This window comes from Mytilus galloprovincialis, chromosome 6 (assembly GCF_965363235.1).
Source record: "Mytilus galloprovincialis chromosome 6, xbMytGall1.hap1.1, whole genome shotgun sequence".
Taxonomy (NCBI): Eukaryota; Metazoa; Mollusca; class Bivalvia; order Mytilida; family Mytilidae; genus Mytilus; species Mytilus galloprovincialis.
Genome location: NC_134843.1, coordinates 64,800,676 through 64,937,364, shown reverse-complemented (window position 1 = coordinate 64,937,364; position 136,689 = coordinate 64,800,676). Strand labels below are relative to the sequence as shown.

The 136,689-nt window shown below is 32.0% G+C and overlaps 2 protein-coding genes and 5 long non-coding RNA genes across 10 annotated transcripts; 4 read left to right on the top strand and 3 right to left on the bottom strand.

Annotated features, from left to right (window-relative positions):
* Positions 1-35,533: 35,533 nt before the first annotated feature.
* Positions 35,534-43,145, bottom strand: LOC143080108 (uncharacterized). The gene is made up of 3 exons (XR_012979626.1): positions 43,008-43,145; positions 37,124-37,211; positions 35,534-36,249 (listed from the first exon to the last, which is right to left on the bottom strand). It is a non-coding gene; the product is annotated as an uncharacterized LOC143080108 (long non-coding RNA).
* Positions 43,146-46,281: 3,136 nt separating this feature from the next.
* On the top strand, positions 46,282-50,342 carry LOC143080107 (uncharacterized). The gene is made up of 4 exons (XM_076255788.1): positions 46,282-46,429; positions 46,761-47,459; positions 48,022-48,249; positions 48,848-50,342. Exons 1-4 carry the CDS (start codon positions 46,402-46,404, stop codon positions 49,786-49,788), a joined length of 1,896 nt encoding a protein of 631 aa, XP_076111903.1. The 5' UTR covers positions 46,282-46,401; the 3' UTR covers positions 49,789-50,342.
* A 4,478-nt stretch (positions 50,343-54,820) lies between these two features.
* Positions 54,821-59,064, top strand: LOC143080106 (uncharacterized). Of its 3 annotated transcripts, none has more exons than XR_012979625.1 (3): positions 54,821-55,070; positions 57,086-57,284; positions 58,675-59,064. It is a non-coding gene; the product is annotated as an uncharacterized LOC143080106 (long non-coding RNA). The 3 variants fall into 3 exon arrangements; XR_012979624.1 differs by having other exon boundaries at positions 54,821-55,099; XR_012979623.1 differs by lacking the exon at positions 54,821-55,070 and having other exon boundaries at positions 56,571-57,284.
* Positions 59,065-61,488: 2,424 nt separating this feature from the next.
* LOC143080105 (uncharacterized) lies at positions 61,489-74,980 on the bottom strand. The gene is made up of 3 exons (XR_012979622.1): positions 74,895-74,980; positions 63,170-63,257; positions 61,489-61,977 (listed from the first exon to the last, which is right to left on the bottom strand). It is a non-coding gene; the product is annotated as an uncharacterized LOC143080105 (long non-coding RNA).
* LOC143080104 (uncharacterized) lies at positions 73,523-91,241 on the top strand. Its single transcript, XR_012979621.1, has 4 exons — positions 73,523-73,819; positions 75,304-75,374; positions 88,271-88,335; positions 90,690-91,241. It is a non-coding gene; the product is annotated as an uncharacterized LOC143080104 (long non-coding RNA).
* Positions 76,650-82,112, bottom strand: LOC143080103 (uncharacterized). Of its 2 annotated transcripts, XR_012979620.1 has the most exons (3): positions 81,897-82,112; positions 80,351-80,421; positions 76,650-78,550 (listed from the first exon to the last, which is right to left on the bottom strand). It is a non-coding gene; the product is annotated as an uncharacterized LOC143080103 (long non-coding RNA). The 2 variants fall into 2 exon arrangements; XR_012979619.1 differs by lacking the exon at positions 81,897-82,112 and having other exon boundaries at positions 80,351-81,890.
* Positions 91,242-100,016: 8,775 nt separating the features above from the next.
* LOC143080113 (hemocyte protein-glutamine gamma-glutamyltransferase-like) lies at positions 100,017-125,328 on the top strand. Its single transcript, XM_076255796.1, has 11 exons — positions 100,017-100,121; positions 101,307-101,481; positions 103,175-103,313; positions 103,853-103,956; positions 108,207-108,369; positions 108,799-108,912; positions 116,258-116,339; positions 116,917-117,118; positions 118,674-118,834; positions 119,795-119,931; positions 123,738-125,328. Exons 1-11 carry the CDS (start codon positions 100,041-100,043, stop codon positions 123,877-123,879), a joined length of 1,500 nt encoding a protein of 499 aa, XP_076111911.1. The 5' UTR covers positions 100,017-100,040; the 3' UTR covers positions 123,880-125,328.
* The last annotated feature ends 11,361 nt before the right edge of the window (positions 125,329-136,689 follow it).

The window sequence follows — 136,689 nt, the reverse complement described above, 5'->3', positions numbered from 1 at the left end:
GAGAAAAATAATGAGGGGTGTCACGGGGTATGGCTATATAAGTCTTGTAGTGAAGAAACAGGCACATCGTTAGGTTTCAAGTGGCGCTATGTTCAAAAATCTGAAACTGGAGTTCGAAATTTGAATATAATTGGGGAAAAACAGGGGGGGGGGGGGTCGGGCATTTAAATTAATTCTACAAAAAAAGTAATGCGGGGTGTCACGGGGTATGGCTATATAGGTCTTGTAGATGAGAAACAGGCGCATCGTTGTCGCAAGCTTAAGGTTTCAAGTGGTGATTTGTTCAAAAATCTGAAACTGGAGTTCGAAATTTGAAAAAAATTGGGGGTCGGCCTATTCAATGATTAATAAAAAATAATAAGAAGTGTCACGGGGTATGGCTATATAGGTCTTGTAGAGAAGAAACAGGCGCATCGTTTTGCACAAGGTTTCAAGTGGCGTTATGTTCAAAATCTGAAACTAGGATTCTAAATTTGAAAATAATTTGGGGGAAAAAAGGGGGCTCGGCCTGTTCAATGGATTCTAAAGAAAAATAATGAGGGTTGTCTCGGGGTATGGCTATATATGTCTTGTAGAGCAGAAACAGGCGCATCGTTAACGGAAGGTTTCAAGTAGCGCTATGTTCAAAAATCTGAAACTAAGGTTCAACATTTGATAACAAATTGGGAAAAACAGGGGGTCGGCCTATTCAATGGATTCTAGAAAAAAGTAATGAGGGGTGTCACGGGTAATGGCTATATAGGTCTTGGTGAGGAGAAACAGGCGCATCGCTTGCACAAGGTTTCAAGTGTCGCTATGTTCAAATATCTGAAACAAGAGTTCGAAATTTGAAAATAATTAGGGAAAAACAGAGGGGTCGGCGTATTCAATGGATTCTAGAAAAAAATAATGAGAGTGTCTCGGGGTATGGCTATTAAGGTCTTGGTGATGATAAACAGGCGCAACGCTTGCACAAGGTTTCAAGTGGCGCTATGTTCAAATATCGTAAACAAGAGTTCAAAATTTGAAAATAATTCGGGAAAAACAGGGGGGTCGGCCTATTCAATGGATTCTACAAAAAAAAGTAATGAGGGGTGTCACTGGGTATGGCTATATAGGTCTTGTAGATGAGAAACAGGCGCATCGTTTGCGCAAGCTTAAGGTTTCAAGTGGCGCTATGTTCAAAAATCTGAAACTGGAGTTCGAAATTTGAAAATAATTGGGGAAAAACAGGAGGTCGGCTTATTCAATGGATTCTAGAGGAAAATAATGAGGGGTGTCGCGGGGTATTGCTATATAGGTCTTGTAGAGAAGAAACAGGCGCATCGTTTTGCAGAAGGTTTCAAGTGGCGTTATGTTGAAAATCTGAAACTAGGATTCTAAATTTGAAAATAATTTGAGGAAAACAGGGGCACGGCCTATTCAATGGATTCTAGAAAAAAGTAATGAGGGGTGTCACGGGTAATGGCTATATAGGTCTTGGTGAGGCGAAACAGCTACATCGATTGCACAAGGTTTCAAGTGGCGCTATGTTCAAATATCTGAAACAAGAGTTCGAAATTTGAAAATAATTATGGAAAAATAGGGGATCGGCCTATTCAATGGATTCTAGAGAAAAATAATTGGGGGTGTCACGGGGTATGGCTATATAGGTCTTGTAGAGAATAAACAGGCGCATCGTTTACACAAGGTTTCAAGTGGCGCTATGTTCAAATATCGGAAACAAGAGTTCAAAATTTGAAAATAATTGGTGAAAAACAGGGGGGTCGGCCTATTCAATGGATTCTACAAAAAAACAAGTGATGAGGGGTGTCACGGGGTATGGCTATATAGGTCTTGTAGATGAGAAACAGGCGCATCGTTTGCGCAAGCTTAAGGTTTCAAGTGGCCCTATGTTAAAAAATCTGAAACTGGAGTTCGGAATTTGAAAATAATTGGGGAAAAACAGGAGGTCGGCTTATTCAATGGATTCTAGAGGAAAATAATGAGGGGTGTCGCGGGGTATTGCTATATAGGTCTTGTAGAGAAGAAACAGGCGCATCGTTTTGCACAAGGTTTCAAGTGGCGTTATGTTGAAAATCTGAAACTAGGATTCTAAATTTGAAAATAATTTGAGGAAAACAGGGGCACGGCCTATTCAATGGATTCTAGAAAAAAGTAATGAGGGGTGTCACGGGTAATGGCTATATAGGTCTTGGTGAGGCGAAACAGCTACATCGCTTGCACAAGGTTTCAAGTGGCGCTATGTTCAAATATCTGAAACAAGAGTTCGAAATTTGAAAATAATTATGGAAAAATAGGGGATCGGCCTATTCAATGGATTCTAGAGAAAAATAATTGGGGGTGTCACGGGGTATGGCTATATAGGTCTTGTAGAGAATAAACAGGCGCATCGTTTACACAAGGTTTCAAGTGGCGCTATGTTCAAATATCGGAAACAAGAGTTCAAAATTTGAAAATAATTGGTGAAAAACAGGGGGGTCGGCCTATTCAATGGATTCTACAAAAAAAAAAAGTGATGAGGGGTGTCACGGGGTATGGCTATATAGGTCTTGTAGATGAGAAACAGGCGCATCGTTTGCGCAAGCTTAAGGTTTCAAGTGGCGCTATGTTAAAAAATCTGAAACTGGAGTTCGAAATTTGAAAATAATTGGGGAAAAACAGGAGGTCGGCCTATTCAATGGATTCTAGAGAAAAATAATGAGGGGTGTCGCGGGGTATGCCTATATAGGTCTTGGTGAGTAGAAACAGGCGCATCGCTTGCAAAAGGTTTCAAGTGGCGCTATGTTCAAATATCGGAAACAAGAGTTCAAAATTTGAAAATAATTGGTGAAAAACAGGGGGGTCGGCCTATTCAATGGATTCTACAAAAGAAAGTAATGAGGGGTGTCACGGGGTATGGCTATATAGGTCTTGTAGATGAGAAACAGGCGCATCGTTTGCGCAAGCTTAAGGTTTCAAGTGGCGCTATGTTCAAAAATCTGAAACTGGAGTTCGAAATTTGAAAATAATTGGGGAAAAACAGGAGGTCGGCCTATTAAATGGATTCTAGAGAAATATAATGAGGGGTGTCACGATGTATGGCTATATAGGTCTTGTAGAGAAGAAACAGGCGCATCGTTTTGCACAAGGTTTCAAGTGGCGTTATGTTCAAAATCTGAAACTAGGGTTCTAAATTTGAAACTAATTGGAGGAAAACAGGGGGGGGGGGTCGGCCTATTTAATGGATTCTAGAGAAAAATAATGAGGAGTGTCACGGGGTATGGCTATATAGGACTTGTAGAGGAGAAACAGGTGCATCGTTTTGCGCAAGCTTAAGGTTTCAAGTGGCTCTATGTTAAAAAATCTGACACTAGAGTTCGAAATTTGAAAATATTTGGGAAAAACAGGGGGTCGGCCTATAAAATGGATTCTAGAGAAAAATAATGAGGGGTGTTTCGGGGTGTGGCTATATATGTCTTGTAGAGGAGAAACAGGCGCATCGTTTGCGCAAGTTTTCAAGTGGCGCTATGGTCAATAATCTGAAACTAGAGTTCGAAATTTAAAAATAATTGCGGAAAAACAGGGGGGTCGGCCTAATTTTTGGATTCTAAAGATAAATGATGAGGGATGTCACGGGGGTATGGTTAAATAGGTTTTGTAGAGGAAAAACAGGCGCATTGTTTGCGCAAGCTTAAGGTTTCAAGTGGCGCTATGTTCAAATATCTGAAACAAGAGTTCGAAATTTGAAAATATTTCGGGAAAAACACAGGGGTCGGCCTATTCAATGGATTCTAGAGAAAAATAATGAGGGATGTCACGGATTATGGCTATATAGGTCTTGTAGAGGAGAAACAGTCGTATCGTTTGCAAAAGCTTAAGGTTTCAAGTGGCTCTATGTTCAAAAAGCTGAAAGTAGAGTTCGAAATCTGAAAATAATTGGGGGAAAACAAGGGGGTCGGCCTATTCAATGGATTCTAGAGAAAAATAATGAGGGGTGTCACGGGGTATGGCTATATAGTTCTTGTAGAGGAGAATTAGGCGCATCGTTAATTCTCTAAGAATATTTTCATCCTTTAGAATTATTATTCTAGAAGAATATGTGGACTTCATAAATCAGTATGAAGGTATGCGAAACCACAAAAAATCCTTTGGTAAGGGATTATACAAAAAAATATACATGATATAGAATATATTGGCCAGAAATCGGTAAAAAAAATCAGATTGTTTTTTAGTTTTTATAATACATAATTTAAGATATTAATTTTAGACATATAAATGCCATATATGTGACAACAATTTGTGTTCAAAATGAACTTGTTTATTGGCATTATATGATCATGATGATGGAAAAAGCTTTCAAGCATCATATGTCATGGATTTCATGGAGCAAAAAATGTGCATCCTGAGTGTTCAATCACACTGCTCTCATTAGAAAGAAACCATTATTTTCTCTTAACTACTAAGAATAACTGTATTTGATTCCTTATTGTTATTATACATTTGCGATTTCCTGAAAACGTACAGCAGAAGAAACATAATCTATATTATTTATTAACGATAGAGTAGGAATAATTCCAGTATATGTGGTCTATTACCACACACCATGAGTGTTTTGATTTAACAAATTTTATTTAAGACAATGCTGCATAAATGCTTGTTGCTATTATGTTTTCAAAATTTCAAAATCCTACTAGTCTCCATTTCAACTGAACGATCGTACCCTTATTAATTTTTATTATTTTGTTTATATCTGTTGTTTCAATGTTATCAATGAATTAAATAACTTATTGATATAAACTTTTTTTTAATAGATATTAAGTTAAGATTACTGCATTGTAAATAGCATCATATACATGTATATCTGAGTCCATCGGATCACCATGTCTGAAACCATATTCTGTTTATCATTCATCTTAATACCAGCCCTACAATGTTAGATCTGTAATTTTGCGGAAGTATTTTTTTGTTATTTCCTGGTCGTGATTCGACCTCATGAGATATTGTGGCACTATGCATTAAATTAAGTAATGCATAGTGCCAGATATGAAAGAAATTTATTTTATAGTTGTATTTGAATTTTGAAAATCCTTAGAATATATGTCAAATTGATTCTTTGAAATAAAATTCATGAAATAGAACACTTGACAAATTCAGTTCAATGCAAATCTATGTTACTCATTTGCTTTATTACGATTATAATATCAGATGACAAAACGTTCAGTTCATTATGGTAAATGAAAATGCTACCTTAATTGTTTTAAAACAATATTACGTTTCAAAGAGCAACCACATTGTACTCATATAACTGAGATCAACATGACCTTTTTACTTATCTATAGCATAAGATTATAACAGCTAACGAGTTTGCATCTCCAATTTGATTTAATTTACACGAATTAATATGCAAATTATGATGTATAATCTTCATCTTATCATGTAATTTAAATTATGTTAGGTTATTAGTGCTCCCTTTCAAACGTGGAACTAATAATTTAAACGTATTTTGTAATCATTTGATTTCTATTTAAAAAAAATCTTTTGTACTTATTCCTTTGTCTTTTCTATAATAACAATTTGTAATATGATGAAGTCTACAGTATTTCAAATTTTGAAATAGATTCTGCAATGGATACTCATCCATGGTAAAAAATGAAAATCATTATGCACGTGATCAGTTAAAATTATCATAGTTAAAAATAACAAAATACCGAAACCCAAGTGAAATTCAAATCGATCCCTTATCAAATGTCAAAAATCAAAAGCACAAACACATCCACTGAATAGAAAACAACGGTCTAATTTCTGAATTGGTACAATTTCCCTACTATGAAGAAATTTAAAAAAAAAAGATTAAAAAAAATTATAAGGTTAGTTTGGGTTAGCTTAAGTGTGGTGCCATGTGAAAACATCAATTATATTACTTATATCAGATATTTATCAGTTCTCTTCTTGTCTGTTTATTTCTTTGATTCGATTACATTTTTCAAAAGGGACATGAATTAACACTAAGACACACATAAACAGATGATTCTTTTAGTATCAAACAATTATTAAAAAGTTGATTATTGTGAAATATTATTTTGCTCTTAGTAGCTAGTTTGGTTCAGTTTGACAGCATAATCTAAAGTGTTGTTTTGCATTTTGTTTGCATGTCAATAATCAAACTTTTTGTATGCGTATCCATTCAACCTGTCATTTGATTATAAGCTGGAGATATGATACGCATGTGGTAAGACCTTTCACCTTATGCAAATAAAAACAAATTAAGAACAATTTGGTTACCATCCGGCCTAAAATATTCTTTTTAAGCATTGCTTTACAAATTGTTCAATCACAAACAAAAAAAAATACAAACAATCATTCTAACCTAGACAAAGCCTTGTTATAGAATTGCACGCGCAATTTATATTTATTTCTATGTGAGGTCATTTACTGGCATTCTTCGATGAGGTCTAATATGTAATACACACGGACGACTGATACATCATAATTAGTCCATTAATTGTTAAATATTTCATTAAAGGGATATTTTGTTGGATATGTTTAAGTATGTTATCTGTTGAGTCAAATCGTTGAACATGAATTCGACAGCTAATTCTTCTTTATACACACAAAGGCTATTAGGTTAGAATATTTCTTCTTTCCTTTTATCGGAAGTGTTCCTTGTCATTTTTGAAAAGAATTTGTGTCTTTCAATTCTAACCTATCTTCAAATTAAATCTATTTCTCTGCGGGAAATACAGTATATGCCAAGGATTGATGAAACCAGATAATTGATAAACAGTAGATATTATTAATAGAAGTTTCCTATCAGTTGGAATCTATCTATATTTATAAACATAATTAAAGATAATGTAACACAGCATTTGTAGGAAATTAGACATACTAGTATGTTCAATAGGGTTCCGTACACGAACCATGTACTTTTAAGAAAATAACAATTATTGCATGAACATGTGGTGGGAATTCGTAGATGTTAGGTTTCGTTTTTTCTAATTGGATTGATGCTAAAATATAATTGAAAGATGATAGATATTATGCATAAAAGTATGAAATATTCTTATCAGCTGTGGTATATCTCTTTATTTAAGGAATGACTGTAACATTTTTTCTGTCTATGAAGAAATAACATAAAAAATGTGGTGCACACTGAATAACGCGCGTAGCGGGTTATTTAACAGTGTGCACCACATTTTTTATGTTATTTCGAATAGAAAGAAAAAAATATTACAGTCATTTCTTATAATTTAATTCTAAATTCCATTTTAAACCGTAGAAAACCATGAAAAAACGTTGATGACGTCACGGTCACATGACTAAATTATGTCTATGGGCTCATAACAAAATAATGTCAGCCAATCAGAAGACGCGTTACATCCAAAATTAAATTATAAACATATATAATTATAGATTATTTAAAATATAACTGTCAGACATTAGTTGAGAACTAATATGTTCAATTAGGTTCGATACACGAACTATGTACTTTTAAGAAAATAACAATTATTGCATGACCATGTGGTGGGAATTCGTAGATGTTAGGTTTTGTTTTTTCTAATTGGATTGATGCTAAAATATAATTGAAAGATAATAGATATTATGCATAAAAGTATGAAATATTCTTATCAGCTGTGGTATATCTCTTTATTTAAGGACTAATTATGTCTATGGGCTCATAACAAAATAATATCAGCCAATCAGAAGACACGCTACATCCAAAATTAAATTATAAAGATATATAATTATAGATTATTTAAAAATATATCTGTCAGACATTAGTTGAGAACTAATATGTTCAATTAGGTTCGATACACGAACTATGTACTTTAGCACAAAAAGCAGAAATCGATTAAAGATAAGATGGAAACCTGTGGACGCTAGCTAGGTTTCGCTTTAATTTTTTTTAGACCTGCTGGTTGTAAAACTGAAAAGCAACTACTTAATTAGGTGGCATTTGATACCAAAGGGTTATTCAAACTTATTAGTAATAAATAAACTGACAACGCCATCATGTTTTAAAAAAAGAAAAGAACACCAGACAAACAAAAGAACATAAAATACAATATAAAAAACAAACCCCACCAACACTTTGGCTGATTTTAAGTACTCAACATATAGTATTCCTAAATGAAAATAACTACAAAGAGATGGAGAAGTTGGGAATTGCATTTTCTAACCCAAACTAAAAGGTGGGTATTAATTTTTTTGTTTTATGAGAGGCACATTTCGCCAAATGATGTCATAACAATCCCGTTCCCTTTTCCCCCGAATGTGACCACCCGAATTGAACTTTTTACCGGGTTTGTACTAACATGACAAACACGAGGGTGTGCCATATGTGGAGCAGGATCTACTAAACCTTTCCAGAGCACCAGAGATCATAACCCGTTTTTGTAGGGTTCGTGTTACTTAGTCTATAGTTTTCTATATAGAGTTTTATGTGCTTGTGTATCTATTATTTAGCTATGGCATTGTCAGTTTATTTTCGACCTCTGAGTGTAAATGTCCCCTTGATATCTGTTGCTTCTCCCTAGTTTTATGTAAAATCTAGTTTTAAATCATAAATGAGACTGGGGCTTTATGAATACATGAAATATTTAATATCCATAAATATCAACACAGATTACAATGAATGGTACTTTTAACATTGTCATATAAGCGGGAGGTTTGGCTAGCCATAAAGCCAGGTCCAATCCACCATTTTTTTCATAAAATGTTCTGTAGAAAGTAAGGAAAATGACAGTTTCTAGGAATGTTGCATTGGCGTTTGTTTTAGTTGTACTTTCCTGTTACTGTTCCGTTGTTTTCCTCTTATAGTTGACGTGGTTTCCTTGGTTTTAGTTTGTAACCCGGACTTGTTTTCCCTCAATCGATTGATGACTTTTGAAAAGCGGTATACTACAGTTGCCTTTATATGCATATGTTTTCTTTTCAATATGGATAAATCAATACATAGTTTAATGTATTTTAACAAATGAAATTATATAATGCCTAACAGTGTTAGTTAGAACACATTTTGGTATGTAAATATATTGAATATTCACAATATGATGAGGATAAAACGCAATATATTTCTAGAATAGCTTCATCTTTATTGTTTATAAAGACAGTTGGACAATTCGTCCCTTGAAACATTGACACACTTTTGATTTAATAATTGTTTTAAGACAGACAGCTAGGTACCATAAACATACTATGTATACGCAGACCAGAGTCTGAGCTCGATTTGCTTTTTGATATAAAAACTAAACTGACGAAAAAGGTCATTTATTCAAAATCATAAAATGCAAAAAATACATTTTGCAAATAAAACATTTGTCATAAATGTTTATATTTAATATGAAATGCTAATACATAATTCATACGAAATTACATCAACTAATATCAAATCAATTGAATAATTGACAAAGAATAGCAAAGGTGGGGAGACAAATCTGCCCCACAAAATAAACATATATACATATCTACTTCAAAAGATAACATAAACGGAGGTCTGTGGGTGGGAATTTTTAACAAAGTGTTTGATAAGAATCAACAGTTTACACGTCAAAAGGTAATGAGAGAAGGAAGTGACCTAAACGCACTTACACGTGAATTCCTACTGACCCCGGAAGAGCATTGACCAATAAGAAAGAAATCCAATCATGCATTGGTCATAAACGAAATTTCTCTGCACGTGAAATATGTTATTTGATTTCAACAATTTATCGTTTAATTAAGTAGGACACTCTGACCATTTGACCCGACTAGAGACATCACAATTTTACAGTATGAATAGATCACTCTTTATTTAAGTCTTAGTAATAAACAATTTCAACAGACTTATATTCTCCGCTGTCTTTAATTATATTATTCAGCTTAATTTTCAATTAGCAGATAAAATTGGTTATTCTGCAACTTATTTTACTATAAGTTCGGTTCAAGCCATTGACATGTTGTCTGTTCCACTAAAACTCATGATTTATAGAGAAAAGGCAACAACTAAAATAAATTGATTAGATGTTTCAATTCTTGATTTAACAAATTATAGTCTTGTATGGATGATATGTAATACTGTTTGATAAGTTAAGGACAATTGATAAGACGACGTCATTAATAACCACATGTTACAAGATGTTTTAATTAGATTATGAAAAAGGTTTTTCTCGTATCTAATTGCTACCGCTCAAGACCAATAGATTGTGTTTAGTTTTCAGATAAAATAGTCTTTCAGAGGTAACTGAGCATACTTTACATCGTCGTGACAATGACAGTTAAGCAACTTCTGTTCACAATTATTATTGGTTTTCATGTAAACTTTTTGCCACATGGACAAACATTGACAAGCGAACTTGAATATGAAATAACTGATAGTAATGGTATTATGGAAGTAACTCATTCAGAAGAACCTGAACAAATTGGTGACAAACAGACGCGTATAAGTGAAACAAAATTAACCGATAAAACAACTCAACCTGCCGTTCAAATGTCTACCACCCTTAGCATTTTTCAAGATGTGTGCTTTTCACATGGCGGATGCACTCCACCAGAAGCTCTTAGTGATTTAGACTGGTACTGCAACTGCGATAACGATTGCATCAAGTACAATGATTGCTGCCTTCAGTTCAACTCAACATCACCCATTTCAGACAATGTATATCAATGCATTAAAAGTAATACCGATACGCGTTCGTATATCGGTTTCCAAGCCGTTTCAAAGTGTTCTTTGGAATATAACAATAAAACTGTTGAAGAAAACTGTCTTCGTGACAGTTTACTGGAAAATGGTCCTCCTGTTGCTTCGAGCCAAAACATAGTTTTCAAAAACAAATATTGTGCTCTTTGCAATGATGTAGATGTATATATTCCTTTTGATGTTAAATTTTACAATCTAAGAATGGAGCCTGAAGAGTATGAACATTTTCAAAATCAAACTAAAACGTCAAAATTTCGTACTATTTCGAAGTATGCTGATTACGAACTTGTACCAACTCCAAGTATAAATTTAAGGATGTGCTATGCGAATTTGGTAGAAAACAACCACCCTCTATGTGAGACGTATATTAACCCAAAAATGACATACTACCAGAGGGTGATCACAGTGTTCAGAAATTATTTCTGTTTGTCTGACAGCGAACATCAGCATGCTGGAGATTGTTTGGCAAATCATATGAGAGTCAATGGTAAAGTAAATGATATCTTCGCCTTGTCTATAATTTTCTCCTTCAGGAAACCACAGTCCATGGACATGACGGAGGAGAGTCTGATTGAATGTCAAACATGGTCCGAAGAGGTAGATTTTTATTTTTTCTGTTAGAATCGAAAACATTGTTGAAAAGGTCACAAATCTGAAATAGCTATTCTAAAATATAAATTTATGAAAACTTAAAGGCCTTTTCAAACAGTGATAACATAAGTATTCCATGTATTTTAAGATAAATATTGTAATTAAACAGATTGCAGGTACACACACATAAATCATATAACATTTTATCGTATCATGATCTTGACTGTGCCTCTGATATCATTCGCCCATCTTTTATACCCTTAATTCAGTCATAGTGCTCCGATGGAATGAAAGCTAGCAGTATCTACAATATTACAATCTTTGGTGTACGCGCGATACAAACTGATGTATATTTTATATGGAAAATAAAGGTATCATTTAAGAAAATAAGCTGTCTCACGGATATGCTCGAAATTTAAGATTCTAGAATAAAATCTTTATATTTTTTTCTTCATTTCGCCAGAAAAATGCTACGCTATAGCAAGTAACCGTCTATGTACAAATTTGAAGATTTGTTCAATGAGATTGGTAAAATGTGAAATAACAAAAAACACGTCTCCGGTAAAAATCTCAAATGGAAAGTCCGTGTAAATCTTTTAACTTGAAACACTAATGTTAATAATAACACATAACTCAGTAATATATATCTATATATATTTCTCTAATTCTATGGAAATTTATCCCTTTCCGGACCCATTGTATAAAAAAATTTAATTAACGTGTAGTTGCCGGTGATCTCAGGAGATCATTGGATGATTTTGAGGGTCATGACCTTTTTAGCTAACTGGATGAATAAAAAAAAATGCTAAAACAGGTTTTAATGAATTTGACAACTTTGTGCAATGTGAAAGACACTCGAAGCGGATTTTCGGTTAACAAAAAAAGAAAATGTATTTTTTAATCATTAGAGAAACAGATTCTTACATAGTTACTCGTGGATTATCGGATTTATCCAACCTCGATAGTTAAATTATAAATTTTAAAGTCCTCGCCGATGCTCGGACTTTAAAATTGATAATTTAACTATCTCGATTGGATAAATCCGATAATCCACTCGTATCAATGTAAGAATATATATATATATATATATATATATATATATACAACTCGTCTAAACATCAACCCAACAATGTTAGATTTAAACAAAAATTTTCTTTAAATTTTTCTTCCCATGCTACTGAGATATCGTGACACCAAATCGCCTGCACTGTGACCTGCGCGCTAGAATACACAACCACCTAGGCTACACAAAAATTAAGCTTTCGGTGGCCGGGTGTTACCTTTCCGCGTCAGTTTTAATCAAGCATCGTACTACATTACATGATATAAAAGACTATATATATACTTTAACATAAATATTTATACCTTTAAAGTAATTATTTTTACAACTATGTGTTTGAGGTCAACAAAAATGATTGTGTATTGAGCAATCATAACAACTCAGAATTTATGCAATCAATCCAATTTAATGTTTACCTCGCCAAAAACATCTTCATTCCTCTATTTATGTATTATTACAATCACAAATGAGTTCGCTGTCAACTAAGCCCCTGGAAAAGTGATCAAAAGCAAAATCACAAAAATATTGAACTTTAATAAATGAAAATCAAATTGGAAAGTCCCTTATCACGTGGCAAAATCAAATGACAAAACACATCAAAAAACGAATGGACAACAACTGTCATATTCCTGACTTGGTACAGACATTGTCAAATGTAGACAATGGTGGATTGAACCTGGTTTACAGCGCTACACCTCTAACTTATATGACAGTCGCTTAAAATTAAATAATATATTAATGATGCATGCACAAAACAAACAGACAGAATCGGTAAAAATGTCAAAAAGTCAAATTCGGTAGGTCACATTCGTGAAAAAGGAACGGGATTGTAGTTACGACATAAGGAATATATCCGATATCATCCATATAACAGGTATTCCATAACGGTGAACCAACTCGTGATGGCGTCCGTACAATTTACGAAGTGATGATTTCAGCTTCCCAAAACGTACTATTTAAGTATTAGTTAGGTTTCAATAAAGCAATGTTTGTGTATAAAAAATTATTACCACCTTGATCAAATTGTTCAAACTTTATGTTTGTATCAGAATGGCATCATAACGGGTTTTGTGTGATAGTTGCATTTGAGTTGAAGCCTTATGTATCTACTAGCTATTAATTATTAATAACAGTCCTGTTATGCCTTTGTCCAACCAAAATTATTGTCCAGTATGAAAATTCTATCATAAGTTCAACAAAATACCTAAAAAAGATTGTTTCCAAATCATTCAACTCATTCAACTCTCATCAAAGTGAGAGGTTTAATACTTTCAAACCAGGTTTAATCCACCATTTTCTACATTTGAAAATATCTTTACCAAGTCAGGAATATGACAGTTCTTGTCCATTCGTTTTTAAGTGTTTTGTCATTTGATTTTGCCATGTGATTATAGACTTTCCTCTGCGTTCAGTATTTTTGTGATTTTACTATTTTCTCAAAAACGTCCGAATGTCAAAAGATGCGATAGGATATTTGTCTGTTGTAAGATCTATCCTATCCAACTCATTAAGTTTGATTTGAATATTAGTTATTACCACCTTGATCAAATTGTTCAAACTTTATGTTTGTATCAGAATTGCATCATAACGGGTTTTGTGTGATAGTTGCATTTGAGTTGAAGCCTTATGTATCTACTAGCTATTAATTATAAATAACAGTCCTGTTATGCCTTTGTCGAACCAAAATTATTGTCCAGTATGAAATTCTATCATAAGTTCAACAAATAACGTAAAAAAGATTGTTTCCAAAAACATTCAACTCATTCAACTCTCATCAAAGTGAGAGGTTTAATACTTTCAAACCAGGTTTAATCCACCATTTTCTACATTTGAAAATATCTTTACCAAGTCAGGAATATGACAGTTCTTGTCCATTCGGTTTTTAAGTGTTTTGTCATTTGAATTTGCCATGTGATTATGGACTTTCCTCTGCGTTCAGTATTTTTGTGATTTTGCTTTTTTCTCAAACACGTCCGAATGTCAAAAGATGCGAAAGGATATTTGTCTGTTGTAGGATCTATCCTATCCTACTCATTAAGTTTGATTTAAATATTAGTTAGGTTTCAATAAAGCAATGTTTGTGTATAAATTTGTTTATTCCTTTTGATCAAATTGTTCAAGCTTTATGTTTATTTCGATGTAGAACTCAAAATATCACTACAACATATCTCGAACTTTGTTTCAAACTCAAACTCGAGGTACAAATAATAAACTCAAACTCGAAAAACACCGTAAATATAACGTTTATTCTAACGTTAACCCTGACGTTAATTATAACGTAAACTCTAGCGTTATCTTTGACTAATATAAACTGTAACCTTAACTTTAACTCGGACGTTAACACTAACATTTACTCTAACGTGGAGTCTGACGTGAACTCTAACGTGGAATCTGACGTAAACTCTGGTGTTAACTTTAACCTTAATTGATCTTAATTGTAACATTAGCTTTAAAGTTAACTCTAATTCTTACTTAGTGTTTAACTTCAAGCTTCAAGTTCGTCTCTCCTTTTAAAGTTGTTGTACAACTATTGTTAATAAAATATGCAATACTTACTACATTATGAGATACTCCAAAGAAATATAAGCACAAAATTACTAAAGGGGCTAAATACTCATTGATTAAGATCTAATTTCCTTTTAAAGTGGTACCCAACGCTTTCACTAAAATTAATTTGGCTAATTTAATTTTCATAAAAAATTTGACAAAGTATTTACTTTGACCCTTTTACAACAACATAAAAATTTCACAAATTTGAACCAACCATTTTATCAGAAAATTACACTGGTGGCCACAGACCACAATTAATTCCTCTATCAGTTCTTTATAACTTTTTGTCTCATTAAAAAAATTGCACTGAATCTTTTTGTCAAATTTTTTGTGTGTGTAATGTATAGTACTAGTCCAAAAATATATTCAAAATTCAGAAAGATTGCAGTCACACATCTTACAAATTTAGCCAATACACATCCATACCCCTATTGACAAGTCAAGAGATGTTCCGAAAACTGTAAATATTAACTTTTTGCACTTGGCCTAATCACTTATTCCAAATCAAAATCAGTTAAAATACAACATCCAAAAATTTATTTCACCTCTCTTCTTTCATTTCCACCAAAAAAAATCTAAGAAATGAGTGAGGAAGGGAAAGAAAAAAAAATAAGGAAAATACACTCTAATTAAAAGGAACTATATTCGTGGACAACGAAAAGCGGGGTCATTAATTGTGGTCTTGGGCCTGTTTATATAGCAGTTTGACAAACACCAATTTTGATCACTGGGAAGCTTAATATTCCCTTTACAACACAACGCAATTAAAACGTTTAGCTGACTTTACAGAATTATTTCCCTGTAGTGCTAGGTACCATCTTAAGATATCATATTCAATCAAGAAAAAATTATATCTGGTAACTAGGTGCAATCATGTTAAATGTTCCATTCTAAAACAATTTTTATATTTAAATTATCTATCTAAGTGAATTTAAAGAAGGTTTATATTTCTTTTCATTCCATAGTATGTATATTCACAAGTATTATATTTATTATCTATTATAGTTATACACATTCGTTGCTTTGAAAATCGTTATCGACATATTGTTTTGTTCTTTACAGGTGGAAAGAAATAACTTGTGTAGACATTTGGAAACATACACCAATTATCAATTTGAGATAGTATATTATATGGTAACAAATGAAAATCGCACAGTTGGGGAACTTCTTAAAATAGGACTTTTGTCGCTATGGACACTTGATGTAACAAACTTTACACTCTGTACTGGCAAATTTACCTTGGAAGCAAGTGACAGTAAACAGATAGTTAAAGTTACTTCAAGATTTTATATCATAAAAAGGGTATTTAGGAACGAAATCCAGGAAACTGAAAATATGTTTAACGAACGTAAAATTGTGATTGTTTTGAGAGATAATGACACAGCAAGTATCATTATTTTTGAAAACAAAAAATCGATCCCAGAAATGGTAAATTCTTCGATCCGTTTCAACAGAATTTTTAAGGTTTACAAAAGAAAACCGTTGAAAGATTATTTAGATCAATTCCAAATCTACACTCCTGACACAAATGACAAATTTTGTAATAAACATGAGATGGTGGTCAATATTTTCCCGAATGGTGCATTTTACATGGATTCCGAGAAAATTCTTTGTGATTACATTACATTGTCATTGAGTAACAGTTTAGTTTTAAACTTTACGAAGTTTTTACCCATATTAACATATGTTTGTTTCTCTGTATCAATTGTTTCTTTGGCTATTTTCATTGTTTTTAGCAGAAGGAATAGATTTCATAATAGTATTCCTGGTTCAAATATGGAGAACCTGTCCATCTCACTATTACTGGCCAATATAATGTTTATGGTTGGTATTGGAGCCTCGATTAATCCTACCGTATGTTATGTTGTTGGTATAGTTCTCCACTATTTGTGGTTGGTTGTTTTTTCTTTCATGACAATAGTTGTTGCCAAGATTGTGTCTAATCTTTCACACTTAAAATCTCACCGTTCAGTAACAAATGAAGAAGTTGAGCAAAAACGTTGTTTTTCGACTTTTGTAGGATTGTTTATACCATTGTTGATTGTTGTACCTGGGATAATAATTGATCAGTTCGGTTCAGACTATTGGTCCCTAGGGTACGGTGGCTCAGTATGCTTTCCTAATCACTATCCTGCAAATGTAGTCTTCTTTTCTGGACCGGTTGTGTTTGCAGTTGGAGTGGATTTTATCTGTATGATACACAGTATAACTCAGATATGTAGGGTACGTATTGCAACTAAATACTGGCATAAGCTAAATATCTACCGTGATGCACAAATATACCTTAGAATTGTTTTCTTATCAGGAGTATTTTGGATAGTAGGAATTCTTGCGGCCATATTTGATTCTAAATGGTTGGACTACGGTTTCACAATTCTGTGTGGACTTCAAGGACTTTGTGTTGCTGTTGCAAATATGACTACCAATCGTGCACGTTTACTAAAGTCGAAAAGTGGTGACTGAATAAATCGACCTTATAGGATGTGGTTAGTTGAAGTTGAGAATAAAAAAAGAATTTTAAATGGATAATTTAAGTCACAAGAGCATCAGTTAAGGAACAAAATAAGTGAAAAAAAATATTGATAGGTTAATATGGAATTCCTTTTTCAGATATTCGATTAAAACAAATTATGGAAAAATCGGATTCGGACTTTTATAGTATATCATTCGTTGGCAATGCCACATTAGTTGGGATTCAAATCGTAAAAAAGTTATCTAGAATTTTCCTTAAGGATGTACTTAGGTGAGGTTTTGGATGTTGTGTCTAATGTTCGGACTCCTTGGTGTTTTTCCATACAATACAATGTAAAATATTTTGCCCCATAACACCCATTTATTTTTTCATATAAGACTTAATAGTTCATGAAAGGTCATTTACCAAAATTTTAGAAGATTCTTAATTTTCTTTCTTTTGTTTTGAGACCTAATAATACCAATGCAAATATAAGGTAAAAGTCCGAGTCAGCCTTTTCCCGCCATATTTTAAATCTCAAATATCTTGAAAAGGAGGTCCATGACCTATCAATATTTTTACCTCATTTTATTCCTTAATTGATGCTCTACTAGCTTATCAGGGGCGGATCCAGAATTTTTGAAAGAGGGGGCGTAGTTTTTAAAGATCGCTGAGCGGAGCGAGGTGAAAAAAATTTTGGGCCCTTTTTAGGACTAAAAACATAAAATAAGTGAAATATGCACTTTTTAAACGGTTCCTGGCGTGGAACATGCATATGTTGTAGTTGCTATTATGGTGTAAGGGTTGGACATTTTCGATGCTGTATTCTCCTTATTAATCATGTCTATCATAAAATGATAGTATGGATCCAAAGCTATATATGTACTGATACATTTAATGTGGGATTTGTCAGTAAAACATAGACATGGAAAATGCTCGCACGTATGTTGTAAGTTAAGTTAGAATAACCTCACAGATTTCTTGTTGTAAACAAGATATACGCTGGGCTATTAGATTGAATTTGAAATACGACCAACACGAGTTAAAGAAGACAAACAAGCAAATTCTATCCAAATGTTTGGTTGATATGTTTCACCAACAACATGAAGGGAAGTAAAGGGTTCTTTAATAATCAATCAAAGGCTAAGAATGAGTCTGAAATGACAACGAATTTATGAATGACGGCCGACAAATGGAGACATAAAGGCCACACCCAGCAGGCAGGTTGCAGTCTGGTCTTGAAAAAAGTATTCCATATATATCAGTTCGGCGAAACAGACATTCCGGTCAGACATGAAAACCCCTACCACAAAAAGATATGCCCGCCTTTATTCATCATGTTTATATAATGCTAAATAATTCTGTTGTGAATTTTCGTTTCTAATAGCAAAAAAGTGGACAAGATTTTTGTTTTGCGTCCAGAATTTTTGTTTAAGGCAAAAATCAGAGACAATTTTTTTTTCTCTCAAATATCTAAGACTGTCTCCTCAAATCATATGGTTCGTACTTACGACTTTAAATCTATATAGAGCTTATACTGACTGGGGATCATTATTCAGCTATATTATTTTAAAAAAGGCTGGGGCGTTTGGGGTTAAACATGTTTCCGTAGTTAGATAATATTGCTGTGGAACTTCTTTTTTTCATGAGAGTGTAATAGTCTATAGAGCATTACTTTCTGTTTGGTGGAATAATGAAATAGAAGTCAATATGTTCTTGTTAAATCCTGTGTCGCTTCAGTGAAGGTGTCATGATTGTCATCCTCAGCCTACGCAATGTGTTACTGTAATTTGAATTTCAAAATGATTGAGAGACGTTTTATTCGACGCACTGCAGGTCAACTCCACCATAGCGAATCACATGACTTTGGTAATCAGTAAATTCCAGCGAAAAATATCTTTATAAGTCAAGAATTGTCGCATAAAAATTAAATAGTTGTACACGGGAAATGGCAAAGTTCACGAAGTCTAGTCTGATTAATCATTTTACAAAAATTAAAAAAAAAGTCCGAGCAAAGGGGGGCGTACGCCCTCTACGCCCCCCTCTGGATCCGCCACTGCTTATAGTATCAATTTTAACTTCTTAATTTATTAATTTTCACCTAACCTCACCTAAGTACATCCTTAATTGTAGTCCTTTTTATGAGATATTTAAGTCTTCAACGAAAAGAAAAGAAAAACAATAAAATACCGGTCGCCACGAAATAGCCCAAATACGGCTCTTCAAAGCGGCGTTGAAAAACCAACAATCAATCTATAAAAAAAATAAATATGCTGATATAGACTTGTTATAGGAAAAAAATTATAATTAACCAATATATGATATACATATAAGATATTGGTGATAAGATACAACTTGCAATGTACACCTACATTTAACAATAACTTTGCTTTAAATATGTCAGAAAACACATCTGTCAACAGCCTTTACGATCACCCATTTATGCACACTAAAATTGTTTCCAATTTGAAAATATTGTTATAAGTAATTATTATCTAATTTCTAAAAGATCTTGTCATTTCTTAACACAGACATTACTTTTTAAGAAATACAAAAAGATGATAGTTAGGTACAGAATAAAAAGGCTCAACGAAACAATTCACTAAAGTGATGCCGAGATAATCCTCAGGAATTTGGTTTATGTTTACTTTTGTTTAAATGGACAATTGCTCCCCCTTAGTAAGATATTACACTTGTATTAAAAAACATTGAATAACTTGATAAATAGAGTTTACATTTTACTTAACAAAGGCTTCATAAACATACTTAAGAACGTTCGCTCCTCTATTTCAAATAAAGAAGTTTTTTAAAGACTCTTAAAACTTTTGGGTATATACATAAAGAAAGTTAAAAAGCAGATAAATTAGTAAATGTCCGTATCCTTGTTTTTAAAATTTAAACAATTGACAAATTGCTTAGTAATTATTTTGTTCTGGATTTTATCTACATCTTACATTTAGCACCTTTTACTGTCAAAACAACAAATTATAACATGGATTTGATAAGATTTTCAATTTTATGTGATAGAGTTATGTAAAAAAAAAGTGGGCGCCATAAGGCAGATTCTTTTATTGGCACTTTTTGATTAAAACTGGAGGATTACAAATATTAAAAACAAAAACGTAAGAAACATTCTTAGGATCGACTCACTACAATTAGCTTCATATTTTTGTGCGTTTTTTATACCTTAGAATGTACGTATTCAATTGTGATTTACATTTACGATTCCATTTATAACATTATTTTCAAATATTTCATAATGTACAAATGCAAACTAAATAAATATAAAAAGACGTGGTATGAGTGCCAAAGAGAGACTCTCCATCCAAGTCATAATTTCTAAAAGTAAACCACTATAGTTCAAAGAATGATCTTCATCAGTTAGTTTTCTACTTGCAAAAGTCGCGAAAGTAAATCGCTCGCGACGATAATATATATTGATATAGGAAGATGTGGTGTTAGTGCCAATGAGACAACTCTCCATCCAAATAAAAGTAAACCATTATAGGTCAATGTATGACCTTCAACACGGAGTATTGGCTCACCGAACATCACACCGAACAACAAGCTAAGGGCCCTAAAATTACAAGTGTAAAACCATTCAAACGGGAAAACCAAGTTGGTTTACAGTATTGAACGTTTGTTATACCCTTTATTACATTTAACTAAGTTGCATTTTCTCTCAGTAGTTTAAACCCTTAATTGTATTTTAGCATTGTAATATGTCTTTATAATTAAACAATGTTTGTTTACCTTTCTTTGAACAATCACATTTATTTATATATTTGTTTTTATTTGCACTGCCAACTTAATGTAACAATTCACATAGTGTTGCAGATGGAGTACTGATAACAATGCATTAATGTACAATACTGTAAACAACACTTTGGGCAAATGGTTTATATCTATAACATTCATTTGCTAAAGAAAGGTAACTGTTATGTTTATTATCACTTAACCAAATTTCCAATAATTAATGTTTATACTGATTAGGCACTTTCTGTTTTGAGGTTCGATATTTTTGCTACTCTACTTTTAACTGGAAAAATCCAGTTTAAAATAATATCTTAATAAATATTATAAGTCATGTTAGTATTTAAAGGATCAAATTCAACAGTAGAAATTCGATATGCACGTCATTATGTACACCTCTAATCGTTTGATCAAAATAAAACATTTCAAAACCAACGACATATAAAAATAATGTAGACGATTTTTAGCAATAGATTTACACCAGATGATTCTTTGCCAGTTAATTCATCTTATTAAAGCCAACCTTGGCAATAAAAAGGTTTCAATGTTAAATAATTGACTTCATAATCTAGGATTAAATTTTTGTTCTTACACTTAGTATGTAAATTCTAAACTCCTAGAGAGTGTTGATGTACATCGCAAAAACCCAATCGGCAATTCTCGGGTGAATCAGCGACTATCCGTCAGATGAATATACGGAAGCGGCCGAGTTGTGACGAACGCGGAAAAAAAAATGATAATGATCATAGTAAAATTTAAACATCACTTTGAATATGAGCGTGGAATTACCTTGATTACATCAACTTTTAATTCAAAATCAGATGGTGTATGACCCTCTGCAGTGACTCGCATTACTTTACTTTAGGTTAAGATGAAGTCAAATTTAATTATTTATATAGTTAAGACGTTTTATCTGCAAAAATAATTCAAACATGTATGGGAACAAATGTTTTCATTATAAATGAAAAAAGTTAATATTTTAGAATAGTTTGTGCAAACAATGAAGGATTTTTTTTATTACTAGTATGTCTCTTACAATTAAAAAAGGATGTTTGTCAATTTTATGCATTTTCATTATATTTGATAGCTTCAGAAATATGATCTTACAGAAAGATAATGTTGAATTATATATATGTTCACTTGAAACAGAAAGGAACCTACATATATAGTATTTAAGAAAAAAATATTTTGTGCGTACACAACTAGTATTGCATAAATAGTTTTTCGTCTTTGTCACGTGCGATACGTCTTAGCAGATCTTACAGGCATAAATAAATAAAACCGATGTATAATTTTTAATTTCGCTTATTTGTGATAGAGAAAATACACCATCACTTTTCTTATAGATCTTTTACATATTTTTACTATAGTTTTAATAGAAATGAGTTTTGATTTATTTTATAAATAAAATAATTTCACTGTCGTCATGTCACCCAACTTTTATAAGTTAATTTTAAAAGAGATTATATAAAATACCAGAATTTGACAAAGAATTAAAATAGCTATTATTTGACATTTTTCTACAAAAGATTTACAAAAGCTATAAATTAGAGTCTAATATATTATCTATTAGCGATAGCAAATATTATGTAACCTTTAACAATATGTTGGATTAGCATGTCCGGATTAAGACCACGCTATCGTAGATTTGAGCTTTTAGGTGACATTGGGCCAGTGACAGGATTTATGAGATATTTTACTTTGTGTACATAGTTATTTTACCTTAATTGGGCCTCACCTGGGAATGAAACAAAACTTGTATTTTATGAAATTGTGGTCACTTGAAAATTGACCAGCAATTAATAAAGATCTATTATTTTACAAAGAATTGGTTTTTCATTCCAGGTGAGTGTCACTTTATGTTTTATAAGTTGATATTTTTAAATGAATATTTTCATGTTTTATGCATTGATATTTCAAATGATTATTTTCTAGATGTTAAGATATTATAAACTAAAAAGGGTATAGTTGCATTCGTAACAGCTGAATTGAAGTTAAAAGTATTTTTACATTTACAGAATTTTCTAATGTAAATAGTTATTTTTAGAGACAAAGTCTTAAAGTTTTCTATTATTGAATTTAGCATTTTTATCATTCTTTTTAATAACTATCTAATTGTAATGTTTAAATAAAGCAACTTTGTACATATTTTGATAGTTCGTAATGTTTAAGTATTTGAAAGACAAGACTTACTTTTATTAGTCATTTGCTTTATCGTGTAAATATTATTTAGCGTTGGTATTTTTATTCAGTTATTTAGTATATATATTGAATATGATCATAAAGCGCAAGTAGTTTGTTATAGTACGTTTCATTCCATTAATTATTTTAATTAACATAGCGGTATTAGCTATATCTTAAAGAGTTATCTCCCATTTTTAAGAATAAAATAAACAGCGTCAAATGCAAAATTATTGAGAATGTGTATTTTATTAACTATGAAGGCTAAAAGGTAACAAACAGAGTTGTGTATATTGTTTTAGTAATTTAGACAGTTTAAGTATGCATTTGAATCATGTATAAATGTTTGTTTTAAAGTCAGAACGAGAAATGAAAATAAAGCGCATTTCTCTCCTTGTTTCCATATGCAATTTATGGTCCAGATTCCATTGTTGTTTATAATAATAATGTTTTTACATTCTTATGTTTAACGTAATAATGTTCTGTTTACGCATCCTTAATTTAGCCTTGTTTTAAAGTGAATCATTTGGTTACCATAGCAACACTTTATTTAAATTCAAAAAGAGGCCCTTGTCTCATGTTGACATTATTTGGCATCAGCACATTAATTTAATTGAGCTAGTTAGCTCCCCCATTTTATCTTTATTGTTTTATAATGCGAATATATATTTTCCATCGTTATATTATTCTGCATTCAATTCAAATGACTAATGTTTATTTCAATTATATATGTATGAACTTATTATGTATTGTTTATCATGTATGCACTTGAACATTGACCAGCAATTAATAAAGATCTATTATTTTACAAAGAATTGGTTTTTCATTCCAGCAATTATAGCCAAATACCAACAAACCAACAAAAACGAACTATTCCACGTTCACATCTTCACAAAAAGTTGATTGCTTAAAATACCGTTTATATTTATCCAAGAAGTGATAAAGGGTAGACTAACGTTATTTTGGAATATTAGGTCAGTGTTGGTACATCAAAGAAAAATATGAGTAGGAACATTAAGTCATTTAAAAGGCCATACGGTGACCTATAGTTGTTAACTTCTACGCCATTTGGTTTCTGCTGCATATTCGTCTCATTAGCAATCATATCACATCTTCTTGTATTTATAAATTTTACATATACTGTATGACATAAAATTATCATAATTGTAAAAGAGGTCTGTTTGTCGTTGTATTTTCAATTTATGCGTATTTAATGTTAAATATGTAACCGTTTTATCAGTTGATATTGTTATATTCAAAATATGTATGTATAAACGCTTTGCTCAAAATTAAAATATGTATACAATATTTGAAGAAAAAAAGCTACTTATACAATAACAATAGGGATGTTTGAAAATGAACCCGATTAAACCAAGGTTTCCATGTGAACGTTTACATATCATGAATATGTAATTGGCATGTTGTGTTTTGTTTGAACTCATTCATTTATATTTAAAGATTTATCTACGATATCTATCCTTTGTAGTTATTGCCGTTGAATGTTTTATAATGAACACTTGTTTTCGTGATACATGTAGTGAGTTTGCGTTTTTTTTAAAAGAAAAAACACAAATTTAATATAAAAAAGAAGATGTGGTATCATTGTCAATGAGACAACTATCCACAAGAGACCAAAATGACACAGACATTAACAACTATAGGTCACCGTACGGCCTTCGACAATGAGCAAAGCCCATACCGCATAGTCAGCTATAAAAGGCCCCGATAAGACAATGTAAAACAATTTAAACGAGAAAACTAACGGCCTTATTTATGTAAACAAAAATAATAATAAGTTGGCTATGTAATGCTCATCTAAAAAAACCCCTTAAACATGAATTTGAAACAAAAAGGTTGGGATTCTTTTAATGCGAATCTCTCAAATCTGTAGATTACAAAACACTAGTATTTCTAAGATAATTTCGCTTTTTATTTTGATATTTAAGATAACAAAAATTTAGGAAAAAACAATTAATTATCTTTTGGAGCTAATCGAAGGTAAAATACAAAGAAACAAAACAGAAAGGAAAATACAAAACATTACAGATATAAACTAACACTAACTAGTGATAGTAGTTATCAAAGATACCAGGATTATAGATTAGTACGCCAGAAGCGCGTTTCGTCTACATAAGCCTCATCAGTGACGCTCATATCAAAATATTTATAAAGCCAAACAAGTACGAAGTTGAAGATAACCACTGAATTCCAGAGTTCTGACTTGGTACAGGCACACATATAATGTGGCGGGATAAAAAGTGTTTATGAGCGGTGAACTCTCTCACTGACATGGGATACCTATAATACCTTCCTCGCCACATGTCATATATGCTTGTTTTAAGTCAGAAGCGTGTTGATCTGTATTGATGGTTAGTTGCCCAGGTAAGAAATTGACTGGCTGAGATTAGGTGAACGTTCGTCTGTAACGCCTAGTTGTGACATACGAACGTTCGCCTAATATCAGCCATCATACCGTTCGTGTTATAGACATTTAAACTATGGGGTCGCTAAAGGTTCTAAAAGCATAAATCAAATAATAGGAATAACTAGCTGAGGACTAAACCTTGTGTGTTGATTTGAAAGTTGAATACTAAAACTTTTCTTTTTTATTTTTCTCTGGATCCTGTATGTACTTAATTCTTTTGTTATATTTAAATCCCAATGGGAAGGACTCTAACAGACAAAGTGATCGTAAAATCACTGTTAGCCGTTTACAAACAAGTTAAGTTTAAATGATTCATTATTATTACCAACACAAGTATTGCAGTTGTCCACACTGTTTTGAAAAGGATTCTAAATGTGACTATGACAAGCTTATTATTAGGCATTATGTATTCAGTACATGTATTCATATTTGCTTTTTTACAAGCAAAGGTGTCAGTGTTAGCTTTGTCAAATTATTTCTATCTTTATTATTCAAACTATATACTGTTACTTCGTTATAATAGTTGTAAAAAATAGAAGGAGTATAACTGATTTTATTAGACTCGTTAAATGAATCTTTAAACATGTAACATGCTTATGTGCAGTTAATAATGTATGGACAATTTTTGAAAAGTTCTTTTTGAAAGACATTTTCTTACAAAGATGTATGTAATGGCATTCAATATGTAATTTGTGATTTGTTGATAAATAACATAATATAATTGATCATTGTACAATGTTGTAATGTGACTATTTACATGTTTATGTTTGTTGAATGTTGAAAAATCTTAATAAAGAATTTACAAAGGTAGTCATTAGTGTTATTGTCTCTATTACTCCAAAGCGTATTAATTAAAAACAAAAATTACCTTTTATCTCACTAACTACCAAATGAATGTTGATATTTTACATTTACAACATATGTGACGTATACACGATTAATTAATGTTTTACAGTCTTGAATATCGGATTCAGACAAAGACAGAAAAACTTCCTGCTTCATTATTCATATGATTAAGCAGTTAACATATCTGTTCTGTACAATAAAAATAGTTTATTTTCAAAAGCTGTCATCTAATTCAATATCTTACCTTAATACACCGGATTACCTGTTTTGGATACCTCGACAATTAGAATATCTTTTCATTATAAGAGACGGACATTCTACGCTTATATATAAGTCGTTGTTGTATTTCAATCATAATAGGTGATAAAAATCACGAAGAATTTTCTATGAACTTGCAAATGCAATTTGATTTAATCACCTTGGGAACGGGATTTCAAATATATTCGTTATAATCCTAACAAGGCTGTGTTAGTAATAAACAAACGTTATAAAGTTATAATTGCATTAGACTTGTAAAACGTAGTTAAATGATTTAACTTTCGAGAACTTTAATTGTTCAGTTTAATCTCACAATCACCGTTTTTGTAGTTTTAACGTCTCATTTATCACAGTAATGTGGAAATAAAGGTTAATGCCAAAACCGAAAGGACTTTTTCAAATCTACGTTTCTCTAAGTAATGAAAAAGATGGACGCCTGAACGCTAGGACCAATGATGAATGTGACACGTTCACAAGATTGTTTACTGTTATTGAATATCCGTTCACAAATGACGAAGGATATATTGCCATTGTTTGAATCACAATCAATAGTCCACCCATATACGTTGAATGTAACTCAATGAGCAAGAATTAAGAAAGTACATGTGGAGCTAAATTTGATTTCTTAGTACGGAGTTTCCGTTTTTTGGGAAGAATAGATGGTGATCAGTCTTTCACCTTTTTTATATGGTGTTTTGTCCAATCGTTTTCAGAGATAGGGATGTTAGAAGTATTGTTGATCTCTTCACGATAAATTTGTTGTTTTTCAGGACAATGCTTCAAGTATTATTGTCGTTGTATGTATATCATACATTTACGAGTGTATTGAAATTCAAAGTGTAATATTATTTGGAGTGAGCCAATGCTCTGTGGTAAAGACTATTCTTTGGCCGTTTATGGTTTACTTTTTACAAATTTAGTTTGAGAGTTGTCTCATTGGCAATCATACCGCATCTTCTTGTATCTATGTAAGATACATTAGAGACTCAAGGTGTGTAATAGGTTATGACGTCTCTCAAAAAAAAAGGAAAAACGAGGTAGTACTTACAGATTTTTTTTCAGACAAAACGCAGGCGAAATAATATCCAATTAAATAATTATCGATATATATCAGTATAAACTGTTAGAGACATTAGAATGATTCATAACAAATGCATGGTTTTTTAATTGTCTTATATCACGGCGGACACTCGGCTAACCGAGAGTTTGGTCGGTTAATCTATATTGAGTATGCGGCTATATCGGCGGTTGGTCTGTTAATCGGGTTGGCTAAAGTCTGTTAATCAGGTGTTATCGAGAAAAATCATTGAAAGTTCAGCATGTTTCACTATATAACTTTTTAAATATATGTTTATCATAAAAAATTTTCATGTCTAACAAAACAATTCAATGTACTGAATCCAGTGGTGTAATTATTATTTTTCTAGCTTCAATGTACGATCTATAAAATGAAAAGGCGGGTTACTCATCAATAAATTTATACACATTTTACACACACAAACTGTACACAAAATGACACGTTGGTTGAATTTACGTGCATGCAATATTTTAAACATCGAAAAAAGACAGGCATTATGTTTGTTAACCATACTGAAATCATTGTGTGAAAAATCTTCACGAAAATCTGTATTTTGGTGACATAAATCAATCTTTAATTAAAACCTGGTCTGTTAATGGGTCAGATGTATAAAACCCGGTCTGTTAATTGGTCTGTTAAGAGTTATGAATGGCAATAAAAGTATAGTTTATTGCTATATGGGGTGTTATCGGATCAAATGGGTAGGCTCAAGACGAGCGGCTAAAATATACGGAAACAACGCATGAGCAATGAAACATAAAATATACGGAAACAACACATGAACCAGTGGCGGATCCAGGGAGGGGGTTCTTTTTTTGCCGATCAATGCATTTGAATGAGAGCATATAGTTGGACCCCCCTTTTACTCAGGGTTGGGAACCCCCCCCCCCCCCTTTTTAAAATGGCTGGATCCGCCACTGTGAACAATGAACAATTTAAACAATGGAAATAGAAAATTGATAAAAACGGTTTCAAAAAGTGTAATATTAAAGTAATGTTAATTTCATCTAAGAATGGTCGCATATGTCATGTGGATTCTGTTTAATTGTCATGCATGACACCAACTTGTCATTTACATTGGTAACCAGTATATAAATCAGAGATAAACGTCGTAATGTAACTAAACATCAGTAAGTAAAATATATTGGGATGCTAAAATATAAAGAATAGAGAAAGAATAATGAGTAAGATAAATAAAAGGTAAAAGGAAAAAACGTCACGGAAGAAACGTGACATAACAATTTAAAGAATACAGAAATAAACAACACCCCCAATCCGAACCCTCATGGTATACACGATAATCTGGATGGAGTAGCAGAATATAGAATAATAGATAAGGACAGTAGAGAGTGATGCATTGCTAAAAAAGAGAGAAAAAATAATAATTGTTTCAGAATACACACATGAAACACCCCTGGGTGTTGAAACAGTAACGGATTGCGATGTACTCATATTGGTGACAAATGCTACAAGTTTATATGCGGACAACTGCCGTTCTCCTCTACACTTATGAAGAAAGGAACTAAACGGAATAAAATGTATTAAAACTTAAGATGATCAAATGTAGCTGCATTCGCTCCTTTCCATTTACTTCTTGAGAATGACTAACATTGCCTATGTAAAATTTTAAAATCGTTTCTATGCACATTAAACGACAAATTTATGTGACGTATACAATTTTCTGATGTCAAACACTCAAATCAATGAATGTGTTCGTAGATAGTAGATGTTTTTGTGTTCTTTTAAATTGTTCCTTTTAAAATTGTTATACGATGATGACTGATGTACCCATATTATGACTATTTTATTTATTGTGTCTGTTTATTTAACGCCATCAATGTAAATATAACGGAATTTTATGAGACTGTCATTAAAGTGAGAGGGTTAGCGCTATAGAACCAGGTTTAATCCATCATTTTCTACATTTGAAAATGCCTGTACCAAGTCAGGAATATGACAGTTCTTGTCCATTCGTTTTTGATACGTTTTGTTATTTGATTTTGCCATGTGATTATGTACTTTCCGAATTGATTTTCCTCTAAGTTCAGTATTTTTGTGATTTTACTTTTTTTTTGTAAACAACATATGATTAAGTAATAGAAATAAAGAACCAATTTGGAGGATGCTTACGAATTAGGGTTTTTCGTCCAGTGACAAATGTCATGTGCATGTGAGAATGACAACACGTTATATGCACTGGACAGATGTACAGTTTATATTTATTTTACCGGTACACTGTGTTGTATTAGAAAGACACTTTCAGTCGGATTTGAGAACGTGCTACTTTGAACAGACACAAAAATTGAGGCTGATTGAAAACATTAATAATAATAAATTCATGCATATTCCAGCGGCCAATTTATATCACGCTATATTGAAGTGACACCCTTCAATAAAATGCAAAGAAAGTCAAAATAAAGATGCTCTTACTAGTAAATCACAACCGAAATGAATGACAGACGGACATTTTTTACAAAACTTAATGAACAATTGCAATCAAGATATTTGAGGTTTGCGTTATAACGCAAATATAGGAAGAAAAATTAAAAAAAAATGTGTGGCGCTAATTCGCTTCCGTAGGATACTGTTGCACCGTATTATCATTTGTTTTTATTACTTAGGAACATCTCATTCTTAACTTTTTCTATGGGAAAATATAAAGGTAGCAAAAATAACTGTGGCTGAATAACTCTTAACTGACACAATTTCAATTGTCCAACCCATTAACAGACTTTATTCCCACAATTTTCACTAAAACGTGGTAATATTCACGTTATATTACAATTATGAAATATTCACCAATGCAAATTTATTTTTTAGACCCAAAGTACTATTTTGTGTCCTTTAAATGATATCTAAAATTGTTTGTTTCGACTTTTATTAAAAAATTCCTATGCGTATAAGCATAAATACTACATACTTGCGCGACGCCTTTTAATTTTACTGAAAACTGCGTAGACTATGAAATGTTTTTACAAGTGGAAAATGTTCTATGATAGATATCATTTTGTCAGACACTTTTCTTTTTTTGATTTGGTTCTTATAATATGTCAAAAATCTGTATATTTGATACAGTTTAACATTAAATTGTGCGTTTTACTCTTAACAGACGTATAACCAACCCGATTAACAGACCAATCTCCCATATAGCCGCATACTCAATATAGATTAACCGACCAATCTCTCGGTTAGCCGAGTGTCGGCCGTGTATATATGACATTATTGTCATACATTATTTTGGATTTTTTTTTATATACTATAGAATAATTTATTTTCGTGGATACCAATTTTCGTGGAATGAAGAAAAATTAGGTAAAATAGGACATTTATAATTCGTAGTACATAGGAATTTTCGGGCCCCGGGTAATCACGAAATCCTCGAAAATTGGTAACCAACGAATAATAATGAGTTCACAGTATCTCAAATTAAAAACTGTTTATAAAACAAATTCTTAATTTCAAAATGCAGCATTTTCCAGTGTTTTTCTTGATGCAGGTAAACCAATGAGATCCGATCCGGTTTTTTTTTCACGGTCACAAACCAATTAATATAACTGTTAGAAGAGGAACAATAATTTGTGGTACAGAAATTGACCGGACCGCAACTCGTAAGGGTCAAACTTTGTCGCACAAAGCGCATGCTCGGCTTGAGTTATAGCGGAAATATACGCAGCATGCTCTTTTGCCTCAGGTGTTTTTGAGCCTTTCAATCTAAGGTCGTGACTAGCATTATCTAATGTTTTATACTGGTGATACGTTTTGCCTCTCGATATATGGGTCATTTTCAAAAAATGTCGAATTTTCAGTACACCCATGCTAAATTTTTTATTTCTAATGGAAATTTCAGTTGTAATGGTTTAAATGAAAGCTTGTCGTATTTGTGATTCAGAACATTAATAATAAACACACCTTACATCTATTTTGATAAGATTAAACTGCATTTAAGTCCGATTTTGGGGGTATTTGTGTGCGTACATTGTCAGAAAAACACATTTCAAATGATTTTTTTCCGATTTTTTGATCGCCTTGATATCTGCAAAAGGGACTTTTTAAGAACGTTAATTATAATTCTAACGAAAAATCGTAGCTTCTTTATCATTGTATGTAACAGATTATCTACAAACTAAATTCAATCAACGTACAGGAGGTTCATGTCTATCCTGTTACCGCTACTTAAATCAGTCGTTAAATTATTCTCCCTATAAATATTGAATCAGTCAGTGTTGATTTAAAAAATGCAAAGTTATCTTCACATTTAAAACGCCTCGTTTCTTGAACGACAGCGTAGAGAAAAGAAATTTCGAGACATTTAGTAAAAAAAATAGAGCGTACTTTTTTTCATGTCTATGCTGTTACCACCCATTTAGATTAATTACACTAATAGTATGGTTGTAAAAAGTGCAATAACGTGTTGGAAACCAAATTCACAATAGAAAACCATGATCACTTCACCAAAGGGAGTAGTTATTTCACAACAGCAATCAAAAACGAAGAAATTTGTCTATCCTGTTATGGCTATCCTTTTACTATGGTTGCTATGGTTACAGTAACAGGATAGACAATTATAGACAAAAACGTCGTTAATTTTTTTATCTTAACATGTAGGTGGAAAACGAATGAAATATTTCATTGTTTAAACTCATCTTAAGGTTATAACGTCTTAATCTTCCCAATTAAGCATTTGCAGGTACAATACTGATATCGGTAACAGGGTAGACAAAAAGATAACAGGATAGACTTTTATATAGTGATATATCAGAAACGTACGTTCCTGTTACCAACGAAATAAAGAGAAAAGTAAATTAACTTATGAGGGATTTACTTGATGTTGGGTTTATTTGAAAGGGTGAAAAAAGGCCGAACAATATAAATTGCCATCTTAGACTTGCATTACTGGTGGTAATTTTTACAACCTTTGAAAACCAATTTTAGAGCCATTTTTCAGTACAACCTAGAAAATTGGCAAATAATCTCTAATTTTACAGAATGAATATATATAGAAGTTTATTCTCTTGAAAACCATCTAATTGGTAACGTAAAACAAGCTTAACATTTTATCTAAACCTTTTCTTAATAACCCAAAATTTCTTTTGAAAATGGTAACAGGATAGACAAAATATTGTACCACCGATCAAAAAATGTTTCAAGATATTCTTGTATGACATCATTAGGATTGCATCTTTTAATATGTTGTTCTTAAAGTACTGTTTGTTTTGATTTGCTTATGTAGAGGGTTGTTTGAATAAGTAACTTTTAATAAATTTTTCAATTTCAAAATTCGACATTTTTTGAAAATGACCCATATACGTCTAGCATCTAATGGGTTTGGAAATCCGGGATGGCTAATTCTGATCACAACAGTATATGCAACTTCTAACTGTGCGTTGGCTGGTTCTCCACGCGCTTTACCAATCACAACCCGTCCAACCTTTTTCTTGTAAGCAGTACAGCTGAAATTTATATTATTTTTTGCATTAAGTGATGAAATGTGTATTGCTACTTTTAAATGTCGTAACAACAGTCCCGTCCTCTTTCCACAAATGTGACCTTTCGAATAAGCGTTTCACCGAGTTTGTAATCAGGGGCGGATCCAGGATTTTTGAAAGAGGGGGCGTAGTTTTAAAAAAATTTTGGGCCCTTTTTAGGAGTAGAAACATAAAATAAGTGAAATATGCACTTTTTAAACGGTTCCTGGCGTAGGGCTTGGATATATTGTAGTTGCTGTTAAGGTGTAAGGGTTGGACATTTTCGATGCTATATTCTCCCTATTAAGTGTCTATCATAAAATGATAGTATGGATCCAAAGCTATGTACTGATACATTTAATGTGGGATTTATCAGTAAAACAGAGACATGGAAAATTCTCGCACGTATGTTGTAAGTTAGAATAACCTCACAGATTTCTTGTTGTAAACAAGATATACGTTGGGCTATTCGATTGAATTTGAAATACGACCGACACGAGTTAAAAAAACAAACTAGCAATTTTTATCCAAATGATTGGTTGATATATTTCACCAACAACATTAAGGGAAGTAAAGGGTTCCAAATCAACCAAAGGCTAAGAATGAGTCTGAAATGACAATGAATTTATGAATGACGGCCGACAAATGGAGACATAAAGGCCACACCCAGCAGGCAGGTTGCAGTCTGGTCTTGAAAAAAAGTATTCCATATATATCAGTTCTGCGAAACAGACATTCCGGTCAGACATGATAACCCCTGCCATAAAAAAATATGCCCGCTTTTATTCATCATGTTCATTTAATGCTAAATAATTCTGTTGGGAATTTTCGTTTCTTATAGCAAAAAAATGGACAAGATTTTTGTTTTGCGTCCATAATTTTTGTTTTAGGCAAAAATCAGTCATTTTTTTCTCTCTCAAATATCTAAGACTGTCTCCTCAATTCGAATGGTTCGTACATACGACTTTAAATCTATATAGAGCTTATACTGACTGGGGATCATTATTCAGCTATTTTATTTAAAATAAGCTGGGGCGTTTGAGGTTAAACATGTTTCCGTAGTTAGATAATATTGCTGTGGAATTTTTTTTCTCATAAAATTGTAATAGTCTATAGAGCATTACTTTCTGTTTGGTGGAATAGTGAAAAAAGAAGTCAATATGTTCTTTCTAAATCCTCTGTCGCTTTGAAGGAGTCATGATTGTCATCCTCAGCCTACGCAATGTGTTACTTTTCATCAAAAATTGAATAATTGGGGTTCTTTGATATGCCGAATCTAACTGTGTATGTAGATTCTTAATTTTTGGTCCCGTTTTCAAATTGGTCTACATTAAGGTCCAAAGGGTCCAAAATTAAACTTAGTTCGATTTTAACAAAAATTGAATCCTTGGGGTTCATTGATATGCTGAATCTAAAAATTTACTTAGATTTTTGATTATTGGCCCAGTTTTCAAGTTGGTCCAAATCGGGTTCCAAAATTAAACTTTGTTTGATTTCATCAAAAATTGAATAAATGGGGTTCTTTGATATGCCAAATCTAACTGTGTATGTAGATTCTTAATTTTTGGTCCCGTTTTCAAATTGGTCTGTAAACACTGGACACTTTTAATTTACAAAACACTCATTTGGAAATCCGCCGCCGCCTCAAACAAGAGCTACAATATCATGTATATAACCAAAATGTGCGGAATTACATGGGATTCAATAAAAATCATTGGTTTTATACTGTTACTTTCATATTTATTTTGCAATTTGAATTATAAAAACATGGGATTTTCAATATCCCATGGGACAGGGCAAAATCCCATGGGATTTACCATTATCCCATGGGATTTTGGTTAAATCCCATGGGATTTTTTTTGGTCCCATGGGATTATTGTAGTCCCATGGGATATTTGTTGTCCCATGGGACAAAAAAAATCCCATGGGACTATAATTATCCCATGGGATTTTTAATATCCCATGGGACAAAATAAAATCCTATGGGATTAAAATTATAAATATATATATATAAATATAAAGTTATGTGTATGTTACAATGAATGCTGTTTGGTAGTAAAATGTTTTAAATGTATACAAGTTTTTTTTATATTTTTTATATATACATATATATAATTTTTTTTAAATTTTGTCACAGATTATTCTTATTTTGGAATGTATAATAATAATATTTTAGTCAAAGAATAAAGTTCTTTCACTGAAACAAAATGATGAAATTTCTAAATAAATGAAAAAATATTGTTTTGAAATCTTTGTCTTGTTTATTCTATTATGAAAAATAGAACTGAAAAAATATTTCATATTCTGACTGAATAGTTCACTCTTTTCATGAGGTAAGATTTTCTTTGTTATAGGTTCATTGCAATACTTGTATAGGCAAACGATTTGAATTATATATAACTTTGTGGTGTACATAATAGTATGCTTATATTTGCAAATTTATAATATAAACACTTTTTGTTAAAGTTTTTGCTTTCTTTATTCACAACTTGCTATGTACAATTATTCAGTCCACTATATAAGAGTCAAGTCAATAAATAATTTCATTCACTAGAATATTCCTGCAATTCTTAGACAAAACATTTTTTCAATCTGTTCTTCAAAGATCTTCCTCTGTACATCTTTATTGAATGGAGAGATTCAAATGAGAAGACAAAGCAAGTTTATTTGGACAACAACATTCTAATATCTTGTTCATTCGTTCCATCTTTCAATTGATAATTACATTGTTGTATTTATATGATCAAGTTCTTGTGCATCAATGATCGTGATGATATGACTCCTTTTTGTTTATAGTCATCATGTTGAAATTTCCTCTTTCAAATAAATGTAGGAAAAAACATGTTCCATTTCAAATTAATAAAAAAGTCGCACTATGGAGAAAAATATCAGCTTTAAGTTTTCCGTTCAGTATTGATCTGTGAATGATGACCATGAAAATCCAGATTTCTGACCTACAAATACACAAACTCAAAAATTATCAGTGAAGAGATCAATAAAATGGCTATTTTATCATGTTTATGATTAATATGATAAACTTTCACTTAAATATTCAAGTACTAAATTACAGAAATCGCTTAAATTTTATAATAGTTTAGTTAAAGTACAGCTTATTTAAAATTATAATAAAAAATATAGGCCACCGTTGAGTTAAATAAGATATTACATTTTTAATGCCAAAAAATGGCATTTTTGCACCAAAGGGAGATAATTTGGAGCTTTTTCAATGATATATGCATTTTAAAAGTCATCTGGGGCCAAACCGAATTGATTGTTTTGAATGATTTGGTGTACCATATGATAAAGATATAAATAAATTGAGTTATGAAAAAAAAATATTAAAACATTTTTCTGAAATTGTTATACCCTAGAGCCTCCTTAAATGTCATTTGATCTCTATTGGAGAAATGTCTCATTGGAAATCAGACTGCTAAGTGTTTCTTTTTTTTATATCAACCCAGCCATATTATACCTGTCTAATATCAGGAGCTTGTACATAGTTCAGTGGTTGATGTTGGTTCATACCCGTCATTTTTATTTTTCATAATTTTTTGTTTTTATAAATTAGTCTGGTATATTTGACGTTTGAATTGATGCTCTGTTTCAAATTTGGTTAGTGTTGACTTTTATAGATTACTATAACATGTATAGGGTATGGGTTTTCTCATTACTTACAGGTCATCAATGGCCTCTAATAAGTAATTACAATGCTTACATCCACTAAATTGAACTCTGATGGATAGTTTTATCTTTAATCATACCACATCTTATTTTAATAAATATTTAATTATTATTCAAGGACAAAATTTTTTATAACAGTGGACTTACCATTTAGGCTTTGTAGACCTCTGTAAATCTTATTTTGTTGATAATTTCTTCTGTTTATAGTTTCCCCTTTATCTTTCATGTTCTTGCCCTACACATAAAAGGGTAAACATCATTTAATGACAAAAATAACTACTACATGTATTACATAATTAGTAGGCAACTAAAAATTTTGTCTTATTTGTATATAACATCAACTTACTCATCATTCTTGCTGTTCAATATCATGAATATTATCATTATTCTATGAATATGAGGTCACAGTAAAATTAACCTTGGCAGGCCGACATCTTTTTTTATTTGATACCTTGTAGTCATTCCATACAACAAGTAGACCTATGCTTAAAAAATCTAAGGCCAAAATTAAAAATATGTTTGTTTCCCCTCCCCCACACGGGTCAAAAATAAGCGCCCGGGTCAAAAAATTATTTTCCACAAAAAAATCGAAATTATTTTTTTCCTGAAAATAATTTGTTTCCATTTTTGGAAAGTGCTTGAAAGCAGAAGGATTGATAATCTAAATAAATATACTCAAATTGAGCACAAACAACTGATAAGTGGCCTGGACTGGACAAGTCAAACCATTCATGTGACCATGCTATGACAATCACATCCAGTTAAAAAAAACTAGAGGCTCTCAAGAGCCTGTGTCGCTCACCTGTTAATGTGTTTACTGATGTCGGCCATCTTCGTTGGTAGGCGGGGTCATTAGACACTTTTTTTTTTAAATAGATACCCTAGTATTATGATTGTGGCCAAGTTTGGTTAAATTTGGCCAAGTAGTTTTAGAAATGATTTTTATACAAGTTACAAAAATGACGAAAAGATGTTCAATAGTGACTATAAAGGGCAATAACTCCTTAAGGGGTCCTCTAACAATTTTGATCATGCTGACTTATTTGTAGATCTTACTTTGCTGAACATTATTGCTGTCTACAGTTTATCTCTATCTATAATAGTATTCAAGATAATAACCAAAAACTGCAAAATTACCTTAAAATCACCAATTTTAGGGCAGCAACCCAACAACAGGTTGTCCAATTCAACTGAAAATTTGTGAGGGGATATATCTTATTCTGATGGACATTTAAATCTTGAAAGATTTGCCCTAAATGTCTTAGTTTCAAAGATATAAAGCAAAACCTGCATTTTACCACTATGTTCTAATTTTAGCCGTGTCGGCCATTTTGTTTGGTAGGCTGGGTCAGCGGACACATTTTTTAAACTACAAACCACAATGATAATTGTGGCCAAGTTTGGTTAAATTTGGCAAAGTAGTTTCAGAGAAGAAGATTTTTAAAAAAGTTACAAAAAATGATGAAAAGTTGTTAAAAATTTACTATAAAGGGCAATAACTCCTTAAGGGGTCGACTGACAATTTTGGTCATGTTGACTTATTTGTAGGTCTTACTTTGCTGAACATTATTGCTTTTACAGTTTATCTCTATCTATAATAGTATTCAAGATAATAACCAAAAACTGCAAAATTTCCTTAAAATAACCATTTCACAGGCAGCAACCCATCAACAGGTTGTCCGATTCGTCTGAAAATTTCAAGGCAGATAGATCTTAACCTGATCAACAATTTTACCCCGTGTCAGATTTGCTCAAAATGCTTTGGTTTTTGAGTTATAAGCCAAAAACTGCATTTTACCCCTATGTTCTATTTTTAGCCATGGCGGCCATCTTGGTTGGTTTGACAGGTCACGCCACACATTTTTTAAACTAGATACCCCAAGGATGATTGTGGCCAAGTTTGGTAGAATTTGGCAAAGTAGTTTCAGAGGAGAAGATTTTTGTAAAAGTTTACGGACGACGGACGCATGACGACAGACGACGAACGCCAAGTGATGAGAAAAGCTCACTTGACCTTTCAGGTCAGGTGAGCTAAAAAAAACCTGCCTTCCTGGTCTGTTTACAAAGGGTAGACCCAGGGGAGGGGAAACAGACATTCTTTTAAATGTGGCCTGATAAAATGACAAAACCAAGAAAACTTATCATTGACCAAAGAACAATAAAATGCGGTCATGGTTTATATATGAATCTGCCATTCAGACATGCACACCTTACAATTGTTTCATATCTACCAAATATAATCTACCTGTAACTTTAAACATATGATAAACTGACAAAACAATGCAGTGTTTCATTGACCAATGAACCATGCATGAAAATGAGGTCAAGTTCATATAAAATATGACAGACAGCTAAGTGCATCTTACAATTATTTCATTCACTAAATAAAGTGGCCTCATTGCTTACAGTATCCGGAAAATAGACCAAACCACAAAAACTAAATATTTTCAAAGTTCCTTATACCCTGCCAATTTGTTATGGTTGTGCCTGTTCCAAGTCAGGATCCGATAATTCAGTGATTGTCGTTTGTTTATGTGTAACATATCTGTTTTTCAATTTTTTTGTACATAAATTAGGTTGTTAGTTTTCAACTTTCAACTTGGCTAACATGTGTAAAATCATACAAGTGTTGGGAAAACAGGAAGTTGTCGAGTGATGAATCTGAAAATGCATCACACGGTATAGCTGACTTATTTAACCCTGAAACCAAATTTCAGAAATCCTTCTATTGTAGACTTCCTAAGGAAAATGGGACGAAAAATATTCATCGGACGGACTGACTGACGCAAGGATGGATGGACAGACAGGGGTAAAACAGTATACCCCCCCTTTTTTTGAAGTGGGGGCATAATTTTAATACGGGGCTATAAAAACCCATGCAAGATGTCAAAACAAAAAGAAGTAACCTAATTCTTACTTGTTAGGGGCTATTTATTTATTGTCGGTTATACATATAACAATACAACATATTAAAGGTCTGTAGAGCTTTTATCCGACATACATATATGACAAGCACAATACATTTGTACATGAAACATAAAGCTCATCACTGAGATAGTAGTCTCAGATAGAGGGAGGCGGGGTCAACCAAACTCCCCTATTCAATCTGAATGCAGGACAGAAAGTCACAGTCAAAAAGTCTCACACTGTCACAGGACAAAAAGTCACAATTTAGTTTTGAGATTATTTTTCTTTGAACAAGAAAACACTCTTTTTGTATTTTTCTTGAAGTTTTATACATGAACATGATGTAGCAACTTTAAATTAAAATTTATTAAAAACAAATAAATCAGTGCACTAGGTTTGCGCACATTACCATTACATTTGCGCACAAAAATCATTACGTTTGTGTGCAGCTTTTGATTACATTTGCATGCATTTTTTAACATGTAAATATAAAAAAAAAAGATATAGTATGATTGCCTTTTACAGCTGACAGTGGCGTAGCTAGGCCATTTTTAAGTGTACGCCCGAACCTCGGCAAGGGGTCTGATGGCCCCATCGTGTCCAGGTCATAGTGTAAAGCAAAATTATATCCGGGTGAAATTTGATCCGGAGGAAAAAATGTCACAGTAGTTGTTGTGATTTTTTTATCCGGAGGAAGCTATTTCCCTGTGATATTTTATCCTTAGCCGTGAAATTCTATCTGGGTAGTTAACTTATTGAATAGTTATTAGAAAAAAATTATCCTTTAAAAATACAATGAAATAATAATAGTGTATTTGAAATAAAGCGAAATTGTTAAAAAATATATATTATAATGGGAAATAATTTCACAAATTATCCTTGAAAAAATTTCCTGAAATACAAAAAAATGTATTCAAGTCAATATCATCCTTTTAAAAAGAAAATTATCATGAAACATAGGGAAGAAAATCAGAAGTAATTTCAAAGATCGTAATTGTGAAAATAATATCATGATTAAATAAGGTTAGTGAAATTCATGTAAAAGTGAGTTGTTTTCAGATTTCAGTACAAATATAAATTTAAAAGTAAGGTAGAAATATAGTTGCATATTGCTACTGTTAACAGTAATAGAAGAATTTGATTATGATGATATTTTTAACTATATAAATAGTTTTGTCTGGGGACAGAGATGTAGTTGTTGATTATATGGAAATCAGATAAATCATAGCATAACAATATATTGGAACAATAACATGTTTAACAGCTGGATAGTTTTTACCTGTGAAATGTTATCTGTCTTATTAAATCAAGTTGTAAGTCATCTTTTTATATAAATGAATATATAAAAAATAAGATTCAAATAAAAATTTCGCTATAAAATAGATTCAGAAATATATTATATTAATGTCTTTAAAATATAAATTCCTCATAATTACCTCCCTTTGATAAATTATGCAAATTTAGTCTACCTTTGTGAAACATTTTATAATTATAGTCACGTATAAATTGATTGTGAGTAACTTACATAGTAGTTAATGGGACTCTATTTCACACGGTTCTGTGAAATATAGTACGGCAAATATATACCGGTACATACTATCCGCATAACACAGATAGATTTTCACTCCTCTGGAAAAAATCAACCTGTGAAATACCATGCCTGGAAAAAAATTACCGGGAAAAATTATCCTCAGGATTAAATATCACAGAGGAAGAAATAAACCATTACATGAGCACCTGTTGGTAGTGGGTTCGAGGGGCAAAGCCCCTCTGAAGTGAACGAGTTGTCAAGAATGAGATACCATTTCTGTCAATAAAATTAAAACTCACAAATAGCAACATACTTTAGAGTCTATTTTGTTTATCTTTTATGTTTTATTTAATTTATTCATTGTGTTGATTTGGTTTTAGAGAAAATGTCCCGTGAAACCAGTTACTCTAAATATGTTTAAAAGGAGCCATGGGGTAAAGCAATCACTCAATCAAGACCCCTTTTCATGTGCAAATTTCGTTAATGATCTTCTTCTGCCAAAGTTTCATGACAATCTATGAAGGTTTAAAAAATTATCATTTAAAGTATTAAACAGATCGTCTGATAGTTGCGAAAAGATAAGTCCGTAAACTGAAAACAAAACAAAAACACTTTTAAAATTTTGGTTCAGACATTAATCATAAGAAAGCTTCTGTTGAGTTTCATAAAATTCGATGAAGGTTGGACAATGTAATTGATGTGTAGCAAAAAACCCTAGACTGTATCTACTTGTTAACTGCAAAAAGAAATTCCTTTCATCAGTAAATACGGTAAAATTAAATATATATCCAACTGTCGTAAAATTTCATGAATAGTTGACAGTCATTGATATCTAAAAAAAACTTTTCACAACATGCTGAACCAAGATGTTGACGCATGCCGACGGAATTTAGGATTGCTGTGTCTCGCTTTCGAGACTAAAAAGTTGCAGACTCGACAAAAATGCAAATCTCAACAGGTAATGAATAGCTTTAAACAAAGGGAAAGTAATTAGAATTTACAGTAGATTCAGACTTTGACAGAAAATGAACAAATGAATAATACGATACCTTTTGATTGAAAAGTAAATTTCGTCACTTTTATTTGCAATTATAGAAGCCACTGAAGAAAGATATGCAAGGCTTATAATATGACTTTAACCAGTTCTTCTTATTGTATTGAGATGAAAATATTCTTTTTACCAAAATTCAAGTGTACGCCCGGGCGTTTTGACGTAAACGTAGCTACGCGCCTGGCTGACTATGCGGTATGGGCTTTACCTCGGGCTTTGCTCATTGTTGAAGGCTGTTTGGTGACCTATGGTTGTTAATGTCTGCGTCATTTTGGTCTCTTGTGGACAGTTGTCTCATTGGCAATCATACCACATCTTCTTTTTTATATTATGAACAATTTCCTAAAATTAAAAATGAATATATGTAATAAAAAGAAGATATTTCAAAATCTTTTTTCATTTATATTCAATCAATTGTCAACAAATTGTTTGTGACTTTTTGTCCTATCAACTTTGTTACTTTATGCCTGAGTTTGACATGTGTTTGACTTTTTGTCCTGTGACTTTTTGTCGGAATGTCCTGTGACTTTCTGTTCGTTTACCTTCCATCTAAATCAGTGAACTGAATAATTGTTTTTTGCAGAAGTCCGGGGAGTGTTAAAAAATCACATGTGCAAGTTGAGAGTCAACACTTACACAAGGACTACACAATACTTTTTCAGAATGTCAGCAAAAAAAGAATCACTGGTGACAGGGGAGTGTAACCGATGAATTGATCCTGAATCAGATAAGATTTTCCCGATACGTCTAAACACCGCTGGACCTCCTGGGTGCACACATGCAGGACATACAAAGTGCACTCATGGCAGACCCTATATAGTCGCCGTCGTATCTGCACACATGATGGATGTATATATTCGTTATAGATCGTCATACACTTCTCATTTTAGAGTTAAATTTGCAAGCAACCTCTTAAGATTTTAAAATAATAATGCTAATATTATTTCCCCCAATTTTCGCAATTTTTTCGCCATATAAAATATTTAGGCGACTGTGCTTTTAGTGAATATAAACGATTACGAGGCCTCACGAATAAATATAAATATGAAATATACTGGAACATCGATTAGCATAGATCGAGCAGCAGAGTAAACTTCCACATAAATCTCGAAGTTATTTACGCCGGATAATATAGACTGTGCTCCTGAATAAAGTTGTCAAATACATTAATTTGTGTTTTTTACTTCTACAAGAAATTTGATTCAAATGCTAATTACGCACCATTTGCTGAGCAGAAAATCATTCTAAGCCAGGAACCGTCTATACTAACTGATAACAGTAAGAATAGAAAGTCTCTGTAAAAAGGCAGTCAATCCTAACAGAACTGTATTAACTTAATGATACATGTACATCAAGTTCCAGCACCTCACCAAGCACCCTTGCCTTGCATACTGAGATGGCAAACTGGTGTGTGTCAGTATTGTAATATAAAACTGCGTAGGTTCATATCGTTTGATTCAACGTTTGTTTGGTTATTTTTTAAGGATCGTTGTAAAATTATATCTAAATCTTTGTTAAAATACGATTTTAAATTGTTCAATTCTTTCTATTTCATAATTTTGTCAAAGTCTACTTTTTAAAGTTTTAAATTTTACAGAAAAATTAATATTCCATTTTGATTTGAAGAAAATCTTTTTGAACTGTCATGACATGGTGTTGCCGCAAAGCTGATTACAGGTAACTATAACATACAGTAATTTTCCATTTCGACAGTGCGTGTATTCTCGGGTGTGTATAACGTATAGTTTTCTAGAGAACATCCTGTCTACGTGTAATACAGATTGATGACATTATACAACATTTCTTTGGTTAAATGTGATAAGGTATATGTGTCCATTCCCTATTTCAACACCACTAATTTTTCGAAGAAAAAAAATCCAAAAAAAAAATTATATGAAATTAAGAAGAAAAGTAGCAAATATAAACTTCAGTAATTGCGCATGGAGTAAACATAATTCCAATATTGCATGAACAAATCCGTGAGAAAACGTATATATACATGTATGAATAAAGATGTGTTTTAAAAGACCTATTGGCATTATTTCACACTAGGACCTAAGATAACTAGAACTAAGCAATGGTTGATCCAGAAATTTTCATAAGAGGGGACTCATTGACTGCCTTAGAGTGTTCACGTCCAGTCATGCTTCCGTGATTCCCTATATAATCTACCATTTGTTTCCAAAGATTTAGGAGGGGGGCTGGTACACACATATATATATAAATATACCTCTGCGGCGGAGCCAGCCATTTGAAAAGGAGGGGGGTCTCAACCCAGGACAAAAGGGGAGGGGGTGGTTCCAACCATATGTCCCCATTCAAATGCATTGATCGTTCAAAAAAAGGGGAGGTTCCAACCCCCGAAACCCTCCCCCTGGATCCGCCACTGATACCTAGTATGCATATAATTAAGAACAGCTTTGAATATATGCATATAAAATAATGGTACGTTTAAAAACCGTTCAGGATCTCCAGGTTGCACACAGGACATTAAGTAACTTAGGACATATATATATAATAGTAAGAGTTCAGGGTATACATTCGATAACTAACATATTTTATAATTTTGTTATTTTTGTTTTGATAAAATCAGAGACTTATAATACATGTATTGAGACATATATAATATATGTGTCTCTGAAAAAAATCAAACCATCTTTAAAGAAGTTATTTCAGTTTGAATCGACTGTCTTTTGCATTAGAATTCCAAAACGTTAATGTTATTTACAAATGCCAATTTTATTTCCGAAATAATAATTAAAGACGTTTAGAAATAACAAATTTTCACAGTTGGGAAATTTTCAATTCAAGTTATTTCATTTTGAAAACGTTGAGAAATATAGATCTTATTATATGTTAAATGTGGGCCGCTTGGAGATCAACTTGTGAAACCCTGCATAATTAGGGTTTGTCTACTTTCGTCTTTTTATATTGCCAAACATTCTATAATCAAGGATTTGTACAAGGCCTTGTTATAATGAATATTATCGCCAATATCACCATAATTAAATAAAGAACAGATACAATATTCGCCTAAAGAGTTTGCCATCTAACAATTCAAAATGAAATGTTGAGTCGAAACTGAGGTACCAAATCTATAAAAAGAATCACTATTTTAGTCGAAATTAAACTGTATATATTCTTTTTTTCAAAACTCCTGAAATAATTTAACATTATCTATAGAGAGCTTACATATGCAAATCTGTTTAGAAGTATGTGAGCGTAAATAAAATTTGTTCAGTATTACCCCCCCCCTTTTTCCTTCTATAAAATTTAATTGTAAACGATTTTCGTTCTTAATTTGTGTTTGCTCATTAACTGGGGTTCATGCTGTCAAAAAACAAAAATGTCTCCTTGTGTAAAAGTTATTGATAAAAAAAAAATTGAAGCTTCCAGAAGAATAACGGTACGTCTAAACACTGCTTGAAGGACCTCCTGATTGCACTCATGACATACGAAATGCACTCTAAATGGTGAAAAAGGACAAATAATATATCTCTTCTTAAATTATTTATACTTTCATGTATGGATTTGATCTCAATTATATTTTGTTTGAAGGAAGTCCCACATTCAATGAAAGTGCTAGTGCGGTGACAACATGTTATGACAGTGTAGACTGACAGACAGACAGATGGACCAAAAACAGTGAACGGTTATACCCCCTGAAACTTGGTTTTGTAGGTTATTAAACTATTGTTTTACTAGAGACACACAAATATGACTTCACCATGACATGTTTGATTAGTACATGTACACTTATATACACAAATGAACAAAAATGTTATATATAATTATATTTTCTGATTTTCAGTTGGATTACGAGACACCAAAGTGGGGAAAATATTTCAAGTAACTGATGACACCAAAACCAGGAAACTACCACAGCATGATTTTGGTACTCCGGAAGTTTACCAGACTCCAAGTTCTTTTAGGTTTATGACATGGAAAACTGAAACAATCCAAAGTAAGTTGTTGGATATAATGTGTTCAGGTCCGTCTGTCTGTCCCTATGTTGCACAACGTTAACTTACATTTACATGTGTAAGTTTATTCTCCATGAGGCAAGTGTGCTATAATGATGAAAATTGATACACATACATGTTATTAAGCATCAGGGTATGAACAATAAATAAATACATAATAAAATTGGACATCCAAATCACGATTAAATGGTCACAGAAAAAGGGGGTGTTATTCAATGTTTTATTATCCTGTTGCCAAAGAAGCTGCGTGAGCAACTCCCCAGTTCTTTTTTTTCATGTCATCATGTGATATTTGCCGTTTATTTTTTCCAGATGAAGAAAAGCTTATCAAGAACAGTGACAGTAGTCAAGTAATTGTACGGCCAAAATATTATGTTGGAAGTACTGGATGTGTTTGGGCTAGTGACATGTTAAGGCTGCGTTATGAGCAACCAGACATATATGAAATGACGGGTACCAATGAATCAAAATCTTATTCAAAACAAGAAAGAGCATTTTGCGCCAAAGTCCGAGACAACATATTTTATTACTTGGATAGCACTACAGAAGATGATCTTGCATCTCTACAGAAGGGCCAAAACCAATTTGTACTATATGAAATTGAAAGACTTTCACATTTTCAAAAACGACTGAACTTAGCCATGGAAGATTGGAAAGACACAGAAAATGTGAAAGTAGCAGAAAAGATATCTGAGATCTTAACATACATAAATACTGTCTTAGAACATTTACAGTCTGATGATATGGACCAAACGCTCGTTAGCTTGAATTTTTTGACAGAACAATGCCAACATGTAATGCAAACAATTGATTTACTCTGCCTTCCTGAAGTAAAACCAATAATTTGCGAATACACAGATGCAGGTCCTGGTGTTGGTATAAGTAACACTGCTGTTCGATTTCGCTTTGCAGAGATGTGTCGAATTCAGAATTCAGTAAGAAGGGCACGGATCCATAGAGCAAGTGGTGATTCGGCCCAGAACGAAGCTGAGCGAACCAATAGTTCAATAGGTAGTACATATTATATATTAAAAAGAACCATAACCAGTCAACATTTATATATGACGTGGCATCACATCATATTTTACATGCTTTACCATTCCTAGCATATGCAAGTGCAAGTTTACTAGTTGCATAACATCATGCTTGTACTGAACATCTGTGTGAAAACTGACACAGAAAACAACACTTGCAAAGCTTGCACAAAAGTTTTACTGATATCAAGGGTTTGCAACTCCTTTTTTCAGGTAAATGGGACAATAAATATACATGTATATAGCTAATAACACATGCATCTATATAGTATACCCCTTGAAATTTGATATTTTTGGTTTACATGTACACATGGAATATATACACTTAGTCTTATTAATATTACATATTTTATTAAAACAAGATACATTTGTAACAAACCAATGTTAATCTTGCAAAAATACCATTACAGGTCACATTAAAAAATGGTCATACATGTGATGAAGCACAAAGCAATATTTTTGTTTTATTTATTCCTTTAATAAATCCTTACACATCACCATAAAAGATATATATCTAATTTTAATATTTTGAACTGTAGGCGATTCTCTAGTTGATGGTGCCACTTTGCGATGGGACTATTACAGTCATCGAGATGACATATCTGAGGAGGAGTTGTCAAATTTATCATCTGAAGAACTCCAGAAAAGAAAAGCCAATACCACTGAAAAGAATGCATGGAGAGTAGCAGAAGAAGTATGTGTTAGAATAGATGATGCAAAAGGCCCAGCAGGAGACTTTCTAAAAGCTTATGTCACTGAACGACCAGGTAAATATACATGTATTTTTTGGCTCAATGTGTATCTTCTATGCAGCAGAATGATTTTGATATTTGGTATGCTTTAATGTAATTATTTTATGTTCAGTTGTACTGTGTAATGTCAATAAGCAATTTAATGTTTGATGGAAGTCTTCTGTAATGTTTGTGTATAATCAAAGGTTTAGTTTCCATTAAATGCTTAAATGGGTTGTCTATAACATGCAAGCATAATTTCAAACAGTAAATCACTCATTATATCATCTGTCAACTACAGCATTCAGAATAAATATTTAGTTTGTTTGTCAAGAGAATTTTTAGTATATATTGAGCTAGCACATTTACCAATAATGATCTCATAATACACAAAAGGACATATACCAATTAAAAGTAAAAATATCCACCATTTTCTACATTTGAAAATGCCTGTACCAAGTCAGGAATACGACAGTTCTTGTCCATTCGTTTTTGATGTGTTTTGTTATTTGATTTTGCCATGTGATTATGGACTTTCCAAATTGATTTTCCTCTGAGTTCAGTATTTTTGTGATTTTACTTTTTATAACCATAGTTATTGACTAATACCTCAACAATAATATTTTTTCTTCAGAGGAAAGATTTTTTTCAAATGGGGATTGCTTGAAGAAATATATGGAATGTGGTAAATCTACAAAACATACCATACCTGGTCACGGATATTTCAAGAAAATAACAGATTTCACTGAAAGACATACAGAAAGTGGAGAATTGTACCTTGAATACAGAAAATTTAAATGCAAACAAATATCAGAATCTTGCGAATTTTGTTCCAACTCAACAGTGTGTGATTTGTATGGCTCAAACATAGTCAGTGCTGTTCCTAGACCATATCCAGACTATTCAAAATTACCACATTTTCACTATTTATCACATGTACAAACCCCTGTGAAAGTAGACCAGAAGGACAGAGAACCAGATGATTTTCAACCAAGGGCCAATCTGAAAAAGCTATTTAGTCAAGGTGAGATTGCAAGTGATTATCATGATGCAATTTCTGATTTCAGCAAAAAGTTCATTATTTCTGAAGAAATAGCAAAGAAGTACATCTCGCATATGGAAACCTTGAAACTTGATAGGGAAAAACGGTCTATAGCAACTACCCAAAAGAGACAAAATGAAACAGCCAAAGACTATAATGGGTATAATTGGAATGAAATGTTTGAAAACAATATGATTGATAAACAAACATCTTGCACTTTGGAAAAATATATAAAGCATCACAAACTAGGTCAATTTAAGTACAAACTTGACAAGGTGCAAGCTGTAAAACGCCACATTGCCAAGGAATCAATCATAGAAGTTGACGATGGAAATGATTCAGAAAAGGAAAGTGAAAGTGAGTCTGATGATAGTGATTCTGATTTGATTCTTGAAGCTAATGACACCGATTCAAGTGATGAAAGTGAAGAGGAAAATAATGCCCTACAAAGTGAAATCAGTTTGCACACTTATTCATCGAGATCAAGACGTATCTGTTTGCCAAAAAAATTTCAAGACTACATTACATTATAAAGATATTAAAATGGTCATTTTAAAATTAAGACAATTTAGTCTTCCATTATACATGATTTACCTTATTTGCAGAGTTACCTACATGTACATGTATTTTTTTAATTCAGTAATAAGAATGTATTTGGTGAAGTGCAACAAACTTACATTATGTACATAACATCAACCAACAAAGTAGCAAAAATCATTTGGGGGTCACATCAGGTACATTTTCTGTAAATGGGAAAATTGTTGAAGCAATTTATAACACATACCAAGGCAACCTAGAGAGTTAAACCAAATGCTATTGAGTTTCATGTTTCTCCTGGAGCGTGTTGTTATAATTAATATTTAAAGGTATTGATAATATTCTATATTCAATATTGTCTATTGTCTATTGTACATGTCTATAAGATACATGTAGTTTCATTAATTTTTCAGTTTAACAAACACCAATGTGTGGTTTGATTGCATTATGCAATGTCTTTGTTTTTTTCAATGCTATATTCATAGTATAATTTATGATAATGCCATGCTTGTATGAATTATTTGTGAATCAACAAAATAAAAGTTAAACATGAAACTGTTGCTTTTTATCATATTATAAAGACAACATATGTTAAATGCCTCTATTAAGTATACTTTTATTTACAATACATTGGAAAAGTAGGATAGGACACCAACTTTTTTATTACAAAGTGGGCATAGGACATCATTTTTTTTTCAGTCGGAAAGCCATAGGGTTCTATCTTTTATTAAAAGTTTTTATTTTTTGCACCGGTCCTATGTGACGATAAATTTTGACCGGTCCCTCAGGACCCTTTATAGTCATCGCACACAGGATAGATGCATATATTCTTTATACGCTTCTTATTTTAGAGTTAAATTTGGTAGAATTTGAAATCGAACTTAGATAGATATGTTACATTTGTAATTCACAGAAAATAATAAGGGCACGTGTCACTGATTACACAACTACTGAGCCATGAATTATCCAATCAACAAAATTAATTGGATTATCTTTATTGTTGTTTTATACATTGTGTTGTTAGTACAGTGTGACCATGCGGGAAGTAATATTGTGACGTCTAGAATGAATATCACGATGTTTTAAGATTTTCGTCTTTTATTAAAATTTCGTTCCATAAATTTTTAAGTTTTATTCTTAATTTTATTATCATGTCCTGGACCAGTAATAAATTCTTTGCACGAGTTATCATGTCCTGGACCAGTAATTAATTCTTTGCACGAGTTTGAAAAGGGAAATAAATGTTCATACTTTACAAGAATTTATATTAATTAAAGTTTTGTATATGGAATCCGTTCTAAACGGAAAAAGCCGTACTTTTCAAACAATCAAACTCATATACATGTAGTTAGATGTTATTTTTCATTTTTATCGAACTTGTCCAGGAATTTTATTTTTGAGTTATACGAATATTTTAAGAAATCCGTTTTTATTAAGTTTTTTTTCTCTAATTAAAGTCGTTTTGTCCAGTTTCACAAGCCTGAAACGAATTTCAATGCGAAAATGAATTCTGAAAATGAACTTAAGTTGTCTCCGTTTTCGTCTCCGTTTTTTTAAAAATTATGATATTTTGGGTATAATTATTTCTAAAAAAATATGTAAGTTAGATTGTAGTAGCGAGAAATTATAAAAAAGAAGATCTGGTATGATTGCTAATGAGACAACTATCCACAAAAGACCAAAATGACACAAACATTAACAAAGAAAGACTATTTCGAAGACAGTTTATTGACACGAAATCCGTTCAAACCACGACTAAGTCTTCGTGCACAGATTTCCGTTAAGGTTGAACTGAATATTGTACATAATTGTCTTCTCTTGTATAATGGTTTGTTGAGAATAAAGATATACAAATGTCATAAAATTTGATATTCAGTCAACATTGTGTTTGTTTAAAAACTTGATTTAAATAGAGAGAGAGAAAAGAATCACACTGAAAAACAAAAATCGAACTTGTTACAGAAAAAAAACGCAACTATAAAATAATTTTCTTTATTCGTGAACTGCAAAACACAACAAATTAATTTACCCGTCATCATGAAAAATAAACTGAAAAAGCACATCGAATGAGATATATATTTTATTTTTTCTATATGCAAATTCATGTTAAAGGTAAAACTGAACTAAACAATACAATTCCTAAAAAACAATAAAGATAATCCAAGGATTTGTATACTATACAAATCCTTGGATAATCCAATCAATTTTGTTGATTGGATAATTCATGGCTCAGTAGTTGTGTAATCAGTGACACGTGCCCTCATTATTTTATAAGAATTAACATATCTATCTAAGTTCGATTCAGGCGCGGATCCAGAGGGGGGAGGGGGTTCCGGGGGGGGGGGGTTGAAACCCCCCCTTTTTTGGCCGATCAATGCATTTGAATGGGGACATGTAGTTGAACTCCCCCTTTTTTTTGCCCTGGGTTAGGACCCCCCCCCTTTTGATAAAATGGCTGGATCCGCCCCTGCGATTTCAACTTCTACCAAAATTTAACTCTAAAATAAGAAGCTATAACGAATATAAACATCCATCATGTGTGCAGATATGATTACGGTAATGGGTCCTGAGTGCACTTTGTATGTCCTGAGTGCACTCAGGAGGTCCTGAGCGGTTGTTTAGACGTACCCGAAGAATAAATCATTTCCTGAACCTAAAATACATTTATCTGTAATTAAAGAAAATTCGCCTAAAACATTCTCTCATATAAAAATTCGCCTAAAACATTCTCTCATATATTTAAACAATTAATTGTAAAATAATTAATTCAACGTCAGACTTTCTGTCTGTTTACTAATACTTTTCTTGTTCAGTTTAGTTTATACCCTTAATAGATGAACGGAAATAAGTACTTTTTTTTAGGAAAATTTACAACTAGATGAACGGAATTAAGTACTTTATAGGAAAATTTACAACTCAAATTTTCAAAAACAAAATTCTACACTTTTTACCTGGATGTTTTTCTCTGTCTCGAAGCCGCAACCTTTGACCCCGTATCAAACGTAGCGACCAACACCTCACATGACGTATTCTCGATGTTGAGGTATTGACAATATATACAATCACATTTATCAATATACAGCAAGTAAGTAATTTGGTGTTGAATGCCAGTAGATCAGAATTTGTTAATTGAACTTTACCTGTTTAAGGGGCACTAGCTGCCAAATTCATGTTCTTCATCGATTTTAATAAAATTCACATTAAACGTGTATATAGTGTTGAATTGTTTATTAAAATGTTGCGCACAATCTTGGCTGATATGCATAAAACCATTATATTTCATGACACTGCATGAAAAAGAAATTGACTTATCGCATAATACCAGAACCAGAGACATATGTGGGTCATTTTCAAAAAATGTCGAATTTTCAGTACACCCATGCTAAATTTTTTATTTCTAATGGAAATTTCAGTTGTAATGGTTTAAATGAAAGCTTGTCGGATTTGTGATTCAGAACATTAATAATAAACACACCTTACATCTATTTTTATAAGATTAAACTGCATTTAAGGCCGATTTTGGGGGTATTTGCGTGCGTACATTGTCAGAAAAACACATTTCAAACGATTTTTTTCCGATTTTCTGATCGCCTTGATATCTGCAAAAGGGACTTTCTAAGAACGTTAATTATAATTCTAACGAAAAATCGTAGCTTCTTTATCATTGTATGTAACAGATTATCTACAAACTAAATTCAATCAGCGTACAGGAGGTTCATGTCTATCCTGTTACCGATACTTAAATCAGTCGTTAAATTATTCTCCCTATGAATATTGAATCAGTCGGTGTTGATTTCAAAAATCCAAAGTAATCTTTACATTTAAAACTCCTCGTTTCTTGAACGACAGTGTAGAGAAAAGAAATTTCAAGACATTTAGTGAAAAAAATAGAGCGTACTTTTTTTCATGTCTATGCTGTTACCAACCATTTTGATTAATTACACTAACAGAATGGTTGTAAAAAGTGCAATAACGTGTTGGAAACCAAATTCACAATAGAAAACCATAATCACTTAACCAAAGGGAGTAGTTATTTCACAACAGCAATCAAAAACGAAGAAATTTGTCTATCCTGTTATGTCTATCCTGTTACTATGGTTGCTATGGTTACAGTAACAGGATAGACAATTATAGACAAAAACGTCGTTAATTTTGTTATCTTAACATGTAGGTGGAAAACGAATGAAATATTTCATTGTTTGAACTGATCTTAAGGTTATAACGTCTTAATCTTCCCAATTAAGCATTTGCAGGTGCAATACTAATATCGGTAACAGGATAGACAAAAAGGTAACAGGATAGACTTTTATATAGTGATATATCAGAAACGTACGTTCCTCTTACCAACGAAATAAAGAGAAAAGTAAATTAACGTGTAAGGGATTTACTTGATGTTGGGTTTATTTGAAAGGGTGAAAAAAGGCCGAACAATATAAATTGCTATCTTAGACTTGCATTACTGGTGGTAATTTTTACAACCTTTGAAAACCAATTTTTAGAGCCATTTTTCAGTACAACCTACAAAATTGGCAAATAATCTATTATTTTACAGAATGAATATATATAGAAGTTTATTCTCTTGAAAACCATCTAATTGGTAACGTAAAACAAGCTTAACATTTTATCTAAACCTTTTCTTAATAACCCAAAATTTCTTTTGAAAATGGTAACAGGATAGACAAAATATTGTACCACCGATCAAAAAATGTTTCAAGATATTCTTTTATGACTTCATTAAGATTGCATCTTTTAATATGTTGTTCTTAAAGTACTGTTTGTTTTGATGTGCTTATGTAGAGGGTTGTTTGAATCGCGAGGTTTGAATAAGTAACTTTTAATAAATTTTTCAATTTCAAAATTCGACATTTTTTGAAAATGACCCATATATTGTATCTAATATCTCTGCCAGAACTAAAAAATAAACTACAGTAAGTCCACATACACATAAGAGGGTATGGGTGTGAATTAACAGAATAGAGAACAAAGGACAAAGAAAAAAAAAGGAATATTAAAAGAATAGCGAAAGAAAGAGAATAATGGAAAAAAGTGTAAGTTATTAAAAATATAACTAAAAAAAGAAGACAGAAAAAAAGACACCCCTCCGAGACGAGCCTTACATGCACTGTTATTACCCAAGGTTAATTTTACGGCGGCTCATTTTATTTTGGCTTAGAAATAAACATAATTGACAAGTTTCCTTCCCCTGCATTCTCGATCCCACATGTAAATAGCACGGTGATTTTCAAAAAGACATTGATACATCATTACAACACTTGCCGTCAATATTTGAATATATTGATTAAGAAGGTATAGAAGATTAATGCACGCACACTATTATCCACCACTGGCCTAAATAGTTAGTCCGCAAACAACGAGGGTAATAAAAACCCAGCACTTTGAACACAGCCACCCGCATGGTGTGAATCTGAAAGCTTCCCACTATCCATTTCTACCCATAGAAAACTTTTGCCTTTCATTTATCAAAAATGAAATATGTTGATATTAATGGTATATAAGAATTATTGGGGAATTCAAACCATTCCTATTGTAAGTGATAAAACTAAATTTATATCAGGGTGATTGAAATGAGGAAAAAAAGGGGGATCAGGAGTTCAGGGCCCCCTGTTTGGGAAAAGAATTGGTTGATTATATATGGAATCACTGAGTCATGGCAGGAGCAGGCCCCTCTTAGGCAGTCGGTGGGCCCCACTTATGAAAAATTATGGATCCACCACTGTGGTCATGGTGGTCTTCAGTTGTATTATCTTTTTAAAAAAAAATTACACCTGTATAGTGTATATTCTTTAGTGTAAATCAAGGGAAAATACTGTGAACTATCTGTGCATTGGGGCTTATTAAAAGGTATTTCGGGGCGGAAGAAAGAAGGGAGGGGGAGTCCATGGGAGGTAATCCCCACCCCTTTCAATTTGAGAATATGCTATTATCTTGTAAACGGTCCAGATCCCCATTCCTAAACCATATATATTCTTGAATGGGACGATAAAACAAATCAAATGAAATTAAAAGGAGGTCTTTGGGGGTTTCACCACTCTGTTCAATTTGAGAATGTGCTATTATCTTGTGAACGATCCAGATCCCCACCCCTAAACCATATATATTCTTGTCAGGGACAATAAAATTAATAATGAAATAAAATAAAAGTGAAGTCCCACCCCCTCTAGTTTGAAAACTTGTAAACGGTCAAGATCCCCACCCCTAAACCATATTTATATATTCTTGTATAGAACAATAAAACAAATAAAAGGAAATATAGGGAGAGTCCATGGGGTTCACCCCCACCCCCACATGTTTGAGAAACTTTTAAAAGGTTGAGATCCCCTGTCATCCAGTGGTTAGGTGAATCCCTGATCCCCACCGTCAAACCATATATATTCTTGTATGAGACAATAAAACAAATCAAATGAATATAGGATCATCCCCTTTGTCTTGGGTTGGGAACCCCCCTTTTTAAAATGGCTGGATCCGCCCCGGCATACCATCTAGCTAGCTATAAAGGCTTTAAAAATATGAAATCAAACAAGGAAATTAACAGTGTAGGCAACTGTTTTGAATTTAAAAAAAAGTCTTTTACATATATAACAATGTTAAATTTTTTGTGCATTTATTTTTGCTTATCGTATTTTCAATAATGGACAAAATTGCATGATTGAATATTGTAATTTAAGAAAAATCAGCATACATGATATAAAATGGGAAGTGGAAACTGGGAATTTGACAAAGAGACAACAACCCAATCAAAGAGCAGACAAAGGCCGAAGGTCACCTATCATATGGGTCTTCAATGCAGTGAGAAAAATTCGGCACTGGTCTTCAGCTCATAAATATGTATCAGAAATGAAAACGAGATACAGCTTTCAGTTGTATTAATAAAAACCTCACAATAAGTTCTGAATATCAAAATATACAGTATTGCAAGATTCTCTCAAAATGTACACATAGAGCTGAAAAACTGTCAGCGACTGTAAAATTAATCATGCTTACATTAAAGTCCATGGAGTCCATCTTAATATGCATACTCTCGTACAAAGGAATATAAGTATGCAATAGACATCAAGTTTTCAAAAATAAGAGTATCTATGCCATTAATTTACGACAAGATCTTAATCAAGTAATAATTTCGGTTTGTTTAAATATTTCGGAGGTTAGTATGACCTCCTCTTTGGTGATGATGTTTTCGTTTTAAAGTTGGGAAAATTGTTTGTACATGTACCAACAAAAATAAAAACACAAAGTCAATCTAGAATTATGTTTTTATCATTTTTTTATGTTTAGGTTGTCAGCAAGATGAAAAGGACAAGTATGCAGTTCAAAATTCAAAATGTGGATAAGTTGAGGTTCTAGGTCTTACCTTTGCAGATTTTCATATTTTGCATGAATGAAATCAAAGGTTATATGATGGACAGCAGAGAAAGAAAAAAACAACTTTTCAATTATCCTGCTCCTGGATAAATGTAAAACATCTTGTTTTTCGGTAAGTTTTATGCTCTGTTTTGATAGTGTTAGTGCATTCATCTTTCCAGTCTTTCCTCTAAATTGTAAGTTTTTGGTGAGTGTTCACCATGAATTTCAGTAAGTAACTTGTGGATTTACATGTATATACTCAAAATTTAGTACTAATATTAATGGGATTTTAGCATGACATCCTGCCAAATGCTTGTTAATCATGTTTATGTTCCAGAACAAACAAGTATTTGGACTGTACGCATACAGTTTGCCCAATTTTAAGAAGTTGGTCAAGTTTATTACAAACAAATGTACAGTACAGATCAACATAACTGAAATCTTTAATAGATTAATACAAAAAGTTTAATTGCAGTTAAAATAAAAACACAGGTTTGGTCGAGCTGGTACCAGACAGTACAAATATACTTAAATGGTCTGACTGTACACATATGGTGGGACTGTAAGTTCTGGACCGTAAAAGTAACATCCGAATACTGATATGGTCTGGAACATTTATACATGTCTTAAAATTAATATCAAACACATTGGTGTTTGATAGACATGATAGAACTATAATGTTTTGGGATATCAAAATCAAAAATATCCCATTTTTACTTTTAATAAAGAAGAAGATTATTGATGTATGTTTAAATGTATATTAAAATGAGACAGCAAGCCAACAACACAAAAAATAAGGATAAAACATACATATTTTTTTTTGTATCAATGTTATAATTTCCAATATGTTCAAGGTATTTTTTCATTGAAATAAAACACAAATTGAAATCTGTCTGAACTTCAAAAGCTTAAAGAAATATTGTTTCTGTTGTCTGCATTTTGTATAATATATTGCAAATTCTTGTGAATAATGGAATGTTATTATAGTTGTCTAAAGTTTTAACATTGATCTTTATACTGTAAATTCATAAATTATTGCGTGCATTTATTATTGCGATTCTGTCATTTTAGACTTAAATGCGATTTTAAATTTTACGATTTTGAGAAAAATCCTGTTTAATCCATATAAAATATTTCATAATGCGAGTTTAAATTATTGCGTTTACAACTCCGTTGCATTTTTCGCAATAAAAAAAAAACTCGCATTAATTCCGAATTTACAGTATATATATATTTTATGTATATAACTTGGGAAAATACCCAAATGTTATAAAGAAGAATAAATTAATTGATTGTTATATGGTATTAGAATAGGAAGATGTGGTATATTGCTAATTTGACAACCCTCCATCAGAGACCAAAGGATGTAGGCCGTTAGCAACTGATGACACTGGACAACCTTTAACAATCAGTAAAATCCATATCGCATAGCTATTTTTATTGAAAATCATATTATTGCTACATGTATGAAAACAATTTTGTATAATCCATTACTTTAGATTTTATTGGTTCTTTTTCAGAAGGATTGAAATTCACCACCTAGAATAAATGGAGAAAACATAGAAACAAGACCAGAATCAATTCAAAGACAAAAGTTGGATCAGTTATTATTTTCATCACTCAGTCAATGATTTGAAGTTCTTTTAAATTCAAAAAAATATTGAAACCACAATAATGTCAAAGTTCTGTGCTGAATGTCCAAAAAGTGGACTATACCATCAAACAATGCTGGATGATAAGAAACTATTAATGTTTTGTGTTGAGGGATATTGTGAAAAAAATAGATTTACTTAAATAGCTACTAGTATGTTAAGCCTAACAATAGAGTTTTTATTGATTTCAAATGGCAATTAATTGTGTTTCAAGAAAGTATTCTATAATTCATGAATAAACATATATTGATACTTACATTATCTGCTTTGTTGTTTAAAAGTTAGTTTTGAACAGTTAAAGAACAATATGCTAAATTAACATTTCCCAAGAAAAAAAGATATTCAATTAAAAAGATTCATCTTATAATAATTTACTACCAAATAGAAAACATTGTAACATACACATTACTGTTTATTTATATCTATATATTTACAATTAGAATCCCATAGGATTTTAATTTGTCCCATGGGATATTAAAAATCCCATGGTTTTTTTTTTGTCCCATGGGACAACAAATATCCCATGGGACTACAATAATCCCATGGGACAAAAAAAAATCCCATGGGATTTAACCAAAATCCCATGGGATAATGGTAAATCCCATGGGATTTTGCCCTGTCCCATGGGATATTGAAAATCCCATGTTTTTATAATTCAAATTGCAAAATAAATATGAAAGTAACTGTAGAAAACCAATGAAATTATTGAATCCCATGTAATTCTGCACATTTTGGTTATATACATGATATTGTAGCTCTTGTTTGAGGCGGCGGCGGATTTGCAAATGAGTGTTTTGCAAATTAAAAGTGTCCAGTGTTTGTACATTAAAGTCCAAAGGGTCCAAAATTAAACTAAGTTTGATTTTAACAAAAATTCAATTCTTAGGCTTCTTTGATATGCTGATTCTAAACATGTATTTAGATTTTTGATTATGGGCCCAGTTTTCAAGTTGGTCCAAATCAGGATCCAAAATTATTATATTAAGTATTGTGCAATAGCAAGAAATTTTCAATTGCACAGTATTCAGCAATAGCAAGAAATCTTCAATTGCACAGTATTGTGCAATAGCAAGAAATTTTCAATTGCACAGTATTACGCAATAGCAAGAAATCTTCAATTGCACAGTATTGTGCAATAACAAGTATTTTCAATTGCAACAGCTTCCATTTGCAATTGATTATTTCCAAATGATCAAATTCTGGGTCTGGCAAGTTAAAAAAGAGACATTTTCTAACTAGTCACTACAGGAACTTTGATATTCAAAGACAAATTGCATATTGCTGTTATCAAACAGTTCACTGTACTCCTCAGATCTATTGCACAAACAAAATATCCGTTTAGCATGTTCAACACTTCTGATAAGCTGCAATTTTATTTTAATTTTGTTAAGACCCCTTGATTTATGAATTAAATTAAACTATCGAAGCTTTATAATAAAAGACTTATGAATCTTTATTCTTATTAGAATTCTTTACAGAATTACACTGGTATTGGATACTGTAGTCGATCAGAATTTTGTTAAGAATTACATTCAATTTGGTATTTGATGCGACCGTCTTGTTAGAACTCTGTAAAGAATTAAATTGGTTTTGTATGTTGTAGTCTTATCAGAATTCTGTTAAAATTACATTCAATTCCGTATTTGATGCGACCATCTTATCAGAATTCTGTTAAGATTTGCATTGCATGGAACTGGATGCTATAGTCTTGTCAGATTTCTGATAAGAATTGAATTGTTATAAGATGCTATAGTCTTATCAGAATTTTGTTAAGAATTATATTGGTATTAGATGCTATAGTCCTATATATCAGAATTCTTTTAAGAATTATATTGGTATTAGATGCTATAGTCCTATCGGAATTCCGTTAAGAATTATATTGGTAATAGATGCTATAGTCTTATCAGAATTCTGTTAAGAATTATATTGGTATTAGATGCTAGTATAGTCTTATCAGAATTCTGTTAAGAATTATAAGGTAGAATTATATTGGTATTAGATACTAGTATAGTCTTGTCAGAATTCTGTTAAGAATTGTATTGGTATTGGATGCTATAGTCTTATCAGAATTCTGTTAAGAATTGTATTGGTATTGGATGCTAGTATAGTCTTATCAGAATTATGTTAAGAATTAGATTGATATTAGATGCTAGTATAGTCTTCTCAGAATTCTGTTAAGAACTGTATTGGTATTGGATGCTATAGTCTTATCAGAATTCTGTTAAGAATTACATTGTTATTAGATGCTATAGGCTTATGAGAATTCTGTAAAGCTATTTCATGATTAAATTGCTATTAGATGCGACAGACTTATCAGAATTCTGTTAAAAGTACCTTTTGTTTGAAATGCACATTTCATCATTGAGAATAGCATCTTTCAAAAATTAAAAGGCTTTAGCACATATATAGCTCAGTGTGCTCTGAATTACATTAACCGTGCATGCTAAATGAATCTGATATATTTGTGTTTAAACTTTATTCCTCTTAAAACGTTGAATAACCATAGCAATAAGGTAATTCGTTTAAATAAAAGGCGAAGCTTTATTGGATACATCAGAATATTCATAAGATCACAGTTTTTATTGTATTTTTCTTATATAAATATATTAGTTTATGGTTAACTGGATCAAACACTAACTGAAAACAAGAATATTAAAAAAGCATAATCATATCATGGCATGTCATGTTAGAAAAATGCTTGCCTCGTATACTTGAAAAATTAGAAGCACCGTACCAAAAATAAAATCATTTCAGTGAATAAAAGACATATAAATGAATGATTACACATTACATATTCAACGGGAATAAATAATTAAGAGAATTATCAAAGAAAAATAACTGCCTTGCTGATCTGAAAACCGCTCTAGACATTACATCAACTCATTCATTTATAAAGTAAGCCGAGTAATATGTAACATAAGTAACAAATGCTATGGACATATCCCAGGACAAGTTAGTTGCAGTGAACTCCTCTGTGCAAGTTTTGTGCTGTTTAAGCATATTTATTTGCGTGTTATATAATCCAGCGTTATATACCCGCTCAGGTTTAACAACTTTTCAACTTTTTTTTCACACGCTAACTATAGAATTGTCTTTACAATGGTGTATCGCCTTCTGATCTTGTGGATTCCAACTTCTAGTTCCTCCTTTATATACCGGGTAGTTATGAACCTTCAAATAAAATACAATATTGGATATAATTTCCCATCTTTAATCATTTTACTAATATTTTTTTTTCGATCACATGCATGTCAATTACAATTACAAATTGTACATTGCTTATCATAATTGAAGGTGTAAACTTTGAAGAATATTTCATTAGTTTAACATGTTTATGCTAGATTTCAGATGCCGTTCAATTGGGTCTGTTTGTTGCCACCACATTATCTGTGATCAATATATATCCAGTATTATATCCGTTTTAATAAGACAGAGATTCAAAAACAGGAAGTAACCAAACTCAAGATTTCATTATACCTAACTCTTGGAAGAAATATTGCAATCTCTTTGTCATTCAAACAAATATTTCCGTAATCTTATTCTCAGAAACTTGATAAAAGAATGACGTAATATTTGTAGCTAGAGCACAGTTTTCGGATCTGTGGGAGTTTCTCGCTGCACTGAAGACCCATTGGCAGCCTTCGGCTGTTGTCTGCTATTTGGTCGGGCTGTTGTCTCTTTAACACATTCCCCATTTCCATTCTCAATTTTAGTGTTTTGTCAATAATTGAATAGGCTGCAAAAATCTGCTCTTCCGCAGAAAGTAATTATCTATACTAATATAAAAACAAGAAGACGCGGTATGAATGCCAATGAGACAACTCTCCAACAAAAATCTCAACAACTACAAGGATGTCAACTATTTTAATGTAAGATATGTAAGTCATTCAATAATGAGAAAACACATACCATATAGTTAGCTTTAAACATGAACATGTTAAAAGAGCAAAAGATCAACCTCTTTTTGTATTTCATATTTTTGTATATTCTAATTTCTGTGTCGTTTTGTCTCTTGTGGACAGTTGTCTCATTGTAAATCATACCACATCTTATTTATTATAAATAAAATAAATCACTATTGTTCGTCTGGTTTTTTTTTTTAACTTTTTCTTGCTATAATTAACAGTCAAACTCTGGAGGCATTTGTATGTGCCTCGTCTCTACTCAAAGAGGAATGTTTGATAGCATCAGAAATAAGTCATTGCAACAGGGCATTTACGGACACCTATGAGAGTTGTCGCGATAGTTTTTTTTAAAGACGAGGCCATTGTGGTGCTTTCTGTACCCGAGGTCATCGGATTAAACATATTCATAAAACAAGAGCGGATGTGGCTGTGTATTTATACATCCCGAACAAACATACCTACATATGTAGACCCCTGCGCTTGAGTCGTCGCCTCTCAAACGATGAACTGGAGCCATTCTCTGTCTTCTGTAATACCATCAGGAGTCTAAAACATATGCATAAAATTGAGAATGGAAATGGGGAATGTGTCAATATATGCTTCTATACTAATGAATGGGAAGACGTGTTTTTATGGTGTCCCTTTTTCGATTACAAGATAAACTGAGTCAGTAAGACAACTTTGGAGCCTACATGCACAGTCATGACAGTGAAGTGTTTAATTATTAGAAAAAGAAAAATGATTTCCATAGGACTTTCAAAAATATCATATTGAATGAGCGTTTCATGTTTATATACTAAACACAAATGAATGAAGAATTTTAATTCAATTTGTAGTGCTGGTTTAAATTAAATAATTGTTTAACTTCAACGTGTTGAACTAAGTTTTATTTAACATTTGTTTAATATAAAATTTAAGAACACATTTTTTTTGGCAAATTAGTGAGCAACCCCGGCTTCAATTAGGATTCATACTTATAACACATACTCACGCCTCAATTTAATTGCAAGCCCTGGCAAATACTCTAGAATTTATTCTATTTTCTTATTTTTACCCATATAAAATTATTTTTTGATTATTTATTTTTTCTCGTATAGAAATAAAAGATGATCGCCTGGTTATAAAGTAGTAATACATGAACTTTATAATATTCAGGCTAAATAATCAAAGGTATTATATGTATTTAATAAATTAAGTCAGGAAGATTTCAAGAAGGGGAGCGGGGTTACATGGAATAATAAATGTTTATATGCACGTTAATTCCAGCTGCTTTATTGACCGCAGAGGAATATTTGTGAGTTAACATCCTTCTGATTAATCAGGTCACCGTGGTCACTGTGATCCCTACAACACCATGTGTTACTCTTCGTGCTCTTAAAACTTTGGACAAGGTCAAGTCATAATAAATTCATCTTTTACATTTATTATATATTTTCTTTTTAGCTAATATTGATCCTTAAAGGTCTAGCAAACATCAAACGCTTGCGATAACTTGGTGTCCGTCGGCATCCGTCGTACGTACATGTAAATTGTTTAAAATTCCATCTACTATTGTAAAACCCAATATCTCGATTTTGCCAATATTGCAAACTGGATTTGTGTATGCATGCAAGTCCTACACAGAATGGAGTTTTACATAAACGTTTTACTAGAGTTTTCTGTAATACATTTTTTGACGAAAGGCACGAACAATTGACGAATCATATCTATGAAAGACCCGTTTGAGGAATTCTTCACTTTGAATATTCTATAAGTTTTGTCATATTTCCGTAATCTTAATCAAGACTGTTATGGTACTAAGGTGACTTCCCGCCTAAATAATTGCCAAGTATGGACCAAGACATGCAACGTCATTTGTTAAATTGGATACTCATGCTTTAAAGTGCATCTCATTGGCGTCTAAGCGTAAAGCGGGATAACCGATTTTTTCTAAGCGTGACGCGTGAAAGTCAAATTATTGTACCGTGAAAACGTGAAATGAAGTCTAGCGCGACACGGAAAATTACAAAAAAAAAATGAGAATTTCTTACCAACATAGTGTTAAGCGGGATACGGGAATCTGACAAAACAATAAGCGGGATCCGGGATCAGACCCCCCCCCCCCCCCCCCAATGAGACCTCCATTAAAGGAATTTCGAGACGTACGATGTAAAAACTCACTAGAGGCTGTGTCGCTCACCTGGTATATTTGTTTACAATCGATGCATTAAATAATGCAACTATTATACTCTGGCTTTAGTTTCAGAGATATAAGCCAAAATCTGCATTATACCCCTATGTTCTTTTTTTAGCCATGTTCGCAATGTAGGTTTGCAGGCGGGTTCAACGGACACATATTTTAAATTAAATACCCTAATGATGATTGTGAAAAATTTGGTTAAATATGTCTCAATTGTTTCAGAGGAGAAGATTTTTGTAAATAATTACATTAAAAAATGTAAAAAATTGACTTTAAAAGGCAATAACTCCTTAATTGACAATTTTGACTTATTTATAGGTCTTACTTTGCTGAATATAATACAGTTTATCTCCATCTATAATACTATTCAAGATAATAAGCAAAAACTCAAATTACTTTAAGATTACCAATTCAGAATCAGAAACCCAACAAAAATTTGGCTGATTTTTCTGAAAATTTCAGGCCAGATACATGAAGACTTGACCACATAAACAATTTAACCCAATGTCAGCTTTGTCTAAATGCAAATTGATTCGGAGATATAGGCCAAAATCTGCAATTCAATATTATGTTCTATTTTCAGCCATGGCAGCCATCTTTGTTGGCGGGCCAGGATGTCGGACACATATCTTAAACTAGATACCCTTATGATGATTGTGGCCAAGTTTTATTAAATTTTGCACAGGAGTTTTTGAGGAGATTATGATTGTGAAGGTTAATGAACGACAACGACGGACGACGTTTGATGGACGCCGCCAAGTGATAAGATAAACTCACTCTAGGCCTTTTAGGCCAGGTGAGCTAAAAAGGGGAAGGAGACAACTCCACAAAATTAATTTGCTAAACACAGACTCGTCATCAGTGAAAGAAAAATATCTCTTAGAATTGATCTCATTCACCTCCCCCTTTTTTTATTCTTTCATTTCATTGACTAACAAAGGAAAATGGCATTTCAAATACATTGCCCTTTCCCAAAAAAATACCCCAAAAAAAACCAAACAAATCAAATCAAACATTATCTTTCTAAATTGTAAACTTTGAAACCCCTTAAAGATCCTAAAATTGAATAAGAACACCCAAAATACGGTGTAATTTTAAAGTTAAATGAATACAACAGAATTCCCAGTTATTTGATCTCTCTCAATAGAGCTCGGTGGCGGATTTAGGAGTGGAGTGTCCCCGATCGGTCTCTTTACTCAGACAAGTTCATTGTCAATAAAAATAATAAAATATTATATAAATTTTGTCATTAAATTACGATTATGATACTACAAAAATTTTGATAAAATGTGAATGGTCTTTTGTTTAATGGTTTAGAGTCTATGTTTTATCCGATACAACGGTCTTCTATTCTGAATTTAATGTATTTTTTAAAATGTTAGCGTATCGCGAATAAAACAGGCAGTTAGTATTTGAAAATAAATAAATATAGTTCAAGATATATACTTACGTCCCGATATATTACTAATGTTAACCACGATTGCACAAACTTGCGCGAGAATTAATGAAGCAAGTTTTTTTTTTAATATTAAGATATTGAGACTAATCATAACTGTGAATCATCACCATGCATCTGCTATATATGTCTTATGGTTTACTCTCATGTTAGGGGTACAGTTGTCATGGTCATGATGGTTGTAGCTCTTAATTTCTGCGTCATTTGGTCTCTTCTTGAGACTGTTGTCTCATTGGCAATCATACCACATCTTTTTTTTATATACTGAAAGTAAACCATCACTGTATATAATCACTATCAGACATGGGTACTCTTGACCTGGTTCCCTGCTCTTTGTCTAAGAAAAACAACATTACTGTAGTCTGTACATATACCTACGGCCAAGGGTACATATATAACCCTACCAGACAGTATACACCTTAAAATTATGTTCAAATATATTAAATATATTGCATATAGCATTTATATATTGTATATATATATATAAAAAATGACTGCGAAAACTTAACCTTGCTCACTGATCCAGATCCGACTTACCAAATATAGTTTTCCTATTTCTCATATTCATATGACAAAAATATATACAGGGTTGAAGCAGTCGCTGAACTACGAAAATTTGGGCAGACACAATGAACATATGAAACTGCGTAGCGTAGTCATGCTAATGCATATACTTGTGCAAAAAGGTATGAAGCATCCAGGGATTTTTCATATATACTGAAATATAAAACTTCATACGAATAGTTTAGCACACCTACAGCATGTATGTCTCGCATTATGCTGTTTTGTGGAAAGAGATAAAAATTGTGCCAAATATGTATACTAAGTCACAGTGCTATCACAATAAAACAATTCGTGTGGTTTTTTTTATATTTTGTTACACGAAATATCGTAAGGATTAGTCAAATCGTTTTGGCATTTTTTTATTAAACTTTTTGCCAAGGAAATTAATTTAATTGATATAGTTTTCTTAACGTACAGTGGCGAATATTTCATTCCTATTCGAAAGGAAAATAAACGTTCTTTAAGGTGCAGAGAGAGAGAGACAGAGATAAAATTGAGAATGGAAATGGGGAATGTGCCAAAGAGACAACAACCCGACCATAGAAAAAAAAACAACAGCAGAAGGTCACCAACAGGTCTTCAATGTAGCGAAAAATTCCCGCACCCGGAGGCGTCCTTCAGCTGGCCCCTAAACAAATATATACTAGTTCAATGATAATGAACGCCATCCTAATTTCCAAATTGTACACAAGAAACTAAAATTAAAATAACGCAAGACTAGCAAAGGCCAGAGGCTCCTGACTTGGGGACAGGCGCAAAAATGCGGGGTTAAACATGTTTGTGAGATCTCAACCCTCCCCCTATACCTCGAGCCAAGTAGAAAAGTAAACGCATAACAATACGCACATTAAAATTCAGTTCAAGAGAAGTCCGAGTCTGATGTCAGAAGATGTAACCAAAGAAAATAAACAAAATGACAATAATACATAAATAACAACAGACTACTACATGTAGCAGTTAACTGACATGCCAGCTCCTGACTTCAATTAAACTGACTGAAAGATTATGATTTCATCATATGAATATCAGGCACAATCCTTCCCGTTAGGGGTTTAGTATCATACCATCATAACATATATGAGAAGAACATAATCTTTTTTACAAGGTGATTGTTTGAAGGCAACAACCATTTAACATGTTTAACTTTAAGGGGACCGGGTATTGTTTTTTTTTTTATTCTTGTTTATTGTAAAATTTGTGTTTCAACAAATGGACACATTTATATTTTTTTTTTAAACAAACGAAATCATTGCTTTCTTACGTAGTATAAACAGAATATTTTTTGGCAATACTCCGAATTAAAAATGAGTGTGTACTCCTATGAAATCAACAGCAGTAAATAAAGCATTAATTGGTATAGATATACATGTAGTTGAATACCCACATAAGGGGCGTATTGAGGGTCCAAGATAGGGGTGTAATTGTCCAAAATGGTGAACAAATTTAAATTTTAGCAAAATGTTGTATTTTTTTAACAGTAAGTGGTACACCCTCAACAAACCCCCTCCCCCGAATCTGCCACTGGGCGTTTGTTGGATGCACATGCATTGTTTATATTTATCAAAAGAAAAATGCTTTGATTGATGCTCTCCATCTTGATGAACGATTAATAAAAGGTCAGGTATGAAGAAAAAAAATCTGTTCCAAACTAAAGAAAGTTAGGTAATATGTAAATATGGCTAAAGAATTTCTTATAATAATTAGCATTTTTCAGTCAACTGTTGAATTATTCATTTCGAATGCCCATGCAGGTGATCTTTCCCCATCACTAACGTCCATCTTATGTTATCGGCCGTCGTTGGCGTCAGTTGTTCGTTAACTTTTAAAACTATGCAATACGTCAAATTTAAGAATTTGAGTCAATTTAATGAGTAAGAATTTAGAAGCAGAAGTCGTTTGTGTCTAAAATACTCTTACATATTTTTTTATTATTTGATATTATTGACTCTGACCTGGCTTTCAGTAACTGCGAGTTGTCCCTGGGTTGTATACAAAGCTGTATTTTGTTGTTCTGGGGATGGATAAATACCCTGCCACTCTGTTTTTTGTTAAATGTATTTCTGTTTTGTATCAATCTGACGAGTTAAGCTCTTCTCAACAGATTTTTTTTCATATTTTTATGCCCCATTTATGGGCATTATGTTTTCTGGTCTGTGCGTCCGTTCGTCCGTCGTACCGTCCGTTCGTCCGTCTGTCCCGCTTTATGTTAAAGTTTTTGGTCGAGGTAGTTTTTGATGAAGTTGAAGTCCAATCAACTTGAAACTTAGTACACATGTTCTTTATGATATTATCTTTCTACATGTAATGCCAAATTAGAGATTGTTTCACATTTTCACGGTCCATTGGACATAGAAAATGATGGGGCGGATTTGGGCATCATTGTGTTATGGACACATTTTTGTTTTCTAATGTTGCTCTGTCATGTTTGTTACATCACTGTTCAAGGTTTGCGCCTTCAAACTATAGTTTAACCCTGCACATTCTGTATGTGCCTGTCCCAAGCCAGGAAGGAGCCTGTAAGTCAGTGGTTGTCGTTGGTTCATGTACACATCATTTGTGTTTCATATCCGGAATAAACTTCCGGCGGACATAAACAACGTGACCACGTCATTTTTCTTCAAAATTTTGGGTTCGTTAGATATCAACTTGCTGTATTCGACACAAAACAGTTGAACAGCTCGGTAAACCTCGCCCTTCGACTGTTTTCAAGCCTCATGCATACACGTTGATATGTTTCTGACGTGCAGTGACCGAATATTGAATATTTCTACATTTGTTTGTCCATTGTTCGACATTATATTAGTGTTATGAAGTTCCTAAAATAAAACTAGTTCAAGTCTATCAACTGTTCAAACGCTTGCAATTAGTTGTCTTTTGTCATTTGTACATTTCAATGTGTAGTTTTGGTTTTTATTATGACTGATTGTCCTGTTAATCGTACATTTGTATGTCAGTATCAACGTGTCTTTTCGCTGTTCGTGTCATTGGGTTGCTGTCTAATTTTCATTTTCACACCCCATACGTACCTTACTCATATATTTCGCAAATAAAGGATATTAATGCGCTAAGGCGTTGTGCACGATGTTCATACAACACGACGTTACACCAAAAAAAGGGACATCAAAGAGTATTTTTCTGAAATTTTGTCATCGATTAGTTAAATTTGTAAATTTTTGTGATATATTTGTACCATGAATTACCTCAAATAGCGGAAATCTATTTAAAACATTTACCCTTAATTCACCTTAAAATTCTGTATTGTCGTAAGAAATGTAGGAAGGAAAAATGGGATAAAGGTAAACGGTTTCCCAGCAATATATTAAAAGGATCTACTAGTATATCTATTTCATGGTACTTCCGCAATGTAACGAAAACTTCGCCTTTTACATATCATTGCATATAGAGGACTGTTTTGGTGTCTCAAAATAGAACATTTCATTGGCATTTTGAATGAAAAGTGTTTGCCTCTAGCAACAATAAATCGATTAAAGCTATAATTGATAATAAAAATAGCAAGATTTAATCTGTATCGAATGTATGTTCCGAGTCTGTCAGCAATCTGTGTCGAATGTATGTTCCGAGTCTGTCAACAATCTGTGTCAAATCTATGTTCCAAGTCTGTCAACAAGCTGTGTCGAATCAAATATGTTCCGAGTCTGTCAACAATCTGTGTCAAATCTATCTTCCGAGTCTGTCAACAATCTGTGTCAAATCTATGTTCCGAGTCTGTCAACAATCTGTGTCAAATCTATCTTCCGAGTCTGTCAACAATCTGTGTCAAATCTATGTTCCAAGTCTGTCAACAATCTTTGTCAAATCTATGTTCCGAGTCTGTCAACAATCTGTGTCAAATCTATGTTCCGAGTCTGACAACAATCTGTGTCGAATCTATGTTCCGAGTCTGTCAACAATCTGTGTCAAATCTATGTTCCGAGTCTGTCAACAATCTGTGTCAAATCTATGTTCCGAGTCTGTCAACAATCTGTGTCAAATCTAATATGTTCCGAGCTCAAGTCTGTTAACCATCTGCGTCAAATCTATATTCCGAGTCTGTCAAGAATCTGTCAAATCTATGTTTCGAGTCTGTCAAGAATCTGTGTCAAATCTAATATGTTCCGAGTCTGTCAAGAATCTGTGTCGAATCTATATTCCGAGTCTGTCAACAATCTGTGTCGAATCTAATATGTTCAGAGTATGTCAACAATCTACGTCAAATCTATATTCCAAGTCTGTCAATAATCTGTGTCAAATCTATGTTTCGAGTCTGTCAACAATCTGTGTCAAATCGAATATGTTCCGAGTCTGTCAACAATCTGTGTCGAATCTAATGTGTTCAGAATATGTCAACAATCTGTGTCAAATATATGATCCGAGTCTATCAATAATCTGTGTCAAATCTAATATGTTCTGAGTCTGTCAAGAATCTGTGTAGAATCTATATTCCGAGTCTGTGAAGAATCTGTGTCGAATCTAATGTGTTCAGAGTATGTCAACAATCTGCGTCAAATCTATGTTCCGCGTCTGTCAATAATCTGTGTTAAATCTATGTTTCCAGTCTGTCAATAATCTGTGTCAAATCTAATGTGTTCAGAGAATGTCAACAATCTGCGTCAAATCTATGTTCCGAGTCTGTCAATAAACTGTGTCAAATCTAATATATTCCAAGTCTGTCAAGAATCTGTGTTGAATCTTTATTCCGAGTCTGTCAACAATCTGTGTCAAATCTATGTTCCAAGTCTGACAACAATCTGGGTCGAATCTATGTTCCGAGTCTGTCAACAATCTGTGTCAAATCTATGTTCCGAGTCTGTCAACAATCTGTGTCAAATCTAATATGTTCCGAGCTCAAGTCTGTTAACCATCTGCGTCAAATCTATATTCCGAGTCTGTCAAGAATCTGTCAAATCTATGTTTCGAGTCTGTCAAGAATCTGTGTCAAATCTAATATGTTCCGAGTCTGTCAAGAATCTGTGTCGAATCTATATTCCGAGTCTGTCAACAATCTGTGTCGAATCTAATATGTTCAGAGTATGTCAACAATCTACGTCAAATCTATATTCCAAGTCTGTCAATAATCTGTGTCAAATCTATGTTTCGAGTCTGTCAACAATCTGTGTCAAATCGAATATGTTCCGAGTCTGTCAACAATCTGTGTCGAATCTAATGTGTTCAGAGTATGTCAACAATCTGTGTCAAATATATGATCCGAGTCTATCAATAATCTGTGTCAAATCTAATATGTTCTGAGTCTGTCAAGAATCTGTGTAGAATCTATATTCCGAGTCTGTCAATAATCTGTGTTAAATCTATGTTTCCAGTCTGTCAATAATCTGTGTCAAATCTAATGTGTTCAGAGTATGTCAACAATCTGCGTCAAATCTATGTTCCGAGTCTGTCAATAAACTGTGTCAAATCTAATATATTCCAAGTCTGTCAAGAATCTGTGTTGAATCTTTATTCCGAGTCTGTCAACAATCTGTGTCAAATCTATGTTCCAAGTCTGTCAATAATCTGTGTCATATTACATGTGTTCCGAGTCTGTTAGCAATCTGTGTCGAATCTATGTTCCGAGTCTGTTAACAATCTGTGTCGAATCTATGTTCCGAGTCTGTTAACATTCTGTGTCGAATCTATGTTCCGAGTCTGTTAACAATCTGTGTCGAATCTATGTTCCGAGTCTGTCATCATGCACCATTCTTATTTTTGACAGCCTTTGATATTTTTTGGCAAATTTCACCACACGATTTGTTTATTTATCAAGAACATTTATTTATAACGTCAGAAAAAAGCGAGGTTTTTATCAGGTAAAAAACCCCACATTAATTGCTATAACAAATAGAAAATTAACTTGGACCAAATGACAACCGCTTGAAAAACGACTGTATCACGAACAATGAGGCAAATTATGTCATTACGTACTTTTGTAAAAAGTTATTATTTTTATTTCACTTTATTGACATTTTTCTGATATATCTCACTTTCAGTCGTTGGGTTAGCGAAAAACATCGATGGACATTTTTCTTATTCCAGCTTAATATGCAGCCGCCGAGCCAAATGAAAATTGACAAAATGACGACTTTAATGTCACAAAGAACCGACACATGTCATTGTTCCCGCCAAGTTTCAGGAAGATCAGATATAAAGAAATAGGATCTCGCTACATACAGATATACATGACATAACAGTTAAAAAAGTTGTTCAAAAATGTAACGTTGGACATCCGTTTTTATTTACACTTAGTTTTGTTGTTTCAATCCTTAAATTTACAAGATATTACTATGCATATGACCAAGACCTATAGAACATAATTGAACACATATTCTGAATTTGTTTTTATAGTGGTTAGATAGTGCTTGCTAACATTTTTTCTTTATTTTAGCGGAGGAAATTTCGAAGATTCTCTTTTAAATCCTATGGGTTGTAGGAACAGCGTGCGGTAACGTTTAAACAAATTACATTTGCTATCTGTCCTCTACCGTTATGAACGTATTTATTCAATGAGCTTCTGAAAGCGACAAGCGAAAATACAAAAAAAAAAAAACAGTTTCTATAACCAATTCAGTGTCAACTTTCATTTGTTTAAAAAAAAAAAAAAAAAAAATTGGGGGCAAAAAAAGGGGGGGTGCAGTTTTTCCTGCCTCTCCTAATTTTGAGAGCCATTATTTCATCTTTCTTAAGAAGTATTTCATCCGATAAGAAATGTCGTTGTAACACTTCACAGTTGGAAGCCTCATATCTCGAAGAACATTTATTATTATATCTCTCAATCCATGTGTATGAACCATATGGTTTTCTAGCTGTCTAAACGGTGTTTGTAATTTATAGCGTGTGTCTCCCGCCAAAATACAGCACACGGTTTGTTTGTGAAACCTATACACAGCTATTTTACTCTTGGAATTCTTAATGAAGGTAGGTATATACTATTTTTAACATTCAAATTCATGAAGATATTATTTTAATAGTTTTTTTGTTAACCTTAAAATATTCTCATAGATGTTTTAAAACTTCAATAAGTATTAATTGAATAAATGAATTTGTAAAAATAATTATATATCAATACCCGTGTGTCTGGTCAAGAACAACAAAAATAATAATATAACATGTATAATCATGATAATACTATTTCTGATAATAATAATACAATAGACGATCATGATTATGGTGTGAATAAAAACATGCTGAAAGTATTTTAATTTTATAGCATACATGTACATGTAGTGCAGAACTTCACGGACGTATGATAAACTGATTATTTTGATTCTTCCGTTTCTGCCTTAGAGCAGACATTTTTATTAATGTTCTTCCTTCTTTTTTTTAATTAATATATATTTTTTTATGGCCAAAAGTTTTATTCATATTAAACAAATGATATTCAAATACATAATTATATATAAGTTATAAAATTAACTGGTGGGGAGGTTCGTGTTGCTCAGTCTTCAGGGTTGTGTTCTGTTGTTTGTCTGTTTTTCTTTATAGCCATGTCATTGTCAGTGTATTTGTCAACCTACGAGTTTGAATGTCAATTTGGAATCTTTCGCTTCTCTTTAAAATGTCTTTTTGGACTAAAAATCACTAAACATAATTGACAATTTCGTATAATGACAACGAAAACTATGATATTACTTTCTGTATGATATAAGTCAAGAATTAAGAAACTTCAAAATGAAATGCGAACCGAAATTTATCAGTTAAAAGATTTATATTGGATTTGTTATACCAGTTCAGGGTCCAAAAAGGGGGGGTAGAGGTTCGGAACCCCTGGTTTTGGACGATCCATGCATTTATATGGGAACTTTTATTTGGAACCCTTCCCCCTTTTTCCTGGGTTGGAACCCCCTTTGAAAATCCCCCCATGTTCACATAATTTAGAAAGGGCGAAGTCGAAATGATGATTTACTGGTTTAATTATTGTATTAGTTAAGATATTTTGAGAATTAAACATTTATTTTTATAAAGACACTTTGTGAATGAAAGAAACACTTACCATTTTGACTAGTTCCATCTCCATAATTGAACTTCTGTCATAATAATGTAAAGTCTTCCCAAAGTATCACAAAAAGATGTAAGACTTGCTTGTATTGTTGTTGTTGTTGTTGTTTTTAATTCCACAATACAGTATATTCCAAAAATTGTGTATGACTAACTAACACGGTTTCACAAGTATCAATAATTTTCAATTTGTAATTTGTTGATACGAAACAAATATTCAGTATGCATAATATATGTCTATAAGTTTTAAGATTATCATATGGCGTTCTAACATTTTTATATTCTGTAACTATATTTCCAAACGTATTTCAAACATTTAAAGTGGAACGGAAGTAGAGTAAGTTTGAAAATTTTGAAAATAAGCGACGTATACTCATTGGTTCAAAATTCAAATTCGATTCCAGGTCATGGAAGGCAATATTGAGAATGTAGTCAATATATTACGAAGAGGACGTTTCAAAGAAAACTGATAAAGGTGAGTACAAATATTGTATACATATTTTTCTTGTAATGGAAAAAAGGTTATTAGAAACGTAACTTTGTAGACGTAACTATTTTGTATAATCGAGAATGGTCGTAACAAGCCTTCCCAGAGATGGTGTCATGTTAGTCCAAATAATTATGACGTCTGCCCCTGTCTGGCAAGGCTATCTTTTTCGGGGACGCCTTCCTACGACGAGCGTCCCAGATTTATTTTTTAAAATAGCCTTGCCAGACGTCATAATTATTTGGACTAGTGTCATGTTGTAGCGGAAGGAACTTTCACTTAAATATTTCGACAGATGTTTTCAGTTTAAAGTTCTGTTTTTTCAACTAGTGATTCTTGTGCATCATTTATATTTTCTGAAAAAACTAACAGATGGGGTTATCTCACCAAGCCGATCAATGTATTCGTGTACAAATCCAATTTTATAAGATTTTTTTATGAGAAGTGTTATTTATAGATATAGGAAGATGTGGTGTGAGTGCCAATGAGACAACTCTCCATCCAAATTATAACAGTTTAAAAAAGTAAACCATTATAATTAGGTCAATGCACGGCCTTCAACACGGAGCCTTGGCTCACACAGAACAACAAGTTATAAAGGACCCAAAACCATGCAAACGGGAAAACCAACGGTCTAATCTATATAAAAAAAAATATAATTATAATTTCTACATATGCCTCTTGTTTTTTTTGAAATTATAAATACAAAACTTGTCTGGTGTATGGCAAAAAGACAGCGAACAAAGACTAGAAGACAAACTTTAAAACGCATTGTGTCTGCAATTTACCAAATGGAAGTGCAATATATTGAACAAATTACTATATGTGACAAACACGTTTTTCGATTGTTGACAGGGGCTGCTATCATGGCTATATAATTTTGCTGCTGCTATGTCTAAGCAATCTACACTTATTAAGGCACTTGTGAATATATCAAGTTTAATATTTTTCATGAATCACGAGATTATTATATGTATCTTTTTTTTTAATTATGTTAGACAAAATAGAATGTCGTATTTAAATGGGCATCTATGAGAAAACCATGCAGATGGTGCTCCATGCAAAGTTGTTTGATTTTGATGAAACTTTGCTGACATGTTCAGGTTGACCTCATATGAAAGTCATGCAAGTTTGAAGCCCTTACACTGCTGGTAACCATGGCAACGATAGGGATTTAGGGTATTTTCGAGTTTATTTATAGATGCATTTACTGAAATGCATAGATTTCATAAATTTCTCAAATAGAAATAAATACTATAATACTTCTGAGTGTTTAAATACTTTAATAGCACAGATAGGATGTGTATGAAGTATAAATCACATAATTTTATTAAACATAATGATATATATAGAAAATAAGGGTGTGGCAAAACACATAAAATGATAAAAAATATGGCCTTTTCATCTAATCACACTAAAACAGACACTACAGCCCAAAAGTCGCTTGAATTTACCCTAAATTTCAGAAATGCTTTGCATTTTCTTTGGTTCAAAATATTTTGAAGGGATTTCGGTTGCAAATTAATTTTATAGATTTTATTGATCATTTAGATAGCCTCCCCCCCCCCCTTTTTGTTTGTATTTTCGCAATAAATTGAGGAAAGTCTCATATTTTAATGAAACCAAGCATTCAAAAATAAATACTTAAATTATACAGATTGTAACATGCAATATAGGTAAATCAAATAGAAAATTCAAAGTGAAATGGATTTTTGTGTCACAAACAATAGTAAGCATAAGGCTTTAAAAAGGGGGGAGCTACCAAAGACAATTTTTTTTTTGGTATTTTTTTTTATTCCAAATTCCTTTAGTACACTTGTCCCTATTACTTTAAAGAGTAAAATCCATTCATTTCTTCCTAGTAATCCCATTTTTGGTTATTGCAGCTTGCTAATTACTAAAGTTGTATTCTGGTTACTGAAAAATGATATGAAATTCAATGTCAAGTTCATCATATTGAAAAATCTTAAGTATTGACATTCAGAAGTTGTGTCTGACAACTAAAATTAAGACAGGTTGCAACCTTTTACTTGCACGCTGGTTACCATATAAGTCATTTTGATCATGAGTACCTGAGGCAGTGTGGATAAAATCTGAATTTCTATTGTACAAAGGGAGATAATCCAATAAAAATGATGATTTTTAAAACCTTAAAATTGCATGTACATATTAATTTAAACTAACATACACTTCATCAATTTAATAAAATATAAACATATCTCTATTTGGTTATCTGGAGAGAGAGTTAATAGTGCATTTGAGCATATACTCTTGGTTTGCTTTTGTTGTAGTACTTTCTAAAATTCTCCTAAAAAAAGGTCTAAATTTATAAATTCTCTTTTAGCATTGATACATTTTTAAATATCTCAATCTGTATAAATGATCATAAATGTTATTATTTTTTATAGCATTAGTATTATATTTAACAATCAATGAAGGTGATACAATAACACTAATGGTGCTTACATGCAAGAATAAGATTATTATAAACATACATAAAAGTTAATTCTAATTGACTTAGCAGCACAAGACAATTGTTGCATTAGGTATAGAATTTAGGGAAGTATTAAATTGTTTCCATACTATCTTATAAGAATTTACATACATGTAACTACATGAACTATGAAAGGTAATTTACTAATAATTCAATGAATAAAACTAGTTAGTCAATCTAAGAAACAATTTCTGACCAATGAAAATATTATTATGTTTATCAAATGGCCAAGTACATTTGTAATCTTCTTGATTGTCTTCAATACTGATGACCTTTTAATACAGAAGTAATTTTAGACTTCTTATTCGCTGATGAGAAAGCCTTGCTGATGGTGAGACAGTGAGAACATTCTATTTCCTAGCAATTATCTCTCTCTTCTCATTTGTGTTGCAACTGTGTGTTGACTAGGTGGTTTTCAAGACTTCAGCGAGATTCACATTGCCGTTTTTTTCCTTTTTTCAAAGCATATGAGTTCCATTTCAATTTATTTTTATTTGAGCTTGCAATTTTTAACATCAACAGGAAAAATCAAAGACAGATCAGAGCCTTATTCAAGTATCAGTAATATTATCTAAGTTTTTCTTCATCATAAACATGTTTATCAACAAAAATGTGTCTCAGCAATCAGTCTTCTTTCATGAACTCCAGTTATTTTTGGATCACCAAATGTCTGTAAAAAATAATAAGAAAACAATTGTTATACATTAAATGATTGAAATTTCCTAAAATGAAATTACTTATCAACTTTGTCTTATATGTAATATGTGTTTCGATTATCACAACTCTGACATTCCAGTACATAGAATAAGAAATAAAGTTTACTAGCTAAAAATGGACCTAAATTTGATTTTTTTCTTATTCCAAGCTGCAGCAAACTTAATTTTAATGAAGTAAATTTTGCAGATTTCATCTTGTATTTTTGACGTTATGACAATACAAAAATAGGGAGATGAGTATTGATTGCAAATAAGACAAATATCCACAAAAGTTCAAATGAAATGAATGTAATGCCTCTGTGCAACCTTCAACAATGAGAATAAAACAGCTCAAGGGTACATTCTATTACAAATGCAGAAATTGCACCTTCATCAGGTTGGGAGGGGGGCACTACATGTATATAGACACTACATAAGTCATTCAAAATTGATTCACATGATACAGTTCAGAATTTGGATTGTGATGAATTATTAGACACATCATACATGTAGGTTTCTGACACAGAATAAATGTGGTAAAAGAACTGATGATTTTGAAATTGGACTTGTGCCAATATCCAAAATCTAAACTTTAAAAGACATGATTAGATTTATAATATCAAAGAACCGCATATATGCAATTTTTAATGAATTTAAACAAAGTTAAAGTTTGGACCCCAATTTGAAGCAACTTGAAAACTGAACCCAAATCATAAATCTAAACATGCTAAATGCATGATAACATTTAGCATAGAAAAAAAATCTTCAATAATATTTTAATAAACTAACAAAGGTTTTTTTGCCCCCATGATCTTTTTTGCAATTTGAAAATGAATATTAAAAATCTAAACATATAAGAAGTATTTAACCCAAAAAAGTACAATACACCGTTTTATTTTGCATAATATCAAAGAACACCAATTATTCAATTGTTTTATGAAATCAAGTTTAACTTTGGACCCTTTTGACCCTATAGCTGATATAGACCAATTTAAAAACAAGCCAAAACATTTGAAATTGGTAAAACAATAAGCATTGGAAACAAATATACAATTAATTTTACAGCTAATTTCCTAAGGCATGTAAATCTAAGACTTCGGTTAGCTTGCATGGTTTGTTTGTATATTGTACAATTGCAATTGACATAACGTCTAATCAAATTTAAAAGTACTCCATAAAGGTTCAAATATGCCTATATTTATTGTTTGAAGATATCAACCTTAATTACAAAGCTTGAATCAATATTTATACAAACAGAGCAAGCAAACCTACCAAAGTTTTACTCTACACACATTAGGAAAATAGCTGTAATAATGAAAAAGTGTTTTTTTCAAAAATGAAAAATACAAATGTAGTCTTCAGGTTTACCATAAATGCATGTATACTATATATACATAAATGAGGATCTCAGTGTCAAGCTGACAAGAAAACATATTTTTTTCTAGGTTTAATTCTTATAAAGAGAACAATTCCAACGATGAGTAATGAAAATTTTGTTGTGTAAACTGTACTGATATGGCCCTTAATTGATCATAAAAAAATAATTTGAGTGTTCTGTGTGTTATGTTTACTTTTTGTTCACCAAATTGTTAAAATTGAAGGGTTAATCTAATTTATTGATTATTTATCATGTTTTTACAATAATAAATGTAACTGGTGAATTTCCAATTTCTATATATGATTATATTTCACAAATAATGCCACAACACAGGTCTTATTTGCTGTCTATTTAGTAGTCTCTTGTTATGACTTGTTCAATTATATCATATATTTACCTATGTGATCTCCTATCATATCTGCTTTCATTTTAACATTATTTTTGTGCTTTTCCATCTTCAACATTAACCTGTTGATAAGAAATAAAATATTGTATATTTGTACATTTGCATGATCAGTACAGTGAGTTACATCTACATGTACATTGTACATTAAGTTGGCTTAACATAATGCATTGGTTCATTGAAAAAAAAAAAGTTTTGTAGATATGATAATTAATTTGTGTAAATGTCATAAATGCTATGATATCAATCACATCATCAAGTAATTCATTTCTTCAGTATTGTTATTTTGAATTTGTTTTATCTGAGTAATCTGTAATGTTATAATCTCATGTTGCCCCTTCTGGGCCCTTTAATTTGGAATACATTTGTATGCATATTCTATTCAGATTCTATTTTATTAACGATAGAAGTAGACATGTACAAGTTCTCTTTCCATGTTTATAACTGTGATACATGACCTGCACTAAGGAAATGTAAAGAAAAAGTCCCACAGTAACCAATTTTTAGAGAGAAAAAAAAACAGCTCATAATTGTTAAACATTTTTTTGAGATTGAGAACCATATATTGTATCAATCTAGCTGCATTGTACAATGTACATGTAGTACTGGTAAAGGAATGAATAAAGACAGGAAATTCACAACTCTTTGGGAGCTATATTGTGACTTTAACAGTGCTTAATCAAAACCTGTCACAAAGATCTTTAGGGTAGGGATAAAAATAAAGGTAGGTAAGGGTAGTGCGGTTAACACACATACTTTTTAGTTAGCATAAATGTACAGTAGTTTTCGCATGTTTATGTAATTTATACGTGTTTCTCGTTTCTCCTTTTTTTTTATATATATAAATTAGACCATTGATTTTCCTGTTCGAAGGTTTTTACACTAGTAATTTAGGGGTCCTTTATCATGTTTATAGCTTGTTCTTCCGTGTGAGCCAAGGCTCTGTGTTGAAGGCAGTACATTGACCTATAATGGTTTACTTTAATAAATTGTTATTTGGATAGATAGTGGTCTCATTCGCACTCATACAACATCTTCCTATATCTACATGTATCTACTGAATGTTTTCTATTTCAATGGGTTGTATTTAAAAAAAAAAGAGATTTGAAGCAACCATTATTTTTAAATTAGGAGAAAAAAAACCCAGAGTCAATGGACTCTATTGACAATTTGTCAAACAAACTCAGGGCGAACAGACCTGATACCGGAGGGCTTTGTAATAGAATATATATTTTATCATGATTCTTGAGAGACTGAGAGAGAAAAAAGTTTTTCTATTAAAATTTAGAAGGCAAACACATAAATCTTTTAGTTTCAGAAGAATTTTAAATCATTATAAATGTATGTCAATGAAAATTAAATCAGTGTTTGCTTCAAGAAAATTATGTAAATACCCCCCCCCTTTTTTTCCCCAAAGAGAAATGGTCTATGCTCTTCTTCCGATATTTATGTTTTGAATCAGATGTGATGTTTCTACAGTAGGTCTTTTTATGGTGTCAAATTGCTTTTTCTAACCACAAAAAAAAAATAACAAACTTACCAGAACCAACTGAAACTGAAGTTTTGCTTTGAAATTTCCGTTGCTAGATTTGGAAGGGTCATGAAAGGATGGCAGCAACTCATTTTGTCTTCTTGTCTACTGCAATCCAACTCCTGTCCATGTTTGCAGCATATGCATTTTAAAATGTGAGTCTGAAACCTAGACATGATAGTGATAGTCTAGCCTCATGAGTCATGTCCACAGGGGCTTGTTACAATTGCCGGGTTTACTATCCATACGTATGGATAGTAAACCCGGCAATTGTAACAAGCCCCTGTGTCATGTCTAGACTCTCTGATCAGGATCAGACTTATCCCAGTGGCAGTGGGAATGTCTTTGCCACATGGTTTGCTATGTCTTTGTTACACTCTTTCAATAAAAATCAGTTTTTGGCTACATCATATTCATCAAAAATATCATTATTTCCTATCCTTCTGCACATTTGTTGATTTCCCTCCTTCTGTTATTGACACTAAATCTACCTTTTATTGTGAAGAGTTTTATAAAGGGAGATAATTTTAGCTATATTTTTCAGTTTTTCATCTTTTATTCAAATAAGCTTATATCAATTTGCAACCAAAATCCCGTTAAGGAATACTAGTTTGTAGTGAACCATAACGTTTAACAAAATATTTTTTCAATTTGAGTGACTTTTGAGGTTTTATGGACATTTTCAGTACAGGCTGATTTCAAATTTAAGAAAAACACAATTATGTCAATAAAAATAAAAACAAAAATAAAGGTTGAAATAAGATCCAAATTACAGTTTATTTTAGTAGAAAGTCTGAATTTTAAGGCCAAACAATTTTTTTTGTCATATAATACTTTGAACTATTCAATAAAAAAAACCCAAAAATGTCCATTTTCAACAACATTTTCCAGCAAATTTGGTACTAAACTAGAATTGCCCTGTATTCACATAATTTGAGATAAATTGTCATTTTCTAACCATAGAACTATTAGATGTACTTAATACTTTACTAGGAACCCAAAATCAGCTGAAAATTCCACAACCCCTTTCATAATTTTTTTTTGATTTTGCATGGTTTTCTCGTAGACATCCATTTAATGTACACACTATTTAGTTGTAATACTAGCGTCAATGATAAACGCAACTTTTATATGACAAATCAAATTCGTATAACAAAAGATTATTTTGAAGAAATTGAATATAATTGTTAGGAAATTTCTTTTTGTTTTATGAAATAGCAAATGCTATTAATCTTGCGAGTGGAATAAACCATTTTGGGAAATAAATATATGCCTACATGATGTAGTATCGTAAATTTCTTTGTTCTCTTCTCTGAGATTCCCACCTATATACAAGGGTCACTGCATTCATGAAATATATTTATTTTTCTATTTTATTTCAAATTTGAATTTATTTATATTTAAAAAAGTGAGGGAAAAAAGAAAAATGAACTTGTATTTAGTACACTGTATATACATGTGTTTGAACTGACAAGAGATTCAAACATTAGAACATTTCTAAAATAAATAAACGTGTTGATAAAAAGGAGGTTGAAGATACTAAGGGATGAATTAATTAGCCATTCTTTGGTTTATGAGTGGATTAAAGTAATGTGGTTTATCATTGTTAAGATCGATGGACAGTATTTACCGCACCGCTTGTGGTTTCTCAATTTTTATATCAATTTGAAATCTAAAAACTAGTATTTATAAAAAAGAAGATGTGGTATGATTGCCAATGAGACAACTATCCACAAAAGACCAAAATGACACAAACATTAACAACTATAGGTCACCGTACGGCCTTCAACAATGATCAAAGCCCATACCGCATAGTCAGCTATAAAAGGCCCCGATAAGACAATGTAAAACAATTCAAACGAGAAAACTAACGGCCTTATTATGTAAAAAAAAATGAACGAAAAACAAATATGTAACACATAAACAAACGACAACCACTGAATTACAGGCCCTTGACTTGGGACAGGCACATATATAAATAATGTGGCGGGGTTAAACATGTTAGCGGGATCCCAACCCTCCCCCTAACCTGGGACAGTGGTATAAAAGTACAACATAAGAACGAACTATAAAAATCAGTTGAAAAAGGCTTAACTCATCAGATAGACAAAAAATACAAGTAGACGTGGCCGGGTATGTTATCAAGAATATGAGGGCTCAAGAATTATGTATTGAATATATGTAGCACAGCACATAGCATTAGTTAATGATAAACTATAATAGCATTAAGTTGTTATTATAATTTTTTTTATAGTATTGAAACAAATACTTGAAATATTATACACTATTTGATTATTGATAAGGACAATCTCTTGAGAATTTTTGCTTGTCTGATTTGACAATCCTTATCATTTTGTTTGCACATAAATTATGATAATATTAGCCAAGAAATCCTCCGGCATACTGGAAAATAATCATATGGACTTGAGCTCTTAAAATTGACTGCTGCTGACACTGAATTTCTATGAAGAATTTTTTATCGATTTCATACATTTGTCATATGACTGCAAAAAAAAAAATACGTTCGTATATTGCTATCACGTCGTCGTCCGAAGAACATTTGGGTTCCGGACAATAACTTTAGTTTAAGTGTTCGGATCTGTATAAAATCAAAACCACAGAAGGGAGGTTGGGATTGTATATGGGAGGTGATGGTTACATACCTATAGGAAAAAAAAGGGCCAAAAAGGGGGCCAAAAACAAGCATTTTTCGAGTTTCAGGACAATAACTTGTGTTTAAGTATTTTCATTGCTCGAAAATTGTACTACAAGGTTCAATACCATACGTAAAAGGATAGGATTCATTTTGGGGTTAATTGTCCAAACCGTTCAGGAATCAGGTGCCAAAACAAGCATTTTCTAGTTTCAGACAATAGTTTGTGTTTAAGTGTATGGATGTCTCTTACAATGTAAATTGAACCACAATTTAGAAAAAGAAAATTTCTTCAAACACATTTTTTTAGGGAAAGGGTACAAAAACATTTTCATTTTAGGGGTCGGCGGTCAAATTTTTCCCTCCGAAAATATGAGAAATTATTTGTACAAAGGCAACTACATTTTATCTAAATTTCATTTTCAGCTTTTTTTTTGTTACTTCTTGGTATTTCTTTACATATCTTGCACTTATAATGAGTTTTGATGATAATTAGTCTTACTGATACAAGATAAGAATATGTAGGCAGTACATTGTGGTTAATCAATATAATCATTTCATAGCTTTATAACTACTGACACTTTTGAGATCATTAATAGTAGGTTTATCCTGGTGGGCGCAGTTTTGGCCATATCAGTAGCAACTGACTTAAGTTATAGCAAGGTCAATAATGATATAACATCTCCCGCCAGATCTGATTTTCGATGCATAGGGTGTGCATTTCCATTATATATTTAGAATAGCTGAAATGGAATGCTTTCTTACTGGTCAAAACCTAATTGATATATGATAATTAAAAGGCCAATCCTGAAGTATCTCCATATTTTACATGTGTGAATTATATTGAATTTAATGGGGTGCAAGTAGGAAAATCCTTATTTAATCAATTGTCACACATTCATTGTTATCATGAAAATGAAGTTTTAAATGAAATTAGCTCCTAGATGAGTGCCCCTATATTCCTGATTTTCACACATATTGTTCCTTGACCAGTTATCTTCAAAATTTTGTCTTAGATTTCCAAAAACATCAATGGAACAAATTGTATACTGGTATCTAATTAAATTAAGGTAGCACTACAGTCAGAATTTTCTGACTCCAACCAACAGTCTTTAAAGATTAATTTCTCAAAAACTACTCAAGGGATTTTTAAAATCTTTAGCTCATTATAGAGGTGAAATATTAATTCTTCTTAATCGGTAAATAAATTAATTTTTGGTATGATTAATCTCAAACTATAGCTCCTTAATTGCCAAAAAAGTGGTCTTCCAACTCGGATGAAAATGACACATTCAGGTCAAATGGTAGTGAAAATTTGTTTTCATCGCTTTAATCAACCATTATACACTATAAACAAAACCATGTCTCAGATTTTTGATATATGCCTCCAGTAAGAAGATATATTGATTTAACTGCTGGGTACCACACCTCATTTCACCTTTCATCTTTGGACAACTATAAATTCATTTAGAAACAAATTATCCAAAAACTGGGACACGGTATTGTAGAAAATACTCCCTTTAATCACATATATCAAAGTCAAACCAAAAGGGGTACCAATGAAGTTTCTATTTTCATTTTTTGCTAACAATTCTCATGAAAATTGTTCAGAGAAATTACCTAAAAACTGAATTTCCCCCTTAGAACCCCTATAAATGCATCATTAAAACAAAAGTTCCACTGAGAACACCCCAGGAGTGTCCTGACACCATTATTTTATCAATATAACCACACACTTTGTGTCTTTGATGCTCTAATACTGTAAATTTTGAATTATATGTGCACTGACCAACACTAACTTAGCATTTGGCGGGAGTTTGACGTCACAGATTTGACCAACATCTGTGATGTAGCAATTTTAAAATATAGACAAAGCTCCGCCTCTCTCCAGACAGTCTAAGATAAGAGAATAACAGGAATGACCAGCTGCATAAAAACAATTTTTAACATCATTATATTTACTATAAAGAATGATTTCATTTGTATTTTAAAAAGAAATATACTATGAAATTAGCTAGAACATTAAAATTATGCAATAAAAGACATGTCCCAAAAAAGATCAAGACCTGATCCCCCTTGCTGGAAATAGACTGCCTCACATGATTCTTCAGTTTTATGGAATTTAAAAATTTCACATAAACTTAAAATTGGTTAAAGTGCCTGAAACTCCTAACAAAAGACAGATTCAGAGACATATACTTCTTGTTTGTAGTAAGAACCTTAAATGTTTAAAGTTTGTCAGAGGCTTTCAAAGATACTTTCACACTCTTATCCTTATATATATAGTTTTGTTCATTTTAGTAAGATTTTTTTCCCTTTAGATTTTCTCCTTTTTAATAACTTTCCCTTTTCACTGTTTACTTCAAAGCTATATAGATTACTTTGTTGCAATACACATGATACAATGAGATAAGACCACACTATTCTTCTTGTGGTCAGTGATTAACAGCTGGACACTGGCATTAACAGATGATTGACATATTAAACTCTCCTAAATGCCTATATATTTAGATTAATTACCATGTGCTTTTATTTACATAATTTCATTATCAATTTACTCCCTGTTGTGATTTGAAAATTGATTTTTGGATTTTTACAAACTGTGCAGAATAATACTTACTTTAAAATTATGTGATAAAAAAAATATCTTAAAAAAATCACTGTTAGACTGTAGTGCTACCTTAAGAGATCTCTTATGAATTGAGGTTGCAAACTTCGTTGAAGGTTAATGAGAGAATGAAATACAATAGAAAAAATCCGAGACACTCTTTTGGAGGTCAAACTGTGTTGTACAAGACTCTATAAAATATTTTGGTTTGGTATGAATAACAAAGAAGCTAATTTCATTCTAGTGTGAACATCCCAATACTTGCATGGCGCTTGCATTTATTATGTTTTTACGCAAAATGTGTATCTTGAAACATGAATTAATATGAAAATGAAGAGATGTGTATTGTAGTTTGTTTGGATCCTATATTAGTTATTTGTCTCTGTGACTCGTATAATTAAAGAACTGAAGTACTGAACATCGGATGACCGCAAGTTCTCGTGGATGGTCAAAAGCACTTGCCACAGAAAGAAATCACATCTCTATACCTGATACTGAGGTTAATGTACAGAGATAATTTTTTTTCTGAGACAAGTTCGAGCGTGGATGATGAAGAAATGACAGGAAATTCAAAATCATGTAATAACTATTATATTGTAGTGATACAAATCAGTATACACTGGTTTGTTGTTATATCTTATATTAATATATCAGTTACATGTATATATAATTTTCATCCATTTGTATATTATTATATTTTACTATTCTAAAAATAGTGCAGTGCAATTGTATGGTGGACACTCTTCTGTAGACATTCGATTTTTTTTCTAAAGGATTGGATATATGAATAGGCATTCTTCCCGCAAACACAATCTTCTATGCAGAGTTACCGGTCATTGCCGGGATTGCCGCAACATGTTCTTGAGATATCTTCCGCATGCTTTGTGCATAGATATTTAAAGGATTTTTTACTTTACATTACAAGGAATTTTATTTTGCACTCGTTTATGTGCGCGTATTTATCATGTTTAAAGATCGGTTACAAACCCGAAACGAAAGTTACGTAATGGAAATCTAGGCAATAGCAATACATCAGAATGCCCTCACGGTCATCGCGATGTAAAAATATGTTCCATACATTACATGTACTTTTTTAAAATTGATTTAAATATTGTATTTCAGGTTACCAAGATGATTTGGATGAGGAGACTGACCAGATGACCAATCTACACGAACTCAAAAGATAGGTAATCCTTATTAATCATTTTCAAATGAAAAACAAACAGAAAACATTATAACATTAGTAACTATAATTGTGCAACTATATTTGTTGAATATTTGTATATCTATATTTTGAGGCCTTTTCAAAGGTCCAAATAATTTTCTTTGTTTGTTTTTTTAACCTGGCAGCTCTTAAATATTAATTTCTTTAAATAGTGTAACTCTTATGTTCATATCTTCTGTTTTCTAAAAAAAATAACAATCAGATACTATATGTGTTTACAAAAGTGATCATCTTCAAAACTCATTAACAGAGCAATTTATGGAAGTATATGTGTCGTCTGTGGTTGAAAATATTACTAGGTAACAAAAGCAACTGGAAAAGAAATTTGAAAAATCGTATTGTTATACCTGAATATCGCTTTCCTTCGTACATCAGACCACAACAACGAAGACCCGACCCCTACGAGAAATACATATACACAGATAAAAAGAAGAACATAACACATACTATTAGTCTAGATAGACGGTTTTGCTACCGGCATGACATTTTGTAAACTAGTGTTGCGTGTGCACAAACGTTTACAATGTACTCATCTATAATACAGTCCAACTTTAAAATAACTTGCCTAGTATCTTTGCAGAGACAATTAATGTGTTTTAATCAAAGAATATATTTCCATACAGACAAAGGTGCTTGTGGTTCATTGAATGATCGTCATGATCTCATTGCTTGTGGAGGGTGTTTGCCAATATCTCAGGATATGTGTCTGTCAAGATCGCGATGCTCGTGGTGTATGAAAATATCTCAAGTAAGTTACCGTCAAGTTCTCGATGCTTGTGGCGTATGAACATCTTTAAGTTGAGTGGCTGTCAAGGTATCGGTGCTTGTGGTGTTAGAACACGTCTCAATATAACTGACGGTTACGTTCTTGGTGCTTCCGTTATTTTACTGTTTCTCCAGACAAGTGACTGTTAAGTTCTCGGTGCTTCTGTTGTTTTACTGTTTCTCCAGACAAGTGACTGTTTAGATCGTGCTGCTTCTGTTGTTTTACTGTTTCTCCAAACGAGTGACTGTTAAGATCTTGGTGCTTCTGTTGTTTTACTGTTTCTCCAGACGAATGACTGTCAAAATCTTGGTGCTTCTGTTGTTTTACTGTTTCTCCAGTCGACTGACTGTCAAGATCTTATTGCTTCTGTTGTTTTACTGTTTCTCCAGACGAGTGACTTTCAAGATCTTGGTGTTTCTGTTGTTTAACTGTTTCTTAAGATGAGTGACTGTCAATATATTGGTGCTTCTGTTGTTTTACTGTTTCTCCAGACAAGTGACTGTCAAGATCTTGGTGCTTCAGTTGTTTTACTGTTTCTCCAGACGAGTGACTGTCAAGATCTTGGTGCTTCTGTTGTTTTACTGTTTCTCAAGATGAGTGACTATCAAGATATTGGTGCTTCTGTTGTTTTACTGTTTCCCCAGATGAGTGACTGTCAAGATCTTGGTGCTTCTGTTGTTTTACTGTTTCTCCAGACGAGTGACTGTCAAGATCTTGGTGCTTCCGTTGTATTACTGGTTCTCAAGATGAGTGACTGTCAAGATCTTGGTGCTTCTGTTTTTTTTATTGTTTCTCAAGATGAGTGACTGTAGAGATCGCAGCGTTTGTGCTGCTTTATTGTTTATCAAAATTAGTGACTGTGAGTCTCATTGCTTGTTCTGTTGTACTTCATATCCTGATGAGTGACTATTAAAAGATCTCTGGTTTTGTGTTGCTTTACTGTTTCTCAAGATCAGTGACTGCGAGATCTCGGTGCTTGTAATTCTTTTCTGTATCCGAAGATGAATGACTGTCAATATTTCGGTGTTGTTTTACTTTACTGTATCTCTTGATGAGTTACTGTGAGATCTCTGTGCATAGATGCATTATTGTATCTGAAGCTGAGTGACGAACAGGATCTCAGTGCTAGTGTTGCTTAACTGTATATTTAGATGAGTGACTGTCAAGATATTAGTGCCTGTGTTGCTTTGTCGTTTCTCGTAATCAACGACTTAGAAATTTTGGTTCTTGTGATTCATTATTGTATATCAAGATGAGTGATTGTCAATATTTGTCGTTGCTTAATTTCTATTGATTTTTATTGTGTGTAGATTTTGGTGTTAAGTGCAAATATTTGGAAGTTTAAATGATCTGAACTCATTTGTTCAGAAATCGATTCGAACGATATTATTAAACTATACATTATTTTGTTGAACAGGTGTTTTGACATTCAGGATGTGGTTAGATTGCTGGTTCATTGACATGTACCTCACTCCTCCTTTTATTCATACTTAATGTATCGAAGAAACTTTAAAATAGGGTGTTGAAGTTTTATTTTCTTTCTTTTTCAGGCAACATTTCCTGGTTTAGAGAAAAACTGAAACACCAATATTGTGTGTACATGTTGCGATAAACAATTATAACAACACAACTCATTTGTTCTCTTGTTAGTTTGGAAATACAAGTTGACGTCGGAAAGGAAACTGAATGCTCTACAACATTGAAAAAAGTGTTATGTATAGTGCTTCTACGTGTATGTGTGGGACTCTAAATAACTCCAAACAAGTATCAGCAGCTATTACATCATGTATTAGGAGGATATGATCCAGAATATATACATATATATGAGGATAAGATTTACAAATCCTTAAAGTGTGAATATTGTACAAATGTACAAAATTGTCACTTACAATGTGCAGAATGTCTTACTTACTATAATATTCAAAGACGTGTACCAAAGTTTCCAGCTATAATTTTTCCAGACGTTTAAGGTCAAATTCAATTCTATTTGTATCTTTCAGTAATCATTCATAATCTTAATTGGACACATGACAAACATATTGCTGTTGTATGTGTGTACTTTTAATCAGACAGTAGCCTGAAATTAAAATTTATTTAATGTGCTTAAGGGAGTTTATTAATGTTTATCAAAATTTTATGTTTTTGTAATGAAAGGAAAGGATTTAGTGTTTACCAATCATTTGTCAATTTTTTATTCTACAAAGACTTTATCACAAAGCAACAACTCTCACCTCACTGCAAGGCCACCACAATTAATTGAATTCATTTATTATTATAATATTGCTTTTAAAGTAGATGTATTTTCTTTTCATACGATATATACATGTCTATGTTTCGTTTTACCTTGTTAACAATAATGCCCTTAACATAATTCTAATAACACTACATTGTGTTTTTGGTCAGAATTCTGATATACATTACATGTCAATATTATTCATGTCCTTCTAAATTCTGATAAGAAGCTAATATAGTAGCAATGAAACCTTAAAAGAATTCTGATAAGACTAACATCTGATAACAATAACCTTCTTAACAGAATTTTGATAAAACAGTCGCATCTCAAGCAATAACCTTCTTAACAGAATTCTGATAAGAATCATCGAATATAGTACCAATGAAACCTTAACAGAATTCTGATAAGACTTACATCTGATAACAATAACCTTCTTAACAGAATTTTGATAAGACAGTCGCATCTCAAGCAATAACCTTCTTAACAGAATTCTGATAAAACTTACATCTGATAACAATAGCCTTCTTAATAGAATTCTGATAAGAATCGAATATATAGAACCAATGAAACCCTTAACAGAATTCTGATAAGACAGTCGCATCTCATTACAATAGCCTTCTTAACAGAATTCTGATACGAATCGAATATATAGAACCAATGAAACCCTTAACAGAATTCTGATAAGACAGTCGCATCTCATAACAATAGCCTTCTTAACAGAATTCTGATAAGACAGTCGCATCTCATAATAATAGCCTTCTTAACAGAATTCTGATAAGAATCATCGAATATATAGAACCAATGAAACCCTTAACAGAATTCTGATAAGACTTACATCTGATAACAATAGCCTTCTTAACAGAATTCTGATAAGACAGTCGCATCTCAAGCAATAACCTTCTTTACTGAATTCTGATAAGAATCATCGAATATAGTACCAATGAAACCCTTAACAGAATTCTGATAAGACTTACATCTGATAACAATAGCCTTCTTAACAGAATTCTGATAAGACAGTCGCATCTCAAGCAATAACCTTCTTTACAGAATTCTGATAAGAATCATCGAATATAGTACCAATGAAACCCCAGAATTAGCCGTCTTAACAGAATTCTGACAAGTTAGTAGTATCTTGTATCGATGGCTTTCTAAACAAAATTCTTATTTGTCTGTAGCATCTAAGCTGGTCTCTTATGGGATATTGTTCTTCTGATAAGATGATTGTTTCTGAAATACATATTTTGACTCTATCAGAGTTCTGTTAAAGCCTCTTAAAGTTTAATTTGGGTAAGATATCTAGTGATCTTAGCAAAATTTGGAAACAGTTTACAGCTTATAACAAGTGTTAAAGTATGTAAAACTGATATGCAAGTAGTGAAATAGATCCAAGGAGTACGTTACACAGTAAGATACATATCATGTGGCAATTCTTCTTTGAAAATTAACGTTCTTATAGTTGCTAGTTAGAAATTGTCTTTTTCTTAACTTGCCAGACCCAGAATTTGATCATTTGGAAATAATCAATTGCAAATGGAAGCTGTTTTGCACAGTATTGCGCAATAGCAAGAAATATCTAATTGCACAATATTGCGCAATAGCAAGAAATTTTCAATTGGAGTTATCTTTCTTTGTCTAGAATAGTAGTTGAATCAACTTAAATCATTGTTGATCTATTTTGTATATTTACCAAAAATACGATGGTCAACGCTGTTTTGTAATTGCATAATATACTCAACAGACTGACACATTATTTTCAGAATTTTGTTTTGACAACCTTCTATTGTTGTGTTCATTAAAATTTTGTCATACTGATGTACTATAAATTTCATAACCGACAAGGAACCATTGAATGTCTTGACTCCACAAAATATTTATTCGAAATGAAACTATATTTTTTATAACGAATGTTTCAGGTTATTGTTGTATGTTAAGTTCGTACTTGGTTGTTTCATGTTATAAAACGTATTGTTTTCAGAAAATTGCCTTAAAAGTTTCTATCTGGGTGATACATGCAATCTCATATGGAATTTCATATCAATTGATTGTGCATGTTTTATACTTAATCCTCGGAAAGAAATTTTCAATGAAAAAAATACATGTTTTAATTGATATTGATTATATTAAAGCGAAACACTTTTTTATAATTTCGTTGGATATTAGTTTTCACATTTCAGCTACCCCCAGTCAGCCCAAACCTTCAGCTGAAGGACATGATCTTAAACGTCATCAACAACAGCAAAAATCACGTGACTGATGATTATCATATAAGCGAGACTGGAAAAGATTTGGTTGTGAGACGTGGACAACCATTAGACATAACCATAGCGTTTAACAAAAACTATGATCCAAAAAAAGATGATCTTAAATTAGTTTTCCTGGCAGGTAAAGATATCGTAAGGTTCATCATAACGAACGGACAAATATGGCTGTATTTACATGCCAAAAACTACTTTGAGTGCAGACTTACCTGTGAAGTTGGAAAAAGTTTAATGCCTGTCATCCACTAGATATATTAAAGTTAAATGCATGTTGTATTTCAGGAAGATAACATCTCTTTTGGATTTTGATGGGCATTTGTTTTCCTTCTTGCAATAGGTGTGAAAATCAACTAAGTTGTGGTACAACTTTAAATTTGAGATGCTGCCTCAGGTAAAAACCGGTTTGTATTGTTTTGGTTGTCCTTAATTGACATGGACAAGAGGTATCTTCACAACTATAGGTGAGTTAAAGAGTTTATCTGAGTCTGTGAGTGGACAGTATTAAAGTAATTTAGGTGTTTTTTTTATTTTTACACCTTCTGCAGAGAGAAAAAAATGCCCATCAAAAACCAAGAAAGATTTTATCTTTCTTCTTAAACACAAAATGCATTTAACTTTTATATATCTAGTGGATGCTAGGCCTTAAAAAATTCCAAAAAGCATAGGTAAGTCTGTACTCGGAGTAGTTTTTGAGGTGAAAATACGGCCATATTTGTCCATTTGTTATGATGAACCTTAACCTATATAGAGCTGTACAATGTAACCTATGGGAATGCAACAAGAGTATGAATCCCAATAACCGAAAATTATATCATAGTTATCTATGGTTAATTTTCACAATATACCATGGTTTTGTTGTATATGGTCTCCGAAAAGAAAAAAAATATAGGAAGACCTTCCCGTGGCCTCTTGAATTTTTTGACACAGTATCTACGGAGTCAGTGCGGGGCCACTAAGGGACCGTTCAATATTTATCAGATGGATGGGCCGGTGCAAAATGGGGCGGGGCAAGCACTTTTTTTGTGGAAATATTTGGATGGGCGAGAACTTTTTTTAATATATATAGTGGATGGGCTAGAACTTATTTTATTTGAAAAAAATTTGCTTTAAATTTTATCGGTGTGTAGGAAATTCCTTTTGCAGGCACAAAAAACATAAGGGACATGGTCTCAACAATAATTTTCAGTTTAATCCAGATAGTCATCTTTAAATTCTTTTATGACTTTTTCAAATCAACATGGATTTTCATAAAACTCTACAATTATTTCATTCATATATTGATCTTACAGAACACCAGGTTGTTTGGTAGTTTGGTGAATTGCTGTCATTCTATGGATTTAATAAATAGGTTTAAAAAAAGCTAAAATTTTCAGTTTTGGCTAAATCCAGATAGTCATCTTTAATTTTTTTTCATAACTTTTTCAAATCAACTGGCATTTTCATAAAACCCTTCAATTATTTCATTTATATATTGATCTTACAGAATACCAGGTTGTTTGGTAGTTTGGTGAATTGCTGTCATTCTATGGATTTAATAAATAGGTTAAAAAAAAGTTAAAGTTTTCAGTTTTGGCTAAATCCAGATAGTCATCTTTAATTTTTTTTCATAACTTTTTCAAATCAACTGGCATTTTCATAAAACTCTACAATTATTTCATTCATATATTGATCTTACAGAACACCAGGTTGTTTGGTAGTTTGGTGAATTGCTGTCATTCTATGGATTTAATAAATAGGTTTAAAAAAAGCTAAAATTTTCAGTTTTGGCTAAATCCAGATAGTCATCTTTAATTTTTTTTCATAACTTTTTCAAATCAACTGGCATTTTCATAAAACCCTTCAATTATTTCATTTATATATTGATCTTACAGAATACCAGGTTGTTTGGTAGTTTGGTGAATTGCTGTCATTCTATGGATTTAATAAATAGGTTAAAAAAAAGTTAAAGTTTTCAGTTTTGGCTAAATCCAGATAGTCATCTTTAATTTTTTTTCATAACTTTTTCAAATCAACTGGCATTTTCATAAAACTCTACAATTATTTCATTTATATATTGATCTTATAGAATACCGGGTTGTTTGGTAGTTTGGTGTATTGCTGTCATTCTATGGATTTAATAAATAGGGTAAAAAAAGCTAAAGTTTTCAGTTTTGGCTAAATCCAGATAGTCATCTTTAATTTTTTTTATAACTTTTTCAAATCAACATGGATTTCCATAAAACTCTATAGCTATTTCATTTATATATTGATCTTACAGAATACCAGGTTGTTTGGTAGTTTGGTGAATTGCTGTCATTCTATGGATTTAATAAATAGGTTTAAAAAAAGCTAAAATTTTCAGTTTTGGCTAAATCCAGATAGTCATCTTTAATTTTTTTTATAACTTTTTCAAATCAACTGGCATTTTCATAAAACCCTTCAATTATTTCATTTATATATTGATCTTACAGAATACCAGGTTGTTTGGTAGTTTGGTGAATTGCTGTCATTCTATGGATTTAATAAATAGGTTAAAAAAAAGTTAAAGTTTTCAGTTTTGGCTAAATCCAGATAGTCATCTTTAATTTTTTTTCATAACTTTTTCAAATCAACTGGCATTTTCAGTTTTTAGAGGACTTTTTTTCAGAATTTAAAAGGATGGGCATTAACTTTTTTAATGACTCAATATTAAGAATGCACCGGCCCATCCATCTGATAAATATTGAACGGTCCCTAAGCTAAACCCGCTTTGCACCAGCCGATATGAATGAATGCCTAGGGTTGGAATCGAACACATGCACACCAACTCCGTTGTCCTATATATATTTAAATAAATGAAAACTCGCTCTCAGAGATAACAAAAAAAAAAAACAAAAAAAAAAAAAACAAATCAAGTTTAAAAAACACATAAATGTGTTAAGAGTATATTCACATATTCATATATTACTGGAAAATGTCCGTTGATTTTCAGTTATTGAAATGTATACTTAGATTGTATCCTCAAAGGCTTCACTGTACAGCTACATGTATAAAAGGTCTAAATTTACCAAAACGATTTTTTTAGGGGGAGGGAGTAGGGGGAACGCCGCTTTTGAGGAGCTTCATATATGGTGAATACATTTAGACTTTAAAAAGTATTGTTCAAAATGTTGGCTTGCTGGATCCCCCCTTTCAAAATCCTGGAACCACATCAGATTTTTTTCTATACTATAAACGAGGTTGCTTGAAATATTGTTTAGACAAATGTTGGCAAATGCAAATATATATTTAGGACTCGGAGGTGCGACGGGGACGCTGAAGTTCCGAAGAGTTTTGAGCATTATAAATTGAGGTTACAAACAAGTCGTGCAACAAATTATTGAGAGCAAAGCAGCTGATGGATGAACTTGGTCTGCATATCGGAAAACCAGTGTTAGGAGTTACAAACGTATGCCACAAACCTTTTGCATGATAAATAAAGCATATTGATCTAAATATCAATTTGGATTTACCTTTAAGTAAAAGTCTCGTGATTCTATGTCGACAATTTAATAGAAAAAAAATATTATTGTACTAGTAATGTTTTTGCTATATCAAGTTGCAACTTGCTATAATGTTGTTTTAAACCCGAGATGAATCCTGATTTGTAAGAACACCGTCATTCTAGTCTTTTTTTATATAGTGGTTGCAGTGTTGATGTTTTACAACATGTTAGGCCAAAATTGACCTACAATGTAACTGATCGTTCATTTTTTGTGTACATGAATTGGACCGTTAGTTTTCTCGTTTGAAATGTTTTACATTGTCATTTTCGGGTCTTTTATAGCTGACTATGCGGTATGGGCTTTGCACATTGCTGAAGGCCGTACGGTGACCTACAGTTGTTAACTTCTGTGTCATTTGGTCTCATGTGGAGTAATCTCATTGGCAATCATACCACATCTTCTTTTTTATACCTATTACCGACTATCACCAGCGCAGATACAAAAGTATCAATGTTCCCGATTGCCACTCAAAACAATTATAGAAACGAGAATGGAAACAGGAATGTGTCATAGAGACAACCCGACCTGATAGAGCAGAAAACAGCATCAGGCGTCTTCAACACAGCGAGAAAATCCCACACCCGAAGTTTCTGCCGTCATGTATTGAATATTTTGATCAGTATAAACTATTGTATCTGCAGTGCCGATAGCATATTAAAAGATTTGTGATATATACTATCGGATTATTTTAATGCATCTTATTGATAATTTGCACGCGATAACCCAACACCGCCTAAAGGTACTCGCATTACACTTATCCTATCTGACAAAGACGAGGGTAAAAAATGGGGAGCATGGATTGTAAAAAATGAGGACAAAGAAATTACAGTTAGGATAAACACTCCTCCTACTTGCTACGTTGGAATCTGGCAACTCCAAGTAGAAACTATACAAAAGGCTGGCAAAAAGAAAGAAATATTCGAGTATACCCATGACCAAGCTATCTATATCCTGTTGAATCCATGGTGCAAAGGTAGGACACAATTACTAAGGAATTGCTGATGTTCAAAATGCAACTTGTAATTAAAACTTACATCATCATGCTGATGGTCAGTAATAAAAATTATATACCCCATCAACACAGCCCACCAAAAAACAATTAACACAAATGTAGATATACGATGGATGGAGAGTTGTCTCATTGGCACTCACACCACATCTTCCTATATCTATAAATCATTAGATACTAGTATGTAAATGGAGGTTATACATAATTAATATCCAATATTGTCAAATCTCTTCCCAAGCATTATATCTGAAATTTAAAAAAAATACGACGACCATGTGTGTCATATATGTAATATATGTTTTGATTGCTATAGCATGTATATGATTTTTGCAAATAAACTCATTCATTCATTAAGATAAGACATGCAAATGTAATACATATTGTATTTAGAACGTTTAGCTGTAATGGATGTACCAACTCATAATACATTTATTGATAAATTTTAAGATGATCAAGTATACCAAACAGACAAACAATTGTCAGACGAGTATATTTTGAACGAAACAGGGAAAATATATACTGGAAATAGAAAGCAAATCAGTGGCAAAAAATGGAACTTTGGCCAGGTAAATGATCTTTGTTTCTTTCATTATAACATAATAAGACTTAGTATATATAGAAGTATTAGGAAAAGCCTGCAAGAAATTAAACGAAGCATTAATTATGATTCCTAAGTTTGACAAAAATATAGCAAAACGTATTACATTCGTTTGTTTTAACTGGGATTAGTATTGAAATTAAATTATATGGTTAAATTAACCATAGACTAAAGAGAGATACATTTAACAGAAGAGTTAATGTCGCTACAATTTAAAAACTTCTGCAGAATACTTAATTCCATCCCTTTGTCATCGATGAAAGATTTCTAATTTCATTAATCAAGAAAAGTATATTATGCATAATTATGTGATTATATAAGAGAAGTATGGTATGCTGGATGTCTCACGTAGGACACATGCCGCGGGAGATTCCGTTCTGATGTCCGGTATATCTACATAGGCAGTCAAGCGTACGTCGTGTAGGAAAGGGATGTAAAATCTATGTTCTTAATAATACCCTCTCCACACCTCGTTTAAGGGCCGGATGGTGGAAAGAGTTTTAGCCTATCAAACATGCCGTCTGTTTCAAATAACAGTCTATATGTTAAGCCCTTCAACCCTGTTGTCGGCCCACCTTTTTACTGTAAACCTGATGTCCACTTCGGTGAATGGCATTTTTACAGATCTGTACCACTGATTTGTATTTTGACAATCAATCAATTAATTACCGTTACAACCTTTTGCAAGACGTATCTATGTTTCTAGCAGCAGCTGTACTATTTTCAGTTTTGATGGGAAATGAGTGATGTTTGTAATAGGTCAAAGTTCGCTTATCTTCGTTTCTTAATCGCTTGCTGGTAGGACTTTCTTTGTCTGAGGTAAAAAAAAAAACGAAAAAACACAAAAAACAAATATTTCAGAAAATTCGGACTTTTTTTATGTATGCCCTAACTTATTATTTTAGATAAGTTTAATAATGAATGTTCCATATATTGCATGTGTTACAGTAGTTTGCTGGATACATTTATAAACAAGAATAATTTTGATGTTCAAAATGGCATCATTAGATTTTAAGTTTTTAAAAAAAAAAATTTTAATGGTTAGCTAAAAGGTTTTGGAAATTTGACGATGCTTTGCAGAATTAAAAAATAACTATAACCTTATTTTGTAATTAGAACTTTCACGGTACTTGAGTTTATGATGCATAAGAAATGAAAATGTCTGCATATAGATAGGCACTTGTTTTGATAGACATTACATAACAATTGACACGGATAGACTATCGATTTATGCAATATTTTACCAATTATATAAATTGCACTCACATTGCAGTTTGAGGAAAATATCCTGGACTGTGCCATGTGCCTTCTAGATCGTTACAAGTTATCATGGACTGTAAGAGGAGATCCAGTTAAGGTTACCAGAAAATTATCGGCAATAGTAAGTTGTGTTTGATATAATTCTTTGCTGTTATACTTTTTAAAAAGTAATAGAAAAAATATAATAAAAGTGTGAGTCGTAATCTACTAATAAAACAAAAATGTATTTAGGAAATGTAATGACGTTCTTGAAAGAGAAATACAAAAGAAGCGACATAACTTATACATAGTTATGCTTAAAGTAGAGTTCGGATTATAATGCATTTGAAATGAAGTTAGTGATAAAACACAGTTCAGTTCAAATTGGGTTATCTGCCGTCTACCAGGGAAAATAATTCAAATGCAAAATATGTTTCATCTTTTTTTTCAAATGCATTATAATACGTTAAATGTATATTGGTTCCAATACTAATAATATATAAATTATGGTAAGTCGCTTCTCCGGCCGTTTCTATTTAAATAATACAATCTAACTTAGACATAATGCATATGATAGCACTTTGCTTTCTTATCTTTGAATGATATAAAGGAGATGTGGTTTGATTGTCATTGATATGATAAATACACCAAAAACAAAATGACGAGGATGTTAACAACTACAGGTTACTTTACAGTTTTAACCATTAGCAAGACCCGAACGTTATATTTAGCTACAGCATGACCTAAACTATAGAAACAATTTTAAAGCAAAACCATCGGCCTGATTAATTCTAAAAACTCCTCTTTTCCATTTGTAGGAATAACAAAAAGTAGATGTAAGTGAAACTGGCAGTAAACATTTTATTGTTTGTAGTATACAATTTTTTGAATTAAAATCTACGTCAATGCAACAGTAATTATCATTCAGAAACGACTTTTAAAAAGGTCACTGCAATTACAGTTTTAAAGATTAAAGACAACATGGACAAGTGCCTATAATTTTTGTTCATGTGTTTGATCGCCCCAAAAGTGAAAGGTTGTGAGTAACAGAGACCATCTAAGGGTCAACACACAATTGTTTGTGGAACCAACAAATGTACCGGTTTTTTGTAAACATAGACATCCTTCTAAGAATTAAGTTGCTTAATCAAGAAGGATATGTCAAAGCGTGTTGGGTTTAAACTATGTTTAGTGCTAAACGTTCCCCTTGTTTTCCATTTTAATTTGATAAATGTTAAGCCTATTTTAATCCTTTACTCAATATTAGTCTGGTCTCAGGTTAACAATTTTAACAATTAATATATTATATTATAATATGAAATTTCAGACTAACTCGAAGGATGATGAAGGAGTTTTAGTCGGTAAATGGTCTGGTAGCTATGACGACGGGAAATCACCATTACACTGGGCTGGAAGTGTGGCTATCTTAAACGAATATTACAAGACAAAAAAACCTGTACGATTTGGTCAATGTTGGGTATTCTCAGGAGTAATGACAACGCGTAAGTGTATTTTAAAAAATCTATGTGTCTCATGCTGAAGGTGGATTGTGGGTAACGTTAAATACAAAATGTTTATTAAGAAGATGCGCACTGGTTTTTTAAGTTTGTTCATTGAATCAGAACTTTTTTTTTAATTACAACAAATAAAAAATGTCTTCAAAATAGAATAAACAAGAGAAGCTTGAAATAATTCAGTTGTATGCACTATCGTTCTGTACTAAGTGCAAGCTCCAAAAACCCAAGTTATCAAATAAATTGAGCTACTTATCGAAGTAAACTTTCATGCCTTCACAAAATTTTAAAGGCTTAAAACAGAGAGTTACTTTCGTGAAAACTATTCTTCGGCTTCGAAAACTATGCCAATAAAAAGTACTTCAAAAGTTGTATTTGGAACTCCAAATTGTATTAAGATTACGGCCGGTTATTTAAAAAAAAAAACGGATCAATAAAATTTTCTTGCCAGGTTGTCCGTTAACATGATTTGACGTTGCAACAAGCGCAATTTGTCAAGGACGGTATTAACTGCATTCGCAAGTTCATTCCTCTGATTACTGTGAATGTCCTGCTTTCAACAAAACGAACATATGCACATATACAAAGAATGCACACCTATAAGACCATGTACATGTATTATCTCTTTTACCATTGTGTTACAGGATAAGCTTGACGTATGTTTGAGGATATATACTATGCAATCCAATATATACAAAAACTACCGAATATTTTTTTCTTATAAAAAGAAACTTGAAGAAGTATGACATGCAGTAGTTATCTCAATCTACTGTCTAGATATATCATCGAGTTCAAAGTTAATAAGATATCAAATACAAGGTTTAAGGTACCTGATAACCTATATGAGATATATGTAAATCTTTAACTCTTTATATGGTTCTCTAACTCATATTTTTGGTCCTAAAAATCTGAAAAAGAAGTTCACTGCGATAATGTTGTGAAAACTTGATTAAAACATATGTTAAAATGTCCAAGTGTTTCAGTTAAAAAATATATGTTCACCAATTGCGTCATTGTGGCGTCATAATGAAGGGGAATTCCGTAAAACTCTGATTTTTTTTGCAGAATTCTGCAAAATTTAAGACAGTTTTCTGAAAAAATTAACGGTGGCACTACCCTTCGCCTACATAATTTTTTCCGAAATATTTTTTATATACCATATTCTTTCCTTTTCACTGAAAAATTCATTGGGCGAGGGGTGGTGCCACATACGAAATAATGAAAAAAGGTGGAAAAATTGAAAATTTTCTAGAAAAATGGACGAAATTAAAATATTCGTATTTTAGGCTAGTATATGTATAAATATGAAGCAAATATAATAATTTTTTTTTATACACTTTTCATTTTATACTTTTAGACATCATACATTTAGCTATGCATACTCGTTAGATTTACTTTAATAATTGAAGTTTAAAAAAAAGGGCCGTTTATTGGGGTTCCTGGCTCTACTTCTTTTATAATATATTTTTTTAACGTTTTCCTCATCCCGTATAAGAATACATTAGATTCATTCATATTAAAATAAGCTGGTTAGTGCTATATCTTACTAGTATATGTTTCTGATACTGATAAATCTAAAATCAATCAATTTTGGTACACGTGATCACAAATTTTGAAAAGAAACTCAACACATTTTAATTTCAAAACAAGCATTTTAACATGTATTTTATTTATTATGAAGTCTGTAGAGCTCTTGGAATTCCTGCCAGAAGTGTAACAAATTTTGCATCTGCTCATGATTGTGATGGATCGATTTCAATTGATAGTTTTTGGTCAGAATCAGGAGAACCAATGGAAGAGTTAAACAAAGATTCAGTATGGTAGGAAATCATCAAGCAGTGATATTTATTTCAGAATATGTAAAAAAAAAATAGGAGATGTGGTACGATTGCCTATAAGACAACTATCCACCAAAGTTCAAATGAAGTGGATGTATGTAATAATAGGCAATCGTACGGCCTTCAACAATGGAAAATCCCATACCGTAAAGTCTTTGACATAACACATAAGAAACTTTGGTACTTTTTGAACATATAGAATGGAATTAAACCAAAATTAGTAAATATTTCTTATCTTTTTAATGCAATATCTTCTTCATGTAGGGATTTTAAGTGAAAGTGTGATTTATAAAAGAGTACAATTCTATTTTTGCTTACCAAACTGCTTAGGTCAGGCAAGTTGTTTTGAAATACGTAATCTTGTTTTTGTAGTACATTTTTGTAGTATGCAGTCATCCTTTCGTGAAATAAATTGATAAATTGATAAATTTGCCTTCAATCTATTTTAGTTTTCAAATAATTTTGCAAATGTCTTGATGTAATAAATTGCTTTATTAATTATGCGTTCGGGTAACCTACAGGAATTTTCATGTGTGGAATGATGTTTGGATGGCCAGACCAGATTTACCGCCTGGTTACGGGGGATGGCAGGCAATAGATGCCACACCACAAGAAGCCAGTGACGGTAATGCTTTTATTTGTATTGTTAAATAGCATGTTTATCTAAAAAAAAATATAATTATATAAAGTATTTAAATTATACAATATAATTTTGTTTATTTATCATAATCTTTATTTTTGAAATAAAAGTAGAAAACACAATGTATTAAAAACCCAAAATGTCATCTAAAAATGATCATACACCAACAGCTTACATGTACTTCTGAAGCTATTCATTGCTAGTGCAGTATAACCCATATGTACAATGTACAAGAAAACAAGCCGCCTATGAATGAAAATTCAGCAGTCAACGCTATTTACCATGACGCAAATGTTTTTTTCTGTTCATGTCTTAATCTGCATAAATCATAATAGAAGTTGTGGAGAAATTTCAAACTTGAGAAAAAAACATGTACAAAATGTTTCAAATGGATAAAATTAAAGTACATGTTTAATAGGATAGGACAAGACTGAATTTTCAGGATTCAAAGTGCAAATATTCATGTGTGGATATGGTCGATATATTGAACTTAGCAGTTACATAAGATACTGAATAAAATGTCAGCAGATATCAAGATTCACACTGCAAGTCCTAAACTACTTATACATGTACATTTATCTGTGAAACTGGAAAAATTCAATTTTTATATTATCATGGTAATTAGCTATAGTCTGAATGAAGCCCCGAATTACATAATCTACAATAGTTGCCTAAGTTGGATACTTTGTAAAAGAGGAAACTGATTGACAACTTAACAAACTAAAAGAATCAATGCATACTTTATGTCAGAAAAATCAGACCTCAACCACAAAACAGTTAGTTTCTGAAGAAAAAAAGTGAATAAGTGATGATAGAGAGGACCTACCCAAAATAAGAATTATGCTATTCATGGTAGATATTAGATGTGTTGATCTTGCTTTTGTGAATATACAATGAGAATTATAAGCCAGAATGGAAGTGACAATTCACAGAATAGTACAAGGACAATGATATGGCTACTTTTGCTGTAAACTGAAAGTTGATAAGTTTTTGCCGAGTCAGCTGGTATCCATGATTTTATGAACTATGAATCTATTATCATGATAATGATTTGAATGTCATTATGTGCTATTAAAAAGAAATGTAAAGGATTCAGTGTCTTATTGTATAAAAACAAAAAAAGCTAAAATTTTGTATAATTTACACTGGAAAAAAATATTCTGATGTTTTTTTTTTTGTTAAAAATTTACAACAAATTATTCTGTCATCACCTTTCAAACCTGACCTACACATGAAACCAAACTTTTTTCATTTTAACTAATATGATTTGTGTTTTTCTAATTTGACAGCACCAGTATCAGGTACTACTGGATCAAAATACTGAATAACATACATAATTACATACAAATGAATGTTCATGAGTAGCATGTAAGATTTCCAACAACATTACATTTGCATAAATATACGGATCCAGCACATTTCTGTGCTTATATTTCATTATGATTATAAAAAGTTCTTATAAAAGCATACTCATGGAAACAGGTTAAAGACAAAACATGCAATTAGCAGTTTCAAATTTGAGAATTTGGATTTTGAATCAAATTTTTTTTATTTGTTAAATAGAGCTTTCCGTGAGAGCTTTTAGTACTTTGATTATCGTTTTCACTATGATTTTGCTTTTAATTAATAAGAAACAGCAGTTGAAGTATAAAATCACTCATTTTGACAAGAATTGCACCCTGATTTGTGGCTTTGTGTTAAGAAAAAGATTTTGTTTCATGAATTTTTTTATAAAAATACTATGAAAAATAGCCGTACAGTGATATATAATAAATATATTTCTAAATGTTTGCCGTGGGTGGATTTTTTTATATTTTTTTTAAGATATTATAGTAGTACATTTTGATATATTCATCTTTTAATTACACTTCACCTTTTTTATATTTGAGCATTTCTTCAGGTCCTAAATTTGGTAAAATAGCTAATTCCTTAAACACCTGTTTTATATAAAAAGAGGCCCTACTATAAAAAAAAACAAATATATATTTATTACTTACATTTTTTTTATTTCCTTAATAATGCTTTATCACATGCATTCGACAAAAGATATTTTTATCATCAATTGATTATTTGTTGGAATTAAATCCATAAAAAAACCTTCAATTTGGCAATTTTCCCGTAAAAAAATGGTGAAAATAGATGGCGCTACAAATGTCGGCTATCCGATAAAATTTCAGCAAAGAATTTTGCAAGTGATATTGGCATGGACTAAGTGTTGTGTGTACCAAATTTAAAGAGATTCCGCAAAATTCACTCCTGGACACTTTTGTATGGTTTTCATGGAGACAAGCTCCTAAAAGGTTACCTTAATTCAACACTGTAATTAGATCTTTGAATATTGTTTTTATTGGTATTGATATTGATTCGGTTATTAGTAAATTAAAAGAAAACTAAATATTATTATACAATTATAGCCTTTGTATGGGGTCGATACAAGGATAATTATATTGACCCGAAAGAAGTATATTGACTGAGGACGAAGTCCGAGGTTGATATACATGTACTTCTTTGGGTCGATATATCCTGTATTGACCTCATAAATAGGCTATAATTGTTATATTATAAATTTCTGACCATATTTGTAGCAAAATCGTCATTTGATTTTGTTAGAATTTTAAAGATATCATATTGTCTCCTAGACGATAACAACATATAGATAACAACATATATGTTGTTATTTCATTTACAGTTTTTTTTTATCTTCTATATTTGAAGATTTTTATTCTTCAAATAATCGATCATAGATATTTTTTTATAAAACTTTTAACAATATCATAAAATTCATTACATGACGTCACAAAGTATATCAGTTTTTAGATATTCTAAAAATAACCGTGCAATATGCTTTTTGCTGTGCAATATATATGCTTTTTGCTATCCGCCGTTTTCTCTCTACCTTCGAAAATATAGTTTAACATGTGACTATCCCTGAACGAATCAAATTAGTTAAAATATACGAATTAATAATATTATTATATATATATGCACATTTATTGATTTACGATCTGTCTGTATCTTGGCATTGCACAAGGTTATGCTTTTTCTGACTGTTTATGACGTCTTATACTAAATCTATTGGATGTAAGATGTGTAATGATTAATCATTTAGTCTTAGATGCATGATTTTTTTATTAGTAGTTATTGAAATAGCTGTCAGTAACTGTGAGTACTCTCAGATCTGTACTTAGTTTCTTTTTGTTGTTGAGATGTACAAGTACACTGCCACGTTCACTCTGTGTTTTTGTTAGATGTATTCCTATTTGTATCCATCTGATGAGTTAATCCTTTTCAATTGATTTTTATAGTGCGTTCTTATGTTGTACCATTACACCACTGTCCCAGGTTAGGGGAAGGGTTTGGATCCCGCAAACATGTTTAACCCCGCCACATTCTGTGTGTTTGTGCCTGTCCCAAGTCAGGAGCCAGTAATTCAGTGGTTGTCGTTTGTTGCTGTGTTACATATTTCTTTTTCGGCCTTTTTTGTACATAAATTAGGCTGTTAGTTTTCTCGTTTGAATTGTTTTACATTTGTTATTTCGGGGACTTTTATAGCTGACTATGCCGTATGGGCTTTGCTCATTGTTAAAGGCCGTACGGTTACCTATAGTTGTTATTTTCTGTGACATTTGGTCTCTTGTGAAGAGTTGTCTCATTGGCAATCATACCACATCTTCTTTTTTTATACCTCATTCACTCAACCTAGTAACATTTTGTATAAAATACAAGCGAATGAATTGAAGATTATATTCAAATATCTTGAAAATGACTGAGATAACCACAAGAAAGACTTCATTATGAACCTCTCTTACTGAAGGAAATAGCAAAAACATACATGAAGGGGTTTAAAAATAAGTCTTTTCTCACACTTACAGCACATATTGTTGTGTTCTCTCAGTCAAGATGAATTAAATGAATAAATCACAGTTATTCGACGTAGCATTTACATAGGTTACGAAAGTCGTTTCGGCCGCATGATTAATAAAGGAAAAGAATTCTAAAGAACCTATCAAATTCAAGTATTTATAGATATGCATATATAATAAGAACTTTTTACCATTTATAAAATCCGGCTCTTCACGTTGTAGTTCAAGCACACATCAGGTTTATATTTGTATCATTATTATTTAACATGTAATATATCTGTACTGAATATGCCTGTAGTGTTTGCTACTGAATGTTTACCCCGTACATCGATTAATTGTTATTTTAACGTATGCTTTGTGCAATGATTTTAGGTGTGTATTGCTGTGGTCCTGCTTCCTTGGAGGCTATCAAACGTGGTGAGGTAAACATGCCATATGACACACCGTTTGTTTTTGCTGAAGTTAATGCCGATAAGGTTAATTGGGAATTAAATGAAGTTAATGAAACCACTATTGTTGGTGTGGATAAACGTAGGTTAGACAATATTAATAAACGAAAAGATACTTTAATGTGTACAGTTAATTTGTGAGGACAATATTTTAAGTCTTTAAAAATTATAATTTCAAATAGAATTAATTTTCTAAAGCAATGTCGACATTTTTAACTAATACCTATTCGGTCTTTTCCAATATGTTTAATGAGTATTTGTGAACTTTCATGTACTAATTGACGTTTGAAAGATGACCATTAATACGAATAGCTGTAACCTATTTTTTCACTTAATTCTAATTAATTTAAAAAAATGATATAAAACTTCTGAACTATAGAAAATTCATTGCCAAAAATTAAAAACTCAGTAAAAAATGAAAATATTGGTTTATATTATGGATTTCTAATAGATTTTACATTGAGCGAATTTGTTGTTAATATGTATTTAAATTTTTGATGGATTTTTCTTTAAAGTGTTGGAATGCGAATCAGTACCAAACTTCCAAAAGGGCGAACTGGCTGCATCGAACATTTCTGTTATGACATACAAAGAGAAGACGTAACACGAATGTATAAACACGAAGAAGGTAAAGACAGAAATGTAATGTATATGCAGGTTTGCTGATTTAGCGTGGTTAATTGTCTTATGTACATGTGAACAAGTAAAACTGTGTCTCATTTGTAAGCTAACATTGCAACTGTTTACATGTAATACAACAGTTCATATTGTGTATGCCTCCGCCGCAACGAAGGGAGCAGTAAGTGTTACCCTTGTCTGTCTGAACGTCCGTCCGTATTCGGGAGCTATGTCTCTTTACAAACGGAAAAGTTGCGGAATTTTAAGGTTCCGTTCTCTAACCTAAGTTTGCATCAACCAAATTTTATGAAACTTATGCACAACGCTTATTACCACAAAACTCAGACTAAGTTCGAACTTGGGTTGCATTACTTTTACCTTCTTGCCCCTTTATAACGTCATATGCAAGTTGGGGCATCATCTGTGTCACATGAACACATTCTTCATTTATTTACATATAAAGATGAGGTAGACGGGATAAGCATGACAATGATACAACTATAAACAAAAAAGACGCAAAGTATAGTGATTTAACAACTACGTGTCATCTTACGGTTTTCAACAATGTGCAATACCTATAATGTATAATGAGCTATAAAGGGCACTGGTAACTAAAAGGAAAACAATACAACAGAGAAAACAACTGACCTGAATTATCTTAGATGCTCATAAAAATAACAAGATTGTTATTGGCAGGAAATGGCCACAGCATTTATTAACAGATATGATATGTACTATTATATGAAATACAATTTGTGATATGATATATGCACTATTATATGAAATGCAATTTGTGATATGATATATGTACTATTATATGAAATGCAATTTGTGATACATGTAGATCTTTGAACTAAAATTAACTGATAAAAATGCATATGTGTCTTTGAAAATGTTATATGATGATCGCCGAATATGTTTGAGGTGGCAGACCATATATGAAAAGGGGAAGTTCAAGATAAGCTATTAACCCTGGAAATCAGAGGCTAATGCTATCATACGATTACAATAAGTCTGTAAACTGCAAATATGTTATCTAAGCGCAGCGAAATCTGCCATAAATCAAGCGACTAACCCTGGATATCAGAAGTTATCGCTACCAACGCAAAGTTTACATGTTTGAATGTAGATTTCTTTCCAAGTTATCCATTCAATTTCTATATGCATGCAAGTCCACTCCTCGCCCAGGATTCGTCTTTTTTCTTGAATGACCGTCTCGTCATTAAAACTTTTGTACATCTTTCCACATTGAGTGATGGTTTAATCGATGTAGACAATACAATTCTGAAATAAACAAACAAAACAAAACAGCAGTATCTTCCGTAGGTATTGCATTCTACTAATTTGAGGGAGGGTGGGCGGGTTTTAGAAGATAAATCTATGGCTAAAAATGCGTCTGTTTTTCCTAAATGTCGACGTCAAAAGGAGGATTATGGGTAAATCAATCACTTGCAAAGATCGATAATCCAACTAGAAACCAAATACTATTACTTGACGAAGTAGTATAACGACGGACAGTGGTATGAGCACTACCGATAACTGATTTAAAATTTAGATTTTAAATCCTATTATCTTAGATGCTCATAAAAATAACAAGATTGTTATTGGCAGGAAATGGCCACAGCATTTATTAACAGATATGATATGTACTATTATATGAAATACAATTTGTGATATGATATATGCACTATTATATGAAATGCAATTTGTGATATGATATATGTACTATTATATGAAATGCAATTTGTGATACATGTAGATCTTTGAACTAAAATTAACTGATAAAAATGCATATGTGTCTTTGAAAATGTTATATGATGATCGCCGAATATGTTTGAGGTGGCAGACCATATATGAAAAGGGGAAGTTCAAGATAAGCTATTAACCCTGGAAATCAGAGGCTAATGCTATCATACGATTACAATAAGTCTGTAAACTGCAAATATGTTATCTAAGCGCAGCGAAATCTGCCAAATTGGCGGTGCTGCGACAATTTTAGCCTACAGTTAAAATTTTCACAGAACCGTCAACCGCCAATAAAATTGGGGGGAGCTGCGCATAGCTGTGCCATTTCCAGCAAAATTTGATTAAAATAATTTCTGATAAATGAATATGCCATTATATGGAATAAATTGTAAATTAACAAGCAACTATTTGTATTATTTATAAAACAGCCCAATAACACCGATGTTTCGTTTAACTGTTCACTAAGATCATATATAGGCATTTGTTACTGACAACGAGTCAAAGCATGGAATAGTCGTCTGGAAAAGTAATGCTACCCGTCTTACTAGAAATTACTGTTTCTAGGGCTCCCTGTATTAAGTTCAGAAAAAAATGTTCTTCTCTTTGTAAAATACACCCCATCTTCTGCTAGAGACTCGTGTTTAGCTTTTATGTAGGGATATCGAATGTAACATCCATGCTTTGTCATGTGGACAACAATGGAGCTGTTTAACAGACGCCTGCACTTGTCCATACATTACAATTCCCATTGTTTGAAGTCCGTCATTGCAGTCTGGGCAATAAAACTTGAGACCAAATCAAGTTGTATCAGGCAAATCAATATATAACCTTGACATAAATTGAACAAGCTAATAATGAAAGTAACCTAGTTTGATATCTTATATATATCATTTCCCACTGTGCACTATAATATAGCTGAGAGGATCTTCAAATCTTCGCATTATATCAATGCGATTCTTCACCTTAGAGATAGTTAATCCATCGGTAAAAACAAACCTACCATCAAATGTTCGCTCTTCCCGGTCGTTGTCTTGCTTCCAAAAACACATTCTTAATAATTGACGACCAAACAATCCAAACCCTTATAGGAGAAACAGCAACATACACACAATTAAATGGGAATTCGTATAATTATGTAACGCAAATATGCACCCGCTTTCAAACGACCCAAATATTTTTATTGGATAATCCATCAACGATACATGCTATCTCCATATATATATAGGAAGTCGAAGATGTGGTATGAGTGCCAAGAGACAAATCTCCATCCAAGTCACAATTTATAGAAGAAAACCATTATAGGTTCATACCTATGTTGAATGAGTTCGACGAACAACGAGAATATTTAATACCTAAAGCATGTATAGATATTTTGAGTATTGCAGAAAATTGGTATTTAGTCAAACTAACTAACCATCAAAAGACAAAATAGCGGTCCACCTACTACAAGTCTATCTGGCAAATAGTAAAGCAAAAAAAGCCACTGGACAAATTGCCTAAGTGCGCAGGAATGTGTATAGGTAACCTTCTACCAAACTGATCGGTCTTAGATGAAACCAAATGAATTTCTACATATTTCTTGTAAATTTTGACATCATTCTTGTTTAAAGCATGATATGTAGAACATACATTGCTCATATTTTGAACTGTTAACTCCCGAACCATGATAAAATACCACGTCAAGCCAGTAAAAAACCGCCTGGAAAAGCCTAGCTTTGTATGCAGAACTTCGTATACCTGATAATATTGACAAAATACGATGCAATATTTCTCTTAAAAAGTCAGCCTAGTGTCCCTCTGAAGCAACCTTGAACGCTCAAAACCATTGCTTACTATTAATTTTTAGTAAAGTCTTCATAATCATTTAGCTTATTGTAAATGCTAAGCCCGAACAAGCCTGATCGATGTGTACGTATTGTTGAATAAGCAAACCTAATTTAACATATATGCAGTAAGAGCAACAATGTCCAGCAAGGAGCCATACTTTGGCAAGACCGAAATCTTTCCTGAAACTGTTTAACAAATTTAAAGCCCGGGTAAACTTTTCTGTACTATCACTACCGAATTGTTTATTTGAAAGCCTATTCCAGTTTCGAAATGACCATATGAAAGTTCATATTAGGAATGTCTGGTATAATAAATGCTTCCGGTCCCAATGAACGCGAACGGATCACCCGAAAAGGAGACAGAGAATCTGCACCTGCATTACTTGAGCCTGGAATATACAACGCTCGAATCTGAATATATTTACTCTTTAATAACAATACTAGAGGACGAATCAACATCCTTACTAACTTTGTTTTGATATTTGCTGTTAATTATCAAATATAGTGCTTGATTTTAATATATTCTTAATAAATAATAAAAAAAAAAATTGTTGCTAAATTGAGAGGATCAAATTAACATTTAACAATTTAATAAGATTAAAAGTATCCGATCCCAGCTCTTGATTGATTTTCACATAATACGAATTTCCGTGCTTAAGACATTAAATTTATTTGCGGTAGTTCATATGATAACCTTAAGCCAAAAGTAAACCCCTCAGCCGGAGCTAGGAATCTACACTTTTGTATAACCCCCAAGTTGCATTCTTTTAATTCAGTTGTGTTTAATGGAGTCCACCCTTTATCCAATAGATGATACATCAGTTTGGATTCGAAATCAATACAATCCAAATTCTATACAAAATTAAACATAAGATAAATGTCACAAACATTCTCAATTTGATATCTCTTTAAGATCAATTGTAATTGTATTTGCTAAAAATTCACTTCATATTTTGCCCAGTATACGAGTTCGTATTGATGGGATACTGCAACGAGTTGCATACACGAGCCTTAAATCTCGGTCTAAACTGAGGTCTAATTTGCTTCAATCTTACATTTGCCTGCCTTCAGGTCAACAGTCTTGTCTGGGGCACTGAATCATAAGTGGGTGCTGATCAAAGCATCTTAAACAAGAATGAGTATAAGCACCTGATTGATTCACGCATGAACTTTGTTAATTGAATGCGTAACATTTTAAGCACCCCATACTTATTGCCAATACCAATACTAGACGGAGGATACATATTGAGCAGCCATAAGTCAGGGTCAACGAAAGCCCAGGAACCAGCTGGATCCTGTGACATTCTGAGACAATATTGTTCATCGTACGACTTCCATCCTAGTGCGCACCGCTTAGCGCCTAGCCGTATACTATGCATGTACTTGAGTAAATCTTGAAAAACAGTCGAGTGAGCAGTAGTACAAAATATACTAAATTATTGACTAAAAAACGCATCTGTCCAGTTACACAATGTACCTATCTGTGTATATTCTGGGGGAGGGGGAAGTAACTGTCTATCTTTTCGGGTATAACTGTGCCGACAGCACTTTCCAAATCATACCCTACTCTAACCAGAAAAAAAAAATTGACAAAAAAATCACTTGTTCGATCTAGACATGCTTAGAATTCGAAAATGTATACCCTGTTCTAGACACACTCGGAAACTGTATACCTTGTTCTGGACAGAGACCTATATTTTCTAGACTAGTTCAGAAATATAAAACCTGTCACCAAACAGTTTATTAAGTAAGCAAAAACATACTTGTGTCAATATCCAGTATCTAATCTGTCCTTTTTAAATCGATTGTTTAAAAATAAACCTGTTCCCGACAGCAGGGCATAAAAAAACAACCCTGTTCTTATCAGCAAGACATGAAAATAAGGGACCCTGTTTTTGCGTCACAATCGTACATACAAAAATATAGGGAGAACCCCCCCCTCCTTTCCGGGGTATCAAAAGTTCATGTGAAATAACTACTTTCTAATTATCCCCACAAGAGGCCTGTGAATAAACTAGTGGTAAGGTCAGATCAACATATTCTCCTGAAATGTTTTAACTTATCGACAATTCTTTCAAGCTCATCATTGTCCTTAATACTACACGGAGATGAGTTTTGAAAAACTGAAAAATTACCTGATTATCATTAGCTGAAGTAGAATTATCGGTCGTGAATACCGGAGCCATCGTCATAGACATAACCTCTGAACTGTGTAAAGTTGTTGCTACTAGACCCTCTATAGATCTGTTGACACCGGAATCTCAATCAATGTTTGAACGCAAAAAAGTTTTCCTAGCCGATGTAGACCACATTGTCGCCTCTTCCTACCAGATACCATAAGCAGTTTAAACTGAAAAAGACATGCTATGATAAATTATGTAAGAATTAAAACAATGCAAAAGAAACAAACAAAAACAACGAAAAAACGTTAAAAAAAACCCATTACATCTGCTTATTCTGCTGTGGCCGATCGTGTCTCAAAGCACGAGGGAAAAAATGAATATAAGATTTGCAAATGGCCTATCCATCGTAAAACAAACACTATTTTTTATTTAGTAATCAATAATCCAGCCATCTTAATATTTTAACGTGCGTCTCTAATCAACCAAAAATATTGCTAAATTTAGATTTAGAAGTTTGCTCTAAATTTAAACTAAATTCAAATTGTCAAAATTGCATATCGGAAATAGAATTTAGAAATAATTCGATGAAAAAGTAATCTATTTTCTTCTCGGAATGACGACAAAACCTGACCATGCCGTCTGCTAAGAATCATAATTTTGCCATGACCCTTCAACAATTGTATCCATCGAGTCAAAATAAACGACAATTAAATCCTTGATAAAAATTATTTGAAACAGTTTTTAAAAAATTAAGGTTTTTAACAACTTATGTGTCAGATTGGTGTCGATTTTTTAGAAGATAAATCTATGGCTAAAAATGCGTCTGTTTTTCCTAAATGTCGACGTCAAAAGGAGGATTATGGGTAAATCAATCACTTGCAAAGATCGATAATCCAACTAGAAACCAAATACTATAACTTGACGAAGTAGTATAACGACGGACAGTGGTATGAGCACTACCGATAACTGATTTAAAATTTAGATTTTAAATCCTATTAAGCTAATTATATTAAATGCAGATCAATAATAACAGACAGCAACCAACAACAATACCTTGGCTTTGGATAAACAATGTGGAGAAGTAGAGCATGTTTGCGAATGCTGAGGTCTTAACCTAGTCTAGGACAATGACGAACATCACATGTAAAATATAACAGATTGTAAAAATCTGTTGAAGTTAAGAGTTTGCCTTGTCAGATCGGTACAAAAACAACTAACAATTTAAACGACAAAAGACACAAGTACCGATCTAGGATTACTCGCAGTTACTTAAAGCTAGTTCAAAGTCAAATTTTAACCGAATTAGCCAAGGTTCCTATGCTTAAATAACACTCAGTACACATCCAGTGGTTTTTCCTCATTTACATGTAAAGGTAGCTTTCTCCTGAATAAACACGAAAAATTTGCCACTAACACATAATTTCATGATTTTGCTTAGTGTACATATCAATGCTTCCTGTTGGCTTCTTAACCATGTTTTAATCAATTTCTACGGTGTATTCCCGTTCTGTATTTTAGCAGATTCATTTCTTTTAACTTGTAGGACATTGTAATAAAAAATGTACTAGTAATAAAGATGGTACTACTAGTACTAATAATTGGAACGGTATAGACTGATTACTACAATAATCTTCTTTCATCGACTTTTCATTGATTATATGATCTAATGAAGAAAGAACAGCTGTCTTACAGGCAAATCAGAACTCAACAAAGAAAGGACTGTATAATGAAGGCAAACAATCGGTAAATGTCTTTAATTATTATTATTTAAAAAAAAAACAGTCCCCTTCCTCCTTCTTTGTATATGATCCACTGACACTCAATTGCAGAGTCTGATTCGTAACCTGGAAGAAGAAAATATTTTGGTGGAGCGGTTTATTTGCTGATGACTGTTAACAATGCACCTCTATGCTATTTCCATTTCATGAATACTATTTAATTTAACATGTTTAACTGATTACTTAAGTGTATTGATAACATATTTTCTTGTTCTAACCTAATAATTTCAGTTAAGGACAATACTATTATAGTATTATGAATTCGATATGTACATTTTTTGTAAACAGACAAACATTAGAAAGATAAAAATTAGAATCGCAAGACCTTTGAATGGAGTGAGAATAGTCGCTTGGAAAGTTTAAACATCTTCCATGCTACGCATCATGATGCATAACCTGTTTTCATACGAAGAATAACACGTTTTGACGTACAGGTGATGAAAATTGTTGCTGTAAAAACTTTGAGAAAAAAGCAAAACCTGTTAAGCCACAAGTGTAAGAAACCTGCAATAATTATTTTTAAATTAAATTTGTAGAAACAGGACGTAGAATTTGAGCTGGTCGACAAAGAGACAGTTCCTTACGGAAATGATTTTGAAATCTTATTGAAAATAAAGAATATAAGTGATGAAGAACGCACTATTTCCGGTTGTATCAGCACGAGCAGCATACACTATACTGGAATTACAGCAAATGCGATCAAGACTGTACAGGTTAAAGAAGAAAAGGTTCGGACAAAATCAGGTAAGTGTTTGTTTTTCTTGGAGATAAATAATTATATCCTGCATATTACAATTAGGCTTGATTTTGTATCCAACCACAATTTTTCAAGCAATATTTCATATATATAGTTTCCTATATCATTGTTTGATTATTTTGTTTGTTTTAATCCTTTCATTAATAGTACGTGTCAAATGTCATTCCTTGATATGTAAAAGTCATAACCTTTTAGGTATCGTCTTGCTCTTTGCAATACTTTGAAACAAAAAATATTGTATAGTAATTTTTTTTTCTATCTCTGTTCTGTAATAATGTCGTACAATTCCGAATTTGCAAAATAGGAAATATAACAATATTTCTCAATTACGATAACGTTTATAAATACCCATCACAAAAATTAAAATGTACATTTAACATGTTTAATACAAATTATGAATTACATGTTACGAGTTAACCTGTCCGCGGTAGCCATGCTATAAGCAGCTCTATCAATTAACATTGTTTCTTCTCTCTCTCAATGAGATCGTTCAGTTTTGTAAGAAAGAGCGATACAGGGGAATTTGATGTATAGAGATTAATACATGACCTTTTCCATATCAGCCTGGGTATCAGCCCGAGACGGAGTCGAGGTGCTGATATGGGTCGAGGGATGATACCCAGGCTGATATGGAAAAGGCCATGTATTAATTGCTTTATCATATACTTCCGACAATAGTTTCATGTAAGGCAAATAAACAAATGCAATAACTAAAACAGTCAAAAACTTTATAAAGAAGTTAAATTATGAATCAAATACATGTATACTATAATTGTCCAACAACAGCATCACTACCTCCATATATATGTGTGGTAACATTTCCTATAGAGGCATTTTGTAACATCGGAAATTTGGAAGAGTTTTATGATCATTATTACTCCATGTTTGTTGTACTATAAAATTATTCTTGTCAATGGCATTTGTTAGCAAGTACTTATTAAGCTATCCCCACAAAAGTTCCCGTAAATTTTGCCGTCGTCATAAAAAATATCTGACGTCACAATGGAAAAAAAAACAATCGATACCGGAAACACCGGAAGTAATTTGCACGAGAAGCACTGTTATGGGTTTTTGCACGAGACGCCCCTGATATGGGTTATCAGCCCGGGCTGATATGGGTTATCAGCCGGGGTGTGAAATTATGGCTTGTGTACTTCCGCTCATTACACTTATGCAAAAGCTATCATATCAATGCTAATTATATGATAAATGGCTATATTTTTCAATATACAAATATTCAGATTCTTAATAAATGAACTACTTGTAAATCGTCCGTTTTTGTTTTGTTTTATCGGTTTCCCATTTTCATAATTTTCATTATTGATATCGGTTTCGTATTTGTTCATTAATTTCAACAATATTTGCGTTTCTTTTGTCAATAATAATTCCTTTGCCGTTAATAGTTTTTATGGGTTGTCGTTACATGTATCTACTTATTCTCAATCAGCCAAAACAACTTGAAGAATTGTAAAAAACATGTAACAATTTTGTAAATATTGCACGTTTGAAGCTAATTTTAGTTAAAATGTTTTCTGTATATAGATAAAGTGATCAGTGTCAAGGTTACATTTGATGAATACTTCCCTCAACTAGTAGAACAGTGTCATATGAAAATGTCATGCATGTGTAGAGTTTTAGAGACCAAACATACATACGTTCATCAAGATACATTTCGTCTACTCAAACCTGACATTAAAATCAAGGTATAAAAGATTTTCTTCAAATTATACGTAGTTTGTACATTTAAATGATATTAAATATGAAACCGTCTTTATACATTAGTTTTTCTTTGGCACAATCTTCATTTCAATAGTGGTTGGGCTAATTCTTGTCTGAAACAGGAGTTGTAAACATGCAATTAAAGCACAGCCTTATTAAACTGTAACCATGAGCACATGAATCGCACATTGTTAACCAGCATGTACTATTTGTAATTTTTCCACTGGTAGTACTAGTCTTTTATAACAATCTTGTCGGTAGAAGTAAGTCTTTCTTTCATCAGTCATATCAGATGGCCATTACTATCGTCCTTCTGGACATACTTGTCTATCCCAAATTCATGTATTTGGTTTTGATGTTATATATATTATTCTCGTGGGATTTTGTCTATGTGTGTTACATTTTAGTGTTATGTCGTTGTTCTCCTCTTATATTTAATGCGTTTCCCTCGGTTTTAGTTTGTTATCCCGATTTTGTTTTTTGTCCATGGATTTATGAGTTTTGAACAGCGGTATACTACTGTTTCCTTATTTACATGACTAAAACTAATAAAAATTACATAATTAATTATATAAGAGTGGGTACCCAACACTTTGACTAAAATAGATTTGGCCCGTTTGATTTTCATAAAATTTTGTTAAGATATAAACTTTGGCCTGTTTACAAAAATACTAAAAAATCAAGAAATTGGAACCCCACAATTACAGAAATGTTTTCATTGGATTATATAGTAGTTTGACAAACATTCATTTTGATCATTTAGAAGGTTGATTTCATAATACTTATAGTATATGATTGAAACGTTCAGCTGAACTCCTTTAGGTCTTCTGTAACCCCTTAATGTGTGGGAAATTATTTATACTTCAACTACAAAGTACCATGCCTAACTATTTATCTTTTGTAAATGGCAAGGTATTAACATTTTAAAATATGTTGTTTACCAGGCACCAGCTACCGGAAAGATTAGACAACTAATCAAAGCAAAAGTTTCCTTTAAAAATCCATTACCATGTACTCTGACACATTGTACGTTAACGGTGGAGGGTCCAGGGCTACAGGAACCTAATGTACTTAAACAAAGGTATGATTTATTAAGTACATTGCATTTAATTTACTAGTTGGTTTATATATGCACATATTAAATTTGTTTCAGACATATTGAGCTTTGTAAAAATAAAGTTGTACAGTCAATTGTTCGTTAAACAATATTTTTAAACATTCAATATGCTAATCAAGTTGTGTTTCATGTTGTAAATAATGGGTTGAAATATTGTTTTTTCAAATTTTTGGGAAAAAAAAGTGTTTTTTTGAAATCTCAAAAAATGGAAAAAAATTTTTTTTATTTTTGTCTCAAATCAATGCTTTGGATATGAAAACAACACACAGTAAATTTGGAACATTTTGGATTAGTTTTAAGATTGTGACCGCTCTTTGAATATCACTTTACACATACTGTCTATGGTAAATCAGTTGATAATGTATACATTTTAATGATTTCTCGTGGGGCCGAACTTTGGTAAACAAATAAACGAAGAAACTGTATGATTTTTAAAAAATGTTGATATCTTTTTATAATATTTACAAAAACAAAACGGTGCGGGAAATGAACATGATTACAATTCCGGATGCGGGAATATAAAAAAAAATAAAAAAATTCTGTTTTGAAAAAAAATAGGTGCGGGCGGGTCCGTCGAACAAGGGATCCAATTGGTGTGGCCTTATGTAAATTTTGTAAAAAACAAAAAAAATCGTCAAAAAACATCAGGAAAGCAAAAAAATATTTTTTTAAACGGATTTATATTTCCATAATGATTAAGTATTACTACCTTCTAAATTGGTCCTATAAACGGAAAACTTTAGCTTAAATTTGAAAAAAAGTCTTGTATCGTTTCTTTTGTTGACTAGTATATAACATTAGAATACGAGTAACATTTGTTTCTTTCCAATTTATTTTCCAAACAGTTTCCGACAATGCTTTGTTTTGAAAGAAAAAACGAAAGCGCTAGTTGCAAAGGGAAACCGAGTAAAAATTACGTTTCGGTAACATGAAAAAAATCTCAAGGGACAACAATACGTGAATAAAAGAACAAAAGAACGACACGACCTTGCATATAAAAACAGAAATAAGGGGATCTTCAGGTGGTACCGTTTGAATAAACAATAACCGTCTTTTGCAAGAGTCACCGAGTCGAGATAAATTTTGGTGAACTAGGAAGGAAAGGAGGCTGCGTCATACTGTCATACGGGAGAATTGTGAATATACATTTGTTTTCATGTATAGTAAGTGATTTGGTTGATTCATTGATCTCTGGACATTTCATGGCGATTGATTCAGAGAGTATAACTATAATATTAATTCATTTTAATAAATAAAAGATATATTATTTGGATAATAATTCTGTTAAAATTCATTGAAATAACATTTATTGGAAAAATACCGATGAACAATAAAAGAATTTAAAAAAGAATTGGTATCTTTTTGTGCTCATTCGTTACATTTTATAGTGTTATATTTGAAATAAAATCGACTGCGATGCACTCGATATGGTTAAACTTTTTTTCAACGTGAACCTGTCTTCTTTCTCATTCTCCTAATAAGAAATAAAACCCCAGAAGAAATAAGGAAGTAATAGGAGAGAACTACATTTAAGAATATATATATATATAAAATTGCCATTATGAGCTGCTTTACCTATATCCTCTTCGTTGTCCGCATTGAAATCGAATATATCTGAATACCCATTTGATTTTAATCCAAAGTTTGAAACAACACAATCACTAATTACGACATCACTTTCTTCGTTTTTTGCATTAAGAATGTACTTAATTTCATTGTCTATATCCATTTTAAAAACCAAACACACATGTGAAGGTATTCATGGTAATTATATAAAGTAGTCCTAGCGCACGGAAAAAGCATAATACGCATATTATACTGTGTCTTCATGTAAATGTAGCAATACATGTGATTAACCTTCAACTGATGTTTACAGTCTGTACCCTTTTTTGTCAATTGTTTAAGTTCAGTTACTGTTTTAAGGGGTCAACATGTAGGATTACATAAATAATTATTGCGATGTTTTTAGCTCACCTGGCTCGAAGGGCTAAGTGAGCTTGTCCCATCACTTTGCGTCCGTCGTCTGTCGTCGTCCGTCGTCGTTCACTTTTACAAAAATCTTCTCCTCTGAAACTACTGGACCAAATTAAACCAAACTTGGCCACAATCATCATTAGGGTATGTAGTTTAAAAAATTTGTCCGATTACCCGGCCAACCAACCAAGATGGCCGCCATGGCTAAAATAGACTTAGGAGAAAATGCGGTTTTTGCCTTATAACCCAAAAACCAAAGCAATTAGAGCAAATCTGACACGGAGTAAAATTGTTAACCAGGTTAAGATCTATCTGCCCTGAAATTTTCAGATTAATTAGACAACCCGTTGTTGGGTTGCTGCCCCTGAATTTGTAATTTTAAGGAAATTTTGCTGTTTTTGGTTATTATCTTGAATATTATTATAGATAGAGATAAACTGTAAACAGCAATAATGTTCAGCAAAGTAAGATTTACAAATAAATCAGCATGACTGAAATGGTCAATTGACCCCCTAAGGAGTAATTGTCCTTTATAGTCTATTTTTTAACAATTTTCATAAAATTTGAAAATTTTTATTAACATTTTCCACTGAAACTACTGGGCCAGGTTCATTATAGATAGAGATATTTGTAAGCAGCAAGACTGTTTAGTAAAGTAAGATGTATAAACACATCACCATCACCAAAACACAATTTTGTCATGAATCCATCTGCTTCCTTTGTTTAATATTCACATCGACCAAGGTGAGCGACACAGGCTCTTTAGAGCCTCTAGTTATTATTGCGAAAAATGCGACAGAGTAATAATCGCAATAATTTAAACTCGTATTTTGAAATTTTTTATATGAATTAAACAGGATTTTTCTAAATATCGCAAAAATTAAAATCGCAATAATAAATGCACGCAATAATTTCTGAATTTACAGTAACAATTTACACACTTGATGAATATAAGCATCAATTCAAATAACACAAAGACAAAATACACACGTTTAAAGTATAGCACCGATCTAAAAGAGTACTCCACGCAGCAGATACTGAAAGCTAGTTTCAACTAAAAGATGGACCATGTTCTCCTAGACTGAAATATAAATCAGTACACCGCCAACGTATTTAGAGTGAAGAAATTATATGAAGTCTGAAAAGGCAGGAATCAGTGCATTGCCATAACATAAGTATTGACATAAACCATAAGTGTTAGTAACTGAAAAGAACAGCAAACGCTTTGGAAAGTAAAGACAATGTAGAGAAAATAATCTGCCAAGAAAGAAAAAAGAAACAAAAAACAAAATAGTAACGCTCTTTCGTCGAACAATATAGTATATAGCTTCCTATGTAAAACTAAAATATCCAAATCAAGAAATAGAAAACTGTTGCTTTTTTTTTTTGATTTATTTAATTCAGTTGCTTAGGATGAATTACATTTTTGTAGGCGTTGTTATGTGTTTAAGACTGCAATGCAACTCAAACGATAAAGCACTTGTTGTTCTTTTGCTAACAGTTTTGTCAACTGTGTAGGGATTTTCTGTCGTTATTTAACACGCTATATCTAATCATTTTCGTTGCCAAAAAAACTGGTGTAGTTTGTGACGAACAGTGTTAAACAAGCAAGATAATAAAATGGTCTAAATGAGGTAACAGCAATCATTTTATTTAAGACATCCAAGCATATAATGTTATGTAAAATGAAGGTTCATTTTCTATTTTAATTGTGAAGTACATTTCATATAATAGATTTACAATAAATTTAAAAGTCGGGTAACAGTTGTTAAATTTATACTAACTTCCCATTTCAGCATTGTAGCCAGCAAACAGACGTTCATGACAACCATTGAGTTCCTTCCACGTAAGGCTGGATTAAAGGAGCTAGTCGTCGTGTTTAATTCAAAAGAATTATCAATGGTGGAAGGATATTGTGAAATTACTATTAGCACTTAAGTGATTATCTTTGTTTACTACACTTTATTCTTTTTAGACATATCTTAGAAATGCTTAAATGATATTGAATTTATCCTTTTTAAGCTCACCGGGCCCGAAGGGCCCTATGTGAGCTTACGTCATCTCTTGGTGTCCGTCGTCGACGTAAACTATTTCATGAATTTCTTCTCTGCAATTACTGGGCCAAATACCTCCAAACTTAAACTGAATGCTCCTTATGGTATCTGTAAATGGCAGTAATGTGCAGCAAAGTAAGATCTACAAAAAAGTTTTATATTACCAAAATTGTCAATTGACCCCTTAAGGAGGTATTGCCCTTTAAAAACAATTGTACACAATTTGTTCATCATGTGATACATTTAAACATATTCTCCTCTGAAACTACTGGGCCTAATACTTCTTAACTCTGACTGAATGTTACTTAAGGGCATACGATACAGTTTTGATCCAGTATTTACAGTTTGATGAAAATTTCCATAGAGGCTAGTTTTTGCCTGACTAAATCAAATATGTAATAAAAAAATATACCACCATGTGCTACTTTTTGAGTTAGATGAGGTCGAAATTGTGTATATTTGCTCAAAATTCGGATTTGTGGCCGTATTTTTCCTTTCGAAATTAAGCCATAACTTTTTTTGTTTTAAAGATGAACACAAATTGGTTTTGTTAAATAATTTGTAATTTCTGTATTTTATAAGTATCATAAAAAATTATGCATGTTTCAATCAGAAATAAGTCATATTTATCAAATGGTCATGAATTCAGAAATAAACGTCATTTTTTACTGTAGATTTATTCAAATTAAAAAAAAAAAATACTATTTACAGTTTTATTAAATTTGGTCCACATAATCTCCCTGCAAAATGAAACAAAATGTCGTTTTAAAAAATAAGGGTCCATGCACTCGTTTTCAAATTAAATCAGTTTGAATGATAACAATCAGTCGAAAAATGCATCTTTTCCCGATATGTCACAGTTTAACGCCGCGAAAATAACATTTTACATTAGCAACGTCATTACCTCCCCTGTAACTGTATCGCATGCCCTTAAGGTATCTAGTTAATTAATTGTATCCGATGTTTTTGATCCATCAAGACATATGGCTGCCATGGCTAAAAATAGAACATAGGGACAAATGCAGTTTTTGGCTTATATCTCAAAAACTTTTTAAAGCATTTAGAGCAAATCTGACACGCGGTAAAAATGTTCAATATGTCAAAATTTATCTCCCCTGAAATTTTCAGACGAACCAAACAACCCGTTGTTAAGTTGCTGCCACTGAATTGGTAATTTTAACGGAATTTTGCAGTATTTGGTGATTATCTTGAATTTTCTTGAAGATAAAGGTATATTGTTAACAGCAAATTGTTCAGCAAAGTACGATCTACGAACAATTTCAATGACCAAAATTGTCAATTGACCTCTTAAGTAGTTTTTGGCCTTTCAAAACATTTTTCACACGTTGTTCATCTAGTTTTCTTGCCTCTCTTTTAAAAAATCTTCTGTTTTTTTGAAACTGCTGAATTTTTTTGAGCCAAACTTGGGCTGAATGAGTTTCAGAGTATCTAGTATAAATTTTGTAATTTATTTCCTTGTACGTCACGAAACATAGCCACTGTGGCTGTAATAGAATATTGATGTAAAATACATATTTTTGCTATTGAAGTAAATACACGATTTTATTTAGAAAATATTAGTTAAAGACTGTTTCATAATCGTTTTAAGATAATATATTTAATAGATATTTGTAAGATGTATGATAGAAATGTTTTCCAAATGTTTGTTAGTGATATTTGAGTGAAGCACATGTTTGATATGAAAAAAGAAATATTTTATAAACATTTTTACATAATATTTCTAATTGATATTTGTAAGATGTACGACAAATGTTTTTCTAATGCTTGTAAGTGATATTTGTGTGAAGCCCATGTTTGATATGAAAAAGGAAATATTTTTTATATAATTTTTTAATCAGATTAACATGAATGTCTTCTCATTTTTGATAGAAAAGTTTTAACAAATCTAATCTAACTTGGATGAAAATTCCAATCAAGTCAAAAGAAAAATTATCTAGCGAATAACGATTGTGTTTGAAGAGCATTGAGGACTCAGTAAAAAATCAAATGATAAAGTCATACCAAATAGGACTACGATAATCTGTGCCTAGAACTAGAAAATTCAAAGTTTTTAAAACAGTGTTTATAAAAAAAATATCATTGATATTTCTTGCCAATAAAGAAATATAAGCCAACATTGTGCCAACAATATGCCAACGTGTTAGGTACTTATCTCCCCCTTTATACCACATAATTGAAAATTTATGTTTTATATTATTCCAACGTTCTAACAAAAAACAGATGTGCTCTTCATTCTCTTTATCTAACATTTTCAAATCTGTGTAGTCATTTAAATGTATTTACCTAAATGATTAAATATTTTTATGCACAAATAAAAAATAGTTAAAACCAGCCCAAAACAACAAATACAATTTGAATATAGTTTCATTTTACTCATTGTAATTGAAATTATGAGATGTTTGTCACGAGAGAATTTATTGCTCTCCAATTGATAGTTGTGAAACGTCTGAATTTTAAGAGAGAACTTATAATCTCTCATACTAAAACATTTCATATTAAATCATAAACTTTTTATTAAAATGGTACATGGTTGACAGACTGTATATAAAAACATTTGATGGACATCCATAAAACATATCCTAGACATAAGAAGAATATTTTTGTCCAGATGTTTGAAAGATGTTGTCTGGATATTTTCAATTGACACTGAATTATATCAAAATTATGTTAATTCAATATATAATCAAGATATTTAAAAATAATGCTCTTTAAACATTCAGAACAAATATTTCCATAAAATATGCTATTCACATGAGTAAAGCCAGACATATCACGTCAAAAACATGTTTTTGGATGATATTCTGGATACATTTTGCAAGATAATTTAGAAATATCAATAGAATGTTTTTGTACTACCTGGGAAATTATGTCGCCTGTTTATCTAATTCTTAATGATAATATATCATCGTTTTAATTTTTCTATAATGTTAACTTGAGCAAAATTACATTTAAAATCTGAGTCTTCTAGCAATATAAATCAAATAAAATCACAAAAAACTAATAGTTTTTAAAATATGCATTGTGAAAAAGCCGAAATTATTTTATTATTTTTTTCCATTATTTTCCACTACTTTTATAAATAGTATATCTGACCTCTTTTGTAAGATGGATAAGTTTGTAAACATTTTACAGGAATATATAATGTCATGTGTAAATTATTTGACAATTGCCAGATTCCGTAACACTTTCAGCAGATTATATTTATTCTCAGTGATCCATAGTTATGGATTTAGAATTTTATTTTCTCACTCATCGAATTGGTACACCTTATCACTACTTTTGTATTGTAATATGAATTGTTATTATATCTTGTCTTTTAAATTAATCGCCAAAACGGGAACTTTAGCTGATGAATGCAAATTTTCAAATCTTTACTTAAAAATTATAATTGTTAATACTTACAGGTTGCTTCCTTGGCGCCATTTTGCATATTCTGTGGTATCATACCGGAAACACGTGTTATGTTTTCGCAATATTTTTTTTTAAGTTATGAATCATGAATTATGAATTTTGAATTTTGAATTCTGAATTTTGAATTTTGAATGATCCTTCTCGGCTTTCGTAATGATGTATGACAGAGACAAATAACATTTAAATGGCATTTTTAAGCCACTCATTATTAAATATTAAAAAGCAAATATAATCATTGATAGAAGATTTTCAGCAAAAAATTACAGGTGAGAGATTCCGGCTCTTGAGAGCCTCTTGTATATTTTATTTAGGCGAATTTTTACATCTTTGATACCCATTGTATTGAATCATATATATGTAAATAAAATTGTTTTTTTCTAGTTTAAAAATAAATTATTCTGCTGTGTACATGTTACCGATTATCCTGTTGTTAACTGCACTAGTCTAGCGGGTTTCAGATTAATTCATTACTGTATGATAAAAGCATGGAAATTTGCACAAGGTTTGTTATGAAATGAAGCCACGAAATTAAAAAGAATAAATCTGGCCACCAAATTAAAGATGTTCGACATAAGGTACGAGAAAAGAGTAATACACAAGTTCCTTACATATTCAATGATGGAATAAAATGAAAGCACAGAGTATAAGATGTATTATCAGGTTTTGTTAGCTTTGCTGTGCCCTTTTCTTTCCACAATTGACAAATGTACCCATAACCCATGAAAACTTGGCAAAATTGTTAAAAAAGTTCTTTTAATGATTAACAAACACCAAAAATATAATAAACAATTTATTATTTGATTTATGCTAATATTAATTGAGGTAGTAGAAATATTTCGTGCTATTTTTCTTGTTTGAAGCACGATTTGTTGTCAGAATATGAGGAAAATGAAAAATAAATTTTCATATTTCTAGATGTGTTAAGATTTTACTTTCTTTTACTTCTGATGACCAATCGTGCTTTGCTAAAAACAGTTCTGATGATCCCAATTGTAAACAAAGAGTATTTAAGCTTTCATACAAATACCTGATATTTGTATTTTAAATATGATAAATTATTCAAATATAGAAAAAACAGTACCCAAAATTTTCTACTAAAACTGTTACTATTAAAAAATGAACAACTTACAAATGTTCATACTTCAACCGATTTATAATCTAGCAAAAATTGGTAGTAACTATGTATAATTGGAACCCATTTGGCTACATTTTTATATTACATGTATTTGTGTCTCCTAATTTTGTGGAAAAGGGACAATTAAGGATTTTCGGACTTTTCTGATAATTCAAACTGTCACATTAATGCTTTTAAAATCAAAATACGTATGTTATATCAAAAACTATTGGCTTTCCAAATTGGAGAAATAGAACAGATACATTTAATACTGGTTAAAAAAAAATCCAACAATAAGGCCAGGAATTTTTAATTTGTTGGTTTACGGATCCGCCGACCCGATTTTGCCGATTTCCAGAATAAAAATAAAATTGACTTTTCATGCTTTTTTATTCCGGCCGACCCTAAGAAATGCATTATCCCTGAAAAATAATTAATAGAATTTTTTTTTTATGAAATGAAATGCATTAATCACTAACAAAATTGATAACACTTGCTGTTGTGAAAAAAAAAAAAAACTTCCAGTTTACGTTTTTAAATATAGACAAATCAATTATCATAATAACTGACCTTGAAATGTCGTTTGCACAAATAATTTTGCGGAACGAAACTTGTGTTTAAAACCAATTACACAATAAGTTCGTTTCCCTTATTTGTCATCAGTCCGTAAGATGCATCATCTCATAGAAATAGACTTGTCCAAATGTGGATAGGTTGAAGGCATCAAGTTGAAGTATTGAATATTAACAAATCATTTGGAATTTTCTTGTTTCATAGAAAATAAAAAAATTATCGTCCATTTGGATAAAAAACGGGAATGCGAGACAACAGATTGACCCGATAATCTCGTTTTTCCAATGGACGAGTCTATTATGTTTTTGACACGTGTGTTGTAACTTATTTTCGTACGACGTTTTTACAGTTTTTTTCTTTATCAGTTTTCGTGCTTGAAGATCATTATTCACCAAGTTTTCTGGAATTGATTAAGAGCTACGCGAATCTATTTTTCTTGTTTCTGAAATGACGATTTAATTTCATCTTTGTCCGTGCACCCCCCTTTTTTTTACTGTAACTTATTAGACAATGTCATGCGATGTTTATAACAGCTGAGCAATAATATTTCATTGAACTAAAATTTAAGAAATGATGATAAAATGGCATAACAAACATATTGTTAGAAAGGTGAAATATATATTGATTTTGCATATTTTTCTGTCTTCAAAGATGATTTTTTTTCTTTTTTTTTCCCGACCGACCGACCCGACTTTTTCATGGGGAAAATCCGTAAACCAACAAATTAAACAACCGTGGCCTAATAAAATGGTAAACTTTATTTTATAGCATACACTGCTTATGATTTTTTGGTCAATAGATATTAGAAAATGTGATATGAGTGCCAATGAGACAACTCTCCATCAAAGTCATAATTTTATAAAAGTGAACCATTATAGGTCAAAGTACGGTCTTCAACATAGAGCCTTGGCTCACACCGAACAGCAAGCTTTATAAAGGGCCCCATAAATAACAAGTGTAAAACCATTCAAACCAACGGTCTAATAGTGTAAAACCATTCAAACCAACGGTCTAATAGTGTAAAACCATTCAAACCAACGGTCTAACATTTCTATCTGAAACATGTTTAACCTATCATAGCTGCAACTGCATCTGCACCTATCCGATCAGCGCATAAAGTATTATAAACACTAAAAAGACTCACGCACTGTTCAATTGTACCCAAATCTGATCATTTATCGACAGTTCAATGTTAAGAGTTTGGGATGCCATATCATAAGATCTATTAGTAAACAACTACTCCGAAGTCACCCCATTGTACTTAAAGTAGTGTGAGCACGGTGTATATTCATAACGCATCCTTTCTGATAGAATCGGCGTTTTCAGCTTCCTTTCCGTGTCAGAAAATGCGTCCTTTCCGATACTGTACATAGAAAAAGATTACAACGATTGAATGGTAGGTGTCCTTTTATGCCAATGTATCAATGAAATACTAATATTCTTGAAAGAATTGATAGGTGACAGGACAAAGTACATAAACAAGTATTCAAAATAAGATTTGCTAATGTCTTCAATCGATTACAGATAGCATACGGGTTTAAACTACAACAGCGTCGACGAGTACAAGAAGTTTATCAAAAATAAAAGTCATGAATGCAAGAACAATTGAGCGTTTAACACAATATACAATTAATTTGTTTATAAAATGTTTATACCAACGTTCAGACTGTGGATAGATGCAACTGTTTAAACATTTTGATGTCCCGGGGCTTATAAAAGTCAAAACGATGGATCTCATATAAGCATGATGTACAGTAGCTGTCGTTTGTTTATGTAATTTATGCGTGTTTCTCATTTCTCGTTTTTTTATTTTATATAGATTAAACCGTTGGTTTTCCCGTTTGGATGGTTTTACACTAGGGATTTTGAGCCCCTTTATAGCTTGTTCGGTGTGAGCCAAGGCTCCGTGTTGAAGGCCGTATATTGACCTATAAGGATTTACCTTTTTTAAATTGTTATTTGGATGGAGAGTTGTCTCATTGGCACTCACACCTCATCTTCTTAAAATTCAGAATGTTGTTTAGGTATGAAAAAAACTGAAATTTTCAAATTTAGAATGTTGTAAAGGTATAAAAAATAAAATTTTCATATCCTAAATATGTTTTCTTTATTTTCAAATTTTTGTAAAGGTGACGAAATTCTTATTGTTTGGCATTGAAGTGGATGGACGGAAACATTGGAATTTCTCTATTTTTTTAAGGTCCCACCGTGACAAAAGAAAATAAAGGCAAAACCCCTCTTTCAAAGACATGAACATTTCACACACTTTCCTCCTCATTTCTCAATACTTGTGTTCGTGAAAACTATTATTATTACTATCATTATCATTATCATCATTTTTATTATAATCGTTATTGTTATTATTATTATTATTATTATTTTGATATGCTATATATGGTCTCATTGACATATACCACATTTATAATTTCATCTAGTCCAAATAATTATGTCGTCTTAAAAGGCTTTTTTTTTCTTTGACGCCTCCTTCGACCGGTCGGAGGAGGGCGTCACAGAAAAAAAATAATTGAAAAAGCCTTTCAAGCATGGCCAACTATTTTCCACAGTGTAAGCCAGTACGAGTTATCGCGCACGAGGATCAGTCTTTTCTGTGTGTGATATCTTATCAAGACAGCATGCTGAGTTTGTAAAGACAAATACATGTATGTTGACACTCGTAAATAATTTTAACAACCCTAAGTAAACAATATTATAACCATATGACATTGTAACATGTTTTGTTCTGCATAAATACGAGTTTACTGTATTTCAAACACACAAAATAAAAATCGATAAAGAACAAATAAAAAAGATTATGATAACCAAAAATATATATCATTTAACATTTGTCTGGTTATATTTTATAAAAGCACATTTGTGTATAATAATTTAAAATTGCTGTTTATCAATTGCAAAAGCAAGAAGGTTGAAATTATCAGGCTATATCATATTAGATATAACTTGCTTGATTTTAGCAACATGATTTGTTTAGAGAAATTTGCAATGAGTTGACAATCAAAATATGGATTGATGTAAATCACGTAGTAACAAATTAATAAATACATAATCGAAAATGATGCACAATAGTCATTATGGAAATGTTCATTTTGATAGTAATTTTGTTTAAACTTCCACATAATGTAAATGTTGGATTTAGAACAATAACCAGCGAACAATATGGCGAAATCTCTAAAACATTTCTTTCGACGTAAAACTGAAATAGCGACAACGTAGAATTTGAATACACATACACAAACACATTGCAAATTTTGATTTTTTATTAAAAGAAAATATTCAGTCTCGGCTTTTAATCTTGTTTTACCTCCAAGACTTGTATGTTTATTTTTAGTTTCACTAACTTTTCAGCCATGATTTTTGTGAGACATTTTTCTCAAAATGGGTCTTCAACACCTAATGCTACCTTTGCCCCGCGACGATGCATTTTGTTTATAAAATCATAAAAATTATACATGAACTTATTGTCCTAGATGAGCTTTTACTATACGAAAAAATCATAATTTCGTATTAATTATGAAGTTTCAACAATATTTCTAAAAGTTTCACAAGTTCTTTGATGCAAGGATAGTATCTCATTAACAATAATGATAAAGTCTTAGATTACTTATTTTTTTCAGAAAGAAGTCTGGTTTTGAAAGAAAGAGTATTTTCTTTAGACATTAACGCGGCTGTCAAAGAAAACATTCTTTTTCTTTGTAATCGTAAGTTTGCAATACGTTTATGATCACCTTTGTGAAACACTCGTAGCTAAAATCTTACGCTTAGCGTTCGTTTAATTGTTAACGTAAATCGTAAATCCATTCGGAAATAGTGTCTACGTCTTCTTTCTGGCTTTGAACCTAATGACTGGCATAATCCTGACTGAATACATCAGTATTTTAAAGTTATGTTTCCATTTGATGGATTTAAGCTCACAATATGTCGGGCCTTTGGACAACACATTTCGCATAGAAGTGTTATTGACAATGTTTAGATCGCCAGTGATGACGTGGCCAGTCGGATTATATATGTATGTAGAACTGGCACAGATGCAACCAGGAGGTTTGAAACCTATTTTGTCTTGTTTGTCATGTCAAGATGTGTGGAATAATAATGAGTCTGGAGCATTCCCTCATCAACTGCCCAAATTGCCCCAACAAGTTGTGAAGGAAATTAGGGATTAGCATAACGCATTTTCTCAGACATCTGGTAATTATCCCCGAAAAGAATCTTTCTCAAACATTATCCGATGCACTTATAATGAATTATACTATACAACAAATATAGTTGACCTATTACTTATAGTTTAAGAAAAACAGACTTAAACACATGAATTTAACACTGAGCAATGAACCGTGAAAATCAGTTCAACGTCAAATAAAACCTCCACAACTGACATATAGATCATAAAATGTTTCTATACACCAAATATAGTTGACATATTGCATATAGTATTAGAAAAAATGACCAAAACTCAAAAACTAAATTTTGATCACTGAACCATGAACATGAAGTCAAGGTCGGATGACACCTGCCAGCTAGACATCTACACCTTATAATCATTCAATACACCAAATATAGTAGACATATTGCATATAGTATAAGAAAAAACATACCAAAACACCAAAACTATACTATAACCACTAAACCATGAAAATATGACACCTACCAGTTGGACATGTATACCTTACAGTCCTTTCATACACCTAATATACTAGACCTATTGCTTATAGTATCTGAGATATGGACTTGACCACCAAAACTTAACCTTGTTCACTGATCCATGAAATGAGGTTGAGATCAAGTGAAAATTGTCTGACGGGCATGAGGACCTTGCAGGGTATGCACGTAACAGATATAGTTATCCTATCTATACTATTAAACGAGAAGACCGCATTTTGTGTGTCGCTTCTCTTCCTTCCACGATAAATTAATCATCATGCCTCTGTGTTCTATATGTAACATGCATTGTCGCATTTGTCATCCATTCTTATGATTGATTAAGTACAACCAATCGTATGATAGATAACAAAAATGAAAAAAATAAATAAGCCAATCAGAGAATTCTGCACATCATGGTGTTTAGATCGCCAGAACCACAACTATTATGCCTCATTAGAGAGGACAATTATTTTTCGCGTTTATCTACATGTAAACTACGATTATATTACTTCAATATATAGAGACTCTCTGTATTCTGTCTGCAGTTTTCTTTGAAATATATTACTATTTAAGGGGTCATACCAGTTGAATATATATTAAAATATGTAAAACATGTAGAAACAAGAATGTGTCCATAGTACACGGATGCCATATCGACACTATATTTACTAAGTTTCGAGTTGATTGGACTTCAACTTCATCAAAAACCTCCTCGACCAAAAACTTTAACCTGTAGCGGGATAGACGGACGGACGGACGCACGCACAGACTAGAAAACATAATGCCAATAAATGGGTCATAAAAATTTATTGTTGGAAGTGAAAGTAGTGATTTGGCAAAAAATGAAAGTAGGGTAGATATTAGAGGGAGGCAGGACCTTTTCCGGAACGTCGGGGTCGTGTGTTTTTAAGCCCGGGATTTGGGGATTGTTCCTTACGGGATCCGGGAATATATATTTCGATTTCGGGATATGAATTTCTTTAAATTTTGCATCTCGGGATTTCATGTTTTTAAGCCCGGAATTTCGGGATCAGGATCCCTCCGACTACCCTCAAATTGGCCTTAGTCGCTCTTAGTCATTTATACAACATTCATATCCTACCATTGGCATGTTAACAAGGCTCTCAAAAGAAAAAAAAAAGCACTCATGGATTGTCCTAGAACCATATTTGTTTAGACTAATAATGGTCTATATATAAGCATTTACATTTATTTCATGTTTGAAGAGGTGCAATTTTTTAATTTAATTTGAGATTTTTTTTTTTTAATTTTTTATTGATCTTTTTGGTGTTCAAACTACAGTGCATACATACATTTTTACAATACATAAGTGAATAACATGATATTTTTATGGCATTGTTATACTATTGATATTTTACGAATAAGACATAGTAAAAAAATTACAAGTAAATGATGTGAATACTCAGTATATGATACCTCTTAAGGATACTTTGGAATACATTAAATATATATGATCATATCAAAAATAAATTTAATTAAATAACTTCCATAAATCCTCCCCATCTGTCGACAAATGACTCGTATTTGTCTTTAGAAAGATATAAATATTCTAATATCTCCAGCCTTCTTTTCAAAAATTTAAGAAACGCTTGCACAGATATTAACAGTCTGTCTAATTGTGTGTTCTTAGCACAGTTGATGTAATACTTTGCCTGTAGAATACAATAATTTAAAACTATGTTATCAGAATTTAATACACCGAAAATTACACTGTCTTTATTTAAAAATATTTTTACTCCAAATACTAAATACCACCAATTAGAAAATTCTCTCCAAAATCGTTTTATTTCTGTTCATTCAAAAAAATTATGCTCTATAGTTTCTATTTCTTTACAACTGGCACATTCATTGGTTAATGAAAGTTTATATTTTTCAAGAAGATAATTATGTGAGACTATTCTGTGTAACAATTTATATTGGAAAGCTTGTAGTTTGCTTTCTATAGTGCATTTAAAAGCTAGTGAATAAATATTTTTCCACTTTTCGTCACTAATTTCTATATTAAAACTTTCTTCCCACCTTTTTTGTGAAATAGGAGAAACACTTCCCCGATCGATAAAAAGTGAATATACATCTTTAGCGAATAACTTACTGATAGGCATTTTTTTATTCTCATGCTCAAAAACGAAACCAAATGAGTTGCTGTTAGGCGACATTTGTTGTTGTAATAACAAATCTTTCTAGTCACGTGGTATAGCAAGTTTAATAGATAGAATGTCTACAAAAGTAACATTCAGGTTATATTTTTTATTAATAGCATCATGAGACAAAAATTCGCCTTTATCATCTACAATATCATTGATGAACCGTATGCCTTTCATGTACCAAGATCTGTAAAAAATACTCGTTCTGTCAACTTTGATAAACGGATTGAACCAAATAAATTCTTTTTGATTTTTACCAAAAGATGTACTGTAGCAAAGGAGAAAATTAATTGTGGTCTGAGACACGAACCACGAAACTAATTGAATTTAACAGACAGGAAACAAATATCGGACTTTGGAAAAAGGGAGAGGGCTTTTGATACCTTTTATGAAATTCTCCATACATAATATCTTTTACAAAAAAATCACAAGCTGTATATGCCCGCGATTTCGCGGGTGTGTTCTAGTTACTTATAATAAGAGGGGATTTAACATTACAAAAAATCTTAACTTTTTTTTCAAGTAGTCAATGAACCATGAAAACTATCCCTATTTCGAGCTTTCTGCGACAAAAGTTAAATGCATTTTGTTGCTTTTAAAGAAAAAGTGACTGATACAAAGAACATTTAAATGACATTTTTAAGTCACTCATTAATATATATTGAAAAGCAAAAATAATCATGAAAAATTTAAGCATGAACAATTTGAATATCAAAAATAATCATGAAAAATTTAATCATGAACAATTTGAATA

What these genes read in the sequence shown, in the direction of transcription:
- LOC143080113 (XM_076255796.1), top strand. Translation starts at nt 100,041, where the DNA reads ATGTGCCTTCTAGATCGTTACAAGTTATCATGGACTGTAAGAGGAGAT. An exon ending in AAAGGTTCGGACAAAATCAG is followed by an intron (nt 117,119 to 118,673) that starts GTAAGTGTTTGT and finishes TTCTGTATATAG; the next exon opens with ATAAAGTGATCAGTGTCAAG. An exon ending in AACCTGACATTAAAATCAAG is followed by an intron (nt 118,835 to 119,794) that starts GTATAAAAGATT and finishes GTTGTTTACCAG; the next exon opens with GCACCAGCTACCGGAAAGAT.
- LOC143080107 (XM_076255788.1), top strand. Translation starts at nt 46,402, where the DNA reads ATGACATGGAAAACTGAAACAATCCAAA. An exon ending in GCGAACCAATAGTTCAATAG is followed by an intron (nt 47,460 to 48,021) that starts GTAGTACATATT and finishes TTTGAACTGTAG; the next exon opens with GCGATTCTCTAGTTGATGGT. An exon ending in TTATGTCACTGAACGACCAG is followed by an intron (nt 48,250 to 48,847) that starts GTAAATATACAT and finishes TTTTTTCTTCAG; the next exon opens with AGGAAAGATTTTTTTCAAAT.